The 114,651-nt window shown below is 52.8% G+C and overlaps 4 protein-coding genes and 1 long non-coding RNA gene across 8 annotated transcripts in view; 2 read left to right on the top strand and 3 right to left on the bottom strand.

Annotated features, from left to right (window-relative positions):
* Nucleotides 1-15,855: 15,855 nt before the first annotated feature.
* On the top strand, nt 15,856-17,278 carry H1-10 (H1.10 linker histone). Its single transcript, XM_070359370.1, has one exon. The coding sequence runs from the start codon at nt 16,218-16,220 to the stop codon at nt 16,860-16,862; it is 645 nt and encodes a 214-aa protein (XP_070215471.1). The 5' UTR covers nt 15,856-16,217; the 3' UTR covers nt 16,863-17,278.
* Nucleotides 17,279-19,595: 2,317 nt separating this feature from the next.
* HMCES (5-hydroxymethylcytosine binding, ES cell specific) lies at nt 19,596-40,044 on the bottom strand. Its single transcript, XM_070358969.1, has 9 exons — nt 40,022-40,044; nt 39,546-39,751; nt 34,116-34,259; nt 33,330-33,455; nt 31,469-31,650; nt 27,376-27,568; nt 25,969-26,213; nt 24,628-25,028; nt 19,596-19,684 (listed from the first exon to the last, which is right to left on the bottom strand). The coding sequence occupies exons 2-9, from the start codon at nt 39,726-39,728 to the stop codon at nt 19,596-19,598; spliced, it is 1,563 nt and encodes a 520-aa protein (XP_070215070.1). The 5' UTR covers nt 39,729-39,751; nt 40,022-40,044.
* A 922-nt stretch (nt 40,045-40,966) lies between these two features.
* On the bottom strand, nt 40,967-59,001 carry COPG1 (COPI coat complex subunit gamma 1). The gene is made up of 24 exons (XM_070360430.1): nt 58,848-59,001; nt 57,920-57,972; nt 57,270-57,350; nt 56,959-57,030; nt 56,752-56,831; nt 55,772-55,847; nt 55,578-55,670; nt 55,137-55,223; nt 54,075-54,232; nt 53,852-53,985; nt 53,460-53,527; nt 53,055-53,243; nt 52,194-52,289; nt 50,999-51,242; nt 50,281-50,356; nt 49,123-49,226; nt 48,646-48,771; nt 48,279-48,347; nt 46,511-46,653; nt 46,068-46,239; nt 45,399-45,496; nt 43,627-43,765; nt 43,078-43,176; nt 40,967-41,458 (listed from the first exon to the last, which is right to left on the bottom strand). The coding sequence occupies exons 1-24, from the start codon at nt 58,882-58,884 to the stop codon at nt 41,328-41,330; spliced, it is 2,625 nt and encodes an 874-aa protein (XP_070216531.1). The 5' UTR covers nt 58,885-59,001; the 3' UTR covers nt 40,967-41,327.
* A 15,874-nt stretch (nt 59,002-74,875) lies between these two features.
* On the bottom strand, nt 74,876-76,855 carry LOC138984765 (uncharacterized). The gene is made up of 2 exons (XR_011462052.1): nt 76,282-76,855; nt 74,876-76,150 (listed from the first exon to the last, which is right to left on the bottom strand). It is a non-coding gene; the product is annotated as an uncharacterized lncRNA (long non-coding RNA).
* A 32,674-nt stretch (nt 76,856-109,529) lies between these two features.
* Nucleotides 109,530-114,651, top strand: part of CNBP (CCHC-type zinc finger nucleic acid binding protein) — a 9,630-nt gene continuing 4,508 nt past the window's right edge. For 3 of the 4 annotated variants that reach the window (XM_070360532.1, XM_070360533.1, XM_070360530.1), the window contains exon 1: nt 109,530-109,690. The gene's annotated coding sequence lies outside the window, so the exon portion shown is untranslated. The remainder of the gene's footprint in view (nt 109,691-114,651) is intronic. The other variant, XM_070360531.1, reaches the window with a different exon arrangement.

Genomic DNA, 114,651 nt, shown 5'->3' with positions numbered 1-114,651 from the left:
CTATAATACAAAAAAAAAATACCAGGCCTTACGAGGACTTCAAGAAAACGGAAGCTCCCCACAGTGCTGGTGGGGATGAAAATAGTACAGTCCCCACTGGAAACATCTGCCAGTTTCTTAAGAAGCTAAACATAAGCTTAGCATATGACCCAACAACGTCACTCCTGTGAAGCTCAGAGAAATAAAATCATACTCGCTCAAACCCCATCGGTGCTCTTAGCAGCACTGTTCATACCAGATGAAATACGGAAGCAGAGTTGGACACAGCGGAGCAACTGAACTGAACTGATGGAAGCAACTCCACTAGCAAACGGATACACAAGTGTGGGAAGTCCGTGCACTGGACTTACAGAAACAAAGTGACGAACAACGCAGATGGACCTCAACCTCAGCAGAGGAGGACGACGCAGAGTGTTAACACGCCGTGGGATTTCACGTGCAGTGTTCAGAACAGAAACATTTAAACCGAAGTCAGACCTGCGGCGACCTGGGGCTGAGTGGGGTGGGGCGGGGGCCTGGCTTCAGACAGGCTCAGTGGAGTTGTCGAGAGTGAAGACGTTAGCGTGGACCACGGTGCCGGCACGACTCTATAAACTTACCAACTTACTGTAAATAACAACTAAATGTATTGGATCAAAAGTCTCTTCAATGAAGTTATTAAAGTTATCTTTGGAAAATAAGTTTGAAGAACCATAGAGAAAGTCCCTTTACTCAGATAATGTTTGACGGTAGACCGTGCTTTTAGTACGGCTCGCTCTGCACGCTCCTGCCCAGGCCAGCCGTACTCCGGAATGAGCTCAAATGTAACTTGGTGGCCCTGAACCCAAGCACAGCCGGCCGATTTTAAGTCAAATTTGACTTTGAACTGACCTTGACTCACATCTCAGTTTCATCTCCTCACTGACAAATCATCCTAAGCATGGGCCCCTTGAAATGACCTTGAATCTGACCCTCCTCCTGATCCTGTTATATTCCAACTTTCAAGTTAACACTGAGCCCTACCCACTGTGACAACTCCTCTCCAACCTGGGACTAATCCACCTTAACGTCCCATCAGCCCAACACCATCTTACTTGTGTCCTGTACACACACAGCTACCTCACCTAGATTTGGTTTTCCCTCAGTAAGAAGAGGTGGAGGCTGAACTCCACCACCGCAGTATCTTTCCCCATGTTCCTACCAGGATTGCACGTGCTCTTGAGAGAAGCAAGTTTGCTCCAACAAGGAGTAACGTGCTTTTGAAGAGAATGGGATTTGCAGTGTTTGCACTAATGCAAATTCTTATCTGTCATACTCCTTAGATCCTTTGAATTTGCTCTGCTTCCAGGAAGAATGTGAATTGAGACGCGTGTGTGGTGGTGTGTCTACATTCATCTCAGTTCCAACAAACAGGGAGGGAGTTCCTTTTGAGAAACAGCAAAGATTTGTTGCACCGACACCGACACCCCCTGGCCTTGAAATGACTGTCAGACACTCGCTGTGCCCATGTCTTGCCCTAATTTAGGTAGACTTCATGCTTAACCTCAAACCGGATCTTTACCTTGAAACTGACCTTGAGCCTGACCCTGATCCAGTCTCTCACCCTGTGAAGGAGTATGTGTTCCACATGAATTGCCCTAATTTTGCCCATAACCTGAACGTGTGGAATCTCGAGAACAAAACAGTAAAAACGCAAGTTCACAGATGCAGAGAACACAGTGGGAACCACACTCGGTATGTGCAGTGAGCATGGGTGAAGGGCCGGGAGGTTAGGAGGGCCTTGACGGAGTCAGTCCTGGGCAGGTCACCTACAGCCCGGCGACTGGTTTATAAATCTGCAGGTGTAAAGTCACCGGGAGAGCAGACCCTAATATTCTCATCACAAAAGCTTCAGTGCACGTGACGAAGGGGGGGTCATTTCACAGCACAGACAGTGTTGAGTCATGAAGGCCCAAAGCCCACAGCATGTTACCTGAGGGACAAACTCCGCCTAAGCCTTGTGCACGACACAAAAATTAACTCCAAATGAATCATAAACTGTAAAACTATGAACCTAAGGCTTGGTGAAGAACTCAAACATGGCTCCAAAACCATATTCTATAAAAGGAAAAAATCAATAAATTGGACTCCATCAAAATTCAAAGCTTTTTCTCTGGGAAAGCTATGTTTAAGGGGACGAAAGGACCCACTACACAGAGTAGCTCCCAGTAGCCCGGGTGTCCAGAGTGTTTACTGGGGCTCCGTTAATGACTGATGACGGCCCACGGAGCATCTCGGCCTCCGTGTCAGGATGGGGCCTGGGCTGATGAGCTGATGGCCGTGAGCATGGGGTGGGGGGCCAGGGGAGGCCCCCTCACGCCTGGTCGTGCACCCTCGTAAAACTGACACACGGGACACGGCAGGACCCTCTACCTGGCCCCAGCTCGCATTGCCGGACTTTCCCCGCCGGCCTCCAGCGCTCGCAGGTGGGGCTCCAGCCTCAGACCCACTGTGGCCAGCCCCACCCCAACCAGAGACACGCCTGCCACGGATGACGTGGGGCGCCTCCCGGAGACCACGGGCGAAGCCAGGCCTCCCTTGGGCAAGTCCACGTTCTTTCCCACAGAGCAGGGGGTTCACCCGTTTGAAGCAGGTGAACGCAATTCGCTTGAGAAGAGCGTCCCGGGAACTTGTCTGGGAACTAGGGGGGCGGGGGGATCTGCAGAAAGCACTCAGCGTTCCGTCTCTAGACTGGATGCTCTTGTGACCACAGACCCCAGACTGGAGTTGCACACGCCCCACCTCCAGCCAGCCGCACTCGCTGCAGACCTGCCCCCCAGTCCTAACTGGCCAGAGCCAAGCTTGTAATATCTATGCTGAGCTCCCGTCTGTCCTGAATCCGGGACTTTTTGTACATGGACAGACGCCATGGTTTGTCTAAGTCTGAAGGTCTGACAGTGGATTCTGACAGCAGCCAAGGGCCTCTGTTCAGTCCTGAGCAGGCTTTTCCTCCAGGTGCTGCGCTTGTCTCTGCACTCACCGCCAGCAGATGCATAAGGTACGCACTTGTTCCAGCCCTGCTTAGGCTCTGTTCAGTACACTGGGCACAGTGTAACACATTGCACCCTGGAAGCTGCCTGTCCATCTTTATTTCAAAAGTCTGAACATATGGCCAACATGTATTTAAGTTCAGTGTCTGATGGTGCAGTTTAAACATGAATAAAACAGTACACACACCCCTAAAGAGGCACAGTTCAGCAGTTCAGGACCCTCCCAGTGCTGTGCAATCACAAACACTATCTCAAGACCATTCTCATCACTCTCTCACTCCCCACTTCATCATGTTTCAGTAGAAAATCGCATGCAGAAATATGGTCAAAAGGGTTCGTTTGTTTTTTTCTCACTTAACTTATGTGGAACCCAAACATCAAAGCAATGAACATAACCAAGCTGGTGCAGATGATTTTCAAGGCTTGATGAGGATCAGTTCAGTTCAGTTGCTCAGTCGTGTCCAACTCTTTGGGACCCCATGGACTGCAGCACGCCAGGCCTCCCTGTCCATCACCAACTCCCGGAGTTTGCTCAAACTCATGTGCATTGAGTCAATGATGCCATCCAACCATCTCATCCTCTGTCGTCCCCTTCTCCTCCCACTTTCCATCTTTCCCAGCATCAGGGTCTTTTCCAGTGAGTCAGCTCTTCTCATCAGGTGGCCAAAGTACTGGAGTTTCAGCTTCAGCTTCAGCCCTTCCAATGAATATTCAAGACACTTGATTAGGATACTTGGAGTATATCTGCTATCTCCCGTATGGTATAAACATCGGTTGTTCTCAATGTCTCGATTTGATCGCTATCAACTTCAACTGATCTACCCAACCCTGGAGCATCGTGCAAGGAGAAATCTCCAGCAGGAAGCTTCACAAACCGCCTGGACATGTTGGGTCAGGCACAGCACTTTGTCCATATGCTGCACAAAGCTCTCCGCGTGCTTCAGTTGTGTTTTTACCTCCACTCTCACTCCACTTTCAATATGCTGAAAATGCTGCTGACTTCCCCTCCTGTCTTCAGTACTAAAATGGCTACACAAAAATTGACCAATTTTGATTTTTTAAAAGTGCATACTGATGAGACAGCTGTCACCATACAACAGAACAAAATTGTTTCAAATGAAGACAATTGAGTGCTACCAGAGCCATGTTACAGAAAGAAACAAACGAACATTTTGGCCAACCCAGTACAACCCTGTGGTAATCAAAACAGCAGTGGCCCTGGCATGAGGCAGGAATACACGAAGGTGGGACACACAGCAGCGCAGAGAGAAACCCGCATCCCTGGGGTCAGTCACTCTAGACGAGGGGAGGGAAGAGAGACAGTGCAGGAAAGCAGCCTCTTCAAGAAACGGTACTCGGAAAACGGACAGCTGTGTGCAAAAAAAGAAATGGGAACCTTCCCTAACAACATATACGAAAATAGACTCGAAATGGACTCAAGACCTGACTGTAAATCGGCGCAGCCACTGTGGAGCACAGTATGGGAGCTCCTGAGAAAACTAAAAATACAACTACTATTAATACCCCATCCAGCAACCCCACTCCTGGGCACACATGTCCAAACAGAAGTGCGAATAGAAAGACACGCGCAGGCCTACACAAAAGGTCACCAAGTGATTTTTTCAAAATGCATACTGATGAGGCAGCTCTCACCGTGCAACGGAACAAAATCGTTTCAAATCAAGTTGAACACAACTTCAGCGCAGCAGTATTCGTGGTGGCCAAGACAAGGACACGACCTGAACGACCACCGGCAGACGGACAAAGACGGTGTGACGGGGCTTCCCTGGAGCTCCAGGGCCTGAGCATCCGCCCGCCGACGCGGGGGACACGGTTTCTGTCCCTGGTCCAGGAACCAAGATCCCACATGCTGTGGAGTAAGTGGGCTCACGCGCCACCATTCCTGAAGCCCGGGTGCCTACAGCGTCTGCTCCGCCACAAGAGAAGCCCCCGCTCGCCGCAAGTAGAGAGCAGCCTGCACAGCAGCAAAGGCCCAGCACGACCAAAGCGAAGACAGTTTTAAACGCCGAAGGATTTCAGCCGCGCACCAGCTCTCCCGATCACCACCCCAGCTGGCACCCCTACTCCCACTTCGTGGGTCCACTGCCCCTACATGCGTCACACCAGAATTCTCAAATGTGCAAAGGCCAGTTCTCCAGTGGCTCCTAGCTGCGGTCCCAGCGCACGTGCCTGTCTTCGCGCATGCGCCTGCTCGCATGAGCCGAGAAGCGTGTGCTGCCGAAGCCCTGGCGAGCCTGGAGCTGATGTGGCTGCCCTGCTCGGCTTCCCTCCAACCGCCGGCTTTCCTGGCATCCAGAAGAGACGCGAGCGTCAGCCTGGCCCACCACCCTCCTTCCTCCGGCAGAGGCCTGCCTCGGTTCACGGGGCGCGGCGGGAGGACTCCCTGTCACCGGGAACTCGTCGCTTTGCTGGAGCTCCAGGGGAAGGAGCCGGTGCTGGAATGCCGTCCCCCACTCAGGGTCTTGTCTAGTCCGTGGGTTAACGGCGAGTCCAGGGAGGAAGAGGAGGGGTGAGGGGTGTAATAAAGCCCCAGCTTTAGGGGAGCAAAGGCCCACCGACCGAGGTGGGGGTCTGCATGAAAAGCCAGCACAGCTGTCAGCCCAGAAAGGCGCCCTCCCTCTCCCCCCAGTCACGCCTCCACCCCTGGAAGGGCTGTTTGGGGGTCGTCTTGTCCCAGGGCTGCTGGCTTCACCCCCCGCTCCAGGTCCCTTTTGGGACGAGGGGACCCTCCAGCTCTGGCATCCGCTTAGGTTGCCCTGGGCATCGCCTGAGTCCTGTCAGGGGATCGCTTCCCTGCCTCCTTCCCCTGAAAAGGAAACTGCTAGAGCCTGGTGGGCTGCCGTCTATGGGGTTGCACAGTCGGATACGACTGAAGCAACTTAGCAGCAGCAGCAGCAGAGCCTGGTGGGCTGCCGTCTATGGGGTCGCACAGTCGGACACGACTGAAGCAACTTAGCAGCAGCAGAGCACACCGAAAGGGCTGTACGCTGTGGCCAAATGGCGTTTATTCCTGGACTGCAATCTGCGAAGTCTGTCAATGCATGGTGTTTATAGGGTGAAGATGAAGACCCACCGTGATCATCTCAAATGATGCAGGAAAAGCACTCCAAAAAATTCAACTATGAAGTTTCCCCAGGGACTTCCCTGGAGTCCCAGCATTTAGGGCTCCGGAGCTTCCACCACAGGGCCACCTGGTTGGGGAGCCAAGTTTCCATCCCCAGTTGGGGAACTAAGATCCCGCCTGCCAACTGGGGCAAAGTACAATGAATTACATAAATAAAAATGTAAACATAAGCCAACTCAGACAAACAGACCAGACTGGATGCTGCCAGAGGTAGAGGGTGGGGTGGGAGACATGGGCGAAGGGGCGAAGGCACAGGCTTCCAGGTCCTGGGACGGTAACGCCCGTGACGGTGACTGGCATTCAGCACGCTCAACTACCTGCATATTGCGAAGCTGCTAACACCGCTGAACCGAGCTCTCTTACCTGACGCGGAGCAAGCCATGCTCCACCCAGACGCCTGAGATGCCGAGGTTTGAGGGTTTATTCACAAGGCAGCCAAGCATGGAGACAGGAGAATGCACCTCCCGGCAGGCAAGGGGCTGGGGCATGATGGAATCAGGAAGAAGCGGCAGGGAGAGGTGGTGGGGAAAGGCATCGCATCCCACTGTGGGTCTGCGCAGGTGGAACCAGGTCCCAGGGTCTGCAGCTTCAGAAGGTCACCCTGTGGACACCCATGCCGGCCCAGTCGGCGGGGCCGTGGTCCCACAGCTCAGCTCACACCAGGTGCAGCTGAAGCCGAGTTCCTGGAGGACAACTCACACAGACGTGTTGTTTAGGCTCTGAGCTGCGTGGAGGATACGTGACTCTTTATGCAGCAACGATTAAAATGAGCTTGAGGCGTCAAGGCAGGTTACAGGTGAAATGGATTTAACTACAGACTCCACACGGTTTCACAATGAGGGTAGGTCTTAAAAAGTCCTCATCAGGACAAAAAAAAAAAAAATCCTGGAACTGTGTACGGTGACGGACTGTGCTGCTTTACAGCACATACAAACGTTCAAGTACCAGGTACATTTGGGAGCTTCCCAGGCAGCTCAGCCAGCGGTCAGGAACCCGCCTGCCACTGCAGGAGACGCGGGTTTGATTCCTGGGTCGGGAAGATCCCCTGGAGGAGGCCATGGCAACCCACTCCAGTATGCTGGCCTGGAGAATCCCATGCCAGAGGAGCCTGGCGGGCTGCAGTCCCTGGGGTCACCGAGTCAGACACGACTTAGTGACTAGACAACAAATGTTTAAACCACAAGAGATGACACACTAAACAAGACCATTTTCCTACTTGTCTTCAGAGTCTTGCAGCCCTGAGCCTGCCTTCCGCCTGGCGTAGCAGCGGGGGCTGCTCTCAGTTGCCCCCTTATGGGCCCACCGGGCCTTGCAGACCACCTCATTCACTGGTATTTTCTACCTGTATGTTTGTGGACCCTGGGATAGATACAATTGGTGCTTTGTGGTTTTCTTGTGGGGTTTTTCAGTTTCCTGGGACAAAATGTGAATAGACCAGCATCCAGACAGAAGAACGGGGAGCAGGACAAGGAGGCACAGAGGTGTGTGGGGGCACCCCAGTGAGGACGCAGCTCTGGTGGCTCACCATCAGCTGAGTTTGCGACGCCCTGGTCCCCGGGGTCCACAGCCCCACAGCGGTGGGGGCAGGATTCCCGACCGGCCAAGGCCAGCAGGTGCCGACTGTACGTCCCTGAAGGCAGCACCAGGCAAGGGCGGTGAGGACGGGCAAGAGGGCGCTCTGGAAGCCAGCTCTGCTGGCTGGAGTGGCCGCAGGTCAGGTGCGCGCCGGCTGTCACCTGCCAGCTGCCGGGAGAAGCCAGCCTCCAGGTGGCCAGTCTCCAGTGGGGCTGTGGACATCACGTGTGTGTGTGTGTGTGTAGGGGTGTCCCGTGAGGACATCAACGGCTGTGGACATCTACACGTGTGTGTGTGTGTGTGTGCGCGTAGGGGTGTCCTCTGAGGACACCAGTCGCTGTGGACATCTACACGTGTGTGTGTGTGTGTCTGTGTGTGTGTAGAGGGTAGGGGTGTCTTGTGAGGAACCCGCGGCTGGTCCCCGGGCGAGGGCAGAGGGGCCCAGGCCGTTCTCGGAGACCACAGAGCTCAGACACCGCGGTGGGGGCCGGCAGGGCGGGGTGTCCGCACGGACCCGCACCGCAGAGCCGCCTCCAGAGCGGCCCTGCACAAGCCGCCGAGGGTCCGTCGCCACCGAGGGTCCAGATCGCCCGCTCTGGGTCAGTGCCTTTCCCAGAGCTGCTCCCTCAGCGGCCTCGCGAGCCCGCGTCGCCCGGGAGGCCCCCAGGCCCCTCCCCGGGCCGGCCCCGCCCGGGGCGCGCGCGTGCGCGCCCCCGCGCCGCGGGAGGCCGGTTGGAAGGCGCGCGCGGTCTCCACGGAGACGGCCGCGGGGACGCGCGCCCAACGCCCGCCTGCGGCCCGCGGCTCAGACCTCCCGCGCGGCTGGAGGCGGGCGGGCGGGCGGGCGCGAAGGGCCAGGGGTACTTGGGGAAAACGCGGAGGCTGGGCGTCCGCTCCCGCGTCCCTCGGGCAGAGACGAGCGTCCCCACCCCGGGGACCCTTCCCCTTCTGTCCCCAGAGGCCTCCGCCGGCCGCGGCCGCTACCCTCTCCGCGGGTGATGGCTGTGCTGCCCACACGGAAGGCTGCCCCCAAGTCCCCGGAGCCCCCCGCCCAGGCCTCCAGGCCACAAGCGTCCCGTTGGAAATGCTCCTTCCTCCGCTTGGAGCCGCTGCTAGCCCCTCGCAGGCCTGGGGTGTGTGTGTGCGGCAGGGGGAGAGGCCGTCTAGCTCCCCGCGCTCTGGGGGCAGAGAGGAGAGGCCACGTCTCCGAACTCCTCCTAGTCAGGGCCCTTTCTCCTCATTGATTCACACAAACTTTTACTGAGCATCTACTGTGTGCCGCCTACAAAGGGTCCGGTGACCCACAAGCCAGACAAGCAGAAGCTGGGTGGGGAAGAGAGACTTAAGCTATAAATGCAGAAGCTACAGTACTGACATGTGCTTTGGAAAAAAAAAAAACAAACCTGGAAAAGTGAAAGACGGTGGGGGGTGGATGGCCCTACTTCAGATGGGGTGCTCAGGGAGGGCTTCCCGGAGGAGGTGGTATTCACATGATTGGCAAGAACGGGAGGCGAAGGAGGGCTCACCAGCACAAAAGCCCCAAGTGGAGGGGCGGGTTGGGGACGCGATGCAGGGCAGGACAGCAAGGCAGCACGCTTGGATTTTATTCTAAGTGCGATGGGAAAGAGCCTGAGGGTTTAAGTTTAAGGAGGGATGGGCAGGATCTGATGGGGCCCAGTGGGGGCTCTGAGAAAACGGTGGCTTCTGTGAAGATCTGGCCACAGGGAGACCCACTCGGAGGCTTTCTCGGTCTTCTGGGGCTGGTAGTGCCTGGTGGACAGGTCCAGGGTGAGCTCAGAGGCCAGGAGACAGCTCGGGCTCTCCCCCAGGTCCCCTCCCGATATTCCCAGGTTCTGGGGCCTGGCCCCAAAGGACAGCCTTCTCACCCAGACAAGGCAGGCACATGGCCAATGTCCGTCCTCATCCAGGGGCCTGGCCTGGCCTGGTCTCCCCATCCCTTCCCCATCCCCAGCTAACTGGCCAGATGAGAGGTCAGGAAGGGCAAGAGCACTGGACTGGGAATAAGACTTGGAGCACAACCCAGAAACCCTGGGTGGGCTTGGCCCCTTCCCTGCAGCTTGTACCTCAGCTTCTTCAGGTCCCAGGGGATCCCATCCCCTGAACCCATCGAGAATGCTCCCAAAGCATTCAGGGGGCCACCTCCTTCAAGAAGCAGTGGCTGATGAGCGGAGCGGAGGGGAGCTCAGTTTTGGAGAGCTGTGTATGTCAGGCTCTCAAGTTAGGAGAAGGTGTTGTCTGGTGGGCTTTGCTGGCCTCTTCATTTTCCCAATGGGTCCCCATGTACCTGTCTTCTGAAATAGCAGTTAGAGCCCCTTCTAGTCTCATATTCGAGGCTACACAAGACAGAAGGGTCTTGGGGGCAGATGTTAAAGCAGAAGATAATTTAGCTAGAGAAAATGGGAGAAGGAATTGGGGTGACCAGGGTTGAAGGAGCTGGGGTGGGAAGCGGGCTGTGGAAGGGAGGGCAGATGAGCCAGGGATATAAAGTCGAAGAGGTCAGCAGGGCCCGGATGCTGTGGCCAGGGGGGGGTACCCTGAGTGGGAAAGCAACAAGCTCCCACTCTCCTCTTCAAAGGCCTCTGGTAGGGAGGAAGCGAGGGGTGGTGGGCAGGAGGAGGGGCACCCCCAGAAAGTGGCAGTTAGGGAGCTTTCAGGGCAGCTGGGGTTGGTTCTAGATCAGGAAAGAAGTCAGGATCCCCAGGACTGGGCAAGCCTGATCGCTCTGAGATGAGCTTCTGTGAGCCTTGCCAGCCCTCGTGCTAACCCTAAGCCCGCCCAGCTTGGACTCCCATTTCATTCATTCAACAAATATTTATTGAGGGCCTACTATGTGTCAGGCCCCGTGCAGCATGGCTTGAGAGCATCCCTGCTCTCGTGGGGGTGACAGGCACAAGACAGGGCAATCTCAGAGAGCGATTAACGGGATAAAACCAAGACCTAGTGCTAGAAGGGGGGTGGCGCCGCTCCTTGAAATGAGGGGAACAGCAGATGCTTTGCCATCTTCCCTGGCCGGGGGGACCTTGCCAGTGGGGCGACACTGGAAGATGGTTTCTCTGCTTGTCAGGCTCTGCCCTGGCCCCGGTGTCCCTACCAGAACAGTGTCTGGACGCAACCTTGCCCCAGCCCCTCGGCCTCAATCCGCGGGGCCCCATGGAGAAGAGATGTTAAATACTGCCGAGGCCGGACAACAGTTCCAGCCTTGGCCTCCCTGGAGCATGGTCCAGCTCACCCCCCAGGGGACCCAGCCGGAGGAGGGAGGCAAACGGGCAAGGGGCCAGCCTCTCCTGGGCCTCCCTGTCCGTGGAACATGGCTCGAAGGTCACTCAGCGCCACTGTCCCCTGAGCCTGCCCCCCTCTGCCGGGCAGCGATCCCCCTGCAGGGGAGGCCCCTCGGGGAGGCGGGAGCCAGCCTCTCCTGGGCCGCCGTGCCCACAGATCATGGCTCAAAGGCCACTCAGCACCACTGTCTTCCCAGAGCCTGCCCCCCTCCCTGCCCCTGGCTGGGCAGAGATCCCCACAGGGGAGGCACCTCGGGGAGGCGGGGCTGTGGCTGAAGGAAGAAGGAAGAAGAGGAGGGTGGGGCAGAGCCAGGCTGTGAGGGGCAGGATGCTGGGCCATCCAAGCCCCCAAAAGGCTGAAATCGATGGGGGAGCCAGGAAGCCCCAAGGAGGCATCCAGGTCACCAGGGGTGGCCCGATGGCTGTACCTGAAGTGTGGTGTGGGGATGGAGTGGGGAGATGCACACGCAGGCCAGGCCAGGTGGACTCACAAGGCCCAGGATGGGTGCTCACGGGGGACGTGGGTTGGGGAGCGCACTTGGAAGCCTGCCGGGTCCCAGGGCATCAACACTTAAGTGGATTTGTAAGAGTGAATCTGGAGGCTCGTTCTGGGCTGGTGAACAAAGGACAGTCAGGGAAACACATCAGCAACCGCCCGGCCTGCCCCAAGGGCACGACCAGCCGGGCACAGGCCCCCGGACGCGGACCGGTGTCCAGAGCCGAGACGCGCCCCTCGGTTGTCACTTCACAGCCTTGTTCCCCCAGTCGGGTTTTATACCACGAATAACTTCACTAAGAAAAAGGGCTCTTAAAGGAAAAAGACGTAAAAGGCCTGGAGAAGGCGGTGTGGCTGAGTGGGCGGTGTGGCCCAGCGGGTCCCCAGCTCTGGCAGAGCGGGCTACGGGAAGCTGGGGGGACGCTCCGAGACACAAGCCTCTGCTCACGTCCACGGGAACAGCACCACCTGCCAGGCCCCGCGTCAGCTGTCGGCTCCGGTGGGGGGGCTGTCACTTCACGCCCCTTGTTCTCAGGACCCCCCACCCCCAGACGAGCCTCCCTCACTGGGACCCCGACACACCGCGCCCGGCAGTAGTGGGTCCTTGCACACTGAGCAGCGCCCATCCCTTCTTTACACGCTGTCTTCTAAGCACAGCTGCACTTTGGGGGTGTCTGCAGCAGGTGGGGGGAGCCCCCCAAGGGGAAGTGGAGGTGGGTGGGCAGCCGGGGCTCCGGGCTCCCTCCACTGCCCCTGGGGACAGGGCGTGGGGGCCTCTCAGTCCCTTGTCCTGCCTCAGCAAGAGCGTCCGCTCTCCACAGGTGGCCCGCCTGCCGCTGGCGGGAGGGGGGAGACCAGAGACCCCCAGAGCACCCCCATTCAGGGCTTCACAATACACATTTGCATCTTAAAGGCGACCTTTCCCCACCGTCACACCTGGTGAATTCCCCCATTTCCCCTTAGATACTAAAAAGCACCTAAGGCCTGTTCCATTTTAAACCCCAAAGCGGGCCCAGGCTAGAGCCAGCCTCCTGTCTAAAACAGTGTGGGGAGACAGAGCCTCTTGTTACCCCCGGAGCCTGCTGGGCCTTTCCCACAGGGGCTGCGACCCCTCAGACCTCTCGGCCTCACGCCTGGGCCCATCCTAGGCTGTCAGAAGCTGGGTGTGTGTGTGTGGACCCCTACAGGGGCGGTGACAGAGCTGGCCCAGGGCCCAGGCAGGTGGGTCACACGGGGAGTGTGTGGGGGAGCGGGGGTCCAGGCCCAAGCACATTCTGCTGCAGGGTGTGCCCCAGGGAACAGGGCCAGGTCAGCTGCGCTCAGAGGGCCCCCCGCCCCCTACAAATAGGCACCATAGGGTCAGATAAGGATAAGTGCCATGAGGAAAATAAAGCGGGGCGGTGGGCCTGGAGGCAGCTCTGAATGGATTCTGGAGGAAAAGGGCCAGCCCCATGGCTGTGCCAAGGCCCCAAGCGGGAGTCCCGGCAGGGAACAAAAAGGCCAGAGCCAGAGGGTGGGACGGTGGAGGGGGGAGCGGCCCCCCGCTCTCTGCAAGTGTGGGGGAGAGCGGGACTGCCAGAGAAAATGGGAGACACAGAAGAGACACTTCAGACACCCCGGAAGGGATGTGGGCAGCCGCTGTCTGCTGCTCAGGAGAGAGATGGGGGTCACCAGTGTATGGATGGTGTTTGGAGCAGCAGGACCCCAGGCCCTGGCCAACTGCAGAGGCCCCTTGCCTGGCGTTTCGTCATTCTTCCATTGACCACCGGAGGCCTTTGCCACCTGTCCTGTAAGGGCCTTACAGGGGTGGCAGGCGGCTCCCGGGAGTGTGCGGTTCACAGACCACACCTTCCTGAAGGCGTGGGTCCAGTCCTCTGTTTCCTCATCTGTATGCTGAGGTCAGTGGGAGGAAACCACTCCGTCCCACCAGCTCCTGGAGCCCAGAGTTGGTGCCCCCAAGCCCCGGGGCCCGCCGGGCTGGAGGGGCCTCTGGAGCATGTCCGCCACATCCTCCTGGTGGTCTGGGCTGCGCTGCCCGGCCTGCACGTGTCCACTCTCTGCTCTGAGTCCTCTACTCCTCTTGGTATGGCCAGGCCTCCCCCTAGGCCGCAGAGCCTTCCCCCTACTCCTGCCCACCCCCTCCTCGCCGATCAGGTGCTGGACATCAGCCCATTGTTACTCAGCTCCCACCCCGCTTCTGCCCCGACCCAGGTCCAATCTGCAGATTTTTTTAAAAAGGGAAATTTGAAATCTGGACTGCATTTTTGTGTGAAATGGCCTGATTTTTAAATTTCGCCTTTTAAAATACACTGGGCTGAACAGGCAAAGTCCAGGCAGAGGTTCTGAGAAGTCGGAAGCTGGCCTGTTGGTTCAAGTTCAACCAGTTTCCTGAGGGGCTGCCCTGGGTAGACAGGTCCTCAGTTCTAGAAATTCTCTCAATCTCCAGGGCCCGGGCCATGCCTGGTCCCCTCCTCTCTGATGATGGTTCTTCCTCTGTCTCCAGAGGACAGCCACTGTCTCCTGCCAGCCCACACCCTCCCCTTCCCCGGGGGAGAGGGCCCTCACCCAGCCCTGCCTGCTGCTGCAAGCGGCTTCACATTTTCAGCCCATCCCCCGCCCCCACAGGATGAGCAGGTTTCAGTCTGGGGTCCCCTCGGGGGCCTCGCCCTCTGTTCTCCCTTTGACCTGAGTCCCTCTCGCCTGTCACCTGGTTGCCCTGGGCTAGCTGTCTCCCGGGTGCCACCTCCGTGCATCCTGAGGGGGACAAGGGGTCTCCATCTCGCAGCCTCTCGCCCTGCACACACCTTGCATCTCTGGAACCCGAGGTCTTCGCTCAAGCCCTGTGTGTCCCAGGGCCCCTGACCACTGCTCCCCATTCCCCCCTGGACTCAGGGCTCCCAGCCGCTGGGCTGGAAGGGGCTCTGCTTCTCCGCAGGAGCCCACGCTGAGACTCATCTTCCTTCTCTCTCCTGCTGGATGTACTCACTGCCCCCTTTTGTGGCTCCCAGCACCTGACCTCCTCCATCCCCCTGCAAATCCCACCAGCCTCACATTTCCCTGGCTCAAAGTCCTTCACCCCTGGGGCTTATTATAACCGCCGCTTGTTGGAGAGCACGCGGGGCCGGCCGGCAAACGCTGGGGCAGGGGTGCGCAGACCTCTGAGGGGCCCGCGGTTCTGCTCTACGCCCCTACTCCGTCCCGCCAGCCCCTCCTCCATGCTTGGGCCTCAGGAGACTGCAGGGCGCAGGATCGGGCCTAAATCACTCACCCTAAAAGGGATCCACCCTCCTCCTGGAGCGTCTCTACGTGTCTCAGCTTTTCCCAAGTGAGGGCTCCTTTGGCTTGGAGAAAGATGGTCCGACGCCGCCTGCTCACCCCCAGGACTGGACCCAGCGGCAGGGCCGCCAACTTGCACAAGCTTCCGCCTGGTACCCAGAGAGAGTGTCCCCGCTCTCAACTGCGCTCCCCACACGGAGTGTGTGTGTGTGTGTGGGGGGGGGGTGCCCAGAACGAGGATCCGCTCCCCTCCCTCATCCTCCTTGGGAAATCCTCCCGGGGCCAGCGCCTCCCCTCGCCCCCGCCGGAGCCGCCCTGTGGCTCTGGGGTAAAGGTGGAAGCAGCTACTTGGCACCACAGAATGGGGGCACTTGTAGCATCCACGGCGGCGGCCGGGCGGCGGGGGGACGCCTAGGAAATGTCCCCAGAGAAGCACCTGCAGTCCTCCCCGCCGCCTCCCGCGTGGTGCCCTGGGCCCTCGAGGCCTAAGAAAGCCTCGGGTGCGCAAAGGAAAGCGCCTGCATCCGCCCTCCCCTTGGACTCAGGCGGAGACCCCCCTCGAAGCGTCCCGGCTCCTTCCACACTGCCCCAGCCGACCGCGCGAGGGCGTGCCCTGTGTTAGTTCGGACAAATTAAAGCTCGTCCAGCGGGCAGGCCCGGGGTCCCCTGGACGCGATCTGGGCTTGGGGGCCCGTGGAGCACTCTTGGCTGTCAGCTGCGGAGCTCCGGGCTGCGGGGTCCCCCTGGGGGCCCGCGCTATTCGGCCTCAAACGGGGTGCCCCCCTCCTCTCGCGCTCCCTCAGCCTAGGGTGCGCCCCTCCGTCCGCCTCTAGCGAGCCCTCCCTGGGCGCGGGCCGCCTCTCCACCGCGCAGCGGGCTCGGGCCCTGTCCAGGGTGCACTGCGGCGCGCACGGCGGTGCCGGGGAGGCCGGGTCTGGGAAGCCAGCGGCCGGGGAAGGGGCTCCAAGAAGCACAAGTTGGCGCCGGCCCCGGACCAGGCTGTTGTTGTTCTCAACGTGGTCCGCCGTGGAGCCATAAAAGGGGAGCGCAGCGCCCTCCCCGCCAGAGCGCAGCGCGCACGCCCAGCGAGTTCCGGGGTAGGCAGCGGTGGCGGCAGCTTGCTAGGCCGACTTCCCGGCTCCCAGACTGTCCCTGCTCCGGCCACTTCGCGCCGGACTCCTGCGTTCCGATCGCTCCCGCGCCAGCCCCGCTTCCGGTCCCGATTCGGGACCCCCGCTCCGGCCGGCCCGGCCCCCACCCCAGCCCTGCCGCCCGGCCCCAGGCCCGGCCGCGGCCGCTCCCGCCTGGAGCCGCCGCGAGCCCCCAGCCCCCCGGCGCCCCCGCGGCCCCTCGCCTTTCTTTTCCCGGCGCGGCCCCCGGGTTTCCGCGCCCCGCCCGCCACCAACCCGCTCGCCACTATGTCTGTGGAGCTCGAAGAGGCCCTGCCGCTGACGACTGCCGAGGGGGCGGCCAAGAAGGCGGCGAAGGCCGGAGGCTCGGCCGCATTGTCTCCGTCAAAGAAGAGGAAGAATAGCAAAAAGAAGAACCAGCCGGGCAAGTACAGCCAACTGGTGGTGGAGACCATCCGCCGGCTAGGGGAGCGCAACGGCTCATCGCTGGCCAAGATCTACGCGGAGGCCAAGAAGGTGGCATGGTTCGACCAGCAAAACGGGCGCACCTACCTCAAGTACTCCATCAAGGCGCTGGTGCAGAACGACACCCTGCTGCAGGTGAAGGGCACCGGCGCCAACGGCTCCTTCAAGCTCAACCGCAAGAAGCTGGAGGGTGGCGGCGGCGAGCGGCGCGGAGCCCCGGCGCCCGCTTCTGCCCCAGCGCCCGCTGCGCACAAGGCCAAGAAGGCGGCCCCAGGCGCGGCCGCCCCGCGACGCGCGGACAAGAAGCCGGCTAAGGGCCCACAGCCCGAGAAGCGCTCGCACAAGAAGGGCGCCGCTTCCAAGAAGGACAAAGGCAGCAAGGCCAAGAAGGCGGCGGCCGCGGGTGGCAAGAAGGTGAAGAAGGCGGCCAAGCCCAGCGTCCCCAAAGTGCCCAAGGGCCGCAAGTGAGCGCGGGGCCCTGGCGCCCACTTTTCCACCCCGAGTGCACGTAGGTTTTGCGCGGAGCCCGAACCGCCGTGCGCGCTCCGACAACTGGGCCCGGGCCGTGCCGGCCTGCCCATTCCCCAACGTGGGAGTATTTTTTTTTTTTTTTTCCCCGATTTTTGTTTGCTTTAGATTTTTGAAACGGTCCTGGCGACGCCCTTATTGGCTCTCGCCCTTGGCCTGGGCTGTCGCCTTGGTTACTGGCTCCGGGGCGCCAATGGCCGGGCTGCGCCTGCCCTCCCCGGCCCTGCGCGCGAGGACGCCACGGCGGCGCAGCCCTTCCCGCCTCCGGGCGCGCGCCGCGTAATGGCGCGGGAGCGCGCGTGGCTTTTTCTCCGGTCTCCATTTTTGGGACAAAATAAATTGTTTAAACCTTTCAACCGTTCTTGTCGTCTTCGAGTGGAGTAAGGCTGGGTGCGGCCGCCGCGGGGCTTGAGCTTGGGCTGGATGGGTAGCGGAGGGTCCCCTGCGCGCCAAGTCCGTTAGAGACGCAGGCGGGGAGCTGGGCGGTTGGTCCCAGAAGAAGGCATGGGTTTACCTGGGTAGAATGGCGTTTTCGCCCACCGCCCGGGGGCTGGGGGAGCAGGAGGGGCTTTGCGGGGCTCTGCTCTTAGTCGCTGCAGGGTGGGCCTTCTGGAGTTGTGAGGCTCCCTGTTGATGTGATGGACAGCGGACCCAGGCTGACCCGCCGTGATGCAAGAAGTGGTCTGAGCAAGGCTGACCCTCCTGGAGCTTGTAAATCTGGAGCCTATGTGGGATCAAGAGTTAAGGGTAAATTGGCAGGAATGAGACGGCCTTGGGAGGCCCCCACCCCTTTGTGTTCAGCATATGAAATAGTTGTTGGTCCAAGACGGGTACTAAGCTGAGGCCTATTTTAATATGTTCCTATGAAGGGACAGCTCTGCAAAACGAGAGAACTGGAGCGATGGGGAAGACAGCGAACATTCCAGAATAGTGCATATGTACAGACCAGGCAGAGCAAGCCTGGGCTGGGGCTAGATGAGAGCCGCAGAGAATCCTGGTACAGCAAGTTCCTTGACTGCCGCCTGGCAGCCACTGCCCTCTGGAACAGAGGGAGGGGTAACAGCACAGACCCTCCACACGGTGGGCAAACGGCCATCCAGACCCACTTGACCTCTCCCGGCCCTGCTGGGGGTCCGCACTGCCTCCTGCTGCAGGGCCAGCTGCCAGTGTTACCGCCCAGCTCTGTGCTGGGCCAAGCTAGTTCAGGTGCAGGCCCTGCCCACGCTTTTGCTGGGGGTGGGAGGGAACCACGTCATCCTCTCTAAAGTGACCAGGCCGCCGTTGGGGAGGAGGAGGAATGCTGGACTTGGCAGTGGCTGTCTGGATTCTAAGGGAAAAACACCCACCCTGCCAGCCCAGGTTTTGGCTACAGCTTCATCTACTTTGCAACTCTGATTGGGGGGCAGTGTGCCCAGTACTCTGCTGCAGGGCCAGTGTGCCAGACCGGGCCAGTCCCAAGCTGTCTGCAGAGCCAGCCAGTAGGTCACCAACAGCTAGCAGCCCTGAGAGACCTTGGCCTCCCCAGGATCCAGGGGATGGTGCTCCTGACCCATTAAACGTGAGCCCTCAGATTCCACCCTCTCTCCCTGAACCAGATGCCACTTGGGCTCACCCCAGCTGTCCAAGTCAGCCTCTGGCTGGGGCCTGGCTCTCTGGCCCTCTCCCAGGTGGCCCTTGGAGGGGTGGTGACGGGGCAGTGAACTCTGCCTCTTCTGGCCAAGTTGTTCACACCAAGCAGCTTTCCCTTGCACAGCTCCCCCTGACCCAAGCTCCTCCCCTTGCTAACTCCACCCTTTGACGACCTCCCTCCAGCTCCACACCCCCTAGTGGCCCTGCAGGTGAGCCGTTCTGCACGGTCTTTGCAGACTTCCCTCCTAAATCGGCCCTGCGCTGCTCACCACCCAGTTCTCCCAGTGGCCTCCAGCTCTGATGCCACCCTCACCTCTCCTTTCACTCCCTCCCCTCTGCTCTTCGAAGGCTTGGCCCCTGGCTTGTTGCCTTTTCCACGCTGACGCCTGTTTCTCCAAGAGCGCTGGCACGCCTCTTCTGATGATACAAAGCACTTTGATTTTCTCCCAGGGACAGTCATGCCCCGTGTTGTCCAGCCACAATGCTCTGGGGTCTGAAGCTTCCAGTCCCAAGGATGGTCGCGTGACCAGAGACCTAGCTGATGATTCTTTAATCTGTTGCCTGGCCACAACGGTTGGTGAAATGAGTTTTTGACCTCAATGAGTCAATCTGGAAGTAATGAGAGAGAGGTGCTCTTCCGCCCAGGACCACTAAGGGTAGGGGCATGGGCCAGAGCTGCGGGCGGCCACCCTTGTCACCACTCGGAGAATGCCCACCTGAAAAAGAGGCCAAGGCAGAGAGAGCGGGAGCCAGTACACAGAGAAACAGATACCTAAGGATATTAATGCAAGGTCCAGAGCCAGTTGTGCCTGAAGCTACTTAGACCCGGCTGTTTCAGGAGCCGACGCCTGCTTTTTACATAAGCTAGTTTGCCTTGTGTTTCTGTTACCTGCAATCCGGTCTCACTTCTTCAACTCATTTTATCCTCCCATGCCCACATGGGACCTTGTCATCCAAACTGCTCTTCCTTAAAACCACCCACCCAGGATTTCCCTGGTTGTCCAGTGGTTAAAAATCCACCCGCCAATGCAGGAGACGCAGGTTCTACCGCTGGTCCAGGAAGATGCTGTGTGCCGTGGAGGAAGTAAGCTCGTGGGCCACAGCTGCTGAGCCTGTGTTGTGTAGCCCGTGCTCTGCAACGGGAGAAGCCACTGCAGTGAACCTGTGCTGCGCACTGCAGAGCGGCTCCTGCGATTGGAGGAAGCCTTTGCGGCCTACGGTAAACCCGTGAAGATCGGACCCGTGCTCTCCCAGGGGCCTTCACTCTACCCACAGGCCCCTCCTCAACTCTGCCCAAGTTGCATTCAGCCGAGCGTGGGTGGGTCCCACGCCCTGCAGGTGAAGAAACACCCTTTGTGTGCCTGGCACCCCGAGGAAGGCTGCAGAGACCTTGGCCTCAAGGTAGCCCCAGAGGGAGGTGTTCAACACCCACCTTAGTGGTGTGGGAGGTCTGTTTTCTGCTCCCTCACCACACTCAGCCCCTGCACAGAGCAGGGGCCAGGGGTGGGGCGCAGGGCGGGGGGATCGACTTACTGTGTGTCTTGGACTTGGCTTCAAGGGGCCTCAATTCCAGGTAGTGAAGAGGAACTAAAAAGCCTCTTGATGAAAGTGAAAGTGGAGAGTGAAAAAGTTTGACGATCATGGCATCTGGTCCCTTCACTTCATGGGAAATAGATGGGGGAACCGTGTCAGACTTTATTTTTTTGGGCTCCCAAATCACTGCAGATGGTGACTGCAGCCACGAAATTAAAAGACGCTTACTCCTTGGAAGGAAAGTTATGACCAACCTAGATAGCATATGGAGAAGGCAATGGCACCTGACTTGAGTACTCTTGCCTGGAAAATCCCATGGACAGAGGAGCCTGGAAGACTGCAGTCCATGGGGTCGATGAGGGTCGGACACGACTGAGCGACTTGACTTTCACTTTTCACTTTCATGCACTGGAGAAGGAAATGGCAACCCACTCCAGTGTTCTTGCCTGGAGAATCCCAGGGACGGGGGAGCTTGGTGGGCTGCCGTCTCTGGGGTCGCACAGAGTCGGACACGACTGAAGTGACTTAGCAGCAGATAGCATATTCAAAAGCAGAGACCCTACTTTGCCAACAAAGGTTCGTCTAGTCAATGCAATGGTTTTTCCAGTGGTCATGTATAGATGTGAGAGTTGGACTGTGAAGAAGGTTGAGCGCTGAAGAATTGATGCCTTTGAACTGTGGTGTTGGAGTAGACTCTTGAGAGTCCCTTGGACTGCAAGGAGATCCAACCAGTCCATCCTAAAGATCGGTCCTGGGATTTCTTTGGAAGGACTGATGCTAAAGCTGAAACTCCAGTACTTTGGCCACCTCATGTGAAGAGTTGACTCATTGGAAAAGACCCTGATGCTGGGAGGGATTGGGGGCAGGAGGAGAAGGGGACGACAGAGGATGAGATGGCTGGATGGCATCACTGACTCGAGGGACGTGAGTCTGAGTGAACTCTGGGAGTTGGTGATGGACAGGGAGGCCTGGCATGCTGCGATTCATGGGGTCGCAAAGAGTCAGACACGACTGAGCGACTGAACTGAACTGAACTGAACTGAATTCCAGGTAAACATTGAAGGCACGTAACGCCGCAGGGCTCTGGAGGAGGGCTTCCTGGATGAGGTGACCGTACTACAGCAAGGAGGCAAGCAACCATGGGCACAGCCACAGTCCAGGCCTGCATCCGCTGGACAGGAGGGGCTGGGTGGGGGTGGGGGCCCACAGTGGCAGGGCAGGGCTCTGGACCTGGCTCCACCATGGTCTGATGTCTGGGGCAAGACTGCTCTCTCAAGCCTCAGTGTCCTCATCTATAAACAGAGCCGAAAGAGATTTGTTTTGCTCACTCATCTGCTGAGCAGGGATATCTGACCCTCTGGCCAGGGTCTCAGGTTTTCCACCACCTCTGGGTGTACAGCCCTCTCTCCTGCGAGGCTGCCTCCTTCCTCTCCCTGGGCTGCGACCTGCCTCTCTGGGAACCTCCTCAGATCTCAGGTCTGCCTCTGTGTTCTGGATCCTGCTTCTCCCTGGGCCCCAGATGGCTCCACAGACGCTGCAAAGGCCCCTTTCAAGGCCAAACTGCCCGAGCAACCCGTAGAATGGGGTCTTGACCCAGTCAACTCCGGCTCAAGCTGTTCTCCACCAGGACAGGGCCTGGTGCTGAGCACAGGACTAAAACCCAAGTCCATGTTGCATCTGACCTTGCCGATGGGGGTATCCTCGTCCTGCAGAAGCTGAGACTCTTTGTCCAGAGGTGAACATGTCCACATGTGGCCCGGGAATCAGGAACCCTGAGAATCCAGGGAAAGTAGACTGCCAGCTCTGGTGCCACTTCCCACCGAGGAGGTAAGTGGGCAGCCCGGCAACCACAGTGGCGGCTTCCACCTGAATTCGGCAAGAATCTGCCCATGGCTGCCCCGCACGGAAATATACAAGTGAGGGCGGCCCCGTGCAGCCCGGCCACAGCCGTGCAAAGAGATCGAGATTCCCCATCATCAGGTGGGTGCATGCCAGCCGGGACCAGAGTCTCAACAGAGGTGCACAGACCCCAGAGCCCTTCTGATGGTCTCCAGGCAACAGAGGGGCAGAATGTAGCCAGAGCTTTCTTAGACACGGCAGAAGCACCTGCATGTTTCTGAGCTGCCCTCTAGAAGCAGGGAGGGGAGTGGGTTATCCAGGGAGCCTGGCAGGAGGGTCCCCCAGCGGCCTGTAGTCCCACAAGGCACTCGGTCATCAGAGGCACCTCCTGAGAAGTTTTTATGTGGAGATTACACATTTTGTGTGTGTGCGTGTGAAACCTCTCACTTTTAAAATGCAGACTTGAAACTGGAACTTTTATGCATTGATGGCAGGAATGTAAAGTGATGCAGCTATTGGAAAACAGTATGGAGGTTCCTCAAATATTCAAACATAGAGTTGAGCCATCAATTTTACTTCTGGGGACACACCCAAAAGAACTGAAAATAGTGACTCAGAGATCCGCGAAGCTGTGCTCAGAGCAGCACTAACCACAAAAGCCAACCGGTGGAAGCAACCCAGGGGTCCATCCGTGGCTGATGGATGAACAGTGTGGTCTCGACACACCATGCAGTATTATTCAGTCTTAAAAGGAAGTCCTGACACTTGCAACAACATGGATTAACTGAAAAACACTGTGCTCAGTGAAACAAGTCAGTCACAGAGACAAGTATTGCATGATCCCACTTATGTGAGGGCCTACAGGAGTCAAGTTCACAAAGACAGGAAGTAGGATGGTGGGTGTCAGAGGCTGGGACAGGGACGGGGTCAGAATCTCAGGCTTGCAAGCTGGAAAGTCTTCTGGGAATGGCTGCTGGTGATGGCCGCACAGCAGTGTGAGCCTGTTTCCTACCACTGGACTGTGCACTGGAAAACGGGGGCGATGGCACCCTTAGAGCGTGTGGGTTTTACCAAAACAAAATAAATTCCGTAACAAAATCCATAGCAAAATAAATTCCTAAGCCAAACAAAAGCACATGTAACGTGGTGTGGCCTGTGGTCCCCACCTGTGTGATCACTCAGTTTAATCTTCTTTGTGGGTTGTTTTGGCTGTTTCATGAAACAAACTGTTTTGGATGGTGGTCTCCTGATGGAGCAGGAGACAGAGGAAAGCCCCGTGGTGGTGATGCGCTCAGCCTGCCGCTGCTGAGGGCCTGACCCTGGGTGACCACCTCCCCCCGAGCCCTGCACTGTGCGCCTCCGGGTATGTGCTTCCCTGTCTTCGCCCAACTTCTCTTGCCTCTCCCAAGTGTTCTCTTTCTCCTGGCCACCTCCATCGGGGCTAAAAGCGGGGCAGTGAGGCCCTGTCCGAGCCCCCGCTCCCGCACCTCCACTGGGAGTGTTGCCCACGGAGTCTGCAGCACATCTTCCCTGGAGCCCAGGACCCTTCTCCACGTGAACAGCACCGTGACAGTGGCAGGTGTTGGCTCTCCAATAACCAGCACCTGTTGCTGTGGGCTCCTGGGAGTTCAACCATGAGCACCCACTGTCCTGATTCAGAGATGGACAAACCACATCTCAGGGCAGCTTTGTATGTACCGGGGACCTCCCATGCAACCCAAGCCAGAGCTCCTTCCCCAAGGACTGAGGCTCTACTCTCCTTCTGGCTGAGGTCAGCCATCGCCCTCTCTGGTTCCCATCACTAACCTACTCGCTGGGCTTTCCCTGTGGAAAGCAGGGTCCTGTCCTCACCCTGCAAGCTGAAACCCAGGCCAAGAGCCTCTCCGATCTGCCCCTGTGGGCTGAGTCTCTCCCCTGCCTTGGTCTGTTCCCCTTGGGTGCACAGAGCTTTTCAGGTACACAGCTTTACAGGAAGAGATAAAGCCAGGTGGACTGCAGACAGGAATCGGGGAGACATCTGTCCACTGCAACAGAATCTGGAGTCTAGGGGACCCTCTGCTTCCTCTGAGGCCTGGAGCCAAGCCTTGTGCCCGCAGGGAGGGTGGGCTGAGGAAGCCTGCCAGCTGGGAGCCCACGGAGGGGTCAGAGAGCCTCACGCAGGGACTGTCCCTCCTGCCGGGAGAATGGCTGGGGCCTGGTCTTCGTGGCCACTGGAGACAGGCAGGAGCTGGCTGCCCTTCTCCGGAGACTTATTGGCAGAGGGGAGAAAATGGCAATCCAGTGAAAATCTGAGAGCGACCTGGCAATGCCTAGAAACGCTGAGGATTCAGACAAGGGGAAAACTGCAGAAGAAAATGCCCATGACGCCGTTTACGTAGACCTGAAAATCACAAAACCATGTTTTGATATGAGAATGCGCCTTTAAACATCACATTTATGTCGAGGTTATAAGAACCGGAATGAAAAGCACACACACTCTGGAAACGTTACATGCTCTCTAGTAAAAGCACCCATCAAACTGACAACTCTGGGAAAAAAGAGTGCGGAAAACCAAGGAAATTTCCCTTTTGCTGCTCTACTAAACGACTTAGACATGACAAAAAAAGTCTTAACAGTCGACATTCCTGTATGTTCAGTGTATTTGTAAAATCTCTTACTCCAAGCAGAAGAGCCCAGAGGAGACGGAAACTGGAGGAAAGCGCACGCCCCTCCGCGGGGCCGGCTCCAGCCCAGGCTCCGCGGCCCCGGAAGAGGAACTGGGGAGCCCGGGCCGCGCGAGCCCCGCCCCCCGGCCCCGCCATTGGCAGGAATGGCGCCGGGCCCCACTCTGATTGGCGGCGCTGCGATCCCTGATTTGCATAGACCCCGGTCGGGCTGGCGGGCCCAACTTCGGACGCGGAGGCGCGGGTCTGCAGCAGCTGCCGGGACGCCCGCGGGGCGGAGGTCCTGGAGGCTCGCCCTGGAGCCGACTGGTCCCTCCGCCTCGGCGCCCCCGCATCCAGACGCGGCGCCCGGGTGAGCCTGCAGAGCTGCGCGCATCCTGCCTTCCCGGACTCAGGCATCTGGGCGGGGGGCGGACGGCCACAGCCACAGACGGACATCTGCCTGCAGAGCAAACGCGGGCTGGGCGGGTGGCCGCCTCCGACGCGTGTCCCCGTCCGTGCGCTCCTGCCCTCGGGCGCTGCGCACCTGAGCCGGGGCAGGGCTCGCGTCCGGCCTGCGCGCCCGCCCCCGCGCCCCTCCTGCCCAGCAGGCGCTCTGTCTGGTTGCTTTAAGCCAGTGGATTCAGACAACTTCCAGGTATTGAGTTAAAAAAGACTCAAGAAAGAGCCCCCTACCAAATGTTTTTATTGTTTACAAAAAAGCAGTTTTGACAGCAAAAACCCCAGTTGCCCCCCTGCTTGTGACAAAATCATTCCTTTGGACCGTGGCCAGGAGAAAACAGTTCCTCCCACCGGCAGCATTTTCTAGACAGGTTATCAAATACAGTTTATTCAGAAAAAAGACAATGTTTTAAGAACCTAACTCCCAAACACTGAAAGAGCCCATAGGCTGAGCAGAATACAGCCTCTGCTGAGATCCGCCAGTAGGGACGGGCTCTGAGGGCGGGCCCACCCGGCCACCCGGCCACCCGGAGAGGGCTGTGGGCTCGCGCTCCCTCCCTTCCCTCGGAGCTGATTGGGTGGCCCGCGCCTCTTCCCAGGTTGCCCGCCCACCCCGCCGGGCAGTCCTGGTCACAGCCAGCACGCACTGCCCGGGGAGGCCGAAACCCTGAACACTGAGCTATGAGCTATGATGGGAGCCACTCCACCACTCCCCAGCCCCTGCAAGTGCAACCTGTGATCAACGGTAGGATTCAGCACCTCTCGGCTTGGAACTCCCCCAAGACACACACACACACACACACACACACACACACACACACACACACACACACACACACACACACACACACACACACACACACGACCTGTGATTGCGTGGTATTCAGCGCTGTGCCCCTCGGCTACGGTCTCTGGAAGACCACACACACACACACACACACGTGTGAGGCCGCAGCGCTGTGCCCCCTCGGGCTCTCTGGAAGACCTCCTGCCCCTGCTTCAGCCATCGCTCCAGGAGGCCGGCGCTGCCTCTCTTGGGGGTTCCTGGGCTCTTCTGCAGGAACTGGCTGGACCACTGGGGCACATCTGGCTCTGCCTTTTGGGGTGTTCTGGGCTCTTCCTTTTTGGGTGACTTCGTGGCCAGCCACTGCAGCATCTTCTGGCTGCTGGCGCTCACCGTGAGCTCCTAGGAGAAAGCAGCGGCAGCTCAGACCCCCAGCTCGAGCTCCTGGGAAACTGGGGAAGAGGCGCTGCGTGAGGCACTGGCCTGGGCACGGAGATGTGGCCAGGGGCACGAGGAGGGGAGCAGGGCGGGTTCCCAGGGCCGGAAGGGAGAGGGGGCAGCTCATGGTGGGCGAGACCGGCCACAGAAGACAGCGGGCAGAGAATGAAGCAAGCTCAGGAGAAAGAGCTTAGCCTGAGCAGACCATGCAGGGAGCCAGCTGGAGACGCAGCCCTCAGACAGAGGCTGGGTGAGAGGGGCCTGCTGCTCCCTGCGCCCGAGCCCAGCACAGGATGCCAGCTCTCCAGAGCGTGAATTATTCTGCAGAGAAGACCGTGGCAGACATGGGGCCATGTCTGGTGCAAAATGAATATCTACAGTTGCATTTTGTGAGAGACAGGTAATGAAAAGCGCTACCAGGGATACAAGGCTTTGAGAGAACCAAGAGAAAGAGGCTGACGCTGACTGTGAGTGTGAAAACATAAGAGGCTTTGAGAGAGACAGGGCGGGGGCCATGGTTCTGTCTCCATCCTCCGGCCACCGAGGAGCAGCTGCTGCCCCCTGCCTCATCCCTGGGTATCAGCGGGCCAACTTCTGCTCTGGGGCTTCTTATCACACAGGCCTCGTCTGTCCACCTTCCTTTCAAAATACAGCCCCGTGATCCCCGCCAACTCTAAAGCTTGTGCGCCTTGCAGGAACATTTTCCAGTCTCCTGAAGGAGAATGAGGATTGAAATACCCCCATCTGGTAGCTGGGAAAGCAGAGAAAACAGATGGAAACACGTCTCCCACTCGGTTGGCAAGATAGACGGTCCAGGTCAGGGCCCCTCTGTCCTTTTCAGGCGCCCTCCAGACGAGGAGTGCTCAAAGCTGGCTTCTTATCAGACCCACCCGAGCAGCTTCGTACAGTCACAGAAGGCCCGGCCCAGCCTGAACACTGACCGGCACGCGCCAGGCCCGCCCACAGCCCCTCTGAGAGTCACGGCCCGGGGCTGCCTTGCTGCACAAGGAGGACGAACTGTGGGTGCTTTGGATTCAGCCTCTGGCGGTAACGGTCCCAGCGTGCGCTGAGAGGCCCCTCGGAGCAGGTGGAGCTCAGCAGGGACGGGCGGGTGTCCGGGCCCTACCTTTCCGGCCAGCAGGTGGAGCGGGAACACACACTCGGGAGCATTGTTCCAGGAGCTGTTCACCACGGACGACACCCGGTGGAAGGCGATGTTCTCCGTGGGGCGGATCAACTTCAGAGCTTCCTGAGCTGGGACCTCACCGAAGTCCAGCCACTTGGAGACCGCCTCTTCGCCATCCAGTATGGCAGGCATCCTGGGGGGTAAGCGCAAGACAGGGGTTGGGGGCACCGGGCGGGGGGGTCTAGTCAGCTGATGCACAGGCTGCCCCCTCCCCGTCTACACCTGCACGCTGTCCCGTGCCCCCGGGAACAACAGGGCACAGAGCTCAGCACAGGAGAGCCAGCTCAGAGTGTGGTGGTGAAGACCGTGCCCGGTGCTGCAAGTGGGTGCCCTCCCGCGCAAACGCTAGCAGACTGGTGACCTTTATGGCACCCTGGCCTAGACTTCAAGGGAAAACAAAGCCTGGGAAACCTGTCTGTCATTAAGACCCCAGCCTTCCCACCCACACAGGTTTATGTAAGGAAGAGCTATCTCTAAAACTGTGACCGAAAGGCAACCCAAAGGCAACTGTGGCCGAAATGGCTCAGAAAAGCGAAGAGGCCGCCCCAGATGACTCCTGGTACCCAGGAGACGTTAGGAAAAGAACGCTTGTTGAGCTTCCAATTTTATGTTCTGGGCCAGTGCAAAGCATGCACACACTTCATTGGGGGATGGCACGGTTGAATTTAGGAGAGAGATGTATGAACGTTACTTTTAATAATTATTGTTACTTCAACAAATCAAACACTTATTTGCTTTACTGTTTTATTTTCTGGCTGCAGCGCACAGTCTGTAGGACCTTAGTTTCGCAGGGATCACATTTAGGCCCCAGCAGGGAGGGCGGAGGCCTGACCACTGGACTGCCAGGGAATCTCCCAAGATATACTTTTAAACAGTATTTTAAAATGTCTGACATCTAGATTTACAATGAATGGCATCTTTGCATTGTATCACAACTTCATTGGCAGTAATTGGCAGCAGTTTACTGAACTGTATAAAATAGTGGAACAAAATCTTAGATTCGATGAAATAGGACTTTATGGTGAATTAGCAAAACTAGAACTATCATATCCCAGGAAAGCATCATTTCAGACAGAATGCTTAGGGCAAAGGGGTTAAAATAGATAATCCAATATGTGCCATACTGAATTTTTTTCAGCAAAACATCATAAAATGATCCCTGAGGGCACTGAGACCTGGGAAAAGTTGTGAAAGCATTACACAAGTATGTCGGTTCTGCCAATGCTTGTTTTTAAAATGAAAATTTATTCCAGTGTGATTGACTATTAGACAGCAATTTAAGCATAATGCACACTTTGCATTTGCTTATACACAGTTTTACCTGTGAGGAAACCCACCGTGAACACAGAAAATGTCACCCCGCCGGGCTGCATCTTGTGAGACGCGCCTCAGACGCCGGCGGCCTCGGCCCAGCGCATACTCTCCAAAGTGGCGGCCTGCTCTTACTGTGCGCTTGTAAACGCTTCTGTTAAAAAACTGCTCATTCAACACCTCAAACATGTCTAAGCTTCTGGGCTCAGACATTCTAACCGGTGCACGAAAACGGAGAACTTTTAAGGCTTGGGGAGAAGGGAGAATAAACCATCTCGAAAGCCAGGCTCCCCGGGTGGCTCAGTCGTAAAAAGTCCACCTGCCAATGCAGGAAACGCAGGTTCGATCCCTGGGGTGGGAGAATCCCCTGGGGAGGGAAATGGCAGCCCACTCTGGTATTCTTGCCTAGGAAATCCCATGGACAGAAGAGCCTGGCGGGTTACAGTCCATGGAGTTGCAAAGAGCCAGACACGACTGAGCGACTGAATGACAGCCTTGAAAGCAGGAACAGAACACGTGGTGTCTCCTGGGCAACAACACAAAGGATCCACAACAGTGAGGGGCTGGAAAAGGGACATCCACGGCCAGACGGGCACAAGCAGCCCAAGAGGTGCAGCAACCAGGCTTGAAGGAGCAGACGCAGTGGGAAGATCGCTCAGCATGCCGAGAAAGCCAAGCAGTGAATAAAAGGGGGGGCTTTCTCACAAAGAGAACGCACTGTCTGTACACAAAGACCACAGGAGAGCACGGGGGCTCCTCACAGGGCTCTGATGGCGGTCTGCGCAGCTCCAGGCACGATGCTGGAGTTAACTAGGGGAGGCGGCCCATCGCATCAGAACGTTCAGTTCTGATTAAATATGTATCTACTGTGAAGGCGAAAGAATGCTCCAACTACCGCACAATTGCACTCATCTCACACGCTAGTAAAGTCACGCTCAAAATTCTCCAAGCCAGGCTTCAGCAATATGTGAACCGTGAACTTCCTGATGTTCAAGCTGGTTTTAGAAAAGGCAGAGGAACCAGAGATCAAATTGCCAACATCTGCTGGATCATAGAAAAAGCAAGAGAGTTCCAGAAAAACATCTATTTCTGCTTTATTGACTATGCCAAAGCCTTTGACTGTGTGGATCACAATAAACTGTGGAAAATTCTGAAAGAGATGGGAATACCAGACCACCTGACCTGCCTCTTGAGAAATTTGTATGCAGGTCAGGAAGCAACAGTTAGAACTGGACATGAACAACAGACTGGTTCCAAATAGGAAAAGGAGTTCGTCAAGGCTGTATATTGTCACCCTGTTTATTTAACTTATATGCAGAGTACATCATGAGAAACACTGGACTGGAGGAAGCACAAGCTGGAATCAAGATTGCCGGGAGAAATATCAATAACCTCAGATATGCAGATGACACCGCCCTTACGGCAGAAAGTGAAGGGGAACTCAAAAGCTTCTTGATAAAAGTGAAAGAGGACAGTGAAAAAGTTGGCTTAAAGCTCAACATTCAGAAAATGAAGATCATGCCATCCGGTCCCACCACTTCATGGCAAATAGATGGGGAAACAGTGGAAACAGTGTCAGAGTTTATTTTTCTGGGCTCCAAAATCATTGCAGATGGTGACTGCAGCCATGACATTAAAAGACGCTTACTCCTTGGAAGGAAAGTTATGACCAACCTAGATAGCATATTCAATAGCAGAGACATTACTTTGCCAACAAAGGTTCGTCTAGTCAAGGCTATGGTTTTTCCAGTGGTCATGTATGGATGTGAGAGTTGGACTGTGAAGAAGGCTGAGCGCCAAAGAATTGATGCTTTTGAACTGTGGTGTTGGAGAAGACTCTTGAGAGTCCCTTGGACTGCAAGGAGATCCAACCAGTCCATTCTGAAGGAGATCAGCCCTGGGATTTCTTTGGAGGGAATGATGCTGAAGCTGAAACTCCAGTCCTTTGGCCACCTCATGCGAAGAGTTGACTCATTGGAAAAGACTCTGATGCTGGGAGAGATTGGGGGCAAGAGGAGAAGGGGACGACAGAGGATGAGATGGCTGGATGGCATCACTGACTCAATGGACGTGAGTCTCAGTGAACTCTGGGAGTTGGTGATGGACAGGGAGGCCTGGCATGCTGTGATTCATGGGGTCACAAAGAGTCGGACACGACTGAGCGACTGATCTGATCTGATGAAGGCCAGCCTCGGAGGAACAACATTTCAAAGGCAGAAGAACACATCCCAGGATTTAAGACCGGAAAAGACAATCATTTCGCATCACCTTCCTCCCACCAGGTGACAGTAAGTCACAAGCTGCGACTCCTCCAGCACAAGCTGACTTCAGGCCTTTTTAAGGTATGGTGCTGTATTTACTATAACTTCTTTGTACTTCTTAACCACGGAATGCATGCTACTGTAGTATGGGTTTTATTAGATTCCTATTATTTTTTAACTGGGTCACTGACAAAATGTTTAAGTGTTGTCCCCTTACTCCCACTTTTTTGTAAGTTCTCTGGATTTCACTGTGCAGTTTTGCATAGCGTGGGAACTTCCAGGAACGTGTGTCATATCACAGCCACGCAGACTGTACCTGGATCTTGTGAATCAGGCTTTGTTTCTGACTCTCTAAATCTGTGCATGCAGAAACTCTGAATTCCGGAAGCTGCTTGTTTAAACCCAAAGACGACAAGCCCTGCCCTGAATCCTCTGAACGCAGGCGCGGGGGGCGTGCTTGCCTGTTGTGGATGTCGTTCAAGACTTTGCAGGAGTCCACTGTGATGATGCTGTAGGAATAGAGGCAGTCTCCTCCCGCCGGGGGCTCCCAGCAGTCGAAGATCCCGGCCATCGTCAGCGGCCTCCAGTTGTCCCAGACCTTCTCCCAGTCCTCGGGGCTGGCCACAGCACCCACCTGCTCGGACTGGAAGCAAAGCCACAGCAGATCAGGCACTCCGCGGCCACCCTCCCCTGCAGGCAACAGCACGGCCATCATCTCAGCACGGAGGCCCTGGACCCATTGTCAGAGGACAGAGGCTTGGTGGCAGACCCTCCCTGAGGCAGTAGATTTATGGCCCTGGAACGCTTTCACGATACAGTCTAACACCTCCCGTGGCATTCAGGCCTTCCTCGATCTGGAGCCTCATTCCAGCTTTCACACACAAGGGGAACTTGCGTCCCGCCCAGCTGTCGGTAAACAGCCCACGGGTCTCGAGGAAGTCACTTTCCTCTTCCTACCCGAAAGGTCTTTTCTGCCCGAGCTCAACATGCCAACTCCCACTTGCCTTCAAGATTCAGCTCCCAGCTTCCAAAGGCTGGGGAGTTGCCTCCACCTTCCCTCTCTACAAGAACAGATAGAGACTCTCCATAAGCGTAACTTTCCCTAAACTCATCAGAGAACTCAGGTCATAGGGCAGCCACTTAGCCTGAACTGTAAAGCAAAGACAGGGTCATCCAAAGGGAGAGGAGACCCGACTACAGGCTTCCCAGTGGTGACAGGAGGCAAACAAGGCCTCCTTTATACAGCAGCTAAGCATTCAGATAAAATGACCGTCCAACTGCTCTCTGCAGAGCGCAGGCTCGCCCAAGAGGGCTGCAGGTGTCCGGACCAGCCTCCGAGGGTGCTCATGAGACAGACAGGGCCGGGGATGGAGGAAGACTCCCTGCCCGGCGTGTCCAGGTGCTGAGGGACGGCAAGAAGCCTCACCACGCCCTTCTCCTCCAAGGAGCACGAAGCTTAAGGAGCCAGGGGAGAAGGGATAAAGCCTGTCACTCCTAAGAGTCAACGGAAGCCCCGCTGAGGCTGCAAAAGGGCGACAGGAACAGCTCTCTGCTTCCCTGGGGAGGAGCAGGCTCACCGAGAAAGCCCGAGAACTGGGGCCACAGTTCCGCTTAAGACGAGGCTGAACCAGGACAGCAGAGAGTGTGCTGCAGCCTCTGCGGATGAGCAGGCCCCAGGTGATGGGCAGCAGGGCGTGCCTGGGGAGAGCGTCCTGAGGGCTTCAAAGCGCGGGGAGCAGGGGTCTTGAGGAAAACCCTCCGGAAAACCAACCCTCACCCTGAACACGGGGCGACACCAGACAAATAGTCGAAGGGTCTGGTGCACGACAAAACCCAAGTCCAGCCCAGCTCCTGACAAGACCAACTCAGCCTAAGGGCGGACACACATGTGCACGTCCAGAGACAAATATGACTGGTCTCAGTCTCTCTCCTACCTCCTATGTCTGGCAACCAGTAAAAAAAAAAATCTAAGATACACAAAACAGCCAGATAACCAAGGAACTGCTAAGATACATAGAAATCAACAGGGCCGGACTCAAGAGTAAATAAGAAAGAAGAGTGAACTTAAAAACAGATGAGTAAAAACGGCCCAGCCTGAAACACAGAGAAAAAGAATGGAGTATATAAAATGTCTGGAAGCTACGGGACAACATCACACTGTCTAACACATGCATGATGAGAATCCCAGAAAGAAGAAATAATGGGACAGAAGGAAAATCTGAATAGATAATTTATGGCTGAGAATTAAAAAAAAAAAAATAGGAAAGACACCCAACCGAATATCCAAGAAGCCCGAGAGCCAGAGAGGACATGCTGCTGCACCTTCTCGGGCTTGACCTGGGGGAAGTAGATGAAGTAGGGCTGCCGGTGGTTCGTGGCCTGACGTCGCTGCCATTCGTAGAAGCCGTCCGCCAAGACGACACAGCGTCTCCCCTTAACCAGAGGCACCTGGGGGAAAGCACGGGCGACCTCAGAGCGGGAACTCCTCTGCGTGTCACGTTTCATAGGTATGAAGTCGCACGTAATGGGTGTCAGAAAGCTTAAATAACGTGCCTAAGAGGAAACAGGCGCTGTGGAGATGCTCTCCAAAGCTGGCCGCCCCGGAAGCGAGCCCCACCCAGCAGGATTCACAGCGATGAGGTCCCCTCCCTCGGTGACCTCGGGCGGCTCGGTATAAACCAAGGAACACAGCAGAAGCGATGCTTGGGACTTCTGAGGCAGGGCCATACAGCCCCGCGGCTCTGCCCGCTCCCTGGAGGGTAAGCAGGGTGCCGCGTGAGATGCCTGACTGCCTACCCTCACGAGACATGTGGGCGGGCCTCCCACTGTCCCCGCATCCCGGCCGAGGACAGGACACGTGGGTGAGAAGCCACCTGGACGTCCAGCTGTCCTGCGACGCGAGCGCTACATGAGAACCTCTGGGTGGGTACCACGTGTCCAGCTGGGCCCAGCAGCCCACGACTGAGTGGGAGAAAAAGCCCCGCTGTCTCACCGGGGTACAGAGAACAGCACTCTACAGCGACAAGCGGGACAGTCTGGAGCTGTTTCGCAGGCGTCCAGGTGCCGGCAGTTCTGACCGAGAACCGCCGGCATGCGTGCCTCTCCTACCTTGAAGGACCGCTTCTCCATGATGGTGTCACTGCGGCAGTTGCTGGTGTTGATCTGCAGCTTGGAAAGATCCGCTTCTCTGAACCAGTAGGGGACCAGGCCCCACCGCATGGGTGCGATGATCCGCTCGGACGAGTCTGCGTCCTGCCACGAGACAGGGTGCGGTGCAGTGAGGAGACGGGGAGGACCCTGCAAAACCTCCTGGAGGGCACGAAGCACAGCACTTGGAGGAGGGGATGGCAAGGCCCTCCAGTGTTCTCGCCTGGAGAATCCCAGCGAAGGGCCGGGCAGGCCACAGTCCCAGGGGTCTCAAGAGTCGGACATGCCTGAGCAGCTAAACCACCACCACCGCCAGTGATGAAACGCAGAGAGTAGATGACTGTGGACAGGGAGAGCTCCTGCCAGCAGTTCTAATGAGTTCTCATGATATGCGTGGCTGGCGTTCTCAGGCTGCTGCTGCTGCTGCTGCTGCTGCTGCTGCTAGGTCGCTTCAGTCGTGTCCGACTCTGTGCAACCCCATAGATGGCAGCCCACCAGGCTCCCCCGTCCCTGGGATTCTCCACGCAAGAACACTGGAGTGGGTTGCCATTTCCTTCTCCAGTGCATGAAAGTGAAAAGTGAAAGTGAAGTCACGCAGTTGTGTCTGACTCTCTGCGACCCCATGGACTGCAGCCTACCAGGCTCCTCTGTCCATGGGATTTTCCAGACAAGAGTACTGGAGTGGGGTGCCATTGCCTTCTCCGGCGTTCTCAGGCAACCGTGCTTATCAGGATGGTGACGTTCTGCCTGGGGGTTGGGGGGTACTAAGAGGTTCAGTTCCTGTAAGCTGTGAATCAGTGCCGGCCACAGGAGAGGCAGGCTCTGAGGCCCTACACCGCACGTGGCCCAGCTCTGATAAGGCACACACGACAGTCATCCCACGGAAGGTCCGTGCTAAGACAGGGACACACGGAAGGACGTGCGCCATGCCTTGTGAGGCCACACAGACGCTGAGCGACATGATACGATGCTACGGTCTACGGCCCTGTTAAGTGGTGCGCACAGGCGTGCTGGAAAAGTTCAGCGGACAGTGATCTGTGAGAGGGCGCCAAGCGATCAGCTCCTTGGGAGGTGCAGAAGGGGGGATAAGGTGAGGGGGTTCTCGGACTGGACCCCACAAGAGGAACAGGACTGGGACAGAGAAGAGATGGGAGGAGGGACCAGAGGGGAAATCAGAGGCCGAGCCAAGACTGGGCAGGAAGTGGTTTTGTGCAGCAAGCGTACAGCAAGCCTAGGGTGCTATTTTTAGGAGGCCCGTTCACAGGGCTGGCCCTCAAGCAGCATGTGAGAACTTGGCTTTTGAGAGCGCCCCCCTTTTCCTAACTGATTGGGATGGTGTCCTATGCCCGCTTCAGGCAGGAAACGAGGTTCTTGCTGAGCACCGGCTTTCCTTATGGGCGTCTGCTGCTTGCTAGGGAGAGCGCCCACGAGACCAGCCCCCAGCAAACCCTGGGCCTGTGTCTAATGGGTCTCTCTGGGCAGAAACGCTGCACACGCTGTCCCCTCCCTGGGAGGGAGGAAAGGTTGTAAGGAAGCTGAGCACGAATTTCTCCAGATCTCTACTTGCTTCTGTTCCCCTGATTCTGCTATGTATCCCTTCACCGCAATAAACAGTAGCCGCGTCACATGCTGCCTTTTAAGCAACCTCCAAATGCGAGAGTAGTCTTGGGGCCCCCGCCCTGAACGTACGGTTGCTAAACTTTTTTGGGGTACCTGGCCCCCTGAGAATTTGATGAGACCGACAGATTGAAATGCACACACTGTTCTATCGGTACAGACACTGGGCTGGCACAGACTGAGCGGAGAGTGCATGCTGGGTTCCGCTGCGGTGGCACGGTGGGTCTGCTGAGAGAGAGAAGAGGCCTCCACACCAGATGCACACAGACTTTTCTCTGGAAGGCTAAATACTAAGTATTGCAGACTTTGCAGCCCCTGCAGCCTCTGGTATGTTAATAAAACTATTGCAGGGGCAGAGCAGCCAAAGGCAGCAGGCGCATGATGCTGCTCTGTCCCAGAAAATCGCATGTAGGGAATGACCAGAGGACCCTGCTTTCTGCCTCCTGAGACCCCAGACTCCAGGGAAGAGACAAACTGTACCTGCAAGGCCTTGCCCTAATTCCTCACTGGTGAACAAGACAAAAAGGTTTTCTGAGTCACCAGAATGAAATCCACAGAGATGCTTCCTATGTCCAACAAGCATGTGGAGTTAAAACTGAGGAGACAGGCGGCCTGGCAGAGGAGGGAGAAGCAGACTTTTCCTGCAATGGACCAGACAGCGGGTATTTGTGGCTTTCTGAGCCCATACAGTCTCTGCTGCCACTCAACTCAACTCTGGCATCCTTGGCATGTCAGGGCAGCCAAAGAGCGGGCATGGCTGTATTCTAATAAAACTGTTTCATAAACACAGTGCACAGGATTTGATCCCATGGTTTGCCAATCTCTGGAATAAAGGCAAGAATAAGGTGTTCGTAAGAAGGCCCTGGTTAGATGTGTGGCATGGAGCAGGCACACAAGTGTTAGTTTAATATTTTTCGAGGTTGTGACTAAAACGAAGCCGCAAAACCTACATAAAGGTAACTGGGGAAGCCATGAGAATAAAATTTCTTAGAGAGTAAATCAACCACAGGATGAAACCTGCGGGAAGTAGGAGGGGGTGGAGAAAAAAGGAAAACGGAGAACTGAGGGGAGAGTGCAGTCCAAGAGGGAGTATCTAGAGAGCATGGCAGGACGGAAAGAGGGGAGAGCAAGGGGCTCCGAGAGCACGGGACACCGTCTAATAGGCCCCTAGGAGGCTTTCCCTTTTTGTTCCAGGCTAATGCATCACCGACTCCATGGACATGAGTTTGAGCAGACTCCAGGAGTTGGTGATGGACAGGGAGGCCTGGCGTGCTGCGGTCCATGGGGTGGCCAAGAGTCGGACACGACTGAGCGATTGAACTGAACTGATGCCCCAGCCGCGCTCTTCACAAGATCCTGTCTCATTTCTTTCAAAACCTTGCCTGTTAATGAGCCAACCCCTCCCCCACACACCACAGAGCCCATGCTTGTCCCACGCGCAGTCAGGTTTTGCAAAGTCACCGCAAACAGCGAGTCAGGGAAACCCGAGAGCTGCTCTGGGGGAAACACAGTTAGGTGGCCAGGAGCCTGTAGTGATGTTTCATTAACTGGTCTGTATACAACCGTGCCTTCTCTGTATTTCTGTGCAGCACGTTTACTATTATATGTTAGACTTTATGTAACATATATTGTTGGTTCATTACTTTTGAATTCATGACCAACAGCCACAGTAACTCATGCCTGAGTGAAGCGTCTCTGACACACGCATGTTCTCTGTAAGGCATGTTACCTCCTTCCTGCTTTCAGGAATCCTAGCCTGCGCTTTACCACTATGCCTGGAGACAATTTTAAACAGTGAGATTGCCGGCAAAAAGCACAGAAATGCAAAAAAAAAAAACATCAATAAACAGACCTCAAGAAAGACACTTGTTTATAGTATAAAAGCCGAAACAAGAAGGTGGAGCTTTGATCTCAGCTGGGAATGCGTATTTGGGACTCATATTTCACCACTCTATGTCCATAAGGGACTCGAAAGCAACATGAGTATTATTTTGGGGGGTTCCAAAGTAGGCCAGTGATGCTGCTAAACATTCTACAATGCAGACAGGTCAGCTTCCCACAACAAACATCTCAGTCAAAGTGTCAGCAGTGCCGAGGCTGGGAAATCCTCCTCTTCCAAGTTCCACGCGTCGCCTTTTAACTTGACTGCATTCACTCAACAACTGGAAACCCAACCCAGGTAGGGGCTGCCCCACAGGGGACATGGTGAATAGAAAGTTCTTCTAAGCCAGAATACTGCGAGTACCGCTCAGTATTACTCATCTCCTCCTCTGCCCCCTTGGGCTTGTGAGCAGAACAGCTGGTAGCACTGGGGTTGGGTAAGCAGAAGGGGAAGCAGGGTGCAAATTGGCGGTTTCAGATGCAAACATTCCAATCCACACTCGGGCGTGGTCTTTGATGACGTGGATTAACCAGCCGACATGGTTCTACTTTGGCTTTACGATTCCACAGTTTTTCATTTTCAGATAAACGAAAACTCAACTATTTATCAAAACCAGGAAATCCTAGCGATCTTTATAAAATTTATGAGAGATGTGGAGTCAAAACATTACATCAGTAAATGCTCAGCACTGCCAGGAGAGGGGGGCTGTGTGTTCAGGAGCCCACCATCCCATTCCTAGTTCCAGGAAGCATCACCGGAGCGGAAGGGTGGATGGGACCTTCGTACCAGCTGCCCCTCACCGACTGGGTAACCTGGGATCACTCACAGTCTTTCTGCACTTCTGTCTTCACACCTGTTAAGTTTTCTTCCAGCTAACATTCATTCTATAATGAGGTGGTACAAAGAGAACCATGGCTAACACTAAGAAACCGCATACAGCCAATCCTTGTCTCCAGATTATGCTTTCTTCTGAAATGTTTAATTTTTTTCCTTTCCCAGTCAAGGTTTCCCATAGTATTTATTTTATTTTGATTTTCTGCTAATTAAAAAGGTTTTTTTAGTTTCAGTGGGGAAGTATGCACCGACTAAAAACGGCTCGAGTACACTATTTCATGTAAATGGCTTCACTCAACCAAAAAAATCAGTTATCTCGTGTGTTGATTTCAAAATACGGTCTTCCTAACGTAAAGATGAATCTTCTGACTACCATATAAACACGACACTTCTGAAGAGCACGCAACAGGGACTTCCCTGGGGGTCCAGTGGGTAAGACTGCGTCCACTACCCGGGGCGCAGATTCAGTCCCTGGTAACCAAACACGATCCCTGCATGCTGCCTGGTGGGGCCTAAAACTTGAAAAAGAGAAAAGTATGCAAGAGGGCTTCAAGCAACTTCATGAAGCGACTCCTGCATTACGGACCAAATCGAAGAAAAGTCCAAGATGGAAACCATCAGAATTTAAAACACATCAAAGATATTCAAAATATCTAAGACATGGAGAAACTATCACTCTCCAGAATGAAGCACTTTTACTACACTGCATGTATACATACATTCCCCCTCTCTCTCTTTCAGGAGATAAAGCAAGGAAGCAAAACATTATAAATTATTGACCACTCCAACACTACAGAGATAGATTTTATAAACACAAAGAAAGCAATTAAACTTTGGAATACCAGACCAAACACCTCTGTTCCTAGCTTCAGTTAAAGATAAAACGAGCAGAAAGGGTAGAAGCTTCAGCGTTCAAGAAACATCAGAGGTGTTGTAGACTAGTTTTAACGCTGCCCTAAGCCTAGAGAGTCTGATAAGCTGGACTCCTAAGGAGCATAGCGATCCCCCCGCTCTTTTCTTTAAGATATCTAAATGACCCAGATCAGGTCGGCGCTCACCTTCTCCAGGTGCAGCCGGGACAGGAGCACCGGGTTGCTGGAGCGCGGGCTCTTGTTGTACGAGGGGCAGTACCGATCTGGGTCCCTCCACTCCGGGAGCCGCTGGTGGCCCTGTCGGTCCCGGTAGGCGCAAGCTCGGGCCAGGACCTCCCTGGGCAGGTGGCAGGACGTCCGGCCGCACATCCTCGGCGCCCACACCGCGGGTCCTGCGCGCGGAGACCGGGGGAGTCGGACTCGGGCCTCGCCTCACGCGGCCCGCCTCTCCCCAGCCCCAACCCCCGCCCGAGCGCCCGGCTCCCGGGAACGCCGCCCGCCTCGCGGCCCGGCGCGGCCCGGCGCCAGAAGGGAGCCCCCCCGCCTGGGCCGCCTCCCGCCCAGCCGCGCCGCCGCCCGCAGCCCCGCTCCGCCCGCTCCAGGACCGCTGACCCTGAGGGACGAGCCCGCCGCCGCCCGCGCCCGCGTCCGCCGCGTCTCACCCGCCGCTCACCCGCCGCTCTGGCGCGCCCGCGGGCCCCGCCCCCAGCTGCCGCCTGGCCCCGCCCCGCGACAGGCTCCGCCCCGCGCGCGCCGGCGGTTCCTTCCGGCCCCGCGCTGCACCCACTCCCGCACTGTGCCCAGGGACTACCCTGGAACGTGGCTCTCCTGAAAGCGCCCGACGAGGAGACGGATAGTCTCGGGGTCCACGTCCTCCGTGTTGGCCGTGCACCTGCGTGGTGAACTGCCCCCATGGCTAACCTCGGGCAGGGTCCGGGAAGGGCCCGAAGGTCCAGGCTGCCCTGAGAGACCCGCGATGCGACCCCGCGGCCTGCGGGCCCTGCTCCCCGCAGCGGGAACCAGGGAACCAGGGCTCCAGGTCGTTGTGGGGGTGAAATCAGAAAACATTGTCTATACCTGACAGTCATACCAACTGCCCATGGTTTGGGGCAAAACTTGAAAAACCATCAGTAAAATACCACGAATCACAGGTCACTCAAACTTCAGTGGGCACCAGAACACTTTGCAAGGCCTCCACCTTTACCCCCACCCCAAATACGAATCTCTAACGGTTGACACCAATGTTGTTAAAAATAGGCAAAACAGATGTATTGGCAAAACCACCACGCCTGGGTTTAAAAGCCCAGCTGCAGAAACCAGGGCCTTGCGCTCTGTGGGGCTGTTCCCCCAGCAGCAGGAGCGCACCCCCCCTCAGACCTTGTACTAGGCCCACCCCCACCCCCAGACCCCACTGATCCCTACTGAAGGAGGGTGGTTCTGCCCACCACTGCCGTCATCCCCTCAGTAAATCCGTGCTGCTCCCGCTCCTGGGTGTGGGGCACGGGCAGAGGCCAGTGAGAGGGTCCTGCCCCCTTGTAGGTACAGTGGCAAAGGGCTCCGGGTGGCAGGGAAGCCGGACGCCTAAGCACAAGTGTGCAGAAGCAGCAGTCACTCAATAAATACGCGCTGATTTATTTGTAGGGATAAGATGATGGTTCCAAAGGGGAGAAACTCAGATGGCGCAAGCACTTTCTTTATTTGCAATGCCCCTTCCCTGGCAGGCAAGACAGCAAGTTCTAAGATGTGCTAAAATCATGCCCTGTTTAAAGAGTCACTGTCAGCAGGGGGGTTTGGGGCAGGGGGTCAATTTAAGAAGACAAAAAACACAACAAAAAACCCTCAGTGATTCCTAATTGCTTTTCAATACACAGGCTTGGAAAGGAGCTTCCACTGGGTTCAGGAGGAAGGCGCGACTCCTGCATAGTGTTCAGGGAAAGGGGAGGACGTGGTCGGATGCAAGCCGGCCTCTTAGCCCACAGACGCCAAGACGATGTCCACCGGCAGCTCCTCCGAACTTCTGGCTGTCACCTGCATAGTGACTGTGTCCAAAAGCAGCAGCCGGGAGCGCACCAGGATGTCATGGCCTCCCCGGAACACGCCTGCAAGGGAGGAGAGAAGGCAGGCGCGTAAGACCAAAGGGGGCTGCAGGGCTGGGCTGAGGGCAGCGTGCCACAGCTGGCAGAGGCAGCTCTGGGGTGAGACGGGAGCTGTGTGAGGCGCTGGGCACGTCACTGCACCTCTCTGAGCTGCAGCGTCATCAGTGACCTCGCAGAGATCAGTCTGCCCGTCACGCTGCTGCCAAGCCCAAAACTACTGGACGTGTATGGTTCTGTGCGACATCACTGAGGCTCTCACACATCCCGACCTCATCGAAGCTCACAGACCGAGGGACAGCCCCACCGTGGCAAAATCACGGTGCAGGTGTCTGCAAAACCCAGGGGACAGGGCTGCCTCACTGCGGGCTTGGGGGCAGCCAGCTGTGAGCAGGGCATTGGAGCAGAGCCACCTCCTAACCCTGTTTATAAACACTCAGAAAAAAGCACTTCCCTTCATTCACTGTTTCAGGCGCAGTAAGCACATTGGCTCATTAGCTTTTGGAGAAACAGCGATCAGAAACATTTACATACGAAATGCCTATGTATGGAGTTTGCTCTAAAATAGTCTGGGGGTGGAGAACGTGTCTGGGTAGAGATGCTCATTGCTACAGCTGGAGGAGGAGTGCCTGGGGGTTCTGTGTGTGTAAGTTTGAAAATTTCCAGAAGTGCTTAAAAATCCCATTCCTATTAGAAAAGAATAACCAACTCAGTGGAAAAATATACATGATATAAATAAAATCCATACGCTGTTTCATATGGCGCTTTGCATTTGAGGAGATGCTGAGCGCCGTTCAGTACACGAGATACACAGAGTGAAGCCACGCGAGACACCATTAACACGCCTGCAGAGACCACACAGGTTGGGAACACACTGCTTGGTTGGAAGTGTGGGAGAGAGGCATACGATTCCTATGGAAGGCAACTGGAAATATTTACCGAGATGAAAAATGCACTTTGACCTGGTAAAGCCTTGAGAAACTTACCCTACAAATACCCAGAGTGCACACATCCAAAATAAAGTGCCTAAGTAGACACGTATGTACGGGATCATTCCCTACAGCACAGTCTGTAACAGCAGAACACTAGAACAATCTCGGTGTTCAGCAGTACATGTACTGGTTCTGTGAAACAGTCAGCTACAAGAAACAGTGGAGCTCAGTCTGGGAAGACGTCTGGGATGATGGGAAGTTCTGGAGGTGGATGATGGTGATAGATGCAAAACAGCGGGAATGTGCTTAATGCCGCTGAAGTGATGTAAAAATCATTACACTGGTAAATTTCACGTTATTAAAAAAAGAAAAAGAGGACGCTCCCCAAGATGCACTGTGAAGTGAACACCCAGGCGCAGAGCAGCGTGTCCGCCACCTGCATATGGCTGTCTGCCTCTGCACAGGGCAACGTGCACTCTCGCTCTCACACCCTTAGGATCACAGGGAGGTGCCTGGCGTGCTGTGCCGTAGCTCGCTGGCTGCCCGTGGGCAGGGACACTGACGGGCAGCAGGGGCTGGGGGAAGACGGCTCTAGCTGGCCTTCTTATACCTTGTGACGTTCAGCGCCGCGAGCTCTGGATCCCTGGGTTCCCCAGTGGCACCCAGGCCCTTCCCACGACAAATGCCACTTACCGGCCAGGAGCAGCGTGTGCGTGTTCTTGTTGTCCGGCACTTTGTCAGACCGCTCACAAGGGTGCATTCCTAAGAACTTGACGATATTGCCCACAGCCTCTGCAGGGAGAGGTTCTAGAGTTAACCCACTTACCTCATCTCCACTTTGCACCGTCACCACTCCCCCAGCCCCAAATCCCGCTGTGCACAGCTTTTAATGAAACCGCATCTGAACTTTCCCTTGTGGCTCAGCTGGTAAAGAATCCACCTGCAGTGTGGGAGACCTGGGTTCGATCCCTGGGTTGGGAAGATCCCCTGGAGAAGGGAAAGGCTACCCACTCCAGTATTCTGGTCTGGAGAATTCTGTGGACTGTATTGTTCATGGGGTCGCAAAGCGTCAGACACGACTGAGCGACTTTTTTAGTATTTTATGTATCTGAACTATGTGCTCCACACTTGGTCCTGGATCTTCGGGGGATGGGGGCGGGGATGGGGGGAGGAGGAACATTTCAACAGTGGCCCAGGGTCTTGAAAGGCAGGCAAACCAGAACCGGCACCCCCAGCATTTACCCTCGAGTGTCTTGATGGTGGACAAGGTGAACGTCTCCTCCTTCTGGAACTCATCCCCCACCTCGTCCCAGGCTGCCTCGAAGTTCAGCTTCATGACCTTCTGGATGTGATCCGCTATCGTGACTTCCAGATCCTCCAGCTGGGGGACAACAGGGGGGGCCTGAGGCACACAGCTCCAGGGAGAGACAGCTGAGAGCCTCCGCTCTGCTCTGCCCACCCGCCCCTCCCACCACGCAGGCTCTGAGTGCCGCGCTCCGGGGCTGGGCCCTATCGGACCAGCGGCCTGTCCTCAGCTGCTCACAGCCGGGTGGTGGCCCCTCAGCGGGACGTGCCCTCGGACACTGAACTCCTGGAGGCTCCAGTCCTTTATGTAAAGCGGTGCCGTATTTGCGTTTAAGCTACACACGTTTTCCTTATACTCTGCGTCACCTCTCGATTATTTATAATAACTGATATGATGTAAATGTTACGGAAACAGCTGCAAATATAGTGCAAACGCTATGTAAATTGTTGCCTCAAGTTTTGCTTTTGCGGATTTTCTGGAACCCACTCTATTTTCCATCTGTTGGTTGGATCCATGGAGGCAGAACCCACAGATGTGGAGGGCCCACCATCCTCCTCTTGGGGTGTCGGTTGTGAGAGCGCACCCTCCGAAGCCGCCAGTGCCTGACTGGATGGGGCGGGGGGCGAGGAGTGCTCAGAGGCCGCCCCCCGTGAGTCAGCCGGGCCCGCTCTGGACGCGCACCCTGGACCGACTGTGAGGAAAGGCTCCCGTTCATTTGCCAGCAGCTCTCCGCTGAGCCCCTGCTCCCGCGCACGGGGAGGGCGTTCACAGGTAGGACGCAGCCCCTACGGCAGAAGCCGGGCCTCATACCCAGCCCTCCTGGCCTTGGCTTAGCTCGCTGCTGGCTCAGGCCTGGACCCAGGAGGACACAAATGCCCATCAGGTGTGCTCCAGCGACTGCCCCTCTGGCCACGAGGGCTCTGGCAGCCTCCATCCCAGGCTGCCTTTCAGGGTCTGCACTCAGATGGCATGGAGCCACAGCGCCCTGGGCAAATCGAGAATGAGCCTATCCTCGGCTCCATGCTAGCCCCGTGAGCTGGAGCCGGAAGGAGCATCTCGCTGCACCAGAAGGTCGCCAGCAGATACAAACTGGACTGAGGGCACCCGCTTCTCCAGAAAGCAACTGACACCATGAACCAAAAAGCCTGAAAATCGTCCTGAGTCTTTGACCCAATTATCCTACTCATAGAAAAAAATTGTTAAAAAAAATTTTTTTTTAATTATTCTACTTCTAGTCACAAGGAGACAGGCCTGAAACACAGGCACGAATGGTATGAATTTATACTGAGGGGTGTTTAATGTGGCACTTAAAACCGTGAGACTCTGGGATCACACATGCCCAATGTTAACGAATACAAAGTCACGTGAATTAGGATATGTCAATAGAAGGGAGTATTTTAAAGTCATTAAGACTTGTGTTTATGAAGTGTTTGTACTGACGGGAAATTACACCCTGGTTCTAAGTGAACCCAACGAGGTCTATAATGTATGTAATGACCTCAAAGATACAACTTCCCTCCCCCAGCCACTCCCAAGACTACGGTTAACGCTTCCCTGTCTGTGTGTACTTGTTTTTGTATTTCCCAGGTTTTCTTGTGACACTTGAACACATATTTTTTAAGTTAAAAACAAGAGCTCTTTTGCGACATCTAAACCGAAGCCAGCGCGCACGCGTGCAGACGCCGTGAGCGGGCCCCGCGGCGCTTACCACATACTCGTCCTCGTAACCCTCGTCGTCCGCCTCCCCGGTCGTGGGGTCGCAGTCCTTGACGGTGAACTTCATCACGCAGCTGAACGTGCAGGCCACTGCAGGAGGGAAGGCGCGCCGTCAGGGGCCTCTGCGGGCGGGCGGCCACAGCCTGCCCTCCAGGCCTCGGCTGCACCAGCGGCCCGTGCCAGCCTGGCGTGGGGAGGCAGGAGCACCCGGTCGCAGCCTGAGGAGCTGCCCTCACGAGGAAAGAGGAGCCAGGGGGGCAGAGACACTTCAGGCTGGCCACGTCCACGTGCCACCCAGGCCTGGGAAAGCCCCTGCCTCTCTGGGAGGAGTGGACTTGGACGGTCATGTCCAAGTCTCCTTCACGGCTCCTTCACGGCCAAGACAGAGTCCTGCCTGAGGACCTGGGCTCAGCCTCTCAGCCTGGTGAATTCAGGCAAGCTGTTTACCCCATCTCGGTCACCCTCTAAGACAGAGAGCAGTGCTGCCCCGAAGGGTGTGTGAGGAGGAAATGAGCTGCTGTGTGCAAAGCCCCAGGGCGGGCTGGCCTTCCTCTCTGGACCGACCTCGAGGAGCTGAAGCTCTGACCGGAGACGAACAGCTGGCGCACAGGCCGCCCTCCCCACCCTGACCCAGGGGCTCCCAGGAGGCCGGGGGGCTCACCCGCCGTGGGGTCTTCCTTGGGCAGGGCCACCAGCGTGTAGCAGGTTCCGGGCTGGTTGTAGGGCAGGCTCCGGGCGGGCACGTAACACAGCACCTCGTAGGCCTCCGTGGGCTCCATCTGCACCGTGACGTTCTCCAGGGTCTGGTCGTTGAGCGTGTTCGTGCAGTCAAACTGGACCCAGGAGCAGAGGGGCTGAGATGCTGAGCTGGGGTGTGTGGGCCCCCCTGAGCTGCAGAGGAGGCCTCTCACCCCAGGGCCACCCTGAGTCCTGACCCAGACTCCCTGCCCAGATCCCCTGTCTCCATGTGGGCACGTGGGAGCCACACAGGCCCTGAGTCAGGGACTCTACACACAGCAGTTGGAGGCAGACCCGGCATCGCACCAGGCTCCAGCCACTCGGCGTGGGGGCGCCAGGACGCCACGGGAGGCCCTCCCCGCTCACCTGGAAGACCATGTGGTCAGTGAAGGTGTGCTTTGTGCAGCGGATGACGTACTCCGTCTCCGACTCAGTGAGGGCCACGGGCTCAGGCGAGGACTTGAAGAGGGGCCCCAGCCCCTGGAACTCGGGCACAGCCGCCAGCTGCTCTGAAACCCACAGGCCGCGCATTCACCCAGCGGCTCAGCGGGGTCTCTGGTCAGTCTTCAGGCCGCGGGCCCTTCACTCCCGGTTCCCTGACACACGCAAGTACGCCCTCCCCGCTGTCCCACACAGGACGCCAGACCAACCAATGGACGTCAGGCCCGTGGCCTGGCCTCATCCCATCCAGAAACTCCCTCAAGCTTAGAAGCTCAGCAAAGGTGCTCAGAAGAGGGAAACGGGGAAAGACAGAGAGGAAGCGAACTCTGCTGGCCACGGAACCAGGCAGGAGGACGGACTGCTCTCAGACACGTGGCTGTTGGGACAAGTGGCCCCAAAGGAGAGCGGGCAGATTCCGAGTGTTACAGAACGCCCAGCTCAGAGTGGCCAGCAGGCGTCTGGTGCAGGCCAGTTTCCGGCCCTGGGGTGCCTGGGAGAACTGGGCAGCTGGCCCTGCTCCCCGAGCTGTGCTCAGGAATCATCGTGCCAGAAGCACCTGGGGCATGGCGACAGTGCAGACCCTCAGGCCTCCCCAGACCTGCCCGTCAGAGACTCCCCCATCCCGCATCTCGAACAAGCTTTCCCTCGTGACTCTGACGCACACGGATGTCTGAGGACCACTAGTCAAGACCCATCACTCGTCTTCCCGGTTACGCTGACCTCCACGTGGAAAAGAACTCTACCCGAGGCAGTGTGATCCTCTGCCTTAGACTTAGTAGGGTTTCGGGGACAGAGGGAGAAGCAGGCAGGATCATTCTTCTGCTCTTTCCCCCCGTAAAGAGGCTGAACTCAGACCTCAGGACAAGGGGTGGAGTGGCGTTGAGTGAAACCACTAAGTTCATGCTGATCTCTGCCGGCAGCAAGAGGGAAGGGACACACAGGGAAAGCCTATGGGGAGAGCGACGCCAGCCAGCTCAGGGTCCCGGTTCAGCCACATCTGAGACAGCGCGTTGGTGGAAGACAGGTTCGGGAGTGGAAAGGAAAAAGTGGACTTAAGACGAATCCCACTATAAGGAAGGCAGGCACCAGTGCAGGGACGGGCAGGAACCGTGGACAGCGCGCAGAACGACAGAAGGGGAGATGAGTCAGGGAGTCGGCTGACGTCACCCAGGACGGGAGGCCGCTGCCGGGCCTCGAAGGCAGGAATCTAGTGGACAATGTGGTCTGCCAACCAGACACACAGCCTCTCCCCTGAGAAACGTAGGAGTAGAGGGACAGACGGAATCCTCACCAAACCCTGCCAGACAAGGTGGGCGGAGCACATTTGGAGCCCAAGTCACAGGACTGTATCGTGCCCTCAACTCCGCTGAGCGGCGCCAGACTTCCCAAACCGACTGGGCCCAGGGCCTGTAGCACTCAGAACAAGGCCCAGGCGGCTCTGAGCCAGCTGGAGCTGGACTGTAATTCTTGCCGCCCTCCCCTTGGTGCTGTGCAAACTGCGGCAAATCACCATGTCTCTCTGAGCATCCAAATCCTCAGAAACCAAATGGATGCAACAACCTCCACCTGAGGATCAAGCAGGCTGTCCAAACACTCTCAGAGCCAGCATGCAGGGGAGACCCGATCTCGGTTCCTGGGGGAAGAGCCGCCGCCCCAGCCATGGCCTGTGAGCCCTGCGAGCCCCCTCACTCACCCTGGAAGATCTCCTGCCGGGTGGCGGCCACCTTCTCGGGTTGCTTGGCGGCGGTGACCGGGGTGCTTTCTGCAGGAACAAGCACACGTGGTGAGCCACAGCTCAGAGACGGCCAGGGCGCGTCGACCGCAGCACAGTCGCTCTCAAGTGTGCTCTCCACCTCCTCGTGTGGAGTGTGGACACGGGCGGCCGCATGAGTGTCTGTGTGCAGGTGGCCTCCTCTCCCGGGGCAGAGGCGGGTGGGGAACTCCCTGCGCCCAGCATGGCCCCGTCCACCCTGGGCAGCTGCGGGGGCCTTGCGGGCCAGGCAGAGCCTCCAGAGGGGGCCTGGGCCCGAGGGCCTCTGGAGGACACAGGCATGGCTCACCTGTCCTCTGCTCCGCCACGGGCGCGGTGGCCAGGGGCACGGACTTGAGGTCGAAGGGCTTCTCCGACGGCTCCAGAGTGTACTGCTGCAGCGCCCGCTCCAGACCCGGGATGGACACAGCCAGACCTGGAGGCGGGAGCGAGACGGGGCCGGGGGTCACGGCTGCAGGACCCCGAGGAAACCAGCGAGGCGCCGAGCCCCCGCTTCTCAGGACACCCTCCTCGGCAGGACTGCTGCAAAGAGCGAATGGACACGGGACAGGGGCTTGGGCACAGGGGGGGCGCTCGGCTCAAGGAGGTTCATATGACTGGCGAGCGGTTCTGCTCTCTGGGCTATTCCCACCCTTGGGGCCCCGGGCCTCCTGAGATGACAGTGATGCCCTGCAGTTGCCAGGGGAGTCCAGCAGAGGGCATGCCGCCCGGGAAGGCCGCAGCTCGGGGAGGGGGCTAGGGGAGTGGTCCGGCGGGGAGGACTCACCATTCAGGATGTAGCCTGCATTGAGGGCCTTCTGCTTCTGCTCCAGCACGTTGAGGTAGAAGGTGGCCCGGTCCCTGACCTCGTTGTCGTCATCCATCACACACCTGTGGCCAGAACACAGGGAGCTCCTGACGGGGGCCCGTAGAGGGCCGGGGGCGCTACAGGGCCCCAGCAGAGGGCAGGCAGAGGCGGCAGGGTGCTTCCACCCCAATCACCAGATGCGGTGCCCGGGTATCAGAGGCACAGGGGGGCTGGTATTCACTCTCCCGGGACCCTTTCCCAGAGCCCACCCAGGGAGGGAGCCATGCGCCTGTATCCGGCAGCACTCGTCAAAAAGGACTTGAACATGGCTCCGCAATTCCACTCCTGGGTGCACACCCCAGAGAACTGAAAGCAAGTCACATAAAGACTTGTGCACAAATGTTCACAGCAGCGCGAGTCACGCCAGCCGTGAACCAGAAATGGCCCAAATGCCTCTCGACTGATGACCAGCTAAACAAACGAGGGCTCTTCACGCCATGCAGGAGTGGCATGAAGTGCTGGCACGTGTGACAACACGAGTGAACCCTGGAAACCCCGTGAAGGAGCCAGGCTCGCGAGAGGCAACACGCTGAAGGCCTGCGGCTGCATGGCAAGTCGGGACAGGCAAATCCTGAGCCAGAAGGCGAGCGAGGGGCAGGCAGGGCTGGGGCAGGGCTCGACTACTCGCTGGTACACAGTTTCTCTGGGGCGGTAGAAGTGTTTTTGAGAACTCCCAGGTGGTCGAGTGGCTGGGACTCTGCGTTTCCACTGCAGAGGGCCCAGGTTCGATCCCTGGTCAGGGAACTAAGATTCCAGAAGCCGTACAGCGCGGTCAAGAGAAAAGTTCTCAACTTAGATGGCGGTAATGGTTAAACAACTCGGAATGTAACAAACCCACTGTATTATGCATTTAAGATGGGGACACTGTGTGGATTGCAAGTTATATCTCAATAAAGCTGTTTTTTAAAACAGAAAACACCTCGAGTTAACACCTAGGGGAGGGGCTTCTGCACAGCACCATGTTTCACGGTTTTCTGTTCCCACTGTTTTCTACCATCAATAGTCGTGCATCTTGTCTCCCCCTTTCCAGCTACAGAGATGGGGAGCAGCCGCCGGCCAAGGGGACGCCACACGCACCTCTTCAGCAGCACCAGGATACTGGGCAGCATCTCTTCGTTCTGCGCCCCAAACTTGGCCAGAGCACTCACAGCGCCTGCGTGCACGAGGCAAACTCGGCTCAGGCCAGGGCTCGGAGCGGGCCAGCCGGAGCTGAGTGGCCCCGAGCCGCAGGCCCAACCCAACATCCCACGACAAGCAGCCTCCAGGCCTGGCTTCTCCCAGGGAGGCGGCCCTGTCCTCGGGCCCAGCAGGCCTTCTCAGCTCTGACCACCAAGGGGCCACGAGGGCTGCCCTCAATCTCTGTATCCTAACGGCCTCAGGGGCAGCGAAGCCTCACCTGACCGCAAATGAGAGAGAGAATGAGCTACAACTGAGAAGCAAGAACTGCTTGGGGACCGTCCGTTCAGAGCAGGCGTGAGAGGGAAACAGCAGTAAGTCTAAGTAAAAGGAAGGATCGGATGGCTGTGCACAGAAGTACACACTCATTAAACAGAGTATGCTATGTGAATTATATCTCAAGAAAGCTACCGTTAAAAAGAAAAACCTAAATACCAAGAAGAAAGAAAGGAGAAAGGTGAAAAAGGAGAAAGGTAAACGACCACACACAGTGAATCAGAGCAGCAGCTGAGGTGAGCCCGAGGTCGGCACGTTCGCCGGGTGCCGCCCGCGCCCCTGGGCCGCCCTCAGGCCTGCAGGCCCGGTGCCGGTGCCCTGGGCGCAGCCTGCTCCGACGCACCTGCGCGGACCTCGGCGTGCTCCAGCACCACGCGGTTGTAGATGAAGCGGATGTACTTGGAGGGGTTGCTGGTCCTGGGCCCCTCCTGGCCCAGCAGGTGCAGGATGCGCGTGGCCAGCACAGTGAACTCGCAGTCCTCGATGAACTCGCACAGGTGGGACAGCCCCGTCTCCTTGCTCTCCGCGTTCTCCTCGATGATGCTGATGATGCAGTCCACGATGGCCCGCTTGTACTCGAAGCCGCCCTGTGGGCCAGGCGACAGAAGGCTGAGCACCAGGGGCTCTGCGGAGCCCAGCTGCAGCCTGGCACAGCGGCCCAGCCGGAGCCTGCAGGCCAGGGCCTGGCTCCCCCGCCGCTACCTCCCTTTTGTGTAAAAACTAAAGGCTCAGGCTGAATGCTCGCCAGGGCCATTCCGGACTAACTGCAGATGCTTTAATAGAAACCTCTGGGACTTGATTTTCTTCCCACCTTTGAGATAAAGGAAGAATGGGTGGTGTAGAAGCTGGAGGAGTAGAGAGTAGGGGGTTATCGTTAAATGGGAACAGAGTTCAGTTTTGCAGGATGAGAAAGTTCTGGAAATTAACTGCACTCCTGTGTGAAGGTATTTAACAATACTGAACGATATACATTTACAGTTAAGGTGATAAATTCTAGTCTGAAAGTCGCTCCGTCTTTGCGACCCCATGGACTATACAGTCCATGGAATTCTCCAGGCCAGAATACTGGAGTGGGCAGCCTTTCCCTTCTCCAGTGGATCTTCCCAATCCAGGAATCGAACCAGGGTCTCCTGCATAGCAGGTGGATCTTTACCAGCTGAGTTACATGGGAAGCCCTCGATGAATTCTATGTCATGTGTATTTTATGACAGCGGTCTCCAACCTTTCCGGCACCAAGGACCGATTTTTGTGGGAAAATTTTTTCTATGAAAAATTGCAATGGCTAGAATATTTCTATACCAGATGACACGAGACAGACCGTTAGCCATCTTCTGCTTAAGCATCGCCTCAGGGCACCTGCTGAGTCTGGATGGCCAGGGTGGCGCTTCGTCAGTTACGACTGTAACCACAGCGACTGGGGCGTGCCTGCACTGCCTGCGCACGGGAGCCAAAAGGGCTGCGGGCACCAGAAGCCAGCCAGCTGACAGGTGGACCCAGGCCCGCCTGCCGGAGCCAGCAGCCAGGCCACCCGCTCTTACCTCTTCCCGCAGCATGGAGAACAGGAAGTTCATGAGCACGGCGTGCTTGCGGGGATACTTCTGACACAGCGCGCTGATGGCCTGCACCACCACGACCTGTGCCAGAGACGGGCGTGAGCGCAGCCCAGCCCCGCGGGCGGTGCTGCAGTCCCCGGGGCCAGGAGAGCCCTCCTCAGGCGGGGAGCCCCTCCTCAGGCGGGGAGCCTCCTCAGGCAGGGAGCCCCTCCTCAGGCGGAGAGCCTCCTCAGGCGGAGAGTCCCTCCTCAGGCGGGGAGCCTCCTCAGGCGGGGAGCCCCTCCTCAGGCGGAGAGCCCCTCCTCAGGCGGAGAGCCTCCTCAGGCGGAGAGCCCTCCTCAGGCGGGGAGCCCCTCCTCAGGCGGGGCCGGGCTGAGGGGACCTCCGAGCCCCCGGGCAGGGCTGCGAGCACTGCGGTTCAAGGCCCCGATCCACACTGTGGGTCCCCCCCGTCTGCTTGTCTACTCAGAGCTCAGGGCAAGTGCACACGCGCCCGCTGGCCCTTCCCAGGTCCTCCCGGGCGGCTCCCCCGGGAACTGCTGCCCTGGGGGTTTCCTCGCTGCAGCAGCGTGTGGAACGACCCCGTCCACACTGGAGTCAGCTCCCATGGTCCCGTCCCAGAAAGCGAGCTCCGAGGGCAGGCCGGCGTGCGCACTGCTCTGCTCCCCTCTCCGGCTCTGCCCAGCCCAGGACACAGCGCTCACGGGAGACAACGAAGGGCTGGACGGGCCGATCTGGAAGCCCCCGGCCTCGCCGACAAAGGCCGGGAGCAGCACCTCGCACAGCGCCACAGCGAGGCCCCGCGGCAGCCCCCGGCCCGCCCCGCCCCGGGCGCAGACTGTGGACCTTGAACTCGTCCGAGATCTCGGACATGAAGGAGGAGATCTGCTTCATGAGGCGGTCGATGCTGCCCTCGCTGCCCGTCTTGAGCAGGGTGGTGATGGCCAGCGTGGCGATGCTGCGGTTCGCGTCCGTCACCAGGTTCTCCAAGTCCAGGTTACAGGCTGTCACCGCGGACGGGTGCTTCATGGCCACCTGTCCGGGAGCAAAGCGATGAGGAGACAGACAGGCCACAGAAGGCCTTCTGCCGTTCTGCAGGCCTTCAGGTGGGCTCACGCCAGCACCTGGGGGACAGAGACCAGCCAGGGCTGCACCTCCTGCCGTGAGGGACCAGGAGACAGGTCTCCTGGGCCCAGGCCCCCTCCCCCAGCCCTGTCGGAAGGCCAGCCCCTCTGTCCACTGCGAACTCACCTTGTTGAGGGTGCGGACGGCGGCGTAACGGAGGGCAGCCTTGGGGGAGCTGCAGAAGAGCTGGAGCACTGTGGGGGACAGACACCGGTGAAGGGCTGCCCCCTGCGCGGCAGCCAGGAAACCCAGGGCCCCCGGGAGGGGCAGGGACAAGGCACGGGGCACAGTTTGGGGACCAGGGCTCAGAGACTGTTCGGACCCAAATCCCCCACTCAGCTCTTCCCCAACTGGCACGGCCACCCCAATCGAGGAGAGCACACCTGCCCACCCTCAGGCAGGGCCTCACCCCTGGGAATCCCAGCTGCACAGGGCGGGCGGGGGGGTGCTTGGGCACCTGAGATGGCAGGGGGCGGGGCCTGGGCACCTGAGCCGGTGGGGGGGCGGGGCCTGGGCACCTGAGACAGCTGGGGCCAGCTCCTTGGCGCTGCACCCAGGCAGGTTGACAATGGCCGAGGCGGCCTCGTACACCACCATCTCGTGCTTATTGCGCAGGCAGCTCTCGATGAAGTCGAACAGCGGGCTGTCACGGCTGCAACGACAGGCGGCAGGAGGACGCTGGGGGGCCGCCTGGGGGTCGGCGAGGGCTCTGGGGGCGAGCGGCAGGGCGCGTGCCTCTACCTGCCGTCCTCATCCTCCAGCTGCCGGCTGGCCACGCGGATCATCATGCAGTAGGCGAAGGGGGACTTGAGGCCGTGCCGCGTGAACTTGCTGATCATCTTGCTGACGGCCAGGCGGTCGTTCTTCCGCACGTGGTACAGGAGCCCCAGCGCGTGGTACTGCGGGTGTTGCAGAGCAGGGAGAGTGAGGCCTGAGGCCACGCTGCCCGCTCCTCACCTCTGGAGTGGGCATGGAGCCCAGGTGTGGGCCACGCCCACCAAGCCACCTGGGACTCTGCAGGCCTCTGTCCCCCAACCCCGCCAGGCACCCTACAGATGGAGGTACTGGAGACCAGGTGTCTCCGACCAGAAAGAGGAAGTGGGAGCCGGCCTGGGCTGAGGACATGTGTCGTCAGGGGCCGTGCAGACGGGCGCCCTCACAGCAGGCCCTCGGCCCCCCGGCCCTGCCCCAGGACGCATGGCTGCTGCTGAAAAGCCAGCAGGGGGAGGGGAGACGGAAAGACTACCCCTCTGCCCTCCGGAGCCCTCACTAGGGCTGCGCTCAGGGCCTTCTACGTGGGAAGAAGCCTCTGTGATCCTGGAGGGTTTGAGGGGCCAGAGTGGGCCCTAGAAACGAGACCCAGCACTAAGACATGGGGAGAGGGAACAGATGCCCACACGAGGGCCTGCAGGTCTGGGCAGGAGGGCAGAAGCTCCCACTGAACCCTCACCAGGCACCAGGCAGATGGCATTGCACACCCAAAACAATACTCGCTGGTTATTAAACCACACGCATATTTAAGCATGAACCATCAAGTCTGTAAGCCAACTCCCCCTGTGAGAACAATACTCGCTGGTTAGTAAACCACGTGCATAATTAAGCACGAGCCCATCAAGTCTGTAACCCAACTCCCCCTGCAAGAGATGCCCTAGATTCTTTTTCTCAAACCCCCAAGTCTCCCCACCACGAGAAAAGGATTGAAGCCTGCTCCGGCCAGGGGCCACCAGGACCTCCGTGGTGAAAGTCCATCCTGCTGGCCAGCGCCTGAGTATTTTCAGCATCCCTGCCCCGTTCATGGCTTACCTGGACCATGATGTTGTCACTGGACGCAGCCTCCTGGGCCTCATTCACCCAGCGCTTGACCACGTCGAAGCTGCACTTGAGCAGGTGCTGTGGGGCACAGGGCACGCTGAGCGGGGCGGGCAGGATGCCCTGCTGTCAGGGTCCTCCGAGAGGGCGCAGACTCAGCACGGCTCCCACCCTCACTCCCCCTGCCCTGGCAGACTTCCTGCCAGGCTCAAATCCCCAAAACCTGTCACCCCAGGGCATGGGTCAAGGCCGCCAACTGGGCCCTCAATCCACCCAGAGTCCCCTGGGCACTTTTCACCGAGCAGGGGGTGGGACTCTCACAACTGGGGCCACACAGCTTTGGTTTTCCTTGGGAAAGCGATCCTTGATGTTTCCTCAGTCTCCCGAGCAGCCCCAGCCCTGGCCCCATCTCCAGCCCCGGCCGAGGCTACACACCAGCGAAGACACGAGAGCGGAGCTGGAGACGCTGGGCACCTTGTCCACGATGGCCTGCTTCATGTAGCGCTCGATGGCCTGCAGCATGGTGCTCTGCGGGGCACAGGTGACAAGGTGTGGGGCAGTGAGGCCCGGAGTGGGGGGGCGGGCATGCGCCCCGGGGCCCCGCGCCCCTCCCTGAGCGGGGCACTCACGTCGGTGATCTGGCAGAGGGCGCGCACGGCCGGGCCCCGGTAGCTGTCTTCCTTGCCAGTCATGTCCTTGGTCAGGCTGCAGGGACATGGCGTGGGCCTCACATGGGGGCCGGGCTTGCTCCCACGCCCCACCACCCCAGCCGGGTCAGCAGGCCGGTCTCCATTATTAACGGGTGTCCGCTCTGGGCTCTTAACCCTTCATCAAGGGGTCTCCATGAAACTCCACACTGCCCGGGTCACTGCCCTGCTCCGACGGCAATCTACCCTTGTGGGGTTTCCTGCTGCTGTCCCCATTGAGTGGTCGCAGAGAAGTCCCCGGACTACCCGCAGGTCCTGGCAGCTGCGCTCCACCCGCCCCACCTTTGTCCTGCTCTGCCTGCCTTGCCCTGCAGGACTCCACTCCCCCAGTTCCAGGAGGCCTTTCCTGACCCAGATTCAAGCTGGTGGTCCTCCTGGCCTGCTCTCACAGCCGTCACCCTCCTAATGCCGGTCTGTGGGGTTACCTCCCTGGAAGTTCTGGGGCTGCGGAAGCCATGTCTGCCCCGTTCTCTAAGTGAACCTACATGTGTGCGTAGCATACCCGCCAAACGGCGTGACCCCTGAGCCGAATGCTTCCTGAGCACAGCGGTCCTTCATGGAAACCTGCCTGTGGGCTTTGTGCACCCCACCACCCCCCGTCCCTGTCGCTTCTTTCCAGGCTCTCCTGGGAAGAGCTGGAGTTGCCATGGAAGCTCCGGGCTGCCTCAGCGGGCCAAGAGAAAGCAGGGAAGGGACAGTTTGTGCCTAAGTCCAGGCCAGAGAATTCAAGTGGAACCACCCACCCTGGAGGCGCCATGGCTGGGCAGAGTAACTGAAGGAGAGGGCAAGAGGAGAGGAAAGGAGGCAACGGCACTGGCAACACGTGGCCGAGGACTGAGCGGCGGGAGCTCCGAGGAGAGGGGAGAAGACGTGGGGGCGGCCATCAGGGACCCGGGACTCGCCTGCTGGTCACGATGATGACATCCTCTGCGATGCACGACATCTCCTTGATGGTCAAGTAGCACATCCGACGGAGGGTGGGCTGGGCATGAGAGGCGAAAAGACCTGTGACCCCGGCTCAGCCTGACACGGGGGCAGCCGCTGACGGGGGCCCTCCCACCACCCTGAGAGCTGTCCCCCCGGAGGAGGGCAGGGGTGGCGGCACTTACATCATTGGACTGAAAGAGTTTGGTCATGGCGAAGAAGGCTTCGGTCGCTTCCGTGGTCCCCAGGTGCTCCCCCTGTTTCAGTTCAGAAAGAAGCCTCAGCTTGGGACAGAAAGGCCGGAAGGCTCTTCCAGCTAAGACAGCCCAGGTCGGAGCCTCAGACTCGGCAGAGGCTGCATCAGGGGCAACACCTCAGAGTGAGACCCTGAGGGCACCCAGAGATGGGCCGCTGGCTGCAACCACACAGGGGCTGTGCCCCTGCCCCCAACACAACCCAGGACCGTTTTCCCCACCCGCAGGGCTCACCCTGTTACCTGGTTTATGAGGTAAAGGATCTTGGTGAGGATGTGGGCACATTTCCGAGGATTGATGGGCGTTTCGTTAAACACACGGGCCTGAGAAGAAGCGACCAAGGATATTTACCTTCTGGCTGAGTTTATTTCCCTTCCATGACTGTTCTCAAGCACATCAGAGATCTGAGAAGGCCCAGGGTAAAGAAATACACTTGTTCTACAGTATTTTCACATGGAAGGAGCTTTGTTTTCCTTTTTTTAATTCATCTACTAACAACTCCTGAAATCCTCCCTAGATATTACCTGGAGATGTGCTGACTTGGAGACTAATGAATACTTAGTAAAGGCTTTTTTTTTGGGGGGGTGGTGGGCACGCTGCGTGGCCTGCATGCAGGAGCTTAGTTCCGCAAACAGGGCTGGAGCCAGTGTCCCCTGCAGTGCAAGCGCAGAGCCCTACCCACTGGACCTCCAGAGAAACCCTCAAAGCTTATTAATTAACTGGAAGGAGAGACAAAGATGAAGAAAAGGATCAGCATAATGAACTCCCCATCTTTCCACGATCAGATGTCTCCCCTAATGTCCTACAAACCAGCACTCTGAATACGCTAGCGTTTTGATCACACTGACTGAACATTCTCAATGGAAGACCCAGGGGAGCTAATGACACTTGCCTCCTGCAGCACCGCACTCTTCTCCAGGTGCTGGAACGGGTTGGAGCCTCCACCTTGCATGAGAGAAGAGACGGGACTGAGCACAGGTTGTGACCCTAAATTTCAAAACTCTCCCAGATGTAGACAATGGAGAAAGACTTCCCGATGGCTCAGAGATTCAAGCTCCAAGTCCTCTGAACAGCAGTCAAAGCCCTACAGGCTGCCAATAGATCCAGCCAGCCTCCTCCAGGGAGCTCCACTCCCCCAGACCACTAACTCGCAGTTGCCCAGCAGCCCTGGTACAGTCCTCGTGTGCCTCTCAGAGTGTCATGCCTTTCATTCATTTATGCAGCTGGTACTTAGCTGAGCCCCTACTGCGTGAGGGACCACCATCTCCAGTGGCTACGGCTTCTGCACATAGCAGAAGTCACACTTGTAATTAATGACACGCTTGAGGATCTGACTGACGTCTGTTCCCTCCACTCCGCTGCGACCATTCTTATATTCCTAGCTTGCTCAGTAGTTCTCACCAGCTCTGCTGCAGAGTCAGGGCGCAGTGCAACCTGGCATGCACCGGGCGCTCGATACATTTGCTGGATAAATGAATCGGAGTCAGGGTTCTCAACCACCGATCCGGGCACTACCGACTAGGGCGCCCCAGCACGGGAGCAGCCCCAGGAAATCCCTAGAGGACCACCGGGTCTGGCCCCCTCCCCTAACAAGCGCGGAAGCAGAGGCCCAGAGGCGCAGACCCGCCCAAGGTCATCCAGCGAATCGCGGCCCGAGCTGCCGGGTGAGGGGCAGCGGAGCCCGCTCGGGCTCTCCGGGGCCGGCCGCGGATGGCCGCTGCATCTTCGCTCAAGTCCCCGGGGCCTCGCGTCCAGACGGAGGTCCGGTAGGAGGCCTCCCGGGGAAGCCGCGGAGGGCTTACGCGGGAGTCCGGGCTCACCCGATTCCTCGTCCTTCTTGTCGAATTTCTTCAGCATGGCGATGTCGCTTCGGGAGCCCAGCGGCAGCGTAGGATGGACGCTGCGGCCGGTGGCGGCGGTTCCGCACTGGCTTCTTCCGGCCGGCCACGTCGCCCGGCGCTGTGCGCAGGCGCACTCCGCGCTCGGCGCAGGCGCACATCCGGGCCGCGCCGCCGCAGGAGGCGTTAACCCCGTCGCGGCCGCGGGCGGCCGGACCTCAGCCTCCACGCCCTCCTGTCAGTGCCGTCGTCCCCGCCTCACTGACTCCCGGCGGGAGTCTAAGCGGGCGTTTCGGAGGTGAGGCCGAACGTGGCACGCTGGCCCGCGCAACCGCGCGCTTCCCAGTGCCCCCTGTTCTGGTCAGCCCCCCGGGAGGCGCGCCGTCCTCGCCTCCCGTCAGCCGCTCGCCCGCCGGCCTCCCCGCCCGCTGGAGGCGACCCTGACACCTGCCACACACTCTCATTGCCGCGGTGCCCGTCTCTCACGCCCCGCGCCGGACAGTGTCGGCGTACAGAGGCGCTCTATAAGCGGCTGCGTGGCCGGCCTCCTGCCGCTCGCCTCAGCCCGGCCGCTCCCGGCGCGCGAGCAATGTCGGGGGCGCGGCTCCGCGGCGAGGACCTGGCTGAAGTGACTGAAGGCCGGCGTGGCTGCGGCGGCCCGCTCTTTACACCCGCGGGCACTGGTCGAGCGCCCAGTGCGTGCGCCGCCGGGCGCTGGGGGCGAGCAGGGACGCGAAGGGGAGACAGGCGTCGCCCAGGGCCACCCCCGCGGAGCCGGGAGGACACCCCGAGGCCGAGCTGAGGACGCGCGCTGGCCCGAGGGCGGGAGCGCAGGTGAGTCCGGGCGCCGCAGGGCCGCGGGGCGCGGGGCCCGGGGGCTGGCTCCGCGGAGGCCGAGCCCGCGGTCGGGGGCCGCAGGGGACCGGGGCCCACGTGGGTCTTGCGCCGTCGGGAAATAAGTCGGGAGTCAGAAAGATGCGCAAAGTCTTTAACCAGTAACTCCACCCCTTGTCCGGAGGAAATCATCCAAAAGAGGAAATTAAGTTGCTCGCTGCGGCACTTTGCCGCAAGAAAATTGGAAACATGGAAACATCCTAAACCTCCAGCCATAAGGGGATGGTTAACGGAATTACCGTGCATCCATTGGATGAAAGATTCCACATCCCTGTATAAAGGGGTATTTCCGATGGCTTGGGAGGCAGCAATCCAAACTTCTTAAACAAAATGAGACATTAACAGGGAAAAACAGACTGTAAAAGTCTCCTTAATTCAGTTGAAGTAAGTACGCCTCTTCGTTAAAAACCAGGAAAGAACCCCAGAGATTTGCGTTGTTGGGTTAAGACCATGAAATACAGATAAGTTATGTTGAGTAAAATACAAATAAATACAAAATACCCTTTTATGTTACGATGTTAATTCTATAGAATTACATACCAAGGGCAATTTTTATAACACCTCATTTTTACAATGAGAATCGTGCGTTGTGACTCCAACCGTGAGTATGAGGTCGTATATCATTGTGGGGGTTTTAGTGCTTTTAAACAGTAATGTACATTCTTCCGGAGAAGGCAATGGCACCCCACTCCAGTACTCTTGCCTGGAAAATCCCATGGGGAGAGGAGCCTGGTGGGCTGCAGTCCACGGGGTCGCTAAGAGTTGGACATGACTGAGTGACTTCACTTTCACTGTTCACTTTCATGCATTGGAGAAGGAAATGGCAACCCACTCCAGTGTTCTTGCCTGGAGAATCCCAGGGACGGGGAGCCTGGTGGGCTGCTGTCTATGGGGTCGCACAGAGTCGGACACGACTGAAGCAACTTAGCAGCAACAGCAGCAGCAGTACATTCTTTGGATAATTGCTAAATCCTTTGTAGAAACACAGGGTATGGGGAAGTACAGAGGAAATTAGGGAAATCTGAGTAAGATTTGTAGGTTGAACCAATATCAGTGTTATCCTGGTTGTGGTATTCTCTCTTTTTTTTTTAAATTGGTTTTGCTAGTTTAAAAAAATTGAGATATAATCCACACGTGTTAAGAGTGATTCTTTCAGGACTTCTGTGGTGGTCCAGTGGCCAAGACTGCCAGCTCCCGATGCAGGGGGCCCAGGTGTGACCCCTGATCAGGGAACTGGATCCCAGGTGCTGAAGCTGGGGATTCACAGGCGGCAACTGAAAGACCCCGCGCGCTGCAGTGAGGGTGGAAGGTCCCGGCGCTGCAGCCGAGAGCCGAGCAGCCAGACAAAAATAAACGTTTAAAAACAATTAACTCTTCTCTAAGTGTACAGTTTGGTGGTTTGTAATACAATTTTAAAAATTGTGCCTCCATTACCACTAATTCCAGAACATTCTCATTATCCCTGAAAGAAATTGATCTCTGTTAGCAGTCATTCTCCATTTCTCACTCCCACAACCATTACCCTCCTTTCTGTCTCTGTGGATTTGCATGTTTGGATATTTCATGTAAATAGAATCATACAACATGTGGCCTTTTGTGTGTCTGGCTTCTTAGCATAATGTTTTCAAGGTTCATTTCATAGCATGAATTAATATTTCATTCTTTTTTATTGCTGAATAATATTCCATTTAGGGATACACACACACACATTTTGTTTGCTTAACTTTTACCAGTTAGTGCAACTTGGGTTGTTTGCACTTTTTGGCTCCTCAGTAAGGCTGCCCTGAAGGTTTCTGTACAGGTCTTTGTGTGACATATGTTTCCATTTCTCTTGAGTACAATGCTGTGGAATGGTAACTGTAACATTTTCCCTGATTTCCAAAGCCTCTGCTCCCCCTGTATTTTCCCACCAGCAGTGTGTTAAAGGTTTCAATTTCTCCAGGTCCTCACTTACACTTACTATCTTTTTTATTAATAGTCACCTTGGTGAATGTGAAGTGGTGTTTCATTGTGGTTTTCATTTGCATTTCCCCAACGGTTAATGATGTTGAGCATCATTTCAGGTACTTTTGGCTGTTTGTACATCTTCTTTGAAAAAATGTCTATTCAAATACCATGTCCATTTTTAAGTTGAGTTATTTGTCTTTTTATCAGAGACTTATGAGTTCTTTATAACCCTAGCTAGACCTTTATCAGGTATATGATTTACAGATACTTTCATAGCTAGACCCTTATCAGGTGTATGATTTACAGATACTTTCTTTCATTCCGTGGTTGTCTTTTCACTGTCTTTACAGTGTACTTGGAAGCACAAACATTTTTTACTGTGATGAGATGCAATTTATTAATGTGTTGGTGTTGCTTACGTTTCTGTTGTCTTTCTTATATATAAGAAATCATTGCTTGACCCAAGGTCATGAAGATTTACCCATATGTTGTCAAGAATTTTATAGTTTTCCCTCTTACGATTAGGTCTTTGGCCCATTTTGGGTTAGTTTGTGTATAAGGTGTGAGGTTGGGGTCCACCCTCATTCTTTTGTGTGCATCCAGTCGTCCCAACACCATTTGTTGAAAATCGTTCTTTCTCCCACTGACTTGTGTTGGCGCTTTTATCACAAAACGATTGACCACAAATGTATGGATTTATTTCTGGACTCTGGTTTCTATCCCATTGATCTTAGTTTTGCAAGATCTTACCATTGGGGGAAATTGGGCCAAGGGCATGAAAGATCTTTCTGTATTATTTCTTACAACTGCTAGTGAGCATACAGTTATCTTAATAAAAATTTACTTTAAAAAGGCAGATGTTATTTTAATGATACGTTCTCACCACCACCACCACCCTGACACCACACCCCCCCCAAATAAAATAACTGTTTTGTGTTAAGAATTTCCCCAGCTTTCCTCTGTGCTCCCTGTTCTTTACTGCTAGGTGGCACCAATTCTCTCTTTTTTCAGAAGCTACCGTAGGAAGAGGCTGTGCCAGGACTTCTTGCCAAGAGCAGGGCCCCTTGCCAGGCCCTGGCTGCCACCATCATGATTCAGGGCAGAGTCCTGGCCGCCCTGACTGTGCCAAGGTAACAGGGAGACTCAGGCTGCCTTTGCTTTAGGGGCTGCTTGCCGCCTTGTAAGATGAGCTCTCCCCACATCTCCTCTGCTCAGGCTTCGAGAGCATTCCTTCAGTCACTCATTGGTTGTTCAGTCGGTCACTTGTGTCCAGCTCTTTGCAGCCCTGTGGACTGCAGCACGCCAGGCTTCCCTGTCCTTGACCATGTCCCAGATTTTGCTCAAACTCACGTCCACCCACGATTACATAATGCTTATAAACACAGCTGGTACTCTATCCAGGTAAGTCATTGTTAGTAATAAAAATTAGACCTTCGGGGAACTTCCTGACAGTCCAGTGGTTAAGACTTGGCAAAATCACTGCTGAGGGCCCAGGTTCAATTCCTGGTCAGGAAACTAAGGTCCCACAAGCTTCACAGTGTTGGGGGTGGGGAAAAAAAGCCAAAATAACTGTAAAACATTGGACTGTTAAAGGATGTGATAAAGATATAACCACCCCACACACCTTTGCAAACTATAAAGGACTATTCTCTAATAAGCTATGATCATTGCTGGAGCTAGGAGATCCCAAAGAAAGTTTAAATACCATTGTGCCTTTATAGTCATAAAAGTGAACTTCAGAGAGGCTTGTGTACAGGGCTGAAGTACACAGTAAAGAATTTGCCTGTAACGTAGGAGACCCTGGTTTGATCCCTGGGTCGGGAAGATCCCCTGGAGGAGGGCATGGCAACCCACTCCAGTATTCTTGCCTGGAGAATCCCCATGGACAGAGGAGCCTGGCGGGCTACCATCCATGGGGTCGCAGAGAGCTGGGCAACTGAGCGACTAGCATGTAGGACATGTGGAGGCCATGTGGCTGCAGTTCCCGGCCTCCACGGCTGTGTAATATCCGGTTGTGAATAAACCACAGCGCACCTATCTATTTTCTTGCTGCTGGGCATTTACATTGTTTCCAGCTTTTTTTTTTAATCACCAAGAGTAAATGCTACTGTGAACATCGTGTGCCTGTCTTCTGATGCATGTGTTTACAGGAATGCCTCTCGGACAGACACATCCAGGAGCGGGATAGCCGTGTAGGGACAGTCAGCCTTACGACATAGTGCCAGTTGCTGCCCAGAGTCCTGGTACCAACTGACACTTTCCCACCATGGGCCTCACCTTCTCCAGCTCAGTGTTATTAAATCTACTTTCTGCCAACCCAGTGGGCATAGATGGAATCTCACTGAGATCTAATCTGCTTTTCCCTGAAGGTCCAAACCTTTTTCTTGCTTATTGAGCAGCCACGATCTTCTCTGAACGCCCATTCATTCCTTCTGGTAACCAGGATGTAGGTGTTCTTTGTATGGTGTGGGTGCTGGTCTTTGTCGATGTGTTTATTGCAGTTCTCTTCTCCCAGTTTTTGACTTGTGTTTTCATTTTCTTTATGGTGAGTTTTGATCAAGGTAAGCTTAAGAATTTAATATTTTTAAATGAGCGATGTTTTCTTTTGTGGAAAGTATATAGTGTGTCTTTTATTTTTTATTTTGAATGGCGTGTAATTGATTACCAATGTTAATTTCAGGTATCAGCACAGTGATTCAGTTATCCACGGACATGTATCTATTCTGTTATGAATTCTTTTCCAATTTAGGTTGTTCCAGAATATTCAGTAGAGTTCCCTGTGCTTGGCAGTAGATTCTTCTTGATTATTTTATAGAGTGTGTGTGTATATGTCAGTCCCAAACTCCCTATTTACCCCTCTCCCCCACCTTTCCCCTTTGGTAACCATTAGTCAGACACGACTGAAGCGACTTATCAGCACAACAGCAGCAGCAGTCTGTTTTTAAAGTCTGTGAATCTGTTTTAGGAATAAATTCATTTGTGTAATTTTAATTTATATTCTATATCAATGATACCATATGATATTTGTCTTTATTTGACTTAGTTCCCTTAGAATGATAATCTCCAGGTCAGTCATATTGCTGCAAATGGCATGATTTCATTCTTTTAATGACTGAGTAATATTCCATTGCATATACGGGCCACACCTTTTCTACCCACTCACCTGTTGACGGACACTTAGGTTGCTCCCGTGTCTTGGCTGCTGTAAACAGTGCTGCTGTGAACATTGGTGTATGTATCTTTTTGAAGAAGAGTTTTCATCTTTTCCTGATATATACTCAGGAGTGAGGTTGCTGGATCATATAATAGTTCTATTTTTAGTTTCCTTTTTTCTCTGGAACCTGCATACTGTTCTCTATAATGGCTGTATCAATCTACATCCCCCCCAACAGCATAGGGCGATTCCTTTTGCTCCACACCCTCTCCAGCATTCATTATTTGTAAACTTTTTGATGATTGACATTCTGACTGGTGTAAAGTGATACCTCACTGTAGTTTTAATTTGCATTTCTCTAATGGAAACAGTGTCAGACTTAATTTTGGGGGGCTCCATAATCACTGCAGATGGTAATTGCAGCCATGAAATTAAAAGATGCTTACTCCTTGGAAGGAAAGTTATGACCAACCTAGACAGCATATTAAAAAGCAGAGATACTACTTTGCCAACAGAGGTCCGTCTAGTCAAGACTATGGTTTTTCCAATGGTCATGTATGGATGTGAGAGTTGGACTGTGAAGAAAGCTGAGTGCAGAAGAATTGATGCTTTTGAACTGTGGTGTTGGAGAAGACTCTTGAGAGTCCCTTGGACTGCAAGGAGGTCCAACCAGTCCATCCTGAAGGAGATCGGTCCTGGGATTTCTTTGGAAGGAATGATGCTAAAGCTGAAACTCCAGTACTTTGGCCACCTCATGCGAAGAGTTGACTCATTGGAAAAGACTGTGATGCTGGGAGGGATTGGGGGCAGGAGGAGAAGGGGACGACAGAGGATGAGATGGGTGGATGGCATCACCGACTCGATGCACATGAGTTTTGGTGAATTCCGGGAGTTGGTGATGGACAGGGAGGCCTGGCGTGCTGTGATTCATGGGGTCACAGAGAGTCGGACACGACTGAGCAACTGAACTGAACTGAATGATTAGTGATTTTGAGCATCTTTTCAGGTGCCTGTTGGCCATCCTGGTATTTTCTTTGGAGAAATGTCTATTTAGATCTTCTGCCCATATTTTGATTAAGTTGTCTGGGTTTTGTTGTTACGCTGTATTGAACAGCACAGTTTTATGTTTTCTTCCAAAGATTTAAAATTTTGCCTTCCATGTTTATATTCTGACTTCATCATAAGTTTTTTATGGTGTGAGGTAAGGAGTTGATTTCATTTTTCTTCCACTTGGATAATCAGTTGACCAGCACAGTTCATTGAATAATTCTTTCCTTCCACACTGACCTGCAATGCCATTTCTACCGCACGTCAGACTCCTGTCTGTCGCCTGTGCGGCCCACGGATCTGCTTCTGAGCTCCTACACCGCATCATTGTCAGTCTGTCCGTCCCTCTGTTGGTTTCTCACTGTCTTAATCATCACAGTCTTAGGGTAAGTGTTCACATTAGTATCTCAGAGGGTGAGTCCTTCCATCTTATTTTTGAAACATGGCTTGCCTTTTTTTTTTTTGCCTTTATTTCTCCATAGAAATCCTCCAAATAAAGCTTGTTTCATAGACAAACCTGTGAGATTTTAATTAGAGTTGAATTAAATCTGTAGATCAGCTTAAGCAGTCTTTAGCATAACCATCGCTATATGCACGTGTGTATAACTTGCTACTTTTTTAAAGTTTCCTTTGGCACTTGTGCATGCCCCCCCGATGGCTGTGACGGGGGGCCAGGTAGTTATGATCTGCACAAGCTGTCTACTTTAATTCTCACAGTCCCCATTTCCCGAGTTCACCAAGCCTTGCAGGATTTGATGATTTGCCAAAACTCACCTGGGGGAGGCATCGGAAGAGCCAGAGTTGGAACCCAAGTCTATCTGACCCACAGCTCTGGCTTTACTGCTCAGGATTTAACCGGCTCCAGTCTCTGCACGTGTACACAGCACATGATGAGTGTCTCTGGTATACATTTTGCCCCCGTTCCCAGAAAGTTCACGTCACTTTTACTTCCCCAGCTTGTTCCAGCATCAACATTTACAGTCGGAACCCACGGTGAATAGTGAGCCAGAGAAACCGACACTTCCTGAGCCGCTTCTTAACGCCAGGCACAGCACTAAGTCGTTCTCTTGTGTTATCTCATTTGATCCTCACAACACCACCAGGAAACTGACGCTCAGAGAGGCACATTCATTTTGAAGATCACACGGCAGACTCTGGACACAAAGGAGGCAGAGGGTTAACATCTTCTTAAGAGCTTCCAGAGGCTGCCCCTCACCTGGGAGTAAAACGCAGACTCCTCCCTGCAGTCTGTGAGGCCCTAACACGCCCCTCACCTGCCTCCCTGGGATTCTTCCTGTTTCCCCCACTCTCTGTGGCCCTGCCCTGCGGGCAAGGCCTCGGCCCAGCTCGCTCCCACAGTGTGTAAGGGGCTGTGCTCTCCTGTGCAGTCATCTGAAAGGCCACCTCCTCAGAAAGGCATTCCGAACCTCTGTAGCTAAAGTCCCACCTCCTCTGTTTTCCATGGTCTTGTTCCGCTTTCTTCATGGCACCTTATCCCTGTCTGGGTTGACCATTTGTAGTAAAAGTTACCAAAAGTGAAAATAACAGGGTGTGTTGGTGTGTGTGTAGACAGACCGGGAGGCTGAGTTTGATTGTAAGGAATTGGCTCCTGTGGTTATGGGAGTGGGCGGGTCCCAAGACCTGCGAGGTGCTCAGCAGTCTGGAGCCCCAGGGGAGCCGGTGACTTAGTTCCAGCCCAAGTCCAAAGGTCTGAGGAGCAGGGGAGCTGATGGTGTGGTTTCTGTCTGAACACTGGCAGCCTCAAGACTCAGGAAGAGCTGACATTTCAGTTTGAGGACAAAAGCAGAAAAAAAGCCGATATCTTAGTTGGAAAGACTGTCAGGCAGGTGTAGCTCCCTCTTATTCAGTGAATTTTTTTTTAAACACAAGCCTTCAACTGATTGGGCGAGGCCCACCAGCATTGAGGGGAGCAATCTTCTTTACCCAGTCTAGTGTTTTAAATGTAATCTCGTCCAAAGCACCATCACAGACACACCAAGGATAATGAGTGAGCAGATATCCAGGTGCCCCATGGCCAGTCAAGTTGACATATAAAGTTAACCATCACACTTGCTGACTGTATCTCTCTACCTTCAGCTGCTAAGGCAAGCCTGGCATGTTCCTGGCGCACAGTAGGGGCTCAGTAAATAGCAGTGAAATGAGTGAATGACAGAGCCCAGATTCCAGCCCTGCTCTGAGCAACTCCGTGTTGATTCTCTGCAGTAAGACTCTCCTCCAGATCGATCGCTTGGTTGACTGAAAAGGAAAAAATATAGCATCTGAAGTCAAATGAATGTCCATGTGCAAAAGCTTGGTATTCATTTTGTGTGATGAAAGCACCCAGGAGTTCAGCTTCTCCTGGACCCGCTTGGTGCCCAGGAAAACAGAATTAACACCCACCCTGCTTGTCTCTGGACGCGCGGCGGCGAGCCTGAGAGGCCTACAACATGGCTTCAGGCTTCCCGAGAGACAGTGTTCCTGTCACTGCAAGGCAGGAGGAGAAGCAGCCCTCTGCAGGCTCACCTCCCGGAGGGGCGGCAGGGCTGGTCGTTACGTGACTCACTGGGAGCTGGCGACGGAACAGAAAGGGCTGGGAACAGCTCCACCTGCGCGCAGACTGGAGGACAGCGATAGAGTAGTGAGAGTTCAGTAAACTGACAGTGAGCGTCTATCGTGAGCTCCCCGAGGCCCGTGCCCACCTCACGGGGCCCGCTGACCTCTGGCTGTGCCTGACTTCGCATATTCTGCAGTCAGAAAGGCCCCGGAACAAGTCTGCCTTTGCGTGAACTGCCGAGACACTCATGCATGGTATCATGGAGTGTACACGAGTCACATTCACGCACAGGGATTCAGTGCAGGCACCTCTTTGGAGGGCGACCCTGCTGCGGCTTGTGAAGGGCCTGGGACTTGGAAAGCCCAGGAAGTTCAGCCACTGGGGCTGCTGTGTCTTCCTAACCATCGTCAGGGACCTGCTAGACATTGTGCTCTACTCGGAAAAGACGTGACCAAAGGCTGGTGGGCGAGGAGGAGGGGCGTGGGCTGGACTGCCCGAGACACAGCCGACCAGCCCAGGCCTGCTGCAGAGCTGCCGTGATTTCCGCATGACCAATGCTTTCCCGAGTGAACCACGCGAAGAGAGTGAGCCCTCCCCAGACCACCCTTCCCTACGTGTCTCTCTGCTCCAGGGAAGATTATAGACAGCCGACAGAAAGTGCACGGGTGACTCCCCACAGACGTGCCCTTGTTCCAGTCTCCACCTCTTTGCCGCCAGCCTGGCTGCTGTTCCCCTTCCACGGGGTCTTGTTCTGCCCAAGGCCCCCAGCTCTGGCTCTCTGATGACCCCGGGACCCTTGTGTTTCAGTTCTCCTCTGGCTCAGTCTTTCAACACCATTAGAAACCAATAATCAGTCTGTTCTTGGAAATCGCAAAATGAAATGGTGTATTACTTACCACACAAAAGTCACCCCCACACTTAGCTGCCTAAAGTAACACAATTTAATGAGATACCAGCTCACGCCCTTAGGATGACCAGTATTGAAAGAACAGAACAGCTGGCATTGGTGAGGATGTGGAGAAACTGGAACCCTTGTGCTCCTTTGGTGGAAATACGAGAAGACAGACAGACAGAGGTTTCCCCCAAAATTCAACATAGAGTCACCATATGATCCAGCAATTCCATCTCCAGTGTACACCCGGAAAAATGGAAAGCAGGGTCTCAAAGAGATGTTTGGAGATCAGTCAAATTCTTGTCCATTGCGTGGGTGATGCCATCCAGCCATCTTATCCTCTGTCACCCCCTTCTCCTGCCCTCAGTCTCTCCCAGCATCAGGCAATATTACTCAGCCTTAAAACAGGAAATTCTGATACACCCTGCCACTTGGATGAGCCAGAGGATCTCACACTTGCTGAAATGAAGCAGTGGCAAAGGATGGCTACTGTCTGATTCCACGTCCATCCCAGTCACCGAGACACAAAGTGGGACGGTGGTTTCAGGGTCTGGGGAGAGGCGGGGGGAGTTACTGTTCAGTGTTCGTAGGATTCCAGTTGCAAAAAGAAGATGTCCCAGGCAACTGTCATATAGCACTATGCCAGTAGTTACCAGTGCTGAGCAGGACACTTCAAATAGCTAGAATGATCCATTCATGCTGTGTACTTTTTACCGCAATAATTTTTTTTTTTAAATCCTTTTCTTATTTCACGGTTTCTGTGGCTAGGAATCTGGACCTAGTTCAGCCGGGTCCTCTGCCTCAGGGTCTCTGACGAGGCTGCACAGGGGCAGGGGTCTCATCTGAAGGCTGAGGAAAGGTCTTTATTGCCAGGATTCAGTCCGTTGTCGGCCGTTGGCTCGAGGGTGTCCTTCATTTGTAGGCTTTGGCCAGAGGCTGCCCTCAGGCCCTTGCCACACGGGCCTCTCCATGCGTTGGCACACTTCTTCAGAGTGTGCACACCAGGAGGGCAGTATAGCAAGACGGCTCGTGAGGTGGAAGTCAGGATGTTCGTAACCCGACTGCAGGTGCCATGTGACCTTGCCTTTGTCACATCCTACTAGGGAGGATCAAGTGATCAGGTCCAGCCCACATTCAGAGGGTCTGCACAGCGGCTGACCCGGCCGGCCTCCGCTCCTCTGTTCACCATTCGTGCGTTCATGCTGAGTCGCTTCAGTCCTGTTGGACCCAGTGACCCTGTGGACTGCAGCCCACCAGGCTCCTCTGTCCACGGGATTCTCCAGGCAAGAACACTGGAGTGGGTTGCCTTGCCATGCCCTTCTCCAGGGGATCTTCCCGACCCAGGGATCCTACCCCCATGTCCTATGTCACCTGCACTGCCTGGCGGGTTCTTTACCACTGGCGCCTCCCTGGGAGCCCTACCTGTGTCCATGGTACCACCCAGTCGCATCACCTAGAGCCTGAGATCCAGCCTTGATTCCTTCCTTCCCCTTCCCCACATCCAGGCCCTCTGCAGGCTTCGTGTTCTCTCCAGCAGATACACACAGAGCTCCTGTTTACGGGCCAGACTGCGTGCCTGGCTTCTGGCTCAGTAACCCAGACAGGCTCCCTGCCCTCCTCATGCCCCAGGCTTGTCAAGGCAGTGGTTTTAAACTTGTTTTCTTAGCTGTAAAGCCAGAATTGTGTACATGATCACCAAGTGAGCTAATATGAAGTCACACGCTTTGAGCAGCGTCTTAGCACACAGTAAATGCCCAACAAGTCTTAGCTGTGATTGTCGGAGAAAGTGGGGAAACCTATAAATGAGAACAGAGGAGGATGCCGTGGAAGGGGCCAATGAGGGTGGTGGCCGCCTCTCCCTCGGCGGGCAGGGAAGGCTTCTCCGAGGAGCACGTCTTACATGAAACTGGAGGGAGCAGAGGCGACCGGCAGGCGAGCACGAGCGGTGCAGGGGCAAAGGTGGCGCTGGGGAGGGGTTGGGCGGGCCGGGTGGACAGAGGACAGAGGGCCTTCGCACGTAGATTTCAGAAGCAGACTAGGGTAAAGAATCCACCTGCCAGTGCAGGAGGCACAAGAGACTCGGGTTCAACCACTGGGGAGGGAAGATCCCTGGAGGAGGAAATGGCAGCCCACTCCAGTATTGCTGCCTGGAGAATCCCATGGACAGAGGAGCCTGGTGGGCTGCAGACCATGGGGTCACACAGAGCCGGACATGGCTGAGCAACTGGGCACACACACGGGCATGGCAGGTGAAGGAAGGGGAAGAAAGGGACCAGAGGATGCTGTGTTTCTGGCTCTAATTAGCTCAGTTGGTTAAGAATCCACCTGCAATGCGGGAGACCCCGGTTTGATGCCTGGGTTGGGAAGATCCGCTGGAGAAGGGATAGGCTACCTGCTCCAGAATTCTTGGGCTTCCCTGTAGCTCAGCTGGTAAAGAATCTGCCTACAATGTGGGAAGTTCAGTCTCTGGATTGCGAAGATTCCCTGGAGAGAGAAAGGCTACCCACTCCAGTATTCTGGCCTGGAGAATTCCATGGACTGTATAGTCCGTGGGGTCGCAAAGAGTCAGACACAACTGAATGACTTTCACTTTCACTTTTCACCACTGCCATGTGGAAGCCAGGACACCCCTGATTTGGGTGAGATGCCCAGTGAAGATGCTGCCAGCTCCTTGCCGTGTGGTTGGTAAATCAGCCCTGTCCCTTGCTCCTGGTCTCCCTCTCTCTGCAGGAGAGTGGTCTCACCCATAGCAACCTTCTCCAGTCCCTCCCTGGCATGCACATGGTTGCCTAGTCAGAGATCAGAGATCGGTAGATGCCTGTTGATGCAGGGAGCCAGGAGGGGCCCCAGCAGGCCCTGCTCCGGCTCGTCAAGCAGTCTTCCTGCGTCCACACCTTTCACCCTGCTCCATCCTTACAAGAGGCAGTCCATGGTGCGTGGTGATGGGGGCAGGCCTTTGGAGTCAAGTGGAACCTGCATCCAGTTCAGATATATTACTTAAGCTCTGGGACTCTAAACATTTTGTCTGTGGAAGAAACGTTTTCTGTTTAATTGGTGTGTTGGAGGTCTCCAGGACTACCCCCAGCCTCCGTGACTTGGTAGAAGGACTCATAATTCAGGAAAGCTGTTCAGCTCATGGTTACAGTTCACTCTAGTAGAAGAATAGAGATTAAAATCAGGAAAGGAAAGCGTATACAGAGCAGAGCGCAGGAGCTCCCAGGTGTGCCCGTCCGGCTGTCCTGACCACAGGAGACCCGCAGACAGTGCTTAGTTCTCCCGGCGACCGTGTGACAGCGTGCACAGGTGTGGCCAACCGGACTCTCATCCAGTCCCCAGTGTTCAGGGTTTGTGTGGAAGGGCAGTCTCCTAAGCAGAGAGCACCCCCATGGCTCACCACAGATATACGGTCTCCATTGCATGCATGTGTGCTAAATCACTTCAGTCGTGTACAACTCTTTGCGACCTATGGACTGTGGCCTGTCAGGCTCCTTTGTCCATGGAATTCTCCCGGCAAGAATACTAGAGTGCCTCCTCCAGGGAATCTTCTCGAACCAGGGATTGAACCCAGGTCTTCTGCATCTCCTGCATTGCAGGCGCATTCTTTGCCACTGAGCCACCAGGGTCTTCATTACCATCCCCCAACCATGGCCCCAGGCAAGTAAAAATAGGCATTTACCATACATCACATGGGTGGCACCAGCTGTCTGGGTGGCCCTGGGCCCCAGGCACACAAAGGCACTCTCCCCATGTGGACATTGTAGGGCCTGCATGTTGCCTCCCAGGAGCCAGGCAAGGGCCAGGCCTTGCTGTGGGACGTGCAGGGTTTGGGCCTCCCAAGCGTGCTGAGCTCTCCCTTTACTGCCCACTTGATCTGAACATTTAACACGTGTACCAGTCAGGGTCCAGCCAGGAAAACTGAAACCACTGTAGGTATTTAGAACAGACAGAATTTAATACAAGGAGATAGTCTCACAGGTGATTGAAGAGCTGGGAAGTGACACAGGAGGCAGGGAGCCCAAGAACCAGCAGCAGCAATCGCAGGCCTCTCCAGATTGACCCAGGCCTGGGGCTGCCTGGTGGGCCCTGGGGCACGCAGGGAGAGCTGTTGGCTCGCACTGCCCCCCCCCCAGCAGAGGGAGCAGGGGCAAGAACCCGGGTTCTCCCCCCTCCCACCTGCCCCGCTCCCACTGGCACCTCCCAGGGCGGGGCCTCCCCAGGAAATGACTCAGACTCCGTTTACTCAGGGCCTGTTTCAAGGTGCCTGATAGTGCGCCAGCCACGGTCACCCACCCCACCCTGTGTGGTCCTGCCCGAGAGCTGCCCTGCAAGCAGATACCGCCTCTGCTTCATAGGGATGACGGCGATGAAGGGCAGATAAAAACAGTCTGTCGGGGGAGACGGAGCTAGGGGGTGGAGGAAAGGAGGCAGGACTGCAGGGATGGCAGAGAGATTATGCAGAAGCCTTCCTGGCCAGGAAGCACCCACAGTCAGCAGAGGTGGGGACTGCCAGGCGCTCCTGCAGCACACTGGATCCAGCCAGGAATTCCCTGCCTGAGCCCCACTTCCTGTCTCAGTCCAGCTGTCCCCACCCACATTGCCCCCTGGGAAGGCCTGGGTTCCTTCACAGCAGAAATTGTTAGCAATGATTCTTTTGTTTCCCCCTCATGCTTGACTCCTGGCTACAGTTTCTTTTGTCTCGCAAAGACCTGCTCGATTCGGTTTTTCATGCTATTTCCACACTGCTGAGGGGCACGTCGGCCTGGGACTTGCTCACGCACAGGCAGTTCAACACTGGTGCTCAGAATCCGGGAACCAGGGTGCTCCCATAAATGGTTTTAAACCCAGTGCTGAAGCCCAGCAGCTCCACGCCTTTGCCTGGCCTCGGGGATCAGAAAGCCCTCCCATTACCTCCTCCCACACTTGGCCTTGCACCCTGGCCAGCTAGCCTGTGCTCCCAGATAAGAAGTGCAGAGAAAGGTGGGCTGTCTTTCACCCAAGCCTCATGTGCAAGGACTGTGTCTCAGGATGGTTGGTTTTTTAGGTGTGACAGTGCTGTGGTGGTTGGGTAGGAGAACTGAAACTGCCTCCAAATCTTTGAGGAAAACACACACACACACACACACACACACACACATTCACATGTAAAGTGAATATGGCAACTTAGTAATTATTAGGTCTTTTTAGTCTGTGCATTTGACTTTTTTAATAAAAAGATTTCCCGTTCCTTCCTTCCTTAAAAAATTTTAATGTATTTAACTATAAAATTGACTTTTTTTTTTGCTTTCAAACCACCAATCATAACTTCTAATCTGAGATAAACTGTGTTGTCACTTTGGATTTACTTAATTCCGTCCAAGAGGAAAAAATAAGGGGAAAAAATAAGGCTTTCTACTTAAATGTAGGTTTTAAGGCAGTATAGAGTAGGGTTTGTCTCGTCTTTTAAGACATGAATGAAGGTCAAGGTTAGGCAGACCTACCCTGTTCTCTCCCTCTCTCTCTCTCTCTAGGAGAGTAGCTGGTATGGGCGGGGGTGGTGGGGGGAACGGTCCAGGAGGGAAGGCCTAGGGAGAGGGCGGTAACCTGGCTGCAGTGTCTGCAGGAGGCTCACCCCTGCAGGCCCAGCTGCCACAGCCTTGCACAAGCTGTGTGGTCGGGAACAAGGCGTGGCATGGACCCACTGAGATTGTGGAGAAAACGACCAGCACCCTCTGCATCACACACTTAAGTAGCACAGAGATTAGCATGGAGAGTTCAATAAACTGCTCAACGAACTATTGACTAACTTGTGTGGGATGCGGGCAAAGTGCAAAAGCAAAGGTAACCGTGTTGCAGCCTTTGCCACCTCGGTTTCTGAGTTGTGGACTCGCACAGCCATTCAAAATGGAAAGTAAACTGGTATTTCAGCTACTTCTTGCTGAAGTCAGCATGTCAAGCTGGTTTAAAACGTGACTGCATACTTCCCCTGGCTCTGCGCTCTCGGCTGGGCTCAGCTGGGTGGTTCTTCCACCCTGCCAGGTGTCTCCTGGGCTGGAAGGTTCCAAAGAGCATCTTCACTCAGACTTCTGGGGCTTCAGCTGAGGTGGCTGGAACGAGGGGATGACTGGAACACTTGTGCCCCATGTCAGCACAGCAGCTAGACCTCTTTACAGAGTAACTCAGGACTTCAAGAGACAATGTCCCAAGAGGACAGACCCCAGCATTCAAATTTTTATCAAGGCTCTGTGCCCAGCACACCTGCTACCATCCCATTGGCCAAAGCATGTTAGTTATGTGTCCAATCCGGGAATTTACATGCGAGGAAGAGGGCTGAAAGTCAGTGGAGACCACCAATGCATGGACCCACCACAACCAGGAAAAGCCCTGCATACAGCAGTAAATAAACTGCCATGGATCACCCAGGATGAAGCTCTCCTTTCAGTTAGGAAGACACCATGAAGGACTTCAATCATTCATTCATTTAACAAGTATTTCTCGGGAGTGCAGAGACTTCCCTGGTGGCTCAGACGGTAAAGTGTCTGTCTATGCCTGAGACCTGGGTTCGATCCCAGGGTCGGGAAGTTCCCTGGAGAAGGAAAAGGCAACCCACTCCAGTACTCTTGCCTAGAAAATCCCATGGAAGGAGGAGCCTGGTGTCCATGGGGTCGCAAAGAGTCCGACACGACTGAGCGACTTCACTTTCACTTTCTCGGGAGTGCAGATGCTGAGGATTTGGTATGGACGAGACAGGTGAGCTCTTGCTTCTGAGGGCTCTCAAATAGTCCATATGCAGATGAGACGGTTTCCGATGATGACCAGCACTGTAAAGAAAACAGCATAACAGGGCAGAGAGTCAGTAGAGGTTGAGGGTGGGTACTTTAGATACAGGGATCAGGAGAGGCGTTTCTTGACGCAGGAAGCTTAGCTGAGACTTAAATGAGAGGGCACCAACCTCGTGGAGATCCAGTTGCAAATGTTCTAGGAGGAGGGAACCAAGGGCGGAGGAAGCGGGCAGGAATGCACCTTGACCAAGTCTCAGCTCCACGTGTTTCAGGGATAGTAGACTGAAACTGTCTAGACTAGGGCGTCTGGAGTATCGGAAAAGGGAGGCAAGGTCCGAGGGAGCAGGCCGGGAGTCGCTGCGCCTCTGAATGCACCCGGAAGTATGACGCGCATCGGGAGCCGTGACCTGTAGTTCCTTGCCCATCGTCCTGCCCCTTCCCGGCCCTCCTCTGCATTTTCAGAACCGTTCTGAGAAGCTATCAAGCTCGGGGCGGGGAGGGGGCTGCCAAAAGATCGGGGGTGGGGCGCTCAGAAGGAAGTTAAAAAATATCCTAGCGTTGGAGGCTAACTCCCTTGCGCAAACCTCCCACCGCCACCATCGGACACACGGACAAGCCGTCCTGACACAGACTCCAGGCGCTGCTGCCCATTTCTAATTATAACCAACATTTGTTTTCACACACATCATCGCACGTTATCCCTTCGTCCAGCCAGGGCTAGTCCATCCAAGGAAGCAAACATTTGAGCAACCTTCGTGCTAAATCTTGTGCTGAGCAGACTGTGCATCTGGTTAACCTTCCCCCAAGCCTGCGCAGGTTTCACTACTTATCCCCATCTCTCTGTGGAGGATGTAGGCTCAGAGTCACACAGGAAACAGCAGCCCTGCAATTCCAGTCTGAGTCCTTTGATCCCGAGTCGCAGGCTCCACCCCCGGCAGCTTCTGCCGGCTGCTTAGCAGGGCCTGCCCTGGGCAGGTGGCCAGGTTGCGCATTCTCCCAGAGCTCCATCTCCATACAAGGGCCTCCATGAGCCGGAGATAAGAAGGATTGAAAGAAAATGCTTATCGTATTACTTTGAATTTTGTCTTCCTTAGTCAAACCAGTATACCTGGAGTACACCCTGAGCAGATAGGTATATATAGAGGGAATATTACACAATGTGTATAAAAATTTCCCTGTGTATTTACCATACTTTTTCAAATGAACAATTGGATCTATTATTTTCAATTTAGATGTTGTTTACTGGAAACGGTTGCTAGAGATTAAAAAAAAAATATTCAACGTCTTATTTGAAAATGTAACTAATATATTATTTTAAAATAACCTTTTCCAAAATATCCTGGCGGTGCAGTGGTTAGGACACAGTTAACCCTTTCAGTGCCAGGCCCCGGGTCAGTCCCTGGGCGGGGAACTAAGATCCCACAAACTGCGTGTCAAGGTCAAAAATCAAACAAACTCATCCTTTTTCCTGACTTTAAATACATCTATACTTTCCAAAAAGGAAATACATGTATCTCCATCCATATATATACACACACGTAGTTACTTTTATATGTGTATGTAATTCTGTAGTCACCTTTAGCACTACTAAAAATGCAATGTGTGTGTTTTTGAAAGTGTTAATTATCTAAACATTTAAAATATATCACAATTTGGAGCCCTGACTTGATATTCCTTCCTATTAGAAGATCAGAAGTGGCTAGAGCTGCTCACAACCCGAGAGGCCCCTGTTTGAGCTGATTTGAACCATATCAAGTCTAGGACTGCGTTTGTTTTTTTGAATTGCAGGGCAAGTGACTTGCTTGGGTCATGTTCAATCTGCAGTCTGTGTTTAGACATGGCACAAACATCCCCAAGAACTCGGAGGAGACTGCCAGGGAAGGCCTGGGCCTCCTTCCCGGAACAGCCTGCTTCAGACCAGCTCGGTGTCTCCTCCCCGCATCCCAGCGACCCCCTGCCATAGGCAGGGCTGGAACCCAGCAGGCTGGACCCTCACTGCGAGGGAACACGGATCACAGCCTCCCCGCCACCCCATTTGCTCTCCAAAGGTCAGCAGCTTGAGACAATGTGTTTTAGGGATTTCCCAATCAGCTAGTATTTAAAAGATGTTTATACTGAAAAAAGAAGATAGAGCCTCTGGCAACTAGGAAAACACAGAATAAAAGTTTTCCCTGGACTCTTTTTTTTTAAAATTTTTATTAAAGAACAATTGATTTTGAAACTAACAATGTTGTGTTAGTTTCAGGCGTACAGCAAAGTGGTTGAGTTATACATACATAAATCTGGTTTTTTTTTCAGATTCTTTTCTCTTATAGATTATTACAAGATATTGAATAGAGTTCCCTGTGCTACACAGTAGGTCCTCGTTGGTTATCTGTTTTATATATAGTGAGGATGTGCTAATCCCAAACTCCTTATTTATCCCTCCCTCCACTTTCCCCTTGGGCAACCATACACTGGTTTTCTGTGTCTGTGGGTCTGTATCTGTTTTGTGTGTAAATTCATTTGCACTATTGTTTTGGGAGGGTGGTTACACAAGCCGATGATGTCACAGGCTCTTTGTCCTTGTCTGATGACTTCACTTAGTCCGATCCTCTCTAAGTCTGTCCATGTCACTGCAGGTGGCTTTCCCTACTCTTTATTTGCCGTTTTCGCAGTAATAGTAAAGAAAATAGAAACTAGAAACCCCAGACATCTCAGCCTTCTTCTTTCTGGTCCTTGTTCATACAGGGTTTATGTTGACAAAGCCGACAGCATTTGTGTTGTCTTTTCACCTAATGTCAACAATTCCATAAAAGAGCACCTCGCTTCTCAGAGAGGAAGGGTTACTTTTTATTCTAAGGTGTTGTAATATTACATACAGTTTGGGGAAAGCGAAAAAAATTGTTCATAAACCTGCCCTCCTTACTGAACCACTTTACTTTTTGCATTTTCTATCTGTGCTTTGTTCACTGCATCTGTATTTTGCATATTTTATATAATAGAACTATTCTGGTTATTGCCCACAAGCATTCACAGGTTTATAAAAAAAAATGTATACTCCTACATTCTACAAAACTCTTAAAAACCTGTTTTGAGTTCTTACAAATCCTTATCCACATGCGTATTTCATTTTTTCCACTAGCAATAAAAGCATGGATTCAATTTATTGTTTTTATCCTATTTTATATCATAAAACACTTAGTGATTCCCTATACTCTTTATTACTTTTTTCTTAAACTTTGTTTAAGACTTGAAAGAATTATAAAAGTAATTCATGCTGATTCTTACAACTGAAATAATTCAAAATTTTGTGAAAGGAAAATCATATATGCCCTACGCCCTACTCCAGTCCCAACCCCTGAAGTAATAAATGCTAACAGCCTAGTGTGCTCAATGCATATTTTTCCTGTCTTTCAGATACACATACCGTGTTGAAAAATATACACTTATTTTTTTACAAAAATGAAATACTATGCACATGTCTTGACAACTTGCTTTTTTTTTTTAAACCATAACATGCATATTCCTTAAGACCAAAAGATACTAACCTTTTCTTTTAGGTGGGTTTATTTTACGTTAAGAATGTATTGTAATTTATTCATTTACTTCCCTGATGACAAATATTTCCATCATCCATAGTTTTTTTATCTCTAAGAAATGTTGGGAGAAAACAGCCATCGGCATATGTTCTTCTATACGGGTACTTTTATATCTGTAGGCCTGCTTATCCAAAATGGAATTTGCAAGATAAAAAAACATATATATTTGCATTTTAAAAATTTTAAATCAACTTTTTGCAGCCATCATGGACATGTGCTAAAATGCTCCCATTTAACTGTAAGAGTCAGTGAGGTTTGATGAGTATAGTCACCAGTGTCAACACCAACACAACTCAGGCACAAACCTTTCCATCCCCTAAAAAGGTCCCTCTTGCACCTCTGCAGGAACGCCTCCCCCTCCCCCACTGCCCAGGAGGGTTTCCCCTTCCTGGAACTTCATGTACCTGAGATTTCCCTGCGTGTCTCGCCCAGGTCTGGCTTGTCCACTTGGCCCAACATCCTGGACACTCATCCACCTCATAGCTAATGTCAGAAGTTTCTTCCTTTTTGCTGTCAAGTGTGGTTTTCAGAGAACCAAGTTCCTTTCCAGAAAAGTCACAGCTGGCCACGTTCCTACCAGCAATGAACAGGAATGTCTTTTTCTCCGAATCTCTACAGGCACTGGGTGTTATTCTTTTCAGTTTTTGCCAACTCCTCAGATGAAAATGAGGCTGCTGTTGCTGCCTGAGTTTGCATTTCCTTGAGTGCCGAGAGTGTGCTGCTTCTGTTTTCATTTATTTGTTTATGGCTGTGCTGGGTCCTCGTTGCACGGAGCTGCAGCGTGTGAGCCTCTCTCTTGTTGCGGCGCATGGGCTCTGGGGCGCTCCCTCTGCAGCAGTGGCGGCATGTGGGCTTGGTGTGGGGCTTGGGCTTTAGAGAGCAGGCTCAGTGGTGGTGGCGCAGGGTCCTCGTTGGTCCCCAGCCTGTGGGATCTTCCCAGATCAGGGATATGGCCCATGTCTCCTGCGTTGGCAGGCTGTCTCTTTACAACTGAGCCACCAGGGAAGCTCTGGGGTTGTGCTTCTTGCGTTCTCTCTTTTATGGATTATCTGTCAGACCACTGGCTTGTTTTTCTATTGGATTTTAATTTGTAGGAATGCTTTGTTTACTATAGATCTTAACTTCTGTTGTAGACAGTATCATTTTTTTCTGCTCTATCCTTTGTCTTCTAACTTTTAAAGTGTTTTTTGTCTTAAAACTTAGAATGTCAAGTAGTCAAATACGCATATCTTTGCTTTTATGGCTTCTGGATTCCTTGATAAGCGTAATATCTATATGCTGCCGTGTTCTATCTCTTCACTTGACATGTAAGCGTTTCTCGTGTGAGTGCTTAGTCACTCAGTCGTGTCCTACTCTTTGCAACCCGTGGACTGCAGCACACCAGGGTCCTCTGTCCATGGGATTTCCCAGGCAAGAACACTGGTGTGGGTTGTCATGCCCTCCTGCAGGGGACATTCCTAACTCAGGGATTGAACCCGCATCTCCTGCAGCTCCTGCGTTATAGGCGGATTCTTTACCGCTGAGCCACCGGGAAAGCCCTTCTCGTGTATTTCCACCTTCACAACTGTAATTGTTAAAGTGGCCCTTTGTCACACCCAGAGATAGCCCATAAAGTAATTAAAATTATTATTCTCTTGGATAGTTGATTTAATTATATATTAATAATTATTAATTTAATTACTTTCAATAATTTCCCAAGAGTAATGGCCTAGGTTTTGAAGGTATTTTGTAATTTTTATTTTTTGGCTGCACCGCACAGCTTGTGTGATCCTACTTCCCTGATCAGGGATCGAACCCACGCCCTTGACAGTGAAAACCCAGAGTCTAACCACCAGACTGCCAGGGAATTCTGTATTATGTGATTTTAAAAATATGTCAGTAATCTAGAGAAATACTCCAGGCCAGAATACTGGAGCAGGTAGCCTGGGTCGGGAAGATCTCCAGCAGATCTTCCCGACCCAGGAATCAAACCGGGGTCTCCTGCATAGCAGGAGAATTCTTTACCAACTGAGATATCAGGGAAGCCCAACAGAGAAATACCAGCACAGCGTCTTGAATGGTTTCATCATCTGAGTGTAAATCGGGTCCAGTGACAGACACAGAGGTTCAAGGCATGACGCATCAGCCCCGGGTGTGCCTGGAAGCCCTGCTTCCTGGTTTGTGTCACAACAAAACCCCAAACACTGTTACCTGCTCTGTGCACCCCACACCTCATCTGGGGGTCCCGTCCCTCCCCTCTCCCTACCCCCACGTCCTCTTTACAGCTGCCTGATGTTCAAGCTGGTTTTAGAAAAGGCAGAGGAACCAGAGATCAAATTGCCAACATCCGCTGGATCATGGAAAAAGCAACAGAGTTCCAGAAAAACATCTATTTTTGCTTTATTGACTATGCCAAAGCCTTTGACTGTGTGGATCACAATAAACTGTGGAAAATTCTGAAAGAGATGGGAATACCAGACCACCTGACCTGCCTCTTGAGAAATCTGTATGCAGGTCAGGAAGCAACAGTTAGAACTGGACATGGAGCAACAGTTAGAACTGGACATGGAACAACAGACTGGTTCCAAATAGGAAAAGGAGTTCGTCAAGGCTGTATATTGTCACCCTGGTTATTTAATTTATATGCAGAGTACATCATGAGAAACACTGGGCTGGATGAAGCACAAGCTGGAATCAAGATTGCCTGGAGAAATATCAATAACCTCAGATATGCAGATGACACCACCCTTATGGCAGAAAGTGAAGAGGAACTAAAAAGCCTCTTGATGAAAGTGAAAGAGGACAGTGAAAAAGTTGGTTTAAAGCTCAACGTTCAAAAATCAAAGATCATGGCATCCGGTCCCATCACTTCATGGGAAATAGATGGGGAAACAGTGTCAGACTTTATTTTTGGGGGCTCCAAAATCACTGCAGATGGTGACTGCAGCCATGAAATTAAAAGACGCTTACTCCTTGGAAGGAAAGTTATGACCAACCTAGATAGTGTATTCAAAAGCAGAGACATTGCTTTGCCAACAAAGGTCCGTTTAGTCAAGGCTATGGTTTTTCCTGTGGTCATGTATGGATGTGAGAGTTGGACTGTGAAGAAGGCTGAGCACTGAAGAATTGATGCTTTTGAACTGTGGTGTTGGAGAAGACTCTTGAGAGTCCCTTGGACTGCAAGGAGATCCAACCAGTCCATTCTGAAGGAGATCAGCCCTGGAATTTCTTTGGAGGGAATGATGCTGAAGCTGAAACTCCAGTACTTTGGCCACCTCATGCAAAGAGCTGACTCATTAGAAAAGACTCTGATGCTGGGAGGGATTGGGGGCAGGAGGAGAAGGGGACGACAGAGGATGAGATGGCTGGATGGCATCACTGACTCGATGGACGTGAGTCTGAGTGAAGTCCGGGAGTTGGTGATAGACAGGGAGGCCTGGCGTGCTGTGATTCATGGGGTCACAAAGAGTCGGACACGACTGAGTGACTGAACTGAACTGAAAGAAGCCAGGGGCTGAGCGGTGGAGCCACGACTGGGTCCCAGCTCTGACCTGACCGGAAGCCTGGTCCTCTGGCTGTATCCATGAATAATGTTTGTACAGCACAGATCCCTTCCCAGTTTACAAAGACCCTTTCTCAGCCTTTGATGTCGGAATCCCTCCCTGCTTTTCTCAGCCCAGTGAATGCCTTCTCATTCTTCAAGACGCAGGAAGACATCTCCTCCCAGCAGCGTCCCCTCACTCTCCCGGATGGTCTTAGCGCTTGCACTGTGCTTTAGTCCCCCCTTTACATCAGTCTCCCCGACTGCACCCAGCCTCTGCACACTGCTGCGGGTTTCCCTGGAGGAGTGCATAAGTGCCTTTGCAGGTGGAGCCTGGGGATGGGCCTGTGGCAAGGTGAGGTTAATAAGGGGGCAGAGTGGAGATGCGCAATAGAACTGGGAAGGCTGGCAGGGGCTGGGCCGCTGAGACCCTTGCTTGCCAGGCAACAGGCTGGGCATTGTCTCCTGGTCAGTGTGGAGCCAGTGGAGGGCTAGAATGTGACTCGGCTTGGGTGAGCAGTGCCCGTCTGCAGGCTGGTGACAGTGAGGGCCTAGCAGAGGCAGCTGAGATGAAAGAAAAGGAAGGGGCTGGATTCCAGAGAAAAACTGCATTTTGAAACAATAAGTCTTAGCCACTCGGTGTCCACGCAGCTGCACCCGCTCAGCCCCCAGCTTGTTTAGGCAGCTGTAGAGAGGACATAGGAGTGAGGAGGGGAGAGACAGGACCCCAAGACGAGGTGTGGGGGCGCACAGAGGGGGCACCATTGCTTGGGGTTGTTTCTGCCACAAACCAGGAAGCGGGTTCCAGGCACACCCGGGGCTGATGTGCCATACTTTGAACCGCTGCTCTTCAGGAATGCCTAGACTGATGTCTCCCCTTGAGGACTTCCCCCGCCAGCCCGCCTGGGGTGTATCCGCAGTTTGGGGGTGGACGTGGCCGGGGGGCGGAGGGGGGGGTGCGGTCAGCAGTTGAGAGGAGAGGCAGGCTCTGGGGCTGGTCTGCCTGGGCTGATGCGTGAGCCAGCGCTCGATGTCTGCGTGCTTTTCAGCTTCAAAGTGAGAGGAGCGTTGTGTTGTGCCGTGTGAAGGGGTAAGAGCTGAGGAAGGCAGAGTGCTGGGCACAGGAGGAGCTCCCGGGAAGTATAAAGTATCGTGGGCGTCAGAATCCTGCAGCTTAGCCCAGAGAAGCGCGTGCTTGCGCTGGCCTGGAGCAGCCCTAAGAGCCAGAGAAGAGCGGGGGAGGCAGGGCGCGCGCCCAGCGGCACCGACGCAGAGGGCGCAGGGGCCTGCTTGCAGGCGAGGAGAGGTCGCCGCGGACTCGCGACCTGTGGATCTCGTCTCTTCTCCTTTGTGGCCAGCTCCCAAATATTCCTTAAATGAATGAGTGCTTCCAAAATATTTTTTAAATATTTGGAAACTTTTTTTGATTCTTTAAAAACTTTAAAAATTTTTGTCTAATTTTTAAAAGGTTACTTTGCATTTACAATTATTACAAAATATTGGCTATATCCTTTGTTTTTATAGTACATCCTTGAGCCTATCTTACACTCAACAGTTTGTTACTGCCCACTCCCTCTATATTGCCCCTCCCCCAGATTATTTTTTTATTTAAAAATGAATACATGTTCCAAAATTTCCTACATTCATTAAAGAAACTTTAGACAATAGACACTGTCAAAGCTATTAGTGAACTGAGTTATAGTCATGCCACTTGCTACGAGAGCGTTGATATAGAAACATAGGCAGCCTTTTCAAATTCCTTATATTTATCATGAAATTATTCAACCTAACACAAGATTGCCTGATATGCAAGTGTCTAATCTTCCCAAGCTTCCTGTTACACAGATCTCTGTGGGGTAGGCGCAGAGGCCCTCCCTGGTCCTGTAACTTCTAGTGTCCCATTGGGGGGGGGGGCCCTCCCCCAGCTGCCCAGGCCTTTGACCGCTGCAGGGTGGACCGAGGCCAAGGCCTCCCCCACATCCAGAGCTGGAGCCTGGAGGACAGCCTGCCGCTCTGGGCACAGATGCCACCACCCGGGGCCCCCCCCGCTGCGGGCAGCTGTGACGTGAGGGCTCTGTGAACACAGCAGGCCCTGGGGATGACGGCGCTCGTCGGGCTCTGCGGAGGGTCTGAGGAACATGCAGACAGCAGCCCCCTGTGCTGTGTTGAGTGAACTCACCCTCGGGTAAGGCAGCATCCCGTGGGCTAGTAATCGCTAAGATCCTGTGCCCTGTGAGACTTCCCTGGGGGTCCAGTGGCTGATTCTGGGCTCCCGGTTCAGGATCCCCTGATCCCACGTGCCACAAGTAAAAGACAACACTCGCTGCGGGTAAGAGCTGGTGCAGCCAGTAAACACGTGTTGAGAAGAGAGCCCGTGCCTGGCTCATGCACAGACCCATTCGACACGGATGAGCCAAGAGGAGGAAAAGCAGAGTCTCGTAACCCCACCACTGTGCTCCGTGGAGGTTGCATGTGTTGTATGGATATGTTGTTACGTCTTACAGAGATGTGCAAAGACATGTTTGGAAAAAAGTTAAAACTATAGCAATAAAAATGAGATAAAACTACGCATATTGTTATATGCCTTATTTTTTACTTAAACATAATCGATATATTCCTGGGCTTGTCATTTATTAACTAGGTGGTTTTGAACAAGTTACTTCTCTCCCTGTGCTTCAGTATTCTCATCTATAAACAACATGTATTTTATCACAGTTATGTGAGGGTTAAATGAGGTAATACACATGGAGCACATAATTAGGGTTCACTAAATGTTAGTTACTGTTTAGTTCAGTCGCTCAGTCGTGTTCGACTCTTTGTGACCCCAGGGACTGCAGCATGCCAGGCTTCCCTGTCCATCACCAACTCCCAGAGTTTACTCAAACTCATGTCCGTTCATTCAGTGATGCCATCCAACCATCTCATCCTCTGTCGTCCCTTTCTCCTTCCGCCTTCAATCTTTCCCAGCATCAGGGTCTTTTCCAGTGAGTCAGTTCTTTGCATCGGTGGCCAAAGTATTGGAGTTTCAGCTTCAGCTGAAACTATTACTAGTTACTATTATTAAGTCATTAAATATTCTTCCTCAAAAGTTTAAATGGCTGTATAGCAAGCATTCCACTGTATTGATAACACTGTGTCCATGTTTTAGTCACTCAGTCATGTCCAACTCTTTGCAACCCTGTGGACTGTAGCCCGCCAGGTCCTTTGTACTTGGGGATTCTCCAGGCAGGAATACTGGAGTGGGTTGCCATGCCCTTCTTCAGGGTTCTTCCCAAAACAGGGATTGAACCCAGGTCTCCTACATTGCAGGTGGATTCTTTACTGTTTGAGCTACCCGGGAAGCTTTTATTGATAACACTGACATCTGTTAAATAAATATGTAGGTTTATATAATATATAAATATACTTGTGTGTTATTTATATTATACATTACATATGTGGTAAATATCTGGCATATGAATTGATATAATAGCATGTATATATCCTGCTGTATGTTTCCAGGTATGCTATTATATCAGTATATGGCTGGATGGCATCACTGACTCGATGGACATGAGTCTGAGTGAACTCCGGGAGTTGGTGATGGACAGGGAGGCCTGGCGTGCTGCGATTCATGGGGTCGCAAAGAGTCGGACACGACTGAGCGACTGATCTGATCTGATATATATATTTAAATATATATAAAACCTATTCCTTAAGACATGTAGATTGTTTCTTCTTTTTCACTATTATAAACAATAACCTCAGTCTTATTTGGGCTGCTGTGACCACCTGGCTGGTTTAAACAACAGGCTTTTGTTTCTCATAGTTCTGGAGGCTGACAACCCAAGATCAAGGGTTCTGGCAGAGCTGGTGTCTGCTGAGGGTCCACTTCCTGGTTTGCAGACAGCTCTCCTGTCATTGTACTCTCAGATAGCAGAAAAGGAACCTGCTCACTCTCTGACCTCTTCTTATAAAGGCACTAATCCTCCTTAAGAGGGCTCCACCCTTCTGAGCTAATTACCTTCTAAAGGTTCCACAGCCCAGTACTCTTAGTGCCACATTGCTGATTAGAGTTTCAGTATGAATGTTGAGAGGGCACGAACACGAAGTCTGTAACAGCCATCCTCACTGAGCGTGCGTGTAAGTCAATAGTTGTGCACATCACTGAATAGTCCCTTAGGATAATACCCAGAAGTATTCATCTTGGGCTCTGTTGCCCTGGGACACGTGGGATCTTAGTTCGCCAACCAGGAATCAAACCTGCTTTTCCTGCATTGCAAGGTGGATTCTTAACCACTGGACCCCACGGAAGTCCCAGCTTCACCCACTTCTGGATGCTGCACCGAGGGGAGCTGTGCAGCGCCTGTGACTGGAGGCGCGTCGTGCTGCGGCAGGAGTCGCACCGATTCTTGGTCGTCGCAGTGTAGTGTCCCGCTGCCACACCTGTCTTGTTGACCCCTCCTAGTTGCTTGTACATTCAACGATGCATTACGACACCCAGATTCTCTTCAGTATCTCAGACTTGCGTTTGTGGACTAAGAGTAGGAAGAACAACTGCTATTGCCTCTGAATAGTTTCTCTAGGAAAATCCTAATACTGTAATGAGCACTGAAATTATTGCATAACTCATCCTCAAAACTCTTAGCTTGGGTGCATTAAATTTTTTTTTCATTTATGTCTCAAGAAACCTTAAAGGCTGCCCCAGGTGCCCTGATGGGAATAAAATCATCAGCTGAAAATGTCAGGAAAATGTTCTCCTTTGAAGAAGGTTTCTTCTGTCTTGCTGTATTTTGTGCCCGAGTTTAGTCCCCATAGCCTGGAACTCAAAACAGTCTTGGAGATCCCAGTCCGGCCCTCTCATTTTACAGACGAGAAAAGAGAGGCACAATGGTTGGTCCGTGGTCACTCTGTTAGCTGGTGGCAGAGGAGACCCAGAACCTCTGTCCTCTTGACGCCAAGTCCAGTGGCCTTTCTGTGTCCCGAGCCGTGACTTTGGCCAGCCCTGCCTCTGCTCGCTCTCCTACCTCTCAGAGTTCATAAGATTACCAAGCAGACAACCCAGTGAGAGCCCAGATGACTCAGAGCTGAGGCCTTGGAAGGAGCAGGGTGGGGCAGTAGGCGGTGCAGGAGCGACCAGTTCCTCACTGGACGAGGCAATGCTCTCAGACTGGGAATTGGCGAAGGCGCGGTGGAGCTGGGCCGGAAGGACTGGGCGTCAGCAGGAGCAGGAGGAGCCTGGAGAGGAGGCCCCGCCCACCAGGTGGGCGTGCACCTTGAGTTCCGCAAAGCTCTGCTACCGCTGAGGAACTTCTGTGGGCTTGGTTTTGTTAACTTGTTCATTTTGGTGGGGAAAGATATATGTATATAATTTGCCATTTTCACTGTTCTAGATTGTGCCATTCAGTGGCATTAATCACAGAGTTGTGCAGCCATCTACTACTATCTACTTCTAAAACTTTCCCGTCACCCCAGACAGAAACTCTGTCCCATGAAGCAAGAGCTCCCCACCTCCCTTGCTCCCAGCCCTCAGTAACCTTTCATCCACTTGGTGCCTCTATGAATTTGCTTGATACAGATAGTTCATGTAAGTGGAATCGGGTAGTAGTTGTTTTTTGTGTCCAGCTTATTTCATTTATGAATGTTTCGAAGATTTGTACGTTAGAGAGTGCATCAGAACTTCATCCGTGTGTGTGTGTGCGAGCACTGAATATATCGTGCTCTCGTTTTCATTTTGGTAAAATATATGGAATATAAAACTTACCATTTTACCATCTGTTGAGTGCTCAGTGAGCGGTATTAAGTACATTCGTATTGTTGTGTAACCGTCACTGTCCATCTTAAGAGTTTTCTTATCTTTCCAAACTGAGATTCTGTCCCCATTAAACACTGACTTCCCGCACCTCCACCACTTCTTCAGCCCCTGCCAACCCCCATTCTACTGTCCGTCTCTATAAAATTGACTCCTCTTGGGACCGCATCTAAGTGAAGTCAGACAGTGTTTTTTCTTTTGTGACAGCTTATTTCACTGAGCATGGTAAAGAAATCGGCCTGCAACATGGGAGACCTGGGTTCGACCCCTAGGTTGGGAAGATCCCTGGAGAAGGCAATGACTACCCACTCCAGTGTTCTGACCTGGAGAATTCCATGGACTGTATGTCCGTGGGGTCACAAAGGGTCTGACACAACTGAGCGACTTTGACTTTTAAAGCGCCTTTCACTTTTAATGTCTTTTGAGGTGCATCCGTGTTGTAGCACGTGTCAGAATCTCACTCATCTTTAAAGCAGAATATTGGTTTACCCATTGTCTATCCTCTCACTGTTTATCGTTCAGCCATGGCTGGATACGTGGGTGGCGTCCACCCCTCGGCTACTGTGAACAGTGCTGCTATGAGCAGTTGATGTCAAGCATCCATTCAACTCCCTGCTTTTCATAGTTTGGGGTATATACCAGAAGTGGGATTGCTGGGTCATAAGGAGAAGGAAATGGCAGCCCACTCCAGTGTTCTTGCCTAGAGAATCCCAGGGATGGGGGAGCCTGGTGGGCTGCCGTCTGTGGGGTCGCACAGAGTTGGACACGACTGAAGCGACTTAGCAGCAGCGGCAGCAGCAGCAAGGTAATTCTATGTTCAGTTCTTTGAGGAACCAGCAAACTGTTTTCCACAGTGAGGGCACCATGTCACATTCCCACCAGCAGTACGAGGTGGCCCCGGTTCCTTTCCATCCTTGTAAGCACTTCATTTTCTGTGTTCATTCCTGTTTTATGGCTGAGTAGCATTCCGTTGAGTGACTATATCACTGTTTGTTTATTCATCATCTGTTGATGGACACTTGGGTCATTTCAACCTTTTGGCCGCTGCAAACAGTTCTCCAATGAGCACTGGCCTGCACGTATTTTTTTGAGTGTTTTCATTTACATGGGTATATGCCTCAGAATGAAATGCCTGGGTCATACAGTCGTTCTGTGTTTGACTTTTTGAGGAACCATCAAACTGTTTTCCACAGTGGCCGCACCATTTTACATTCCCAGGGATGTTGTACAAGGGCTCCTCCAAGGTTGGGAGCAAGGCTGGAAGAAAACAACCTTCCCCAGGCCCCTCCCTCCTGGCCTGCTGTGGTGTTTCTCAGGGACTAGGAAATCACTCCTCCTGTGTAAACTGTTTATTTCTGGGCGACTTCAATGCCATACCTGAGGGTTTCTTTTCTTTTTGGTGTCAGTATTAAATTCTGTAGTGATCTCCTCTCTCCGTAAGCCGAATGCAACCCAGTGTATAAAACTGTTAAAAAAAAAAACCTGCTCAGCAAAACACATTTCACCTCTTCCAGCATGTTTCTGTCTTGTTGTATTTTTTCTCCTGCTTGCATTTGGGGGAAGGGTTGGTGTCCTGGCTCCGTTAGTTAGTTAGTTCGTTCAGTCGCTCAGTCATGTCCGACTCTTTGCGACCCCATGAATCACAGCATGCCAGGCCTCCCTGTCCATCACCAACTCCCGGAGTTCACTCAGACTCACGTCCATCGAGTCAGTGATGCCATCCAGCCATCTCATCCTCTGTCGTCCCCTTCTCCTCCTGCCCCCAATCCCTCCCAGCATCAGTCTTTTCCAATGAGTCAACTCTTCACATGAGGTGGCCAAAGGACTGGAGTTTCAGCTTTAGCATCATTCCTTCCAAAGAAATCCCAGGGCTGATCTCCTTCAGAATGGACTGGTTGGATCTCCTTGCAGTCCAAGGGATTCTGAAGAGTCTTCTCCAACACCACAGTTCAAAAGCATCAATTCTTCGGCGCTCAGCCTTCTTCACAGTCCAACTCTCACATCCATACCTGACCACTTGAAAAACCATAGCCTTGACTAGATGGACCTTTGTTGGCAAAGTAATGTCTCTGCTTTTGAATATGCTATCTAGGTTGGTCATAACTTTCCAGGGAGTAAGTGTCTTTTAATTTCATAGCTGCAGTCACCATCTGCAGTGATCCTGGAGCCCCAAAAAGTAAAGTCTGACACTGTTTCCACTGTTTCCCATCTATTTCCCATGAAGTGATGGGACCGGATGCCATGATCTTCATTTTCTGAATGTTGAGCTTTAACCCAACTTTTTCACTCTCCTCTTTCACTTTCATCAAGAGGCTTTTTAATTCCTCTTTACTTTCTGCCATAAGGGTGGTGTCATCTGCATATCTGAGGTTATTGATATTTCTGCCTGGCTCCATGACCATCAGCAAATCTGTGAAGTTTTCTGAGCTTGTTGATTTGTGGAGAATGTCAGGAGATGTGAAATCTGAGCTCCTATTTTCAGAAGACTGTCTTGATACTTGGAGTAAAAGAACTTGATTACACACTATATTTTCACAATACTTCTGATATTCTCGGGTTTCATGTTGCTCCACGGCATGTGGAATTTTCCTGAACCAAGGATTGAACCTGTGTCCCCTGCATTGGCAGGCAGATTCCTATCCACTGCACAACCAGGGAAATCTCTCATTTTTAACTAATGGTGTTTATTTTGTCCTGAATTTTCCTCCTATGGTGGATGTTGATAAAATCATCAAGGCAGCTTTTATTTGTCGCAATTTATATACTTGGAGGCGGTCTTTTCAGTTTGGTCAAAACCAGTAAATACCAGGCAGTTTTACATCCATAAAGATATTTTTACATATTCTTCATAATAATATAAACATGTATAATGTGTACATATACATATAGACTACAAGCACATTTTAAAGGTGATAACAATGTGAGAAAGCAGTGTTTTTTGGCTGGATATTTTCCCTAGCACACCAGCAGTTATTGCTTTGACTTTTTGGTTTGATAAATTTACAATGGGAAGAGGTGATAAAATTACCATATTTAGAAAATATTATACGAAAAAAGTATATACAGTAGAATTTTAAGTTATAAGAATAAATCATTAGCTATTTGATATATTGTCATTTTCCTATAGATTGGAAATTTCCTTGCCTCAATTAATGCTCACCTTTCATAAAGATTTGTATAATGCAGTACAAACCACAATTTATTAATGTATTAGTTGCCTTGTCCTAGATTAGGAGGGCCTGAAATATTTTGTTTATGGACTCTGCCAACTCATTTGTATCTGTTTCTCAGAAGCACAGTTTCAGGACACAGGCTGAGAATCTCTGAGCCTGCCTGATAAAGTGTACACGTTGTGTACAGTTGCTCTGATTCAGCACAATTTACATTCTCTTTTGGCAAAGAAATAATAATAATGCTAAATAATGCTCTGCCACTTCTCAGCCATGGTTAATAGAGAAGTTTGAGCTCCGTGAGCAAATGACCATGCTTGCAAAGGCAGCAGCGTCTGGAGACGCTGGTTATGCTGTCTTTAGGCCAGCTTTGCACAGCACGTTCATTTGCTAAATCAGGACTGATTTGTACTGTTGAAGTTTTACTTTGAAACAAAATGGAGAAATAAAAATTCAGATAGAGATGTAAAAAGAAAGGAAATTCTGCCAGTCACAAAAAGACAAATACTGTGTGATCCACTTGCATGAGGTCCCTAGAGCAGTCAAATCCATGGAGACAGAAAGGAGGGTGGTGGGGTGGGGGCTTCCTGGCGGGGGAGGGGGAGGCAGTGTGTAATGGGGGCAGAGGCTCAGTGTGGGGGGATGAGAAAGCTCTGGAGGCGGATGGCGGTGATGGCTGCCGAGCAGTGTCAATGGACTTGATACCACTGAACTGTGCGCTGGAAAACGGTCAAGAAGGTAAATTTTACTTAGGTATATTTTACCACAATAAAAAAATTCAAAAAGAGAATGTAGTCCAAATCCCCAGAGCTTGGTACATTTAGGCCCTGGCTCATTAAACAGAAATCTGCTTAGTTTTCTTTTACTGAACACTGAGCCTTTTAATTTAAATGGTATAAATCAGCTTAAAACATAGGGAGGTGGAGATTTGGACTTTTTTTTTTTTTGGATGATTAAACCTTCCAGATTAGAGTTACAGTCAGGCTTGGCTCAGATGCTGCAGATTCAGTGATGTTAGCACTCAGGGCGGCGACTCTTCTGTGTGACACGGGGTGGGAATGTGGTCCCAGCCTGCTCCTAGGCCATGTGGGATTAAAGTAGCAACGAGTAACAGAGAGAGACCTGGAAAGCCCCCCAATACTTGGAGATTAGACAGCACACTTCTAAATACCACATGGGTTAAAGAGGTCTCAGAGAAACTTAAATCTTCTGAATATACAAAGAATTCTTAAAACTCAACCATAAGAAAAAGAACAACTCGATTTAAAAATGACCCAACAGGTGAATAGGCACCTCAGCAAAGAAGACCTAGAGCTGGAAACGGTGAAGGAATGCTCAGGATCATGTGTCATCAGGGAACTGCAAACTAAAACAGCAGGGAGAGGACTTCCCAGGCAGGCCAGGGAATCAGACTCTGCCTGGCCATTTAGGGGACATGGGTTTGATCCCTGGTCTGGGAAGATTCCCACGAGCCACGGGGCCACTATGCTTGTGCTGCCGCAACTCCTGAGCCCTCCTGTCTAGAGCCCGTGCCCCGCAACCAGAGAAGCCACCGCCACAAGCAGCCTGCGCCTTGTGAGGAAGAGTGCCCCTTGCCCTCCACACCTAGAGAACGCCTGCGTGCAGCAGCAAAGGCCCGGCGCAGCTCGAAGTAATAAATCGATTAATAATACTGCTTTGATGAGACACCTCTACACGCCTGTCAGAAAGGCCACAAACCCAAGACTGAGCACGCTGGCGCGGATGTGGAACAACACGGACTCTCATGTGTTGCTGGTGGGAAGGCAGCTTGGCAGATTCTTGCAGAACAACATACTCTTCCCGTACGATCCAGCAGCAAGTCATGCGCCCTGGTGTTTCCCCAAAGGAGGTGAAAACATATGTCAACAGAAGAACCTGCACACAGACATTTATAGCATATTTATTTATAATTGCCAAAACTCGGAAGCAACCATACATCCTTCAGTGAGCGAATGGATACACACACTGTGGTACATTCAGGCCACAAAAGAGTGTTATTTGGCACTAAAAAGCAGTGAGCTGTCAAGCTGTGAAAAGCTGTGAAGAAAAAGGAAATGCATGTGACCAAGTGAAAGGAGCCAATCTGAAAAAGCTACAAATGTGAGATTTCGCCTCTATGGCACTCTGGAAAAGGCAAAACCGGGAGAGAGTGGAATGAGTGCTGGCTGTCGGGATTTCCAGGGCAGGGATGGGGGAACTCTGTACTCTCCAAACTGACTCTGAACCTAAAGCTGCCCTAAAAAGAAGAAGAAGAAGCCTGCATTTAGTTAATGGTGATGGTTGCATGGCTCTGTGAAAGTACTAAAACCCAGTGAATTGTATACTATAAAAGGGTGACTTTCATGGCGTATCTGGGTATTGAAAATGGCTCTATTCTTCCCACTTTATTATCATAAAAGTCTTCAATTGATGCTAAGAGTGAATGAGATGGCAAGTCTTGAGGTATTTTGCCAAAATGATTAACTGACCACAAAGGTTGAAGAATCAGTGCTTTGTCACAAAGAGTAACCTTGACCTGGTGCAATCTCCTTGTGAGGTCCTTGGGTTGTTTTCTGATGTTGTGATAATAATAACTAACAAATGGATAGCACTTCACAGGGTAAACAGTGCTTCTGATATAGATTATTCTGAAGTCAAGCCCTCTGGTGAGCTAAGTGTCAACGTTCCCTTGAAGAACCATTTGCATTAACATCAGTTCTGGGTATTCCACACTCTGCTGTATCATCATTGCAAAGGCAGCATAAAACCCACGCCAGTGACGTCACCGGGATGATGTTGGAAGGGGCCTGGAAACAGGAAAGGCCTGTGGGAAATGCCTTGTGTTAGCACCTTTGTAGTGAGGTCTGAGAAGTGCTGGCTCTGCGGCCCACAGGCAGTTGGGCGAGCTCAGGAGCGCTGCATCGAGTGACAATACAGCTCTTGCACTGCCCGGCGCTGCTTCTGCAAACCTCAGCTCCACCTTGCCTCCCCTGACCTCGGAGGGTCTACAGTTCAGAATCCTGTCATGAAACTAATACTTGCTTTTTCAAAAATTCTCTATGACTTGATTTTTCAGATTTCCCTTCTTCCCCTCCTTGCAGATCTTAAACTACAGTTTTGTTGCTTACGTCCTTATGTAATAGGGGCGGATATAAATATATGTCCCTATGTAAACCCAACTGTCCTTCATGGAAGAACGTACAAAGGTCTTAAAAGATTGTGGAAGGAAAAAGTAGGTAAGTCTGTGGTTAGTACGTGGAGAACCTTGAGGAGACTGTATTTGTCAGCCTCTATGGAACCCACCACAAAGGAGTTAACGGGGTCTCCAAGAGGAACCCGTGGAAGAAAGTCTGGAAGAATTAAGACCATTGGCGAACGTCCCCTAACCTCTGCAGCGGAGGGGTCTGTGGGCTCTGTTCAGCAGGGCCACTACCTGAGCGTCCTGAGACGGTAATAGACTGGGAAAGGGAGCGTGAGAATGGCATAAAAGAGAGAGTCAAAGACAAACCTTTGCCTGCAGTGCGGTCTCAGATCCCCTCGAGGCAGAAACAGCCTCAGGTTGTTTGAGAGGGGCTCCCACCACTGTGGGGCTCTTCCAACCTTCCAGTCCCGAAAGGTGTGCAAGGTGCTGCGTGCACACGCACGCACGCACACGCACGCGCACGCACACGCACGCAGAGTCAGGCTGTTACTCTGCACTGGAGAGGCTGCCTGCGTCAAAAAGACCTGCCACCCACACTGAATTTTTCAAGCATACGCTGCATTCGGGGGTGGACATCTCCACAGCCCCTTGTGTGAGCGCTTCCCTCCCCAGCCCTGCGCAGCAGCCCCGCAGACGGCTGTCCTCCGGTGGCAGCTCAGGGTTCCCCGGGGCTCCCACACGGGCTCCACTGGCACACCCCCGACACCATTTTTGTCACATCCGTCTGTCCCTGTGACTGTTCACGCTTGGGCACTTCCTGTCTTCCTCTGCTCTCATTTAGGCTTCCCTGGCAGCTCAGATGATAACGAATCCGCCCGCAGTGCAGGAGACCCAGGTTTGACCCCTGGGTCGGGAAGATCCTCTGGAGAAGGGAATGGCAGCCCAGTGTTCTTGTCTGTAGAATTACATGGACAGAGGAACCTGGTGAGCTACAGTCCGTGGGGTCGCAGAGAGTCGGACGCGACTGAGCAACTGACACACGCTGTCTGCTCTCATTTACTGCATCGTGTTTTTAGGTTGACTCACATTTTATTCTTATTTTAAGAGGGAGCTTTCAGAAGCAACCTCAGTGTCTTTTGGCTGATTGGATAAGGAAATTATGTACCCATAAACAACAGAATATTATTCAGGCATTAAAAAAGAGAAGGAAATTCCGCCATTTGTAATAACATGGATGGACCTTGAGGGCATTATTCTCAGTGAAATAAATCATAGAAAGACAGTTGCTGTATGAGCTCTCATATGTAGAGTTAAAAAAGATTGAGCTCATAGAAACAGAGGGCATGCCGGGGGTTGCTGGGTCTGCGGGGAGTGGCTCAGTGAGAACAGAGAAGCTGGGCAAAAGGCACAGACTTCCGGTTATAAAATGAATGTCCTGGGAGCATAACGGAGAGCATGTTGAACACAGTTAAAGACGCACTTGTGTTCAGTTGTCCGTTGCTCTTTGCAACCCCATGGATTGCAGCCCACCAGGCTTCTCTGTCTGTGGGATTTTTCAGGCAAGAATACTGGAACGGGCTGCCATCTCCTCTTATAGGGGATCTTCCCCACCCAGGGATCGAACCCACTTCTCCCACATGCAGGGGATTTTTTCTGCTGAGCCATCGGAGAAACCCTATAGTTAATGATACTGCATCACATATTTGAAAGTTGTTGAGAGAATGTCTTTTTTTTTTTTTGGCTGTGCCATGGGGCATGCAGGATCTTAATTCCCCAACCAGGGATGGAACCTGCACCCTTTAACCACTGGACCACCGCTGCGGGGGTTCCTGATAAGTCTTTTTAATTTATGGTAAGAATTTTAAAAAAATGTTTTTATTGAAGTATAACTGATTTACTATCTTGTGTCAGTTTCGGGTATACAGTAAAGGGATTCAGTTATACATATACATATGTATCTGTTTTTTTCAGATTTTTTCCCCATACAGGTTATTACAAAGTTTGGTAATAGTTGCCTGTGCTATGCAGTAGGTCCTTGTTGGCTGTCTATTGTGTATATATAGTAGTGCATATATGTCAATCCCAAACTTCTGATTTATCCCTCCAAGAGAATAGGTCTTAAAAGTCTCATCACACACAAAAAATAAGTAACTGTGTGGTGATGCATGCTAACTAGACTTTTGTGGTGGTCATTTTCTGATATGTACAAATATCGAGTCATTATGATGTACACCCGAAATCAGTATAATGTTATATGTCGGTTATCCCTGTAAACACAATGTTCAGAGTCTGCAACTTTCTCTCAGGTGGTTCTGCCAGAAAATAAATATGTGTGTATGTCTAAAAACAACAAAAAGAGCAGACTCTACTACACAAGTGAGGAAACACTCTAACTTGCACATTATGTTATCACAGCAAAATGATAACACCCAGGATGGCCACTTGACCTAGGCGCCCCTCATTCTGGAAGGTTAGGCAGTGTCACAGAGGAGCTAAATGCTGGTAAGCACCAAACTGAGACTTCTCTTTGGTGCCAGAAGGATTGAAAAGGGCTTGAGAGCAGATTTTATTACCACACGACCCAATTGTAGTTGATGCCCCGTCACATACCACGTAACAGCATCCAGCCATCTCACCTGTGAAAAGCAGTCAGTCAGGATGCTAATGCCTCCTACTTAAATATCCAGATCCTGCGACCTCCCCAGTGGCCCAGTGGCTAAGACTTCATGCTCCCAATGCAAAAGGCCCAGGTTCGATCCCTGGTCAGAGAACCAGACCCCACGTGCTGCAATGAAGACAGAAGATCCCGTGTGCCACAAGTAAGACCCAGCACAGCCGAATAAATAAGCCAGCTACTTTTATTTAAGAAGCCTTTCTGGAGCCTGTCTAGGGAGGTCGTGCTAGGATCTATGAGGTTTCTCAACCTCGTAGGTTCAAAGAGTAAGATGACAGCTAAATGACGGAGCAAAGGCGGAACTGCCCCGAAGAGTGTGGTGCCTGATCCTCTCACACCAAATTCTTACCGAAGTTTTATTATTTTATGAAGTACTGTGTAAATGAGGTTATTATTATCCTAGCATACTAAATGACATCCTAGCCCCTGATGGAATGGGCTGGTCAGCCTTGAAGAGAGAAGGAAGCAGCCCTGGTTGACTCAGGAAGTCCCGAGGAAACTAGATGTGGCTGGGGAGTGTCCAGAAAGAAGAAGTCAGGAAGCAGAGGGACGATCAAATTCACCACCCATTTCAGTTTGGTCCAGAGCCGTCTCTGAATGCTGTGCCCCCAAAAGCAAACTTCATTTTGGATAAATCTTCAGCATCAGTAGCTTTTAGAGTCAGTTTTAGTCCCCTGAGAACTCTTATTAAATCAAATGAGGAAACCAACCCCTAAACAAAGAGAAAAATTGCTTCCGATCACTCTTGAAGTGCAATAGAAATGCTATGATTACTTGTTCAAGTGTCCAAAATATTTCCGTTATTTGTAATAAATCAGTGTAGAAAAAAGAATTCCATGACCTGTGTGAGGCCAAAAATAACTGATCTTAATCTCAGTTTATCTTGATAAAACATGGTGGCATTTGCAAAGCATTTTCATACATTTCGTCTATTTGATCTTCACCACAGACCTTTGAGTGGGTTTCCCAGGTGGCGCTAGTGGTAAAGAGTCTGCCTCCAACGAAGGAGACCCAGGTTCAATCCCTGTGTCGGGAAGATCCCCTGAAGGAGGGCCTGGCAACCCACTCCAGTATTCTTGCCTGGAGAATCCCATGGACAGAGGAGCCTGCAGGCTGCAGTCCATGGGCTGCAAAGAGTCAGACATTACTGGAGTGACTGAGCATAACAAGCGTAAGGAAAACTAGTCAAGATAATTTTGGTCAGTGAATGCTTTACAGGGTAATTTACTGAAGGGCAAGCTGACTCTGGACTTGTTAACCCAGCTCTGCAGACCATTGCACTGTGGGTACTGCGCCCCAGCCAGGACTCCAGTGCAGATGGGAGAGACTGCTCACCGAGCTCAGAAGGAGAGTGCAGACTGTGCCAGCTCGTCTAGGGCACAGCTTCATGGCCAGGACTGCAGGGGCATGGCCTCCGCTCCTGCCAAGGCAGGAAGAGTGAGAGGCTGAGCAATGAGGCCCCCCTGGCGCCTGAGATGGCACTGGCCTGGGCTTGTCCAGAAGCTGTTTCCCCCGTCAGAGCCACTTGGAGAGCACTGACCGTACCAGCGTCATCAGCATTCTCAGTGGCTGGCTGGAGGGTGAGTCAGGATTCTACGCTGGCTGCAGCGCTGGGGAGAATGGCAGCACACGGAAGGAAGTACGCCATGAAGTCAGCAGTTTTCCAGGGCGGGTCGAGATGCTGAGAAGCAGGGGTTTGTGACGCAACGTGCGTCCAAATGCCTCCTCTGAAGGAGACCAAAACGTAAAGATGCCTGGCATTTGCCCTGCAGCAGGCAGAGGCTGCGATGCTCGCTGCCGTTAAAGCATATTCTTGGCATATAACAGAGGCAAAGGGGATGCTACAGAGCATGGTGGGGGTGAGGGGGCGCGTGTAGCTGTCTCCCCAAATTCATTGTGGGCAGCCTGAACAAAACCCTCTGTCCTTTCATCAGTATCCAAATCCATGTTTCAGAAGTTCTTTATCAATTCCCAGTCTTTGTGTCACGTTGAGAAACAGTGATCACCAAACTGTCAACAAACATAACCTCGTGTAACTGACAAAGGACTGGTATACAGAAGATAGAATGCTTTCAAGTCTACTGGAGAAGGGCAACCAGAAAACAGCAAAAATTAGTGAAGTCAGCCATTCTCACAGGAGGAAACTTGAATAGCCTACAAACACATGGCGGGTGTTCAGCCTCACTGTGATGGGCAAACACTATATGAAGAGGACAGCAATCTGGGTGAAAATTACGTGCACACAAACCTGTTCACAAACATTCGCAGCAGCTTTGTGATGGTCGGAGACTGTGTACCCAGAAGAGTCGGGGGGTCCCTGGAGAAAGGGAACCAGACCTGGCTTTGCTGACATAAAGGAAGCCATTTTTGGCCGAAGCCACGTTGTGATCGAGGCCTGACCACGATAACTGCCCATGAACAGGCCCCAGCGATTGAGCATCTTCAGGGAAGTGAGGGGAAGCAGCAACAAAGAAAAGGCAGTCAAGAAAGACTAGTTCAGAAATAAGACCGCCCTAGTTCCTCCTAGGGGATAGGCATCACAGTCTGATTTGTGTCTTCGAGTTCTGCTTGAATTCAGCGTTGCAGTCCTCCAGCTCTTGATGGCAGAGACGGGTACACAGACCTACACGTGAGACACACGTATGCATGACAACACCCATATAGAGTCCAGTAACACTGAGGAAAGCTGAACAAAATCAGTGGGTTTTGTGACTTCAATACCTGGGTTGCGATACTGTATCGTACTTTTGCGAGATGTTACCATTAGGAGAAATACGGGAAAGAGTACATCTGATCTGTCTGTATTGTTTCTTCAAACCACATGCGAATCTACAATGATCTCAATAAAAACAAACGAGACACCCTAGGTTTCACCCATCAGATTGGCAAAAATTAAATCATCTCACGATATAAAGTGTCGGCAATGATTGAGCAACATGGCACCCATATCCTCTGTGACTGGGAGTATCATTTGGTGTCTTCACTTTGAGTCATGGCAGGCAACCAGCAAAGTGTAAATACAGCTTGTTCACTGTCAACTCCTCTCCCTGGGTTTATATGCCCTACAGAAACCCTCCCACATGTGCCTCAGGAGACCTGTACACAGGGTGCTTATTACAACATTGTATAAAAGAGTGGAAATAACACAAGTACCCTCCATTAAGGAAATGGACATGGAAATGGATAAATCTCTGGTGGCTCAGGCTTCCCTGGTGGCTTAGATGGTAAAGAATCAGCCCACAATGTGGGAGACCTGGGTTTGATCCCTGGGTTGGGAAGATCCCCTGAAGGACGGCATGGCAAAAACAACAGAATGATCTCTGTTCGTTTCCAAGGCAAACCATTCACATCACAGAAATCCACGTCTATGCCCCAACCATTAATGCCGAAGAAGCTGAAGTTGAAAAGTTCTGTGAAAACCTACAAGACCTTCTAGAACTAACACCAAAAAAAAAAAACAATGTCATTTTCATCATAGGGAACTGGAATGCAAAAGTAGGAGTCAAGAGATATCTGGAGTAACAGGCAAGGTTGGCCTTGGGGTACCAAATAAAGCAGGGCAAAGGCTAGCAGTTTTGCTAAGAGAACACACTGGTCATAGTAAACACCCTCTTCCAACAACACAAGAGATGACTCTATACATGGACATCACCACATCACCAGATGATCAATACAGAAATCAGGTTGATTATATTCTTTGCAGTCAAAGATGGAGAAGCTGTATACAGTCAGCGTAGAGCTGACTGTGGGAGCTGAATGTGGCTCAGATCATGAACTCATTGTTGGAAAATTCAGACTTAAATTGAAGAAAGTAGGGAAAACCACTAGGTCGTTCAGGTGTGCTGCTGCTGCTGCTAAGTCGATTCAGTCGTGTCCGACTCTGTGTGACCCCATAGACAGCAGCCCACCAGGCTCCGCCGTCCCTGGGATTCTCCACGCAAGAACACTGGAGTGGATTGCCATTTCCTTCTCCAATGCATGAAAGGGAAAAGTGAAAGTGAAGTCACTCAGTTGTGTCCGACTCTTCGTGACCCCATGGATTGCGGCCTACCAGGCTCCTCCATCCATGGGATTTTCTAGGCAAAAGGACTGGAGTGGGGTGCCACTGTGTTCAGGTATGACCTAAATCAAATCCTTACGATTACATAGTGAAAGTGACAAATACATTCAAGGGATTATATCTGACAGATATGAGTGCCTGAAGATCTGTGGACGGAGGTTCATAACACTGTACAGGAGGCGGTGATCAAAACCATCCCCAAGAAGAAGAAATGCAGAAAGGCAAAACAGGTCTGAGGAGACCTTACAAATAGCTGAGAAAACAAGGGAAGTGAAAGGCGAAAGAGAAAAGGAAAGATACATCCATCTGAATGCAGAGTTCCAAAGAATAGCAAGGAGAGATAAGATCTTCCTAAGTGATCAATGCAAAGAAATAGAGGAAAACAATAGAATGAGAAAGACTAGAGATCTCTCTTCTGGAGAAGGCAATGGCAAGCCACTCCAGTACTCTTGCCTAGAAAATCCCAGGATGGAGGAGCCTGGTGGGCTACAGTCCATAGGGTCGCCACGAGTCGGTCTCGACTGAGCGACTTCACTTTCACCTTTCACTTCCACGAAATGGAGAAGGAAATGGCAACCCACTCCAGTGTTCTTGCGTGGAGAATCCCAGGGACGGCGGAGCCTGGTGGGCTGCTGTCTATGGGGTCGCACAGAGTCAGACACGACTGAAGCGACTTAGCAGCAGCAGCAGTAGCAGCAGAGATCTCTTCAAGAAAATTAAGAGATACCAAGGGAACATTTCAGGCAAAGATGGGCACGATAAAGGACAGAAATGGTAGGGACCTAACAGAAGCAGAAGATATTAAGAAGAAATCCCAAGAATACACAGAAGAATTATACAGAAAAGATCTTCATGACCCAGATAACCATGATGGTGTGATCACTCACCTAGAGCCAGACATCCTGGAATGCAAAGTCAAGTGGGCCTTAGGAACATCATTACAAACAAAGCTAGTGGAAGTGATAGAATTCCAGCTGAGCTATTTAAAATCCTAAAAGATGATGCTGTTAATGTGCTGCACTCAATATGCCCTCAATTCTGGAAAACTCAGCGGTGGCTGCAGGACTGGAAAAGGTCAGTTTTCATACCAATCCCAAAGAAAGGCAATGCCAAAGCATGTTCAAACTACCACACAATTGCACTCATTTCACATGATAGCAAAGTAATGCTCAAATTTCTCCAAGCCAGGCATCAAAAGTACGTGAGCCAAAAACTTCGAGATGTTCAAGATGGATTTAGAAAAGGCAGAGGAACCAGAGATCAAAATGCCAACATCTGTTGGATCATAGAAAAAGCAAGAGAATTCCAGAAAAACATCTACTTCTGTTTCATTGACTACGCCAAAGCTTTTGACTGTGTGGATCACAACAAACTGGAAAATTCTTAAAGAGATGGGAACACCAGACCACTTTACCTGTCTCCTGAGAAATCTGTATGTAGGTAAAAAAGCAACAGTTAGAACCAGACATGGAACAAAGGACTGGTTCCAAACTGGGAAAGGAGTACATCAAGGCTGTATATTGTCACCCTGCTTCTTTAACTTATAGGCAGAGCACATCATGTGAAATGCTGGGCTGGATGAAGCACAAGCTGGAATTAAGATTGCAGGGAGAAGAGTTGATGCTTTTGAACTGTGGTGTTGGAGAAGACTCTTGAGAGTCCCTTGGACTGCAAGGAGATCCAACCAGTCCATCCTAAAGGAGATCAGTCCTGGGTGTTCATTGTAAGGACTGATGCTAAAGCTGAAACTCCAATACTTTGGCCACCTCATGCGAAGAGTTGACTCATTGGAAAAGACCCTGATGCTGGGAGGGACTAGGGGCAGGAGGAGAGGGGGATGACAGAGGATGAGATGGCTGGATGGCATCACTGACTCGATGGACGTGAGTCTGGGTGAACTCCGGGAGTTGGTGATGGACAGGGAGGCCCGGCGTGCTTCGATTCATGGGGTCACAAAGAGTCGGACACGACTGAGCAACTGAACTGAACTGAACTGGTGGTCCAGTAGTTATGACTCCATGCTTCCAAAGCAACGGGCCTGGGTATGATTCCTGGTCTGGGAGCTAAAATCCTACATGGTGTGGGTATGACCACAAAAAAATTTTTTAATCAGTTTTTTTCACATTAAAAATGTATTTTATGGAAGTGTAGCTGATCCCCAGGCTGTGTTAGCTCCGGCTGTATGGGGCGGTGACCCCATCACACATGCACTCCTTCTCGTATTCCTGTCCATCGTGGCTCATCGCAGGATGCTGACTGCGGCTGTCTGTGCTGCGCAGGGGCCTCCCTGGTGGCCCCAGCCGTGAAGAGCCCGCCGGCAGTGCAGGCGGCCCGCAGGGCCTGCTGTCGGCCACTCTGCCTGCACTGGTCTGCATCCTCCATCCCAAACTCCCAGTCCGCCTCCCTCAACCCCTCCCCTGGCAACCACAAGTCTGTTCTGAACGTGAGCCTGTCTGTTTTGTACATAAGTTCACTTAGGTCATATTTTAGATTCTACATATAAGTGATATTATATGGTATCTGTCTTTCTGACTGACTTCACTGATATGATAATCTGTGGATACATCCATGTTGCTGCAAATGGCATTATTTTATTCTTTTTTATGACTGAAAAATCATTAATATACTTGCAGGAACTCTGTGCAACTCTATTGGTCTCCTTTCAATTTAAATTTAAAATGAGAAGACTAGACTATATACTCTGAGATTAGGCTAAATGTCCTTTTAGATCTTTTATCCTAATTTAGCCAATTATTTAGTGTGTGTGTGCTAAGTCACTTCAGTCGTCTCTGATACTTAGAGACCTCATGGACTGTAGCCCACCAGGCTCCTCCATCCATGGGATTTCCCAGGCAAGAATATTGGAGTGGGTTGCCATTTCCTTCTCCAAATTATGTAGTAGTTCTTTTAAAATTTACCCTTTAAAAGTCACTTGCATTATTTTTAAAGATTGTGAGAACCGCATGACCCAGTGTTAAGCTGTACAACGCTCTCTCAAAACACAACTGAAGACGTCCTGTAAAACCCTCCTTGGAAGCACTTGAAACACACCATTGTCTTGCTATTCATTCCCTATTTCAAAGTTTAACTAAACAATGTAGATGCTTGATGCGAAATTCAGTTCAGTCGCTTAGTCATGTCCGACTCTCTGTGACTCCGTGGACTGCAGCACGCCAGGCCTCCCTGTCCATCACCAGCTCCCAAGAGCTTACCCAAACCCATGTCCATTGAGTCAGTGATGCCATCCAACCATCTCATCCTCTGTCATCCCCTTCTCCTCCTGCTTTCAATCTTGCCCAGCATCAGGGTCTTTTCTAATGAGTCAGTTCTTTGCATTAGGAGGCCAAAGTAATGGAGTTTCAGCTTCAGCATCAGTCCTTCCAATGAATATTCAGGACTGATTTCCTTTAGGACTGACTGGTTTGATCTTCTTGCAGTCCAAGGGACTTTCAAGAGTCTTCTCCAACACCACAGTTCTAAAGCATCAATTCTTAGATGCTCAGCTTTCTTTATAGTCCAACTCTCATATCCATAATGACTACTGGGAAACCACAGCTTTGACCAGACAGACCTTTGTCGACAAAGTAACATCTCTGCTTTTTAATATGCTGTCTAGGTTGGTCATAGCTTTTCTTCCAAGGAGCAAGCATCTTTTGATATCATGGCTGCAGTCACCATCTGCAGTGATTTTGGAGCCCCCAAAAATAAAGTCTGTCACTGTTTCCACTGTTTCCCCATCTATTTGCCATGAAGTGATGGGACGGGATGCCATGATCTTTGTTTTTGGAATGTTGAGTTTTAAACCAGCTTTTTCACTCTCCTCCTTCACTTTCATCAAGAGGCTCTTCAGCTCTTCTTTGCTTTCTGCCATAAGGGTGGTGTCATCTGCGTATCTGAGGTTATTGGTATTTTTCTCTGTGGCCATGGCTGAGTTTTCCACATTTGCTCGCATATTGAGTGCAGCGTTTTAACAGCGTTATCTTTTAGGATTTGAAATAGCTCAGCTGGAATTTAGGATTTTAAATAGCTCAGCTGGAACACCTCCACTAGCTTTGTTTGTCGTGATGCTTCCTAAGGCCCACTTCACTTGATTTCAGACTCTAAGATGTCTGGTTCTAGGTGAGTGATCACACCATCGAGGTTATCTGAGTCATTGATATATTTTATGTATAGTTCTTCTGTGTATTTTTGCCACCTCTTCTTAATGTCTTCTGCTTCTGTTAGGTCCATACCATTTCTGTCCTTTATTGATATGAAATTACTTTAAGTGACTGCATCTACTTTTCTTTTAGGAAGAAAAAAAAAACAATGGAGGTTTTATTTTGAAACTTTTAAAACTTATTTGCAAATAAAGTTTTTCTTTTACCAGTTACTTTGCAGAAGTAGAGATCGTGTCGTTGCTAAGGTCACAGAGGAGGAAGCCAACCAATGGAAAGCTCACTAAACTATTAGTCAGCATTTCGTATTTTCCTTGTCATCAGCTGTCCTTCCCTGCTCTGTCACTTTAAGAAGTCTATGGGAAATTGTAGGATTAGGTCTCAGTAACTGTGGAGGCCAGGAGCTTTGTGTGAAGCACTCCGGCTGCCTCTGTTTGGAGGCAGCCCAGTTATTTATTTGCTCTGTGCCCTTGCTCAGATTATATTCTCTGGACTAATTTCCCCATAGGGATAATAAAAGTACTTATCTCCAGGGGGTTTTGTGAAAAATTATAGAGGTTATAAACAATGCCTGGCATAGAGTAAGTAATCAATAAATAATGATAATAACAATACTGATTAATAATACTTTATAAGGAATTACTTTATGCCAGGCACTGTTGCTATAACAGGGGCTTCTCAAGGGGCATGAGTGATAAATTACCTGCCTGCCAATGTAGGAGACATAAGAGACATGTGTTTGATACCTGGGTTGGGAAGATCCCCTTGAGGAAGGCATGGCAACCCCACTCCAGTATTCTTGCCTGGAGAATTCCATGGATAGAGGAGTCTGGTGGGCCACAGTCCATAGGGTCGCAAAGAGTCTGGACATGAGTGAAGTGACTTAGCAAGCATCCACACGTTATAGAACTCTCTATGTTAACTATTAGGTATGATTAGTACTGTATAACTAACTCCTATTTCAGGATCAAAAGCTGAGAGGTGGAACAATTCATTCTCCTCAACCTTAGCTGCATACTTCAAGTAAAGTCAAAGACCGTTTCCCTGTTGGCAGGGAAACAAGACGTGGAAGGGTTTAGCAGGACAGACACAGTATCATCTCCATTTAACCACAGGATCTAGGGCTTGTGCTCGGGGCAGTTGGGCATTTTAGGCGGAAATGAGCAGTTGGCAGTTATTGCTGCTCTACTGGCATTCGTTTGAAGGAACCCTGAATCATGCTGAATCACAGCATCTTAGCTGGTCCTCTCTGAGGACACTTAATACTTTCTTTTGGCCCTTGTCATCCTGCAAGATCTTCAAGGGCACGGTCTGTCTTAACTGACCTGTGTAACCCCTGCAGAGATGAGCACAATACCTTGGGGAAGACTGGACATGGGAGGGCAGGAGGGGATAAAGCAGATTTCCAGGGAAGGGAAATACAGAAAACTCTTCAAGTACAGGTGGCAGTTTATCTTTTAAGTGGGGTAGCCTTTTCTTTCCTTTGTTTTCAAACATCACTAATGAACAGCTGTACCCAGGGGCATATCCATGCAATACTCACTTCATCCCAGACCTTCTCGGCAACAGTCAGAATGACTTATGATCAGACTGGCTGTATTAAAAATCATTACAGAAAGCTGGATGCCAGGTAGAAAAGAGCCATTAGCTGCTCCTCCCAGAGCCAAAGAGCAAAGGCCACGTGATGTCTCCTCTCCTCAAGTCTTCTAAAATGTGTAGAAGAACATTATGTCCAGTATTTTTATTTCACACCCACCTTTAAAAAAAAAAAATAGGAACATTCAGTCCTTGTGTAATGAATATTTTATGCAGCACTTTGGTTGGAATGGTAAACCAAAATCGAGTCAGAAAATACTAATTTCTGGTTCCTGTGACAATTTTAACTCATCTCCTAGTGTGGCATGGAGGCACCCAGGCTGGACTTCCTACACAAGCCTCCTGTGTTACGCTGACTCACTGTTAGGCCTTAGGAAATCACTAGCCACGTGTCACTAGGTTTCCACACTACAGCTTACCTCAAGATATTATAAAGAGTAATCAATTAGGGAGGGGAGACTACGAAGCTGTGCAAGCTGCTTGGTAATAAAACTATGTAAGCACAAAGCACCATTGCATTATGGGTAACTCAGGCAGAAAGTGCTAGGCAGTTCAATCGTTACTAGACATTGGACATTTTCAGTGAATTTTAAAATATTTTAACTTTGTCTTGATTAACACAAGTTAAAATCGTGGATCCTTAAAGTAGTCCATCCACTCCAATAATTGCTCCCAGCTCTGCTAAGTGCTTTGCAGTGATCGGTTGGAACCAGGTTTAAGCCTCTCAACACCCGAGCTCTTCACCACACTGTTGCTCTACCTCCTCACCACGTGCTGTAAGAAGCCTTAGAGCCGTGATGCTAGGATTCAATGAGGCGCAACTGGGGGCAAATGAATAGCTCAAGTCTATCGTCACCTGCGGATGGAACTATCTTGCAAACAAGGACTGGTCACCCCAATTTAACATCTGAATAGACACAAGCGCTCACTTTCCAAAGACAGTCATTAAAAGAATGAAAAGTACACTCCCGGCTGTAACGGCCAACCCGGGCCGCAGGCAGACCTCCAGACCTCAGGCTGTGGTCATTTTAGGGCCTTTTCAGGCTTCAAGAGACTGGGAACTCTTCCAGATTTTTCTCCTCATGTTTTTAATGAAAGCCTTTCCAAAATGAGACACCAAGGTCTGTAGCTGCTTAGTTTACATAGAACAGTTTCACTTGATTTCACCGTGACAGCGTGTCTGCGCTACATTAACAGTGTCTCTTGGAGAAAACCTGAAGGCCTGCAGGGACGGTGACACCCCGGGCCCAGTGGCCCTCCGGCCGCAGGGGCCGTCACGTGCTCCCCGGATGACAAGGGGTGTTGGGGCGGCGGTGCCTCCCTCGCACCCGCTCCCCGGGGCGGGACGTTTATCCCGGAGGGGCTGTGAGGCGGGACCGGCAGCCCGGCTCCCCCTAGCCGAGGCCCCGGAAGCGGGGCCCGGCTCCGGCGGCGCTGAGCCCGCCCCCGGGAGGAGGCCTCCGGACCCCACGAGCACAGAAAGCCGCTCCCGGAGCCCCTGGCCGCCGCCGCCACCGCCGCCAGGAGGGTCGTCGAGCCGGAACTCCGACCGCCCTCACAGGGCCGGGCCCGGCCTCGAGGCGGGAAGGCCGCGCGCAAGGCCCGGCGGGAAGGGCCGCGCGCGGCGGGGAGAGCCCCGCCCCCAGCGCCGCGTCGGGCGCGGCGGCCCGCCTCGCGGGCGGCCCTGATTGGACGGCCGAGCGCCGCACGCTGATTGGCCGCGTGGGCGGGGCGGCGGCGAGCCGTGCGCAGCGGCGTGTGCGGGGCCGTGTGCAGACCCGCGTGTGGCGCAGGCAGGGTCCCTGAAAATAAACAGCCGCCGCTTCACGAGCTGCCCTCCCGGTCTGCGCTTGAGTCTCGGCGGCTGCGGGCCCCTGCGACGCGGAAGGTGAGGCCGCGAGCGGGCCGGGGACCGCGGCGCGGGGAGTGGGGGGGGGCCGCGGGCGGAGGGCCGGGCCCGGGCGGCGGCGATGGCGGCCGCGCTCCGGCCTGCTCCGCTGCTGCGTCAGGCGGGAAGAAGGCCGCCGCGGCCCGGGCCCGGCCTGCGCTCCACGGCCGGCTGCCCCCGCGCTCTGCCCGCCGCCCCGGACGCGGGGCCGCCTCGCTGGGGCCTCCGGGACCCGGCCGCGCCCGGGCCGCAGCCCCGCGGCGTACGAGGCCGCGCGTCCTTGGGACTGAGGCGGGGGCTCCGGGCCGCGGGGCGGGGGTAGCTTGGCGGGAAGGTGCGGGGAGGGGGCCGTGTGGGGAGGGCGCGGGGCGGCGGGGGGCCGGGGCCGGGCCTCGCGGGCCACGTGCCAAAGGGCTCTTCGGGCCAGGAGGGGGCCTTGGAGGAGCTGTCCGCTCAGGGCGGGGGACGCCCCGCTGGAAAGCCCGTGCGGCTCCGGGTCTCGGTCTCGGTGCTCCACAGCAGCTTCAGGATTCTTGGATTTTTATCGTCATGGACGTGCTAAGTTACTGGTCTTAGGTTGCACTTCGGGAAAGGGCAGATAAGGTTCGTTTTCCTTGAGTCAGCATTACTTTAAGTTCTACAGGCCTCTAGAAAAAACCCCATTATCGGCAAAACACATGAATCGGCCAAACTTCCAAAATCATGGCAGCGGCAGTAACCTTTGCATCATCTCCCGGGTAGATGAATGCAATTTAAAAACGAGGCGAGAAGATGAGTTAACCAGCCTCCGTTTGGTTTTTCCAAACGTGAAAACCTATTTTAGTAAAGGTTTAATGGCCCACATTTGGGTTCGGGTGTTGATTTTATTATGGATAAGGCTTGTGCCTGTTGCCACATGTTAACCACATGGCCTCAGCCACAGGACACTTCCAGAGGAAGTGACTGCATCTGGTCCTGGGGGTCCTAGGAAAAGGAAACCTTGCTTGGTTTGCATCTGTGATTTCAGATAGTATGTTTCAGGCATTGTTCAGGAGGACCCACGAAAAGTATAAGGTAAATAAGCCAAGAGTCTGGATTAGCTTGCCTCCCCCCTTTTTTCTTTTCAGGAGGATTGATTTTCGTCCTTATTTTGTACCCCCAAAAGACAAGTTTTTAAGAAAAGATTTTTTCCCTTTTTTATTGTTGTTTGACTCACTTTTGGAGAGAAACATAAACTAGTTAATTTCTGCCTCAGTGAGTTAACCTTAATTTAAATTAACAACTTTTTATTCTTTTGCTCAACCCCTATTAGTTGAATGTAAGGTTTTGAGGGTCTTAAAGAGATGAATAAGAGGTTGTTCCTACCTCTAAGACTTTTTCCCTCTCTGCAAAGCAGTTACTTTCAAATACTTAAAAATTCATGTGGTCATGGCTTAATCAAATACCTACGAAGTGCCACGTTCATAGTTTGATGCTGTTTTAGTTTGTTGAACCTGATTCTTGTTTAGGAGGAGCTCTGTGTACTGGAATATAAAAGGGATAATTTATTATATTCCCAAGGGCTGAATAAAGAACTTAAAGTTTTTTCCAAGTTGTAACTCTTGGTAACAATTTAAAAACAACAACAAGGTATATATTTATGTAGTTACCTAATATGTCATAGAGAACTTGGGTTAAGTTTTTCTTAGCAACCAAAGGTCCACGGTCCTTTCCCTGTTGACAACAAACTAGGCGTTTTAAATGTGCAGTTTAAGGGACATTTATGACACTTAGATTTGAACATCTGGAACAGGCAGAATCTCTTTTTTAAGGTACTATAGATGAGGATTCTTTTTACTTTTCTTGAAATCTTAATTAAAGTATGTGGCATCTACATGGAAAGCTTAAAGACAAGACAACCACAGTTTTAACTACTTGAGGGGATTGGTCTCTTATCTAAATGCTTGACCATGAGAGAGATTCTGCTTCCCTCCTCCCGCGCCTGCAGGAATGAGTTTCTTTTTTAAAAAATTGTTGGCTTCTTTCCTTTTCCTAGCCTTCTGACAGTAAGTGGAGAGCAAAAGACTGGTGCCAAGGCCTCCTGGCCTGCTCTGTGGAGAGCACCCTTTCTGTATTGGCAGGTTTAATAGAATTCCTATGCTGGCAGTGTCATATGCTACTGCAGTCAAGGCATGGTCTTGAGAGATTCCAGCAAAGGGTGCACCATTTTCATGTTAAAAAGATGCTGGTCTAATTCAGTAAAGATTGTAGCCACCAGCATTCACATTGTGAGTGGGTGGGCTCTATTAAAGGGGACTGAAAATGCAGTATGGTGTTCACTTGGAGTGGCTTGTTAATTACAGATGAGGTCAGGTTTGCCAGTCTTTGCCACTCCTATTCTTGCCTGGAGAATCACTCCCAAGGACGGGGGAGCCTGGTGGGCTGCCGTCTATGGGGTTGCACAGAGTCCGACACAACTGAAGCAACTTAGCAGTAGCAGCACCAGCAGCCACTCCTACATTCTGCTTTGAGGGAGGTTAAAATCTAAGATGGCTAATTCTTTCATGGGCGTGGATTTTTAAAAACGTATCAGTTCTATTTGAGTTCTCTAATTTGGTATACTTTTCTGATAGCATTTTCATGAACTTTATCACTTAATCCTAACAAAAGCCTCTGCAGAGGACTTGGAGCTCACATTTGAAATCCTGACTCGAACGTTCTAGTTGTGTGGCTTTGGGTAAGTTACTTGGTCTCAGATCCTCAGTTTCCTTATCAGTGAAATGGGAACAAGGAAACATAACTTGCAAAGTTGCAGAGATTATAGATAATATGTATGTTAATCCTTGACTCATAGTAGATATTTAGCTACTAATTAAAACCTTTACAGATATGCAGAAATGGGTGTAAGTAACAAGATCACACAGCAAATGCAGGATAAGAAGCCAGAACTGCTCCTAGTATTGTTCTCTGTTCTGCATTCTTCTGGGCAGAATGCAGGTACTACACAGTTTCACTTGCTTCCTTTATTTTTACTTCACACTGAAGTGTTCGGGTACCACGTTGGTGCTCGGAGCTGGCTTCGTGGAGCGTAATGATGGGTGAGTGCGTTCTGGGGGCAGAGGGCCCTCTGGGCTTGGGGACGACGAGTGGGGTACCGCAGATGGAGCAGCGGGGCTGTGAGGAGAGCGGCCTCACCCGTGCTCCTCAGCCACGGACGCCCGAGGCTGCTGCTGCTTTTAGATGTGTTTATGGACTGTTCCTGGCTTCTACTCATTGGGACTCACTGTTCGTGCTGACCAGGTGCTGTTAGGTTTAATCAAAGCAGTTTACTGGCTTTGTTGTTAGTATCAAAAATGCTGTAGATTTACCTTAGTGAAGACAACTCTGTGTAACTGTTAGTGTTTCGGTACTAGTTCCAGGAGTGAAGCCTCACAGCCTAGATGAATGCAGAATCGGAATAGTCGGACCTCCCAGTTCAGCTCACGTGGCCCTTCTCAGGTCGCACTGTGACTGCGCCAGGCGTGCCCTGGGCCCTGCCACATCTTAACTGTGACTTGTGTCATAAAAATTCAGTTCGCTGTGGCTGAAGGGAAATATACTGCTTCCTGGGGAAATGGGAGCTCATTTGGAAGTGACCCTTTTGCTACTCAAGAAGGAGGCGTTATAGGCCGGGAGACTGGAGTGTAAGCAGAGTTAGGCCTGCTCTAAGCCTGCTTTGTAGATTGGCCGTGTTGCTAGGCTCGTAGGCTAAATCCCCGAGCAGAGAAAACCGGGCCCTGGCAGTGAAAGCCCGGCATCCTGACCAGCAGGCTGCTGGGGAACTCCTTAGAGTGAGTTCTGCCTGTCTGCACTTGAACCTCAGCAGGGGAAGCGTGGAGAGGAGAGGAACTGTGAGCAGCAGCCATCAGCCTTTAGAAGTTTAGTTGAGCATGTGCTGAGCACAAGGCACCTGGTAAGGATTCTGGCTACAGACCAGGACAGGAGGGGTGTCAGGTGTCCTGAGGCAACACAGCGAGTAGTTAAGTGGTTAACCCTGTGGTTCCCAAATCTTTTTACATTGTGAGAATACATGGGGGTACGTAGCAGCAGTGATTGTAGCAGCGAGAAGAAAAATAGGCTCTCTTACTGCCAAGGGACAGTGAAAATACAGTATTTGCTTTTTAAATTAGTATATGTATGTTCTGCAGCATTCCATAGAATTTTACTGGGGTCTTGTTGAATTCTTGGAGTAATAAGAGTCTGGGTGGCAAGCAGAGGTCCTGGCTTGGCTACTGACTTCTTAGTGACCTGGGGTGAAAATTTCTCAGTTACATGTGGGGATTGTAACAGACAATCTGAAACGCATACTGAATCTAGATTGTAGTCAGTCCTTAATGAGGATGTAAAATTCATTGTTAGTCTTTGTTTTTTGGCCATACTGCATTGCTTGTGAGATCTTAGTCTCTTGACCGGGAATTGAACCTGGGCCCTGGCAGTGAACGTGCTGAGTCCTAGCTGCTGGACCACCAGGGAATTCCCAGCATCATTCTTTGAAATGAATAGTGCAGCAGCTCATCTGATTGCACAAATTTAGGTGGTGTTTTTTTTTTTTTGTCAGTAATTACTGGATTGGGTTGGGTCTATACAAGAAACACAAGTTTATTTCATTCAGCAAATGACTATTGGTCCCCTCCTCCCCCCTCAGCAGTTCAAATCCCGAGATACGTAACTGCTACTAAAAGGGCGATTGTGTGGGGTATCATTCAGAGGTGGGTACCTTGGTCTGTACCCTCAAGGAGTATGATAAAAAGAAAAACAGTAGACCAGGCACAGTGCCCTGAATCTTAGCAGGAAAAAGGAGAGTTCCAGGCTGGTGATGTGCTCAGGTTCTTTTATAGAGCTGGCATTTATTTGAGTTGGCCCTTGAAGGTTGGAAAACGCTGTGAACAGGTGCGAGAGGCCGAGGCAGACAGTGCAGCAAGACTCCCAGCCAAGAGCAGTGGGAATCGTGGAGCCGGAATTAA

Source organism: Bos mutus, chromosome 22 (genome assembly GCF_027580195.1).
Source record: "Bos mutus isolate GX-2022 chromosome 22, NWIPB_WYAK_1.1, whole genome shotgun sequence".
Taxonomy (NCBI): Eukaryota; Metazoa; Chordata; class Mammalia; order Artiodactyla; family Bovidae; genus Bos; species Bos mutus.
The sequence above is the reverse complement of the archived record's forward strand: the minus strand, read 5'-3'. Positions and strand labels throughout refer to the sequence as shown.

Bases quoted from the DNA above. Each gene is read 5' to 3' on its own strand.
- H1-10 (XM_070359370.1), top strand. From the start codon at position 16,218: ATGTCTGTGGAGCTCGAAGAGGCCCTGCCGCTGACGACTGCCGAGGGG.
- HMCES (XM_070358969.1), bottom strand. From the start codon at position 39,728: ATGTGCGGCCGGACGTCCTGCCACCTGCCCAGGGAGGTCCTGGCCCGA. The intron at 34,260-39,545 runs GTGAGCGCCGAC...GTCTCGTGGCAG, and splicing joins CCCGGCTGCACCTGGAGAAG to GACGCAGACTCGTCCGAGCG. The intron at 25,029-25,968 runs GTGTGTGTGTGT...TTTGCTCTGCAG, and splicing joins ACAGCGCTGCGGCCTCACAC to GCAGATGTCCGTCTGTGGCT.
- COPG1 (XM_070360430.1), bottom strand. From the start codon at position 58,884: ATGCTGAAGAAATTCGACAAGAAGGACGAGGAATCGG. The intron at 53,986-54,074 runs GTAGAGGCACGC...CTGTCGTTGCAG, and splicing joins CTGGAGGATGAGGACGGCAG to CCGTGACAGCCCGCTGTTCG. The intron at 46,654-48,278 runs GTGAGTGAGGGG...TGTGGGTTTCAG, and splicing joins CCGGCAGGAGATCTTCCAGG to AGCAGCTGGCGGCTGTGCCC.